General features: G+C 36.5%; 1 protein-coding gene and 1 long non-coding RNA gene across 5 annotated transcripts; one reads left to right on the forward strand and one right to left on the reverse strand.

The window, feature by feature from the left end:
• The first annotated feature begins 16,811 nt into the window (after positions 1 to 16,811).
• LOC131047939 (uncharacterized) lies at positions 16,812 to 95,445 on the forward strand. Of its 4 annotated transcripts, none has more exons than XM_057981754.2 (10): positions 16,813 to 17,249; positions 17,375 to 17,582; positions 54,466 to 54,583; positions 54,664 to 54,728; positions 60,258 to 60,317; positions 60,610 to 60,768; positions 60,913 to 61,059; positions 94,422 to 94,636; positions 94,766 to 94,874; positions 94,993 to 95,445. In XM_057981754.2, exons 2-10 carry the CDS (start codon positions 17,454 to 17,456, stop codon positions 95,080 to 95,082), a joined length of 1,092 nt encoding a protein of 363 aa, XP_057837737.1. In that variant the 5' UTR covers positions 16,813 to 17,249; positions 17,375 to 17,453; the 3' UTR covers positions 95,083 to 95,445. The 4 variants fall into 4 exon arrangements, with proteins under 4 accessions (XP_057837739.1, XP_057837737.1, XP_057837736.1 ...); XM_057981753.2 differs by having other exon boundaries at positions 16,814 to 17,242; XM_057981755.2 differs by lacking the exon at positions 16,813 to 17,249 and having other exon boundaries at positions 17,297 to 17,582.
• A 934-nt stretch (positions 95,446 to 96,379) lies between these two features.
• Positions 96,380 to 97,101, reverse strand: LOC131047895 (uncharacterized). Its single transcript, XR_009106301.2, has 2 exons — positions 96,981 to 97,101; positions 96,380 to 96,831 (listed from the first exon to the last, which is right to left on the reverse strand). It is a non-coding gene; the product is annotated as an uncharacterized LOC131047895 (long non-coding RNA).
• Between the last annotated feature and the right edge of the window lie 47,078 nt (positions 97,102 to 144,179).

Consider the following 144,179-nt stretch of genomic DNA (forward strand, 5'->3'; position numbering starts at 1 on the left):
ACTCATCGACAACTTTCTATAACTTTGATAATATCAGAATATCTTTTCATTTTCTGTGTATGATGTTGTTTGTCAAAAAGTCGCCTCACACTCCAAAGAAGGTTGAGGATCACTAAGATCTAGCCACTCTGTAGCATTCTCCCTCTTTGATTAAACCCCCTTTTAGGAGTGAGACCATTTGCTTTATTTTAATTTCACTTGCAAGTGTGGTGCAGAGATTGCAGAAGCATTAAGGGAACACCCTCTCGGGTTTTGCAAAGCTCGAAGTGTAGAAGGATAATAAAAAAATCCTTGTTATATTGTTGGTCCAAGTCCCTGAGTATCCTAAATGGTTTAGAGGTTGGCCTCTCCATGCATGATTAGAGGGCCCGACTTGGTTTCTGTCCCTGGGGCAGTGCAAAATCTCCGCCAAGTGCGTTTTGGGAACCAACTTGATCAGCTTGAAATATAGCAACAAGACAAATAACATTCATGATATCAAGCCTAGTCTGAGTCAAATAAAGTAATCCACCAATCATAGATCTATATTTGGTCTGATTTGCTTTAGGGGAATCATCATCCTTAGTCAAATTATATTTGGTCACCATAGGAGTTCCAACTGGCTTTGTATCTTCTAAACCAATTTTTTTCAACAACTCTTTCACATACTTGGACTAAGATATAAAGATCCCTTTATATAAATAATTAATTTTCAATCCCAAAAAGATTTTCATCTTTCTAATCATAGACATTTCAAACTCATTTTGCATCTCATTAGCAAACTCTTTGAACAAACTATCATTCCCTCCAAAAATAGCATCATCAACAAAAATTTCAACAATCAGATTATTATCATGATCAATCTTGAAATACAAATTACTATCAACAGTACCTTTGTTGAATCCTAGCTTCAACAAATACTTATCCACTCTGGCATACCATGCTCTTGGCGCTTGCTTCAATCCATACAATGCTTTCTTCAACCGACAAACCATATCTCCTTGACCAATCAATTGAAATCCATCTGGTTGCTTAATGTGCACTCTTCTTCCAATTCTCCATTTAGGAATGTCGACTTGACATCCATCTTATAGACTTTGAATTTGTTGTAAGCAACATAAGCAAGAAATAATCTAACAACTTCAATCCTTGCCACCGAAGCAAAAGTCCCTTCAAAATCAATTCTTTCCAATTGTGAATATCCTTTACAAACAAGTCCAACTTTGATCCTATCAACTTCACCTTGCTCATTCAATTTATTTTGAAAGATCCATTTAGTTCCAATTACATTTTTCTTCTTACGTCCAGGAACAAGAATCCATGTATTATTTTTTTCAATCTGATTCGATTCTTCTTCCATTGCTTTTACCCAATGTTCATCTTTACATGCTTCATTCACATCTTTAGGTTCAATCTTTGAAATCAAACAATAATCAACTTGATCTTCAACCACTCTTCTTCTTGTCTGAACACCTTTATTTCTATCTCCTATAATCTGACTTCAGAATGATTCAACCTTACATACCTGGGAGTCTTAGTATATTCTTGATTTTTAGACTCTTGAGCTCTTTCTTTTGCACTTGCACTAGTTCCTCCACCTTAATTTTTTGGATTCATTGGAATGATCGAACTTGATTCTGGATCTGAGGTTGCTTCCCTTTGTCTGAACTATCATTCTAATCATTTGAATCATATCCGAAAGATATGGGCTGTCTTTCCTTGCCTTCATTAACCCTGACATTTGCACTCTCAACTATCTTTCTCAGTCTCTTATTATAACACCGGTAGGCCTTTCTTTTAGTAGAATAACTAAGAAATATTTCTTCATCACATCTAGCATCAAAATTTCCTAGATCTTCATCCCTTCTGATATAACATTTACTTCCAAAAATTCTGAAATATTTAACAGTAGCAACATGAACAAACCATAATTCATAAGGAGTCTTACAGGTATCACCTTTGATATGCACATAGTTAAGAGTGTAAACAACAATACTCACAACTTCTCTCCAATAGACATATGGAACATTTCCTTCAATCATCATGGTTCTCACAACTTCTTGAATGGTTATGTTTTTCCTCTCCACAACTCCATTTTGTTGAGGGGTTCTTAGAGCAAACAACTGTCTCTTTACCCCATGCTCTTCACAAAATGCTTTAAACTCATCAAAAGTGAATTCTCCACCTTTTTCAGATCTTAGACACTTCAACTTCAAACCTGTTTCAATCTCAACCATAGCTTTGAAAATATTGAACTTCTCTAGAGCTTCAAAATTCATCCTTAAGAAAGTAACCCACATCATCCTAGAATAGTCATCAATCAACAACTTGAAATATATATCTCCCTGCAAACTTCTGACACTAGAAGGACCACATAAATCAGTATGCACAAGATCCAACAATCCATTTGAAAAATGCTTCTTACTCTTGAAATAAATTATTGTTTGCTTCCTTAACTGGCATTCCTTGCATATAGGATTAGTAGGTTTCATTAACTTAGGAAGATCTCTCCCTGCCTAAGTAGAACTTATCTTGGTAATGTTATCAAAATTCACATGACACGTCCTTCTATGGAACAACCAACTTTCCTCAATTTGAGCAATCAAACAACTTTTACCAACAACGTTTAAGTGAAAGATATTTCCTTTAGTCTTTGTACCTGATGCAATCTCTATTATGGAGCTACCCAAGATTCTACATTTGCCATTCTTTAATTGAAGATCATATCCCTTATCAACCATCTATTCAACACTCAAAATATTATTCTTTAGGCCTTCTACATACAAGACATCATTAGTATTATGCTTACCATCAAGATAAATTAAACTCTACCACAGATTATTCTATCTTTATCATCACCAAACCTTACAACCCCATCTTCATACCTTTCCAAACTTAGTCTTATCACCTGTCATATGATGAGATTGTCAATCACCCATTCATCTTTTTCTTTAACTTGTGTACAACCAAAGCTCTTTTCACATTTGTGCAGCTAGAAGAATCAGTAGGTATTGGATCATCTTCCTTGATAGCAATGAACATCCATTCATTATCACTTGTATTTCCTTTATCTGATTCATCATCTAAGACACCTTCATCAGCAGCATAATAACATCTCTTCTGAAATCTAGGCTTGTTAGGTCATGGCTTAGGAACTCTTTCCAAACACCTTGAAGCAAAATGTCCTATCTTATTGCAAGAAAAAAATTTAAGAGGCAACTTTCCTTCATACTTACTGGTTCCTTTAGGCAATCTCTTGGCAATTAGTGCTTCAAGATACTCAAGCTCTCTCTCTTCTTCTTCAGTTTCCTTTTTCTCCTTCTCATATCTATACATCCACCTTGAAGAACTTTCTCTCAGATCATATCTCTGCTTATCCTTTCCAAAAACAATGGCTTTAAATGCAGATTCTACCTTAGGAAGAGAATCACCAAACTCACTCAATTCAAAGGTTGATAGCTTACCAATCAACATGTCTCTAGTTACATTAGTCATAGTCTGTATCTCCTCAATAGCAACAACTTTGTGTTTGTATAATAAGGATCTGAGCACTTTAGCAACAATCTCTGATTCTTCCAATGTTACACCATCACATCTAATATTACACACAAGTTCATTCACCTTCTACATGAAAGAAGTGATATTCTCATCTTCGCTCATCTTCAACATCTCATATTTACCCTTAAGGCTTTGCAACTTAGCAATCTTCACATAACCGTCACCTTCATACAAAGTTTCCAACTTTTTCCACATCTCATGAGTAGTCTTCAGTTCCATAACATTTTTCATTTCAAAATCAGTTAGAGCACTCAATAATGCTTCCTTAGCCCTAATATTGCATTTAGTTTCCTTTATCTTATCCGAAGTTGAAGGTCCATTTGCAGGAACAATATACTTGTCCTTTGCAATAGTCTAGTAAGCTTCACCAATGCATCTCAGATGAAGCTCCATGCGGCTCTTCCAAAGAAAGTAGCTAGTTACATCAAATCTCAGACTATCCTTCTTGTAAGTCACCATCCCAAATCACCTCAAGCGGTTAAGCTTCTCTAGAGGAACCTACTCTAATACTAATTGATGAAATAGCTTTGATAACTGACAAACAACTGAGAGCGGGGGGGAATCAGTTGTCTCAAAACCTATACAACTTAAACTTATTCTCAGATATGATAAATAACCATGAAAGCATAAATTAACAACACATCATAAACACATATAACACCGAGATTTTTGATGTGGAAAACCCGGTCAAGGGAAAAACCATGGTGGGAACCAACCCACAATATGATGATACTCTGTTAGAATTATTTGAAATATTACAATGGGGAATGCACATACATTCAGGAACACTGCCTAGATCTCACTACTCAAAAATAACAAGGGATACAACCCAGGGAAGACTCACTGTCTTACAAACATATTCAGATCACATCCAGAAGATCATGAACTAAAAAATAGCATCTCCTTAATTCTTGGTTACAGATTTGGTTAATCACATAACATCTTTCTCTTTCTCACACTTCTTCTCTAACTCCAAAAGATGTTTACATTTAGCACACATGCATTCTGATTCTCATCCACACACACTTAATTACAAAGATATTACATTTATTTATACATGACATCAACCTTGTGAAGATCATCAAGGTCGGCTCAACACTCACCACTTAATTACAAAAATATAATCACACATGCTACAATATCACATACAAACCAAGAAATGTTGGCTGACATAGTACACACCTAAATCAACCACCTAGAACATGCTAAACCTCCAAGAATTATTCATCGAACATCCACAACACGCTATAATCATCTGGTTGGCCAAAATATGAAGAACAATAACACACCAGAGAAAATTCATCAATTGCGTGCACAACGATTATGCAGACCAACAACACAAAAGGCACACGATCCAGAAACATCCACAAGCATCATGAATTACCACATAAACATCCACACTAACTCAAATTACTATAATCATCATTATCTCTATACCGAACCTCAGGAACACAAACTGCAATGATTGTCAACCTGGAAAAATAACTTGCGGAGCTCAAAACCACAAACCAACTCAATTAAGGATACACATCAATGTCCCAAACATATTTCCAAATCCGTAGATCAAGATATTACAATACAAAGCAATGTAGATCAAAGTACTAACCACTGTCATCACTGAACAACAGAAAAACCAACCATAACACAAAAACTCATAACTTACTCAAATATTCATGCAAACCTCTGAAAATTGCACTAAATCAACTACACACAACTCTCTACAAACCCTTTAATCTGCAAACTCTGATCATTAACATGTTAAACAAACCAACTCACTGAACTTTATTGCATCATTGCCACAGATAAAGAAACAAACAGAGAAATATGTTGACATCAATGACAACACATCTCTCAGATATCTCTCAAATATCTCTCGAGCACATATTTGCAACATATTATCAACAATCTCCAACACCAACAACACATAAGGCACATTAAACATATCCTACAAATAATAATTTGATATAGTACACATCTAAATGAGGCTTAGTTCCAACATGAAATGGAATACTCATAGGTTTATAATCATGCATACTATACCAAATTACAAAATAGTAGCAGTGTACTTACTTTGACCTAGCCAAATTTTTTTGTGTACTCCATTCTTGTTGATGATATTCATCTTAATAATATATTTTATCGCCCCAAATATTTCATATCAATTATGCTAGATTTTGATTTTTGATCTCTTTAATAATCGCCTTGCTATTATCAATAGAAAACATATCATCCAAATATAAGACCGTAATTAGAATCTGATGATTATTATTAATAATTCTAACATAAATGTAGTGATACTCTTCACTCCTAACAAAACCAAAACTCAATTTAAATATACAAATTTTGATGCACATCCTAGGTAACTATTTCAAATTATACAATGATCATTTTAAATTGTAAACCAAGTGCTCCTTCCCCTTCACAATAAAATTATTAGACTATCATGTATAAATTTACTCTTCAAGATTCCCATGTAAGAAATAAATTTTATCATTCATTTACTCATTCTCAAAATCACAAGCTATAGAAATAAATAATATGAATATTACCTATTCATATTTCACAAAGAGTTTTAACAAGAGTTGAGAAAGGACATCTATTAATTAGACAACAACCAATACTAATTGTCTCTACCCAAAATCATCGATCCAAATGTATACAACTCAAAAAACCTCTAACTTTTTGCATTAAGGTTTATTTCATTCTTTCTACAACCTCATTTAATTGGGGTAAGAAGAAGTCTTTTTCTAAACAATACTCACATATTTATAAATTTCATCACATTCCCTAGAGAAAAAATTCACTACCATTGTCAAATATCAATACTTTTATTTTAGAACTTGTTTGCTTTTTAGCTAAACCCTCAAATTTCTCAAATTTAGTGAAAATTTTATCTTTAGTACACCTAAAAAAATTCTAGGTGTATCTAAAAGAAGAATATATAAATGAGACATAGTAATGCCATTTCCACATAAAACCTACATCCATCCTAATCAATTATTTCTAATAATCTCTTTGCCATACAACTTCCAACAAGAAATGAAGATCTATTTTATTTATCAAAGAATCAATGTTCACATTAGTTATTTTTACCAATAGAATAATTAAAAAAAAATATCAACAATTTCTTATTAACAATGGTTCTAAAACTCTTTTCACTTATGTGACCTAAAATTTGATGTCATAACATACATGCATTTTTAGATTTGTTAGTCGCATTGGTAGAGTTATTAAATTTGGACACATTCAACCTAAAAAAAATCCCAATCCAAGATCTTTTAGTTAGCCCCAAGTTCCTTTTCACCAACCTGCAATTAGACTTGCCAAACGTTGCATGTGCACTAGAATTATTCAACTTAGATGCAAAAAGCAAGTTTCTCACAAGTCCTAGAATATGGAAAAACATTGTTAAGGGTTTTAACCCTTCCATCATTAAAACACACCTACACTTTTCCCTTATAAATAATTTGGTTATTATTATAATCTCTTAGGAAAACCTCTCCTCCATCATAAGTTGTATATATTAAAAACGACTCTTCGCGAGGAATCATATGGTAAGAGCAACTTGAATCAATGAGCCAAGCATTATCACTAAAAGTTTTGATAGTAATTAATAAAGAATCAATTCAATCATTATATTAATATTTCTCTATTGAAGAACCTGGAGATTTATTCTTATTCTTATTTCTATATTATTTCTTAACATGCCCTCTCTTACCATAGTTTCGACACTTTACTTTGTACTTCCCTGATGTTTTTCCTTTCAATTTAGACATGTCCTTTTTCATATGCCCCTTAGACCTCTTTTCCCCCTGTTTCCTTAAACCTTACCTAAGCATGCAATAAATCCTTTGAGACATCATTCATGTATTTCTTCTTGTCCACTTTGAAAGGAAGGTAGCAATGGGAATATCCAATTTGATCTTTGCAACAACAATTGAACTTTCTCAAGAATCTGGTAAAGAGAATTAGTAAGATGCATTGATATTATTATTCTAGCTTATATCTAATAAAACATGATGAATCAAAATCAAATTAAAATCATTCAAATAATCTATAATTGAATCACTATATTTCATTTTCAAAGAATATAATAATTTTTTGAGATATACTTTATTTGTTCTAGGCTAGTAGTTTGTAAATATCACCTATCATCTTCTATAGCTTGTATACAATGATCTCTTAATATACATTAAAGAGGAAAACTCCACAAAGAACAACCAAATAGCTCCCTATGCCTTTTTACAAACTTCAACCAATATTGATCAAATATTTTGGATGCCTCTGTTTTAGTTGCAATCAACAACCATTGATCTCTTTCATCAAGATGATTGTCCATCTTTAGCTTCCACATCTAACCTTTGATGCCATTGGATTTCTTGATATTTGCACAAGATAGAGGTCGTAGTTATCAATCTCATAGAAATATACAAAACCACAAAATGTAAAACCTCCCACTATAGCAAAAAAACCTTCACCACTTAACAAATTAGCATCACCTTCTCTACATAGCAATTAGGTCTAATACAAAATATTAAGAAATAAGGTGAAATTTATAAAATAAAATCTTCTAAAAAGTGTATGCAAATATAAAATATTATTCTTTATTTGAGATTACCATAAAAGAATATTATGTAGATGCATAAAGCAACAATAACAATAGGATTAACAAACCATATAGACACAAGATTTATTATTAACCCTTTCTCAAGAAAATCCACCAGAGAAAAAGGGTAAGTATGTATTAATCTTCAATGTGCATGATGCAACATCAATGTATTAAGTGTTATCATTTGGTCGTGTGTGGTGGTCCATGTATGTAATGTCTTGAGCCTAAACAATAATATGAATTTTGATTCTTAGCCTTCGATAAACACTTATTATTTGGATAAGAGCACTATAAAACCTAGTTTTCAAGGCCTTTTAGGTAATTAGATAATTGTTTTCTAATTTTAAGTGCTTTTGAGTAGTGTTATTGTTTTCTTATTGTAATGGTTGGAAAATTAGGAATTAGGCTTCACCAGGTAAATCCACTAAATAACCCAATTAACTCCACTACATTTAAAGAGGGTTGAACCCAATAGATCTAGCCTCAATTCAAATGAGGAAAATGATGAGATTCTGATTTAATTCACTAGTTATTATTGGTTATCCTCTTTCTTAGTTGAATTTTGAATGTAGTTGTGAAATTAGGGCAAAATGAGGGATAATTGAAGTAAATTGATGAATATGAAATGGTATAGATGTCCCATAAAGACACAAATTGATATATAGGAAAAATAATATATTCAGAACTTGTTCCCAAAAGTTTGGCTTAATTTTTTGAGACTAGGTAGCACAAATTTGCTCTGGTCCTCTGAATTTCCCACTGTCGAAAGATGAACCTATTCGTCATTGTCAACACTGGCAGAATTATATACCTCATATTTGTAATCATTGATGATGATGCAATGCTCTTTGAATGTAATCACAAATATTGAATCTAATTGCATGACAAACACATGAACATGAAAAACCTTAATCACACACACATGCTTGCATGAAGATTGATGTAACTTTTCTCCACAATGCTTGAATGGTGAATATGTAGCCTTGAATCTCTAAAGATGCTTAATGATGAATGCTTCACAGATGTACAAATGGTACAGATGGAGTCCTCGATCTAAAATGAATTGATAGGATGTATTTATATAGGGTGTCCTAGGTAAATTTTCTATTAGGTTGACCTTCAATGATCATGTGTTGTCAAAAGGACCGAAAACCATCGAGGAGATAAAGGACCTACCCAATTTCAAATTGGGGCCTATTTGGGGGGGACCAGGGTTTTTTGGGGTGCCTTGGTCTAGAACAAGGCACTCCACACCCTAGTCCTTGACCAATACAAAGAGAAATGGGAGAGGGTCCTCTAAGATGGGGCCCACCAAATGTCATTCATGACATCAACGTTGGAGAATAGGATCAAATCAGACCTAGAGAGGGGATGGAGATAGGACACACTAAAGTAGGAGCACAACATGAGGTGTAAATTGATTTAGTTACAACTCACGATGATACACTTATAAATCTTTTCCATCTAGAATACAATAGGAGATACATATATAATGATGAAATTATGTCTTTCTATTAATGAATTCCTAGTTTTTTTTTATGCATCCATTGGCTTGAAGTTGTGTTTTTATCTTCTAATTTACCACTAGAATATTGTTGGCCCATAGTTTTAGTTTGGATGGCAATTTTTAACAAATTTTTATCATTTGGTTGTGTGTGGTGGTCCATGGATGTAATATTCCAAGCCCAAAAAATTAACATGAATTTTGATTCTTAACCTTCAACAAACACTTATTATTTGGAAAAAAAACTATCAAACCTAGTTTTCAATTAGATCTAGAAAACTCAAATCAAAAGTATTATTTATACATCAAAATTATCATTATATTTCAAGTAATAAATGAAAAATTAATTCCTAGTCTTCTTTTTTTGTAGAAGATTTGAACTTAGTACTATCTAGGTGACAACATAGAGTTTTCCATTAAACCAGGTGCCCTTTGGAAACTCTTAGTCTTATTATTATAATGAACAATAAATAGTAGTTGTAAATCCCAATCTTTTTCTTATTAAAGTAATGGTTGCATTACATTAAAATTGTTTTGCACTATCAATCACTACAATAAAATTTATACCAAGAACAATGAAAAATTAGATCAATACATTGTGACCAAAGTTCTTGTACAATGAAGCTAAAAAATAAGTTTTGTATGAGATTATCCTTTGAAATCACTTGGGTTTGCATCCTAGGATTCTCATGCTCAAATAAAATTGCTCAAAAATGAATTCTAAAAGGAATTTGGTTAAGTGTAGATGATCCTCCCAAATGAAAAAATTCGTTATTTTATATCCTCTACAAATAAATCATGTTGGCCAACCATGTATACCCACAAATTCAAATTTTAATAGTGATTATGACCAGGAAAGATTCAACTTTGAAAACAATAGTGTGAAAAATAGACTACTTTAAACATCATGACACATGTTGGGAATTTCAAAGGGGAAAAAATAGACAAAAATGCTAGGTATTATAGGTCATCCATATCACAAGACTCGAACCAAAGGACAAGGTTTGGGGGTTGAGCCACAAGCATGCAAGTAAGAAATTTTTTGGAAGTCCAATGTGAATATGAGAATAACATAGTTGGAATAACAAATATACTTAGGAAGGGGATACACACATCAGATGAAAATAGGGAAGACACAAGTACATACTTAATACACATAGACTTTGATTAACTATAAATAGGACATGACATGTTTTCCCCACTCAAAATTACTTGTTATCAGGAAATTGCATGTTCAGATGTTCCAATATATGTGGGTCTTCCCATGTTGGATCGTACATTGGAAGATCTTTCCACCAAATTAGGTATCCCTTGGTGCTTTTGTTTCTCAACATCCTCTCCCTTACATCTATGACTTCAAGAATCAAAATTGGTTTTTTGTCTTCATTAATCTAAGGTAACTCATCCAAGGGTTCTATATGTTTTCTTAGGACATTTTTGAGGTAAGACACGTAAAAAAAATGTGTATCTTTCTTTCCTCTATTAGGCCCAATTCATAGGTCACTTAGCTAATCCGTCTAAAAACCTTTGCAATGATCATAGAAATATGATGTGATATTTTTTTAACTAATTAATATTAATTTTATAGCTATAATCTCATAAAAAGTATGTCTTTAATCTCAAATATTTTCTTGATCCTATGATGTTCTGGATACATCTTTTATTGGATTTGATCTTGTTGAAGATTATTCTTGAGTGACTTTAGAATGTCTTAGATTTGCTTGATCATAACACTTGCTCCTAGTACCTTGCAATCCACTATAACGAGATGATCAATGGAGCTTCAATCTTCATACATGTACAAGGCCATGAATAATGTCATATTGGTTGAAATATGATAGGTGGTGTAATAATAGTGCTCCCTCAAGTAAAGTAACTTAATCCAAGTCTTGAACTAATAGAAACATAATCTCTCAAATAACCTTCCACCCATTTGTTCATATTCTCAATAAAGTCATACGTGTGTAGCTGGTAATTTTTGTTGCAGCGAGCTCAATTCCCACCAAAAGGAAGAGTTACTGTCAAAACAAACTCATGAAATGACTATCTTTATCACTCACGATGTTCTTTGGTATTCCATGGAGTTTTTATCACTTTCTTGAATAACACATCAACCACTTGTGGGGCCTTAAAATCTAAAGAGTTGAGAAAAAAGGTGCATACTTTGTTATTCTATTCATAATACCATATATACAACCCTTACCTTAGACTTTAGGAAGTCTCATGATGAAATCCATCAATACTTTTCCATTTTTTCTCTAGAATGTGTAAGGGTTGAAAAAGTCCTACTAGAATGTCTATTTCATTTTATTTATTTGATGACCAATGCATTATTTGATGTGGGTGGGTAAATCATTCCTAATTCCCTTCCATGTGAACCTTTCCCTAATCTATTTGTAGATATTAAAATACATAGAATGGTTTGCCAAGGGAGTATCATGAATTGGTCACAAAGTATTTCCTTTTAGTCTTGATTCTAGAACCAAGTAGACTCTTGCCTTAGAGAGAATGAGTTCATTGCAAATGGTATACTTATCATTTCATAGCCCTTCCAACACATCAGATGCAAATGCATTCTTGACATTCTTTGTTATGATTTCATTCTTCTAATCCTTAAAGATATTAGACATGGAATACAAATTGAGCCTTCTAAATAATGCATCAACAACATTCTTCTTCCATTTGATGTACTCAATACCAAAATAATACGCTTAAAATTTTCTCACCCACATTTGTTGCCACTCATTTATATCCTTCTAATGGAGAAATAATCTCAAATTATTGTAATCAATTTTGATTTTGGAAAAATTCTCACACAATCGAATCCAGAAGCATACACTCAATCAAATGGATTGTGGAAATTTACTGATGTTAATTTTGATCAAATCAACCACCCGCCAATTATTATCTAAATTTGACCAATGCATGAAATATGGCTTGCATTTCCTTAACATAGATGACGAACCATAACATTTTTAAGTTTTTTACTCTCAAAAGCAATCAAAGTGCTTTTTTGCATGAGTATAACCCCAATTCATTCTCCTCATTTATAACATTCTAGTGTGAAGAAAAAGGGCAATAGGGACTTTCTAACATATGAAATGAGCTCATTGCATTTTTTAGTTTATTAGATGCTCATTATATATCCTCAATCCACATGAAAGATCCCTTCTTTGTTAGGTCAATTAAGGGTGTGGCCAATTGGAAGAAACTCTTAACAAAATTCTTGAAGTAGCTACAAAGGTCGAAGAATCTTCGTATTTACATTAAGGTCCTTATGGGAGACTAATTTCAAAGTTCTTTAATCTTCTCCATGATCACCTACACTCCATTTGTATTAATGATGTGACTTGGAAATAATATATTTGTCATAGTGAAGTCACACTTTGATTCCTTGGAAAATAGCATTTGTGCCTCCAAAATTACTATAACACTTCATCATGTGTTGTAGGTGGTCTTCCCACATTTTGTTGTAGATCAAAACTTCATCAAAGAAAACAAGGATGAATTTTATCAATTGCTTGAAAAAAATCTAATTCATGCATAATTAAAAATTTCCTAGAGCATTTTTCAAATCAAATAACATGACTAGAAAATAGTATTTGTAGTGACACTCAAAAGTTATCTTATGAATATCCTTCTCTCAGACTTTAAATTGATAGTAACTTGAACTGAGATATATTTTTGAAAAATAAAGTACTCTTTGAGGCTCATCTATCATTTTATTGATCCTAAGAATGAGATACCAATTCTTGATAGTATTGTTCTTTGGTTCTTTGTAATCAATGCACATCCACATTCTGCCATTTTTCTCCTTCACCAAAATCACAAAGGAAGCAAATGAACTTGAGCTAGGTCTAATGTACCTCATTTTTTACAATTCCTTAATGGCCCTTTTTAATTTCCTTCTTATGTCTCCTAGAGTGGCAATAGAGAGAGATGATGATGGGCTTAATGCGTTCCTTGAACTTAATGATGTGCTTAAAGCCTCTATCTCGTAGTCTCCTCGGAGGAATACTATTGAATACTTTATCGTACTTGTCCGAGATGCTTTTTACATCCACATAATACGCCTTCTTTCCTTTGATGAGTTTTATTAGAATCATCAAACACTTAACTACCCATGTGGCTTGCTTGTGATGAAAAATTATCATCATTCTCTTATTACATTTAATTTATTAATTCCCAAAGTAGTACTTCATTTCCTCCTAATTTAAGTTTCAGTCCCATGGTATAGAAATTTTATGTGATCTGTCCTAATGAGTGCATCTACTAGATACCTAGGACCATTTGTTGTGTCTCTTATTCTAACAACATAGAAGTAATACTTCATATCATATATGCAAAGATTAATATCCAATAAGGAGATCTTTCTATTAAATTCAATGGTGAATTTATAAGCCACCATAACATTGAATTCTTCAAAGTCCATCTCTAGACCTTGTTTGATCATTAGTCTTTTACCAATAATGCTATGAGTGGCAATAGTTTCAATGAGTACAATCACCTTTTGACATCAAAGGAACCCATGAATGAGAAAGTTATTATCCCTTAGAGTACCAAAGAGTGGGGCATGCGTGCCTCCCTAAAAAGACATTTTCCTCTTTTGGTTGATCTTCTTCTTCAATCTCCTATTTGGATTCTTCCTCACTCAATGGTTCAAGTTCCTTAGATGTTGATTCATCCTGAAACCTTACCTAAATGTAATGTGCTTGTCCCTTCCAAAGACTTATACATCCAAGTGACCATGGATCCTTGCACCTAAAACACAAATTTTTCCTTCTCAATTGATTCCCCGCTTCAATGTCTTGTCTTGATGGAAAACTCTTGGTTCGGTGTACATTTTTGTGAAAAGGCCTTTTTTTGGAATGAAGGTTTTGGTTTGGGAATTATTATTTGGTATGGTAGTCTCCAATTTCAAAGCTTGCATGATGACCTCTTGTAAAGTGGGTGGTTCAAAATCCTTGGCCATCCCCTTGAGATATTCAATTAACCCTTCAATGAAGATTATAGTCAATCTTTTTTTTGGTGATGTTTTGCACCATCACCAATAGCTTCAAAAACTCTATTACATAGTTCTTCATTGAACCACACTATTTGATTTTGAGTCAAATCTTTGAAATATACTTTAAGATCCTTTTGTAGAATTCATCATATGAGGCAATGCATTTTTTTACCTTGAGTGATCAAATTGTGCTATCACCATTGGTGTGTAATACCCTCCAAATATAAGGTGGAAAATTTGATTGCTTGATCTTGAATAATCTATTCGAGGGACTAGTATGTGTCTAGCTTCTTTACCTACGCACGAGGTAAGCATCTATAAGATCCATCATAGGGAAATAGTGTTAATTTACCCAAAGATTTCTACACATCTCTTTGAAATACTTGTGGCTTAAGCTCATGTTTGCAACTATTATAGGAACATTTTACGTTCATGTAATTTGTGAGATAATTTATTTTGAATACTCTTAGGAAGAGTTGTGTATATTGTATGACAAACCCTAATATTACCAAACAACACTCTAGGCTTCAAGCTCTAGAGCTTCCACTTCCTTATTTAGAAAGGTGAGCTGGGTTGAACTTGCAACTGAAATAAGAATGGTCCTTCGTGTATATCTTTGAGTGACATCCAAATTATTACTCTTAGAAGCACTTTCTTCACCTGCAAGCTATCTAGGCATATTCATATTACTGGCCATTTTGTGAAGCAACTATGCCATCATATCAAGCTTTCTTTCAACTTGACCCTCATCCATGTTTATTCTATTCTCTTTTTTTTTTGTCATATTGTTATTCTCTACAAAATGTTCTATAGGAGACAATTGAGTTTTTGCAATCTCTACAAATCATTTTTATTTCTTCATCTCCCTCAAGTGGTATTTGGTTGCTTTGCCACTATATTGCATAAAAAGAAAACAAATTTGATCTTTGAACACACATGCTAAAATATCATTAGCTCTGATACCACTATAATATTCCAAGCCCAAACAATGATGTTAATTACGATTCTTAACCTTCCACAAACACTTATTATTTGGATAACAATATAATTGGCCCTAGTATTCAATAAGATCTTAGATAACTCAAATAAAAATCACATTTTATGCATCAACAATATCATTACATTTTAAATAGCAAATGACAATAACAACTCGATCTTCTTATTGTAATGAATAACAAATAACCCAGTGTAAGTCATGATCTCTTTCTTATTACAAAATGGTTGTATTACATTTAAATGGTTATGAAATATTAGTAACTCTAGTAGCAATTCATACCAATAGCAAAGATAAATCAAACTAGTACAATGCAATTGAAGTTTGAGTCCAACGAAGTTCAAATATGAACTCCATATGAAATTGTTCTTTGGAATCACTAAGGTTTTCATCTTAGGATTCCCATGCTTGAACACAAGTGCTTAAGATAGTCATTGAAAGTAATTTGGTTAGGTGTAGACAATCCTTCCAAATGAAAACATTCATTCTTTTATATCCTCCACTAAAAAACCATGATGGCCAACATGCACACCCACAACTTCAAATTTGAATAGTGATCATGAGGGGGAAGGATTCCACTTTGAAAGTGATGCATCAAAAATAAACTATTGGAAACATTACAACACATATTGGGAAGTAAGGAGGGGAATGAAAACATAGACAAAAATAAAAGAAATTGGAGATCAACAATATCACAAGACTCAAACTATAAGATGAGGCGTTGAAGATCGAGCAACAAACATATCGATAAAAGAAATATCTAACAAAAAGAAAGGAAAAATAAACATAAAAAGGAAAAACACACACCAAGAACTTTCTAAACTAGATTTGTAGTCTACATTGTGAAACCTCTAAGATCTTACAATTACCTATAAAAAGGAATTTTATTGTTCAAGTCAGAGTCTGACCATCTAGATTGTCTTTGCTATTGTTCAAGTCAGAGTCTCACCATCTAGATTGTCTTTGCTATTGTTCAAGTCAGACCATCTAGATTGTCTTTGCTTGTATTCACACAAATTGAGAGTGTCCTTTCTGAAAATGGATTGATTTCTTAGTGAAGTACACGGTTCAAGTCTTCGGAGAAAATTCGAAGAGTCTACCGAGTCAACAATTAACTTTACTATATATATATTTGTATATTTTATATTACACTAGTCACAGTAGAACAGAAGCTTTAATTCTTAAGCAGATTCTTGGCGCGCTTTCTATGCTTCTTTCGAAAATGACACAGCGGATTCATACCAAGTTCCTATATCACATTTTAATAAAATTCTATTGCAAAATGACAAAGCCTACCTTGACCATGACATGACAAGTGTACCTAAATCTCGAAGGATGATTCACACTACGGAGGGCAAACATATAGATTAGTCATGAGATGACCTGCTACTATTTGTTGTGCAAATACATACACACCTTCCAGCAATTTACAAATAACTTTCCATGCAAATTCCCATGGACCCGTTCACATTATCATTGTTTGATTTGAGTCGTCTTGAGTCACTTGTGGAATTCTACGTCAATCTGTCACCCTGTGCTTTTAATTGGGCATCGAATAATGGAGAAATTCTAATTCGTCAGCTGGAATTTGAGGTGGGACGTAAGTTTAGTTTCTCAATTGTTTAGTGTTGCTTTGAGTTCTTCTAATGCCATATAGCTACCCTTCAAGTTTTTTGTATTCAACTGCACTTGTAATGTTCTCCTCACAATTCTAATTTTTTTCAGGGTCCCATCTTTAAGGATTTCAAGAACGACTCAGTTGCGTGAAAGCTGTTTAAAATCTCCTAGTTTATTTGTTCCCACAATGGCAAGGGATGGTGATGCAGGTAGGACATATGGCGCCTCTCTAGCTCATGAAGACAATGGTACTGTAAGGTCCCTACGTGCTAACATTATCCGTGTTCTGGTAGCAGTCACTGCATCTTGCTTCGTGGTAGGATTCCACTCTTTTTCCAACACTCCTTTTTTTCCCTTCTAAACTCAATTCAAATCTGCTATATATATCATTACAATAGGCTCTTATATGTTTGTTTCTTATCCTGTTCAAAACCCTAAAACTTACTTAATGTGGTCTTACTGGTTTCACGCTCTATGAAATATGGAGTAAAGTTGCTACTGTTCTGGTGCTGAGAACGCAAAAACCTATTTTCGGTCTTGCTCTATTTCAACAAGTTATGTTGATTTACTCTTTATTTTCTTATAGGAATTCTTTTATTATATCTGAATAAAGTTCTGCTTGCTTATATCATTCTTATTTCACTACATATACTTTTCATTGTCATCCACTTGCCACTGTTAAGCAGTCCCATCTTTAGGTAACAGCTATCTTTCAAACAGTAGCCTCATTGTAATCCCCCTTTCTTCAAAATCAGCAGTAGAGTTAGATTGCACTTCTCAAATAATATTATTTTGTTCCTTGGCCATCATCATTTTCTAGTTCTGCCTTTTTAAGCAACAATTGCTTTATGTTCCTCAATTGTGAATTGAATTTACTTTTTTACGGTCAACAACTTCCTTCAGTAGCATCATGGTAGGCTACAAGACTTGACATCTTTATTATCACAAAATCAACCAGAAGAAGTTTCTCTACAATTGTAATTTGAAAGATTGGTATACTCTTAAGTCCAACAGGATTTGAATCTGCGTTTTTTGTGTGGAAGATGCAATAGGTCAATCACTAGATCACTCATCACAGCAAACATAGATTTTTGTTGTTATTGTTTTTGTTAAAGTGCCAATTAATTTTATTTTTATATCCCCCCCTTGGTGCAGCAGATTGTGCATGCACCACTTCTTTCCTTAATATGCTTTATCCTTCAGATTAGATAGTGTTTCCTTTATAGGACGTGTCTTCAAGTCACAAATTTTTTAGAATTCATGAACATTCTTCCTCTTAGATGTCTTTCAACCCTAAATTTGAGGCACCAACTTCACGGTTTTCTGGTTTTACTTTCTTTTGACTGGACGCCCTCATTAAGTATCTTTGCCTGTCATCTTTAACTTTGACGCATATTCATCTTCCTCCTCTAATGTCTTTATTGGTTGTAAGCATCTTTGTTGAAGATGACGACGGCGATGATAACTTTTGGTGTCCTTTAGACCAGATTGGACTGCTGGACCTATTAAAAAGTATCATTCAATTATACAATTTTAATACACATTTTGACTTTGGTGTGCATGTATTATTGGAGTTTCTCTTCTTATTATAGTGGTCCCTCCAGTCATCTATATCTCCCAACTCTTCATGGCTGACAATATCATTCCTGTGACTGTTCTTGTCATCGCACACATTATCTTTCTCACAATTCTTTGGTGTCGTCATGTATGTGTCTAAAACTTCCTATAAGAGAAAAAGGTATAATGTCTTATTTAAAACGTCATTGTAAATCAAATTGGCATCATACTTAAGCTCTCGTTGAAATCCTTAACACATCACTGTGGGTTCGGGTGACGCCCTAGATCTCCCAGGGACTTGGAACAGATGTCCCTTATTCCCTCATTTTTCTAAAATCTTGGAAATGTCTGAGAGATATTATCTCTTCTTTTTTCATTTTTTGGGAACTCCACCAATGTCCCCTAGATGTCTTAATGTTCCCAGACTTGGAGGGGATGTTTTCTACTCTCCCCTTATTTTTTAAAATTGTGGAAATGATCTGGAGATACTCTGTTCTTTTTTGTTTTCAAGGTGTTTCCCACATCAAACACAAAAAACAGCAAAACGAAAGAAAAATAAAACATATTCTAAAACAAATTAAAATCCTTGAAGGCCTAAAAAATTTTTAAAACTTATGTCCATCGTTCTTTTCCAGTCCCCAAAAGAGAATAGGAAAAGAGAAGGCGAGAAGAAGAGGATAAGAGAGGACGAGGAAGAGGAACAATTTTTGAGATATCAATTAGATGACTCCAATTTCTGAGATTGTTTGTAATGTCCCCTTTTCGTAGGCAGTTATCAGTTGCAAAGGTTAGTCCATCACTTGGTCCCCGTGGATTAACATGGTGGTTAGGGGACCATTTTGAGGGTGTTCTATGGCTCTTTAGTCAACCATCTTGTGCTTAATCTAGTATTCCTTAGCTCAGTATTCCCAACGGTTTTGCAGTGGGCCTTCCGGAGCATTCTCGGACCACTTTATTCACACTTACTAATTTTACTAAGTCACTTGGTTATGTTGCGCATACTTACTATTTATCATGGGGTATCATTTAGTTGGTGACTTCTATATCGGGAAATGTTGGCAGATTGTTACGATACTCTATTATTTGGCATTTATCATGGTTATGTGATTTAATAATAAATAATGAAATATTTAAAGTTAAACTAATTTTTTAACTTTACATCATTTAATGTTATTAATATTTGTTTAAGTGATTTTATGAAATGGAGTTATAAGGGGTTAAAAGGGCAACTTTCATTAAAATTCATAAAGTGATTTGATTATTCCTCATGTGGCCACCAACTATGAGAAAAGGAATAAATTAAAAGCAAACTTCATTTAAATGATAAAAAAACCAACTTGGGTATGGGGTTTTGGCTGAAGTGTAAAAATCATTTGATTTGCTTTTTCAATCATTCAATTGCTTTTGATAATTTGAAGAGAAAAACAAAGAAGGGTTTGCAGGTTGCTGAAGATTGTCTTTTTGGGAACGAAAACTCTCAAGAACGGTATTTGCAAGTGTGGAAGATCACCCAAGAATACTCTGCTGAGAACTCCATTCAGGGGTTTTGCTGGTGCATCAATTGATACATTTGGTGTTGATTTGACAAAGATTTGTTAAGCATTTCAGGACAGGGTTTCAAAGTAGATTTATCAGCAGATTTGAGAAGTTTATTGTTGGTTCTTACTAGCCATACCATACCTAGGTAGGCTGTACCATTCTCGCCTTCAAGGTAATTGTTTCGAGGAGTGGCGTGGGTTCTTAGGGCAGCTTCAAATAAGATTCCCACAACAAAATCAGGCCATACAGTTCCATCAACAATAACCCTATTCATCAACAATTTATCATCCTCCAATTATTTGGATTTGGGTTGCTTGGCAACCCTAGGCATTGGAAAAATCAGGGTTATTACTGCATTTCTAGAATAATGAAATATTGATTGCTGCTGTTAAACAATGGAGTCAGACCTGCTGTTATCAAATGCTGATGTATATTGCCTGGAATGAGACGTTGGTAATAGGGCATGTTCCAAATTTACATTTGTTGCAATTGAAAATCCTGAGTGTGTTAAGTTATTTATTAGTTAGGATTCTGAAGTTGTTCCTTGTTATTCTCTTGCATTTCATTCTCAATATATGAAAAAACCACAAAAAAATCAGAAAAGACAAAAACTTAAAAAAAAATCTAGAACAGGGTGGGATATATTTCATTGTTGTTCAATGTACTTGTGAAATATGCATGAGACAACCTTTTTTTGGGCATAATATGATTGTACTTGATATCATGTCTATGATTATCATTCTATTTAATGGATTATAGAATCAATTAATTGTTATTGTAGATACTCTTTAAAATTTCCATATTTTTGGTTATGTTATTTTAACTATTATGTAATATCCCAGTAAATTTTTTTTTGAATTTTTAACAACAAGAGATACAATCAATCACCACAACCCGTTAAGGTTAGAGAAATAATCCAAATTGCTGAAAGGGAACCCTTCCACCTTTTGTTCACCGAGAGCCCAGTCTGGGAGGGTGAGAGCATACGGTGTTCCGGGGATCGTTAGCAACAATAATCAAACTGAAATTACAATGCCTGGGCGGCAAGCCAGCCCCTTCTGCTTATCCAGCAGGATAGAAACCAAACTCTTGGCGGTAAACCGGCCAAGGGAAAATGACAAGAAACTGAAATTCAATCACTCTATTGCATATTTCAGCTGGAGGACATTACATTAAACTATCACTCTACCACATATTTCAGCGGGAGGACAATTGCATTAAACTTATCACTCGACCACTTATTCAGTGGGAGGACTGAGTACATAAATTGAATTTCAAAGTAAGAAGGCGGCTAAGTCAGCCTCTTCCACTTATGTAGTGGGAATTACAAAATAAGGTCAGCAAGAATGATTGATCAGTACTACTGAACAACCTTACAAAATTAGAGATGAAAGAAGAAGAGTAATGTAGATTTCTACAACAAGAATATAATTTTCTGTTACAATCAATCTGCAAGCTGAAAGTACAAAACAACAACTCATGGAAACACTCAAATGCTCATAACTCCCTCATTTTTCATCCAATTTGACTCAAACCAGTCCCAAACCCATCGTAATTCACTCACAACAGCAACCAATCAAAACCACAACCCAAACAACCCAACAATTATTTGGCATGCATCCCAATGCAAGCACAAAACACCACGCTAGACCTAGGAAGCTCGATTTTGTCTAGAAAAATCATTGCTGAATTAAACTTGCTAAAAACTTACACAATGTATCTCCATGGCTAGGAAGGAAGGATGAGCCGGTACCCAGAATGATGGAGTCGCCTGGTTAAGAGGTGTAAGCAAAATATGCTTTCAGCTGTCCCGCAATCAGCAACCAGAAAACACTCAAATCCCACATATAACACTCCACAATGTACAACTCATTCACCCACAGCATTGGGAATACAAGGACACAGCTAGGTACTATCTTGCAAGTACGAAACTGAGACTTAGCTAGGAAGCCATACTTTGAAGCTCAGATTTTCAGTAGCCAAACCGGCAGCATAACGATGCAATTTTCAAAGATGTCTCAAATGAGAGCCCAAGGCTCTTATTTATAACTCTTCAACAACCAAAATCAAATGCAAATTCCTCCAAACGCCACTCCTTCATTTGCATTTCATTTCACCCAAGTGTAGCGCCATTTTTCATAAGTCAAACCTCACGCCAAAAGGGAAGGGACCCACGGTAATTACTTGGCAAATAATGGAGATGCAATATAACATAATATTCCTCTAAAATATTTCGCCATCCCATAGTACACATGAGTTTCGCCAAACACTTAGGATAAAATGGGCATTAATCCCAATTTTAATAAATTAGTCGCAAATAATCGGATTAATTAAATATTAAACCTTAGGATAAGGAAATAATATTTAATTATGTCGCATATGACTCCCGTACTGATTATTAACACAACTAGGATGAAACTGAGCCAAGACGATCACAGAACTGCTGCAGAATCAGAACCCTGTCTACTGCCAAAAATAGAATTGTGCCACACTGCTACTTACTAAAAATAGTAAGTCAAGAACTAATGCTCAGAAAAACATGATCATCGCGTCCAGAGGCAAAACATGGAGAGCTCAGTAGGATAGTAACACCAGAATGGTCATTCCCTGACTTACTAAAAATAGTAAGTCCTCGTTTCATCAATGCTGGACCCCTCATTCTTCATTCCACCTAGCCTACGGGTCTCAGGAATAGGCTAATGGACCACTGGAAGGTCATCAGTGAGAAGGGGACATTACATATTATTATTTATTTATATTATTAAAAATTCAAATATTGTTTTTCAACATTTTGATCAGGTTTAATATTCTCCTATAACAATTATTGATTGACTGATCTTTCTTTATACAAAAAAAGCTATGACAGATGTGGGCATTAGTTTCCACTTCTTGAATTTCTTGTTAAATTCTGATTTAATTCCTTTCCGTGTCTTTTCCTTTCCAACATTGGACTAATCATACCATTTGACGGCATATTCTTTAGTGTAACTCAAAATAATTTCTCTTCCATTTTTTCTATTTTGAAGAGATGCATCTTATATTATTCACTCAATATTTTGTCATCCATAGTATCCTTACTCCTCTACTGGTACTTCCAATTCAAGCAAATTTATCATACAGGATCTTCTGTCTTCTCATTGTCAAACCTTGGCAGTTTTGATTTCAAAGAGAAATTTGGTTCCATCTTGAATCTCTTATAAAATCTCTTATTTATAGAATTTTTCCTTATAGTAAGTACTGCACATCTTGAAAGGTCATTTTTCTTCTTTAGCATAGGCAATCACCTCACCCTTTCTGGCAGCTAAGATTGTCTCTGGTTCACGGTCTAAGAGTTATATTTTTCTGTAATGTCCCTCTTCCTAAATTACTGTATTCCGCCCTAGATAACAATTTCTTGGCTATCAAGAGGGTTTAGGGGAGGAATCTCCTTATCTCTTTGGTAGGAATAACCTGCAACACAAGTTAGAGGATAATCTTCTAATTACAACATATGAGTGATTGATAGTTATAAATTAGTCATGGTAATACAAATAAAGAATGGTAAAAAATAGAGTAGAGAAAAACTAACTATGATTCATAAATTAGAAAGACTATAATTTAAAGAATTACTACGATGAAACTTAAATAATTTTACAAACAACACTGTAATGTAAAGATCAGAAATCCTGGGTCATAACCATAGGAATCCTCATTATCTTGATAGGGCGCCTTAGTAACGATTCTCCCTAATCAAGTCACTTTGTGAGGGTGCCTTAATACAGTTCTCCCTCAATCCTAAAGAGGGTGCCTTAATAACGGTTCTCCCTCTATCTGAGAGGGTGCCTTAATAACGGTTCTCCCTCTAGAGATAGTGTTCAACAGTATCATAGATCAGATTCATAAACATGAATATTGTAAGAACCCTGCTGGTTCTAACTCTTCTATTGATGCAAATGCTGTCTTGTTTTTGTATTTTCAAAGGTTTTGAAGAATTTTAAGCAAAAAAATAACAAGTGTGCTAGGCAAGAAATGCATATTAAACTAAATTGACAAGTACAGAGAAACTGCAACTATATTAAGTATTAGATAACTGCTACAATTGAAACTAATACATAAAACATACCTGGAGGTCCTCAGATTATTTAAATAACAAAATTTTGGAACTTGCCAGCCAAAACTGTGAAATTGACAAAACAAGGTGCACAAGTCCGGAATGCAATTTATCCAAGCCAGAAAAGAGATGGAATGGCCTGATAATGCTAGGTGATCAAGGTGAAGTAGTTTGAAGGCAAAAGGGATAGCCGTTTCAGCCTTCCTAGTCAAATGCCCCTTTTTAGGACCACATGTGCCAAGCTGAAAATGTACGGCCAGCAATGAGAAATAGTATGACTTGCTTATTGAATGAAGAATGTTGCTAATGAGGGCGTCTAAACCAAAAAGCCCTTTCCTTATTGAAAAAATCTGCAAATAACTGAATGAATAAATCTCTGATGAAGCACAATAAAATTTCTGAATGAAGTCCTCTTAGTTGCTCTCAGTTGCAATAATTCAGCTGATCTTTCACAACCTCAAAATCATAGATCCGTGAAGAAGTATAGTTCTTCAATAGCAAACCTTCTGAAACCCTTGTCTTAGAAAATCCACAGAGCAAAAACCAAGCAATGTCAAATAATCAATAATAGAGGTCGAATTGCTTCTTTTGCCTCTTATAAACCCAAATGGCATGATTTTTGCCCCTTTAAATACATTTAAATGTATTTAATATACTTTCCATAGTTTTTTATTCAAGTTGGGTATCCTTTTTGACTTAAGTGATTTAATAATCACTTTATAATATTTTAAGTGGCTTTTAATTTTTATAAAGTCAAATTATGACACTATAATATCCTTATAAGTTAATTAAATAACTTAACCACTAAAATATTAATATCTCCCTCATTATTCAGTCTTTTGACGTGCTGTTTGAAGCTGGGGTCAACACTGTATAACCCCCATGTGTCCAGGTACCCTGACTAAAAATAGCTACACTGCCCAGATTGACTTACTATAAATAGTAAGTTCCTCAACTAAGCTCAAACACTAGCTACAAAGGCCTGGAACTGAACCCAAGACTGAACTGAAGAAGTGGAGTGGCAACAAACTCCATTAACTGCCCTTGAGACTCTCTATCCAAACATATTAGCCTACGAGAGTCCAAATAATAGGCTAATCCCTCGAATTCTGATGCTCATGAAAATGGGGACATTACAAATATATTGCCAACCAAATATGCAAAATGTTATCAGCATCAGTGATAAATATGCAAGGTATTAATATTGTGAATATACAGATATTATCATGCAAAAATTACCAAGTAATGCATCTACAGTTTGCTATATATAATTCCTGGAATTCATACTAGTTCGGATATTTTGCTGAGTATATTTGTAGCAGGTATTAGGCATTTACCTTACTACTTACTTCTTCCCTTTTTTCCCTCGATTACCTCCTCTATCATGGTGGTAAGACCACCATCAATGGTCATGTCCTTCAGAGGCAGCGACCCCTTTGAGAGGTCACTGCCTTTCCTTCAACGCTTTTCTCAACCACGGCAACCCTTTCTAAATTGTGAATATTAATAATTGTCTTAATGTGAATACATTAATAATAATAAAAATCAGTTAATAATAGTAATCACTAAATAATCAGAATATAAATAATAGGAATCAATTAATATCATTAATAATCGTTAGACAACATTATTGTGTGTGCCTGTAACTTAATAACAGTTCTGATCTGATCTGATCGATGGTGATATCGCTGGAGGTTTCTGATTCCTTTCCTTTATATCACTTAATGTGAAGGAGAGGTCACACCTCTTCATCATGTATGCCCTTTGGCAAGAGACACACCCTTTCACCATTAGCACCCTCTGAAAGAGTGCAATTCTTCATTATTTCTGTCCTTTGAAAAGGACACAACCTTTCACAATCAGATCTGCACTTCTTATTTAAATCAGATCTGCGCTTTTGCTTCCCAAAAATTATCCCCTCTCAAATGAGGTACTCTTCTCCCTTTTATATCTCATGTTTGAGGGAGTCACAATTTTTCATTCCATGTCTTTTGAACATTCATTAACTTAATTAAATTTTAATTATATTCTTTTATATTTTAATTTTATTATTATTATTATTTGCCATTAAATTCTATTTCAAAGTGGGGACATTACATTTTCATGACATAGAACTGCCTTAATCGGGTTAAGAGCATTTAGACTTTAATATCTGAAACTGATCTGATGTCTATATCATTTGGATGTTACTTTTCCCGAAGTTTAATAGCATGCTGTCTTGTGGCCTTGGGACTTGCTTATAAGTAAAAACTTATTGGAAGGCACTATTGTTTGGAAACCAATATTTGATGAATATAGACCAAAGTTCACCTATCAACCTAGGAAAATAATGTCATATATGCAGTATCCCAAATAGCATATCTAGTCTCAATGGTGCATGGATCTTTGAGATAGGAAGTCAGAGATGGCTAGCAACAAAATAAGTACTGCAAGCAGGTGGTGTCCTCTTATAGCACAACAATCATCTATCTGATTTTTTGATAGAGGAATTAAGTATTATAGCATAATAAGTAATAATAAGTCCAAATAGAACGTAGCCACTGTATACCGAACACCGCATCTGTGTCACCAATACTTACCACATAGAAGTCATCCTTGACTTCGTAGTTCCCCAACTATATGCTCAACTATGGAATCATCCTGTGCATGTAATAGTAAACTGTAAAACCATCTACTACCATCACCCTAAAACCATCTACATCCTGTGTCTGAAGTCCCCTATGTGCTACAAGTCCCTCATTTATGAAATTATGAGTATCACTTGTATCTATCAATGCAACCAATCACTACCCTTCTATTCTCCTCGAATGTGCAGGGGCACATTTTTTGAAAACTATGGAGTTGGGCAAATGCTTCATCACTTCCTTCACCTTTTTCAGACTCTACTTCCTCTTTTTCATCCGAATCAGATTGCTGGTCTGATTTTTCTACTAATGATTCTTCAGCTGAGTAGTACTCTATATGATTCACCTTCCCTTTAGTTGCACACTTATGTCTTGGGGCCCAAGGTTCTTTGCATGTGAAGCATAAATTCTTTTTTCTAAAGTCATTAAGTGCCTCACAGTCTTGTGATAATTTTTTTTGTTGATGGAGTCTTTTGAGAAATTTTTTTTGTCTTTCTTTTTTGAAAAAGACTTGGATTCGAAATCCAGATTTTGGGGCAGTCCACTCCATGTTCCTGGTCTTCTTCGTAGCCTCATGCAAGGATGGGGCATCAAATGCCTTAATCCACCCCCTTAGTGGCTCCATGAGTCCCTCACTAAACAAGACTACCAATCTCCTTTCTGTAATCCCAGAAACCATGATTGAAAGCCTTTGAAAATCTGCTATAACCATCTGTTGTGACCTTTTCGCACATCGCCCTATTGCAAACGGAGACCCCTCTTTCTTGCTTTCTGCGTTGGTTAGTTTAGGGTTTTGACAACATAATGGGCAATTTTGAGTTTCCTGTGCCTGAGTCTCCGATTTTTGATCATGCCTAATTGTCATTTAGGGTTTTTTGAAGTTATAGGATCAAGTATGTAAATTTGAGATTTTAAATGATCCTAATTTTGTCCAAGTGTAGACCTTTTGAGCGTTAATGTGTTTTGAACGTCCTCGTCGGTGCTTTTTAAGTGCTAAGGTATTTCAGGACCTTTAGGAGTTGTTTTCTCGCTCCTAGGAAGTTATTCAAAGGTGATTTTGCACTTTATCCTGATACGTTTCCTTGTGTTTTGCTCAAATTTTGGTGAATTTGCTTAAGTTCAGATGACTTTTGAAGTTCCCTAGTGGTTTTGAGTGGAAAAATCATCATATTCTGGATGAAAATCCAAATTCTAAAGGTTAAAAGGTCAAAATTCTAGATTAGAGGTGCTTTCCCCCTCATATTCCTGATTACCCATAATTTTCCCCACTCAAAATCTAGATTGGACATGGATTTCCCTTGGAATCCAGACATGCCTTATTTTTCCCCCATTCAAAATCCAGACTAGGGGCGATTTTCCACCAGGATGACTAAATTTTGTCTAAGTGTTGGGAATTTTCCTGACTACCTCTGAATTTCCCCTAGGGAGTGTGGATGAAGTTGCGGATGACTTAAGTGAGGATTCCTGATGACTATCAATTTTCCACTAGAGCTTTTCATAATGACTTTTTGTGGATTTTAGTGCGGATAGTGATTCCAGACTTGGTACGGATTTACACCAAGTGCAAATTGAAGATTTTTAAGTCCGGATTGTTATCCAGACTGGGGTCGATTTTCCCCCAGAGTGTTTTTTTGGCCAAAGTGATGATTTTAGTCGGGATTTTGACTCCAACATGGATCAATTTTCCCTTGAAGGCAATTTTGTGCAATTTATGATGGAATTTTGTCCGGATTTTTATCCAGACATGGGTCGAATTTCCCCAATATGCATTTTTGAAAATTTTTAATTATTTTTATTTGGATTTTTAATCCAAATAGGGATCGATTTTCCCCATGGGTCCAATTTTGGATGAAATTTTGAAATCTTTTTAATAATGTGACCCAAATTTAATTGTTTTTAATGACGTTGACGATTATTTAAAAAATAAAAACAATTAATAAATGATTTGCAATGAATATTAAATGAATTTCAACTTCTAGAAGCAAATCGATTTTCCCAAAGCAAGTATAAGGACAAATGTTTTATCCCACATTGCTTGTGTGGTGAAGGTTTAGGGTGAAATCAAGTTTAAAAGGGGAGTGGCCAGCAATATAATATTATTATATTTGCCAAGTGTGTGCGTGCTTAGGCGATTTTTTTCTCCAATTGGCGAATTTTGGTGAAGTGTCAAGTTGACACATTGGGCTGAAGATTGTTTCCATTGATCATTTTTTTTCTCATTTCCAGCCTAGGCGATTTGTTTTGGCTGCCATTGGAGAGCATTTGACATCATTTTCAGACTTAGGCGATTTTTTGCTAGGGTGGCGCCATCTTTGGAGAAGGGCGATTTTTATTTTGGGGAGGTTTTTACCTCCATTTTGGGGTGATTTATTCACCATTGGTGACGCCTTGGCTGGGAGGTTGCTGATTATCGTTCTCAGACCTGATTGACTCCATTTTCAGACTTGTGTAACCTCCATTGCCGGCTGGAACTTCATTTTCAGAATTAATTTTTCATTGCCCAGCCAATTCCAACCTAGGCGATTGGCATTTGGAGGAGTTTTGTGAAGTTTTTTGTGCATTTTTAGACCATTACACGCTGTTGTAGGTTTGAAACTCCATTGATGAGGGACTGCCCTTAAAAATTTACCATTTCCAGCCATTTGTCAACATAGGCGATTTCATTTGGGAAGCATTTTTGCTTCATTCTGGGGCCATTTTCTGAGTTTATCTTCATTCTTAAGGGTGCTGGTAAGTCTGAAAACTCCATTTTCAGACTTGTCTTCAGAGTTAACTTTCATTTCCAGCCCTACATATATGCTCAGATTTACCCATGTTTGCCTTGAGAAATTGTTTTTCATCATAGATTTTGGATAACATGCGATTGCAACATGATTTTAAGGACTAATTTACACAGTTGCAGGTTGTCTTCAGACTTTTGGCAGCCATTGTTGACCTCGGAAGGGTGTCCTTAGACATCTTTTGTGTGAAAACACTCCTTTTCACACCTTTCTGTAGTCATTTGTTGATCCGTTATACTCCTTTTCGCTCTATTTTTGGGTAAATTTCCTAAGTGTAAGGAGGTGTCTTCAGATTCTTAAGTCTGAAAATGATTAATTTTATGAGCTTTCATGAGGGTCTTGTACCCTAATTTTATGTATTTACGTTCTATTTTCATAATTCATTTAGACATGGACAAAATTCTTGTTTTCCATTCTCAAATTTGTCTACATTTTAAGAAATCAGAAGTTTCCTAATTCTGAAAATAGCTTATTAGGATTCATTTTCCGAAGTTTTAAATTCTAGCTTCGTATAGGTACGATGTCGAAGTCCAGAATCAAGGAAAGGAGAGAACAACAGAGGATAGTTGAGACGGGATTCTATCCAGAATCCAAGATGTCATCTAGATGGAAGGAGATTACAGACACGAACATGCATTTCCTGAACATGGGCCAGATGCGGCAGCGGATGTTCGGAATTGGAAGCCAGATTCCTTCCCCAACTTATGTGAACATTATGAAGAGTGGTATTTATTAGGCCACTGGATTTCTGCAGTCCATACAGTGCGGTGAGCTAATCCTGGAGTGTGCACGATGTTATGATCCTCGCTCCCGAATTATCAAGACTCCTAAGGGTGCTATCATTGCTTACCTTGCTGAGGATGCAATTGCTGAGGTGTTTGGAATTCTACGTGGAGTAGACATGAAAGATATAACCAAGGATGAATATGAAGACATAAGAAGAAGATGGATGCGTGCAAGACCGTAGTGAACAAGGAGTGGATGATCAAGCCTAGGACTCATCATTCCAAGGCTCCCAAGACACTCATGTGCACAGACTTCAAAGATGAATATAGTGATTTAGTATTCCTTCTTAACCGAGTGATGGGGATGCCGCAGGGTGCAATATACGATGGATGGATGTTCTATTTCATCTAGGATTGTCTGAAAGGAACGCTGATTAATTGGTCTAAAATCATAAGTGACAATCTGGATTTTCAGCTGAGGAATGTGGAGAGGTCTAGGTCATTCGCCATGAATTCCTATTTGGTGTACTTGCTTGCATGATTTGTTACCTACAAAGGATTGATATGCAGAGGTGAAGTCGGGTATAGACAAGGACAATTTCGGAGTTATGAGTGCTATCCACAGTTGAACATGTATCGAATTGAAGATTATAAGAGGGTGAATGATGCATTCACTATGTACATAACGCGAATGTTGCAAGGCGGGATCCACAAGAGGTTGTCCAAGGAGGCAACGGAACTGATAGAGAAATATGGATCGTGGTACATACAGTTTCCCACTTTCACATACCTAAGGATTCATGGATTTCAATCCGAACCTTACAGGCTTCCTAGGTATCCTTCTGACAAAATGATCTTGTTGGAGGTGGTGAGATAGCTTCTGGAATATGATTCCATCCAAAAAGATAAGCATAGAACGGGCATGTGAGTCCCTATTTCCATAGGGAAGACATTGGAGGTTTGCCAATCCTCCACAACAACTGACATAGTAGTTGAAGAGCTTGCATTCTATCGATTTGCAACATACAAGCAAAAAGAGAAAGGTTTGATCCAAATAAAAAAATTGGAAGGATCAGGGGAGATAAGTTCATCCACAAGGTAGACATAGAAGATTATTGGGCCAACCTAATGGATGGGCAGGTAGTGAAAAGAAGAATATGGTCTAGAATGTCGATGGATTTCATGAGGAAGTGTGGACTTTTCCTCATTCCTGATTAGGTATTAGATGACAAGGATCATACGCATCCGCAATATGAGAATGAAATGAAGAGGATGATTCTATTGCCTAATTGGTTAGAACAAGAAGTGACAGATTTGAATGTGTTGATGAGAGAGGTCTTGAATTTCTCCTGAGGATGGGTGGACCATCAGATGAACAAGTTAGTCGACATAGGTGTTACCTTCACTTATGAAAGGATGAAACCGGAGGAATCCTCTTCCAAAGATGATCAAAGGACTATTAGTGATATCAAGATTCATGCGGATGAGGAGAGTCAAGCTCCCAAACGAAGGAAGAACACACTCGGAGAAGTCAAGGCTAGAGGGAAGAAGATTGTGTTAATGCATAGATAGCTTCGGTAAGATAAATGATTGAATGAGAGATAAATGAAGTCTCTCATTCAATCATTTATCCTATCGATTATTCAAATGAATATCATCATGGCCTCAATTGATAAGCATTCTTTATTTATATAGAATTCCGATGTGATAATCTATTATATTAGTTGCATTCACCGATTAGCAAATCAGGATAACCATCGCAAAACCGATTTGATGATTATCGGTAAACTGAACATCAATTAGTATTTAATGATTATGCTTGAACCGCTTGTTATTTGGGAGATGTAATAAACTCACACCGATTGATATCGGGTGTTAAGGAAAACATTCAAAGCATTAATATAACCATATACCGATCAGTATGAATTCGAATATAATATGCACTGATCAATGGTTAATGAATATAATCATTAGTTAAGTGATCGGTGTTTGTTAACATAGACACCGATTCACTTCGGTTACCTTGCAATACCAAACGCCATAATTAATACCGATTGGCATATCGGTTAAACATGTTACGTAAGTCTCGATTAGTATTGGGTTGGCAAATATGTCATATGTTATGTGATCACCGATTAATATTGGGCTGACAAATATGTTTAACACCGATTGATATTATATACCAAAGGGTGCGATCAAGTAGTGTCTTGATTGGTCATGTCCATAAGACATGACCGGTCAAGGCACTGCTTGATCCTCCCCTCTCATATATATATATCATATGGCATTTAAGAAAAAGGACATAGAAATTATAAAATGCTCCTCTCACCTGCCATACAAAAGTAGGCAATCAGATTTATCATATAAATAGACAATACATAGATCAATAAAATATAACTAGAATATATCTTGCATATTGAATTGAGAATTGCACGTCATTTACATGGTATCAGAGCAAAGTTAAATCGAACCTGAGGCTGTTCAATTTTGTGGAAAATTCAAACAAGCATATATTCAACATCAAATTCTTCTAATGGGTAACGCCATCAGATTTGAAGATCCTATCAGATTTGTTGAAGCAATCAGAAAACTCCTCGTCTAGGTCGGAACTTCTTTGAGCGTGGTGATTTGGATATCCCGATTGCCTATTCTAATGCAATCTGGATATTAAAGAAGATCGACTCTACTCTCAGGGAATCAATTGCAGTTTGCTCATTAAGAGCCAAGTTCTTTGTGGAATCACCAGGGAGTGATTCTTTGTAAATCGAACAAGGCAATAAGGAAGGTTGCAAGTCAAAGTTTGATGGAAGACATGTGTCTCTAACTGTCCATAAAATCACAGGAGTAACCAGTGCACTCTGGATGAACACTTGTTCACAGTGCCTTGTTATCATCAGACAACAACGACTGTATGATCAATTGTCGGGCATTCCTACCATGAGACAATATTATCTTGTTAAGTGCCTTTTTGTACGAGGATGGGTTCAAACATGCCGCATGAAGAGGTCTATCACATTCATAGAGTAATGATACATAAGTTGATGGATATTATCGCAGGCTGTTTTTGCAGAGGCGATGCCATAGTACACACACCCCGTGAACACAGTTACGGATACAGTTGTGCTACAAAGATGATAGAGTATGTAGCATCAAAATGCGGGAGAGATGATCTTCCATGTTCCAAGCAGACATTGCAAAGCAATGCAATGTGGAGAGACTTCTCTTCATCTTGTCTTCTCGACAGGGTCACGCAAATACTTTTCATTTGCTTTTGAGAAAGGAGCTGAAGTAGATGTTCAAGATGACCGGAAACAGACACCGCTGGACAATGCAATTACATGTAGACAAGATGCAGTCACAAATGTCTTTATGAAACTAGAACAAATTGCTGTAGTAATAAAAAAAATAAAAAATTTGATCAACAACGAAAGTTCAAGGGAGGCGGCAAGATCTCGATCTGACATAGATCTGATGGATTGTCTGTGTATCGAATCACTTAGCAAGTTTTTGTGATTAATAGTTCCATCTATTGAATTGGGCATTAAGGGTTATCTTTAATGTTGTTTGGCGCTAGCGCCACAACATTGAAAACAATACTCATATATTTTGCCAGTCAGAGAGCGACATGAGAAGCGACGGTCTTATTGTAGACAAAACCAACTCGATACTCTCTTTCCATATCATGTACAGATTTGCAGAGAAGGGTCTTCATTTGAATGCATGGCTGGGAAGATTATTGAGGAAGATTGATGCCACATTGATACTACTGAGTGTCCTGTACGTGGCATATGAGCTCAACATCTCACAGATCCTGGTTATGTCAGATGAACACAACAACTAAAAGCATGTGTATCAAAGAGAAACCATCAAATGAGATCTAAATCTTCAAGTGCAAAGAATCAGGAATGAAAAATTGTTGGATTGCGAGGAAGACTAATAAACAAAGAGATAAGTAATCCATGTTTGATTAATGGTCATGAATTTCCTATGTTGTTATTAATTCATGAAATTACATTATGCGTGTTATTTGTGAATCAAACATTGTCAGTAGGTGCCCACACACAACAAGCTGCATTTGAATATCTTGTTTCAATTTCTTCAACGTACTATGAGAAACTTGCCCCTTACATGCAGGACTTCTTTGGAATCACAACAAAAGCAGTTAAAAGTGATGAAGAGCTTGTTGCTCTTTAGGCTATAGAGTTTTGATGTACTATTTGTGATGAAGAATTCAGGAAGAATATGGAGGGGACTTTAGTGGAGATTCTGAGATTTCACATTTCCATCTATAAACAAGTATTTGCCTGCAGAAGTGCAACAGTCCATGAGGAAGCAATGTTGACCGTAGGGGCTCTTGTTTATGCTACTAGTGGTGAATTTGCCAAGTACATACCAGTGTTCTATAAGTCATGTTTTGCAGGTGATCTTTCGAGATAAAGAAAGGACAGACCAAGAAGCATAAGAGATTTCATTCAAGGGAGAAAGAACTCGATGCTTACAGTCATAGGACTGAGTTGATGGCAGTAAGTATTTATCGAAGAAGAAGAACCCATACAGCTTGTCCTTGTGATCTGGTTCTTCAAAGAGGAGGTTAGATGGTTGATATCAGATTCAGAGGGAGTCTAACATTTCATCAAAAGCAACCTTAGACAAGGAGGTCAAATGGTTGATATCAGATTCAGAGGGAGTCTAACATTTCATCAGAAGCAACCTTAGACAAGGAGGTCAGACGGTTGATATCAGATTCAGAGGGAGTCTTAACATTTCATCAGAAGCAACCTTAGACAAGGAGGTCAGAAGGTTGATATCAGGCTCAGAGGGAGCCACACCATCAGGAAGATATGCTTAATGCATTCTTCTCTATGAGAGAGAAGTTTGAGGAGCAAGCCCTTGTTAATACACTCTTCTTTGTGAGGGAGAAGTTTGAGGAGAAGGCCCATGATCCACCCTCTGGGAATAGCCATGATGAATGTCACCATGTTGGGTACCGTGATGAATCGTGTTCCAACCTCTAGGAGTAGCCATGGTGGATGTCATTTCATAACTATATTATTAACAAGGATTCCTCCTTAGCTAAGAGGGAGTGTTGATGTTGTAGTGGCCACCCTTGTGAAGAGACAGATGGTGTCATTGAGGACCAACCCCTTGTGAAAGGGTGCCTCCCTCATATATATAGAAGATGAAAACTCATTCTCTGATCCATCCAATTTATGTGAAGAGCAGTTTATATATTAGTTAGAGTAGATCAATCCTGTGAAGAAGGCCAATCAGATTTGTTCTTGTGAAATTTGCTTCAAGGAGTGAAGCAATTTATATTGGGCCCGTATCTTGCATTATTGCTAGACATATTTGATATATAAAGAAGACATATTTATGCTGGGTGTTTCTCCCTCGAGTAGGAGGGTTTTCCCTTGGAGATCAAACTGCAGATATTCTGACCAAAACTCTTTCAGAGTGAAGGTTGATCACTTCAGAAAAGGTTTAGGTATGATAGAAAGTTAATTTGCTTTGTAATCTATATTTGCATGTTTAATGTGTAAACTTCTTTGTCATGACAGGACATTTTTTGAATTTTATCCCCTGGCTTCATATCTAAGAGGTGATGATCTCTCAAGATAATGAACACTTGTATGGAGACATTATAAGGTGACGATCTTATAATGTCCAAACCAGTTATCATGGTGGATCTCTGGTGGATCATGGATAAAGCCATGATTGTGTTGTGGTAAAACATTCATATGAAGTGTTCGTGCACATACCACAACTTGGATAAGATGAGAATTTAAATCTTTCTCATATGATTATCCTTAAGTATTGTGTGTTTAGGCAATACTGATATCACGTGCTTAGGTGATATCCTGTCATCACAAGATTGACATGATGGACATTTGTATCATTGTCTAGGTGATACTTCATATCATGTGATTAGGTGATATGACATTTGTATAAGGTGTTTTTGCACATACCACAACTTGGATAAGATGAGAATTTATGATTACCCTTAAGGATTGCGTGTTTAGACAATACTAATATCACATGCTTAGGTGATATCCTGTCATCATAAGATTTACATGATGGACATTTGTATCACGTGTTTAGGTTATTTCATGTGATTAGGTGATATAATTTTCTAGAGTGTTAGATTGAGTGGAGAATGCTAACTATAATTTGAATTGTGATGCTTGAATATATTGTTACTTTTATCTTACCTAGCTAAGAGGGAGTGTTAATGCATAGATAGCTTCAGTAAGATAAATGATTGAATGAGAGATAAATGAAGTCTCTCATTCAATCATTTATCCTATCGATTATTCAAATGAATATCATCATGGCCTCAATTGATAAGCATTCTTTATTTATATAGAACTCCGATGTGATAATCTTTTATATTAGTTGCATTCACCGATTAACAAATCAGGATAACCATTGCAAAACCGATTTGATGATTATCGGTAAACTGAACATCAATTACTATTTAATGATTATGCTTGAACTGCTTGTTATCTGGGAGATGTAATAAACTCACACCGATTGATATCGGGTGTTAAGGAAAACATTCGAAGCATTAATATAACCATATACCGATCAGTATGAATTCGAATATAATATGCACCGATCAATGGTTAATGAATATAATCATTAGTTAAGTGATCAGTGTCTGTTAACATAGACACCGATTCACTTCGGTTACCTTGCAATACCAAACGCCATAATTAATACCGATTGGCATATCGGGTAAACATGTTACGTAAGTCTCGATTAGTATCGGGTTGGCAAATATGTCATATGTTATGTGATCACCAATTAATATCGGGCTGACAAATATGTTTAACACCGGTTGATATTATATACCAAAGGGTGCGATCAAGTAGTGTCTTGATCGGTCATGTCCATAAGACATGACCGGTCAAGGCACTGCTTGATCCTCCCCTCTCATATATATATATATATCATATGGCATTTAAGAAAAAGGACATAGAAATTATAAAATGCTCCTCTCACCTGCCATACAAAAGTAGACAGTCAGATTTATCATATAAGTAGACAATACATAGATCAATAAAATATAACTAGAATATATCTTGCATATTGAATTGAGAATTGAACATCATTTACAGATTGAGGAGGTTAAGAAGAAGAAACAAAAGGCTATCATTCCTTCACCTTCCCTCAGTGTCTCATCAATCAAGGAAGTTGAAGTGCCAGAACAGAACAAAGAGGCTGAGCAATGTTCCAACACAGTGATATTACCAGAGAATATTCAGGATTTACATGCCATAGCGACATTTGCTCCACCTAATGAGGATGATGATCAGCCGGGATCCCCTACTGTCCTTTTGGAGGTTAGTTTGGGAAAGAATGTGTAATGTCCCCTTTTCCGCTCTAGTTTGTTTTTGGGACCATTAGCCTATTCCGGAGACCCGTGGGCTAGTCGGAAGTAGAAATTAGGGTTTCCTACCTCTGGGAGGACGTTTCTGCATTTTTGAAGGCTTGCATGTTGGAATTTGTCAGTTTGTGTTCTGGATTCCTTTTGGGTTTTCAGAAAGCTTCACAGTGAGGGTACATGCATAACAAGTTCTGGAGTTTGATTTACTTACTATTTTTAGTAAGTGGAGGCAGAAGCAGTTGAGTTATCTGGGATTTTTTTGGTTTTTTGTGAGCTCTGCGATGGTATAACATGCAAACCAATCTGAGGACCTTTTCGAGACTTACTATTTTTAGTAATTTTGGTAGCTGCTCAGAATGTGGTAAAATCACTTTGGAAACACTTACTATTTTTAGCAGTATACTATTTATAGTAAGTACTATTTTTGGTAGGGATTCTGCAACTCAGCTCAGTGGCTATTTCTGGCAGTATTATTTTGGCAGGATCATGTATTCACTCAGATGACTATTTTAGCAGTTCGGTTCAGATCTCTAACTCAGTTGAGTTTTGGTGATTTCCAACACTTCAATCTCCGGTTCAATTTGACAATAATCAGTATTTGAGGAGATGGTATTTTTAATACATTAATACCTTAGGCATGAGGTATTTGTTACTGACATTTTCATGATATTTACAATTCAATGGAAAATTTAAGTACCTAGGCAAAGATTATAGTCACATAAGTGAAATCTTTCAATTGTTATTTTATTCATTATATTTTATACAATTGAAAGGATTACAAGAAGTAATCTACAGAAAGGAGGAAAGGATTACGAGAAGTAATCTAAAATAAATTTTCTCTCACACAAGACCGTGAGAGTAATCCTTACTTTCCTATGCAAAGGAGAAAAACTGAATTAAAAAAAGCAAATGCATAGATAGATAAGAAAGGAACCAGCCATTGCCTGGGGGTATATGGCTGGCATAAATCTGCTCTCAAAGTCATAGGTCTGCATTTTTGAAATCCATTCTCTTCCAGTCTCCTCCTTGTCCTGAAAAAGTCAAAAGGTGAAGTGGGTTAGATCAAAAGATCTAAGCAATGACTAAATGTCTACTTATCTTACCTATACATTTGCATCATTAATCAAGCTCCCCTCGTCACAGAAAAATAAACATCTTGGAAGACAAATAAGAAAAGTTCATCTTCATTCCTTGAAGAATTAGTGTTTTTCCAACTGTTTGTTTAATATGCAGAGATAGGTAAAGAATTGCAAATTTCAGAGGTTTTATTATGAGTGGGGTTAAATGAGGCTCCCACAAGGGTTGAGGCCAGCTCATAAAAACTATGTGATTGTTCAAAGGAAAACTACATTTATACTGGAAGCATAAGGATAATCTGAAGCTATGGTAGCTAATTCTAATGCAACAGTAGAGGGAATTAGAATGCTTTTAGAATCTGTTCAAAAGTATGCAGTGCGATGGAGTGTCAGGTCACAACTTTGCCAACAAACATTTCAAGCCCAGGCAGTTCACCACCGGGATTCATTGACAAAAGAACCAATGTTACAGCCGACAATAAACACTGCTTTTGCGAAGATGGTAACAGATGTTGGTGCAAAAGTGTACAAGGTAAATGTAAGTTTCAGACTTGCTCACTGTGATGGTAAGAATCTTTAGCAGAAAATACCTATTCATCCATAAGGAACTTATTACAGCAAGGATGAACTGCTCCAAAAAGCTGAAAATGATGATTCGTATAAATTTGCATAAGGAAAAAATTACAGAATTTCATTTTCAGAAAAATGCAGAAATAACAGAAAATGAAAACCCGTCAACATTTTGTGCCTATACAAATTTGCAGAGCCACTTGTGCGTGAAAACCCACTAGCAGCGTTTCATTCAAAGGGAAACAAACAGAGATTCCTTCTTTAAAGTGCAAGCAAAGAACCCAAGGGAAATTACAGATTTTCCATTCCTTTACAACTTTCTTTTCAAAAAAGCACAGAAAGTGAAATTTACAGGGAAATAGAAAATTGCAGAGAGGGTTTCTTAACCAAAAAAGAAAAATTCGCAAGATTTTGTTCAAGTGTTACCTCATTTACTTTTCCAGCAGAAAGGGAAAGAGAAATTTGCAAAAATTGGTGCGTAAAGAAACTATCAGCAATTTTTCTATCCAAAGGAAATTAACAGTTTTCCGTTTCAGAAAGGTGCAGAGATAACAAGGGAAATATGAAACAAAAGCCCCAATTTCCTTTTCGAAAATGCAGATAACCCAGAAAATTACGGAAACTATGCATAGTTTTTTCCAGAAAATGCGAATGAAAATTCCACTATCAGAGCTCATGCCGAACACAAATGTCGAAGTTCACAGTCGAAGTACAAGAAAATGTAGAGGAGTTTTCAAAACTATCTTTTCAGCAAAAAGAACTTCGAAAATACCTCATTTTCTGCAACAATGGAGCAATGCCGTTGCTTTATGAAAACCCTATGATTTCAACGCATGGAGCAGACCTGTTCGAGTCATGAATAGCTGCCAGTGGAGGAGAAGTTAACATTTTGTTCCATCTACAGTCTGAAACCCTAGGAGCTCGGTCGAATATCTCTTAAGCGGTGGAAACGTGCAATGCAAAATGAATGTTATTTTTAGGTTTTCCATCGCTTTTACCTTGTTCACCCTTTGCTCGATTTTTATGGGATTATATTTCATTTTATGAAATGCGATGTAATAGATGCATGGTGGTCGAGGTTTCCACAAACTCCCACTTATGGGTTAAATTTAACATAAACTTTGCCTAGCCGTGGGGAGGCTTTAAAACCCCCAAGTCTTTTTTAGACTTATCAAATTTTAAAAGATGTATAATTAATTACATATTTAGTAATTATATCAATGTTGTAAAAAATTGCTATTATTTAACAACATTTATATAATTATTAAATATTTAATTAATTATTTTTGCACATGTTAAATTTCCTAGCAATATTCTTAAAAGGAAATTGAAATTTTTTGCATCTTTTAACTTTAAGATTCAATACCTTTCTTCCATATATACATGATAATGTAAAATGAATATTTAATTGGATGGATTATAAATCCAATTAATATTTATTAAAATTGTGTCTTTAAAATCATTCCCAATATGCACATGGAAGGAAAATATTGAATCTTAGATAGGTGAAGTTATCTCAAGAATTTGGGGTCGAATTTGGGCTTGGGATTCAGTTATTCATGAGTTTGGGCTAGTTCTCCAGCAGTTAGAGCCTGATTTTGAGTATTTCATGGGTCAACCTTCAGTTGACCAAGTGTTTACACTTGATTTCACACAATTATGTAGAGTTTGAAGTCTTTTTGTGGGGGTTCCTTTCCCTACTCGGATTTCAAGATATTTTTGACTTGGAGATCACTCAAGGAAACTTTCAGTTGACCACTAGTCATCTTATCCTTGCCTTTGGAAGGCTTTTTGCATAAAGGAAGGAAAGATTTCTGTTTTTGGGGTTCTGGATTTTTTCTCAAGCCTAGCCGAGTTTTGTATCTTGTAACCCATTTTGCAGTTTTGACAGTAAATTTCAATATAGATATCAGTTTATGCCTTTCTCATTTCTGAGTTATTTTTTTTATGGTGTGATTGAGAGCAATTTTCATTTTTGTGTTATTTGTGAAATAACCTTTCTTGAATTTTCTGTCTCATGCATGAATCACAGGTCATGCATTGTGGTTTATCAAAATAATTGTTTGTGAAAGTCATTTCCTTTCAATTTTTTGAGCAATGATCCTTTGCATGAAACACTTTTGTGATATGAATTCAGAGATGTCATATTTGTAGAACAGATGCATTTAAAGGAGTTTTCCTGTCATTTTTCAGATCATATGGTGCATCACCTTATTTAAGTTGTTAGTTATCCTTTTTCTTATTCCCTCTCCCTTTTCCTCAAAGGTTTTTCCCAAGGTCTTGTTAGAGTTAGTGATCCATCATTTTCAGGAACCGGCCTATCCAGAGGTTCAATCACAATAACAGTTTACCCACAGACTCATGATTGTTCCCATGTTAACCCAAAGTGCTAGGTTTTAATACCTTAGTTATCGGGTGCACTTTTGGGGCTTAACAGTATTAATATTTGATTATTTTATGGATGGATGACTTAGGAGGGGAGGAAATATTAATTTTACCCTAAGTCTATTTGGGCGAAATTTGTATATGACTTCAAGAGGGTCGTCATGGTGTTAATAATTAAATTATAACTCAAGGCAAATGGGGCGATTTTCTAAGTATATTGCCTTAGTAATATTTTTTATTTGGAAGTCATAGTTGGGCGCCCACTTTACACTTTATTTTATGACACTTATATTTATTAAAAAGGGTGATTTTGGGTGAATGTGAGTTGGGCGAACTTGTGCAAGGAAATGAAATGAAATGCAATGCCAAATGTGGGTGAAATGGAATGGCATTTGGTTTGGACGCATTTAGAGAGCATTTGAATTTGAATTTGGCTTGCAAAAAGTTATAAATACAAGCCTTGGGCTCTCATTTGGTATCCATGAAAATTTGTATAACGAAGTGCTGCCGGAATGGTGCCAGATTTGTGCTTTGAAGTTGCGAGCTTTCTAGCCTATGTCAGTTTCGTGCTTGAAATATAGCACCTGTCAGGCCCAATATGGGAAGCTAATGTACTGAGAGGGGAGGGGTGAATCAGTACTTCAAAACTTTTCTTCAACAATATCTTTACTGTTATGCATAAACCAAAAACTGCCGTAACATAACATAAAGCTAAAACAAATAAATAACAATCATACATGATTCACTCCATAACACATATATTTTGGTGACGCAGAAACTCTTGGTTAGAGAGAAAAACTGCGGTGGGGATGGCACCCACAACTTCACTACTGCAATAATAAAGAGTGCTCGGTTAGAGCTACATGTTTAGCTATTTCTGATAGCTTACCCTGTAGGAGTATCAAGATCGTTAGATCTACCTTGCTAAAGGATTTTACAACACTTAAACTAAATGCTGCACCTGGTTAAAGGCTTTACAATTTATAGACTTTGTGAGAGTCTTTTACCCTGTTAAAGGTTTCTTTTACAACTTCAAAATATTACAATAAAATCTTTACAAATATCTACAACTTTACATCTGGAATGTTATAGCAGATTCTATGTGCTCAAAATGAGATTACCTTGTTTATAGCATACCTCGGTAACCCATAAAATAACTCGGTAAACCCTTCTGTTTACTTTGTTCTTTGACTGTTCTCTGAAATCCTTCTCGGTGACCTCTGTGTCTCTGACAGTCACAATACTCAGTGCTTTCCCATGATTTTGCTTTTCACATATGTTTGTCTTCACACTCATACACATATACCTCTATATCCCTATCTGATCCCAATCCATGCTGTATAAATAGATCTCTTATGTCGGTGATCTGGTTCATTGCTTCGATCTTACAAACATGATTTATCGAATGAATAACTATACAAAATATTTCATTGGATAGATGACCTCAAAATCATACACAATCTAGAATTGCAATTTCCAATGTGATAACGGTTCTTTGTTCCTCAATCTTGTAACACGTTTCCACACATGTGTCTAGGTTCAATGAATTTGGTAAAACGTTTCACTCGGTGTACATCAACTCGGTGTAACATTATTGCTGCTCGGTAGATATAGAGTGTTACTTGGTAGACAGCTCGGTGTATACTAGGCTCTGTGACTACTTCCTTTTATAACCAACTGCTCTGTGCTTACCGACCGAATATTTCGGTAGTAGTAACTGACTAGAGTATATAGAATGACTTTGGATATAAAACTAATGGCAACTTAGTAAGTAGTAACACCACCTAGCTGTGGAGAGACTATTTCTCACTCAGAGGAATAGATAGAGCATATTGAGAATGGTTTGCATCAGTTGGTTTTCTGTTTTGTGTGAGTTTTTGTGTGTTTCTTGGTTGCTGGAGGGCATCATGGCTGAAACATATTTTCACTCCTAAGTCTTTGTGCGGGCTCCTGTTGTTTTTGGGTATTGGCTCTAAATGTTTCTATGCTTTTGGCGATGAGATTTGTAAGTTTTCAGCCCCTAGTATCGAGTCTTCAATTTTATAATGCAAATCTACCTTTCAACTTAGACGTACTTCTTTGGGGTGTGCATTGGGAAGCGCGTTGTTGGTTTGAGGTCATGTTGATGCTGTCTTCCAGTTTGTATTTGGTCGCTTAATGTATATTGTCAGTTTGGGTGTGTTGTGGGGTGATTTGAGTGAGTTTTGAGTGAGTTAGGAGCATTTTTGGTGTGGATTGGTATTGCTGGTTATGCATTTCCAGCCTGCTGTCTTATATATCAGATTTTCGAAAGTTGGATTTTGGGTGTGTTTTTGAGAATGTGAGCTGATTGGGTTGTTAGAGGATGTTTGGAGGTCTTGTTGTAGTTGTCAATTCTTAATCAGCAATTGGTTGTCAAATTCTATATTCACTGTAGTGCTGTTTAGTAGTACTAACAGCAACATTTTGGCTTTCTGCTGTCCCATTGCATAAGTGGAAGAGGCTGGCTTAGCCCCCGACCTTAGATTAGCAATATTTCTTAAATTCTGAAATCTTTGTAATGAATTGTAAAGCTGGTTGGTAGTACTAACAACTATCCTCTTAGATTTCTTATTTGTCCCCACTGCGTAAGTGGAAGAGGCTGGCTTAGCCGCCTATCTTGAAATTGTAATAATGTCGTCCCGCTGCATAAGCGGTTGAGTTGATTGTAATGTTGTCCTCCCGCTGAATAAGCGGTGGAGTTGATATTAATTTCCATTTCTAGTCCTCCCACTGCACAAATGGTTGAGTGATTGCATTCTTTAGTTCTTTGGTTTGTCCTTGGCTGGTTTATCGCCAAGTGATTTCATTGTTCTCAATATCCCGCTGTATAAGCAGAAGGGGCTGGCCTGCCGCCTGAGTATTGTAATCATTTTCAGTTATTGGCATCTAATGATCCCCTCAACACTGTATGCTCTCACCCTCCCAGATTGTTCTCTCGGTGATCAGAAAGTGGAAGGGTTACTTTCAACAGCACTTGGTTTTTCATTTCCTAACCTTAACAAGTGTTGGGTTAATTGTAATTTGGGAAAACCAAATTTTTTTTTAAGGGGAATATTATAGAATGTATTCGATTTGACCAGGGATAATCCTGATGATGATGATAATGTTATCTCGACATTGAGAGAGGTTGATCGAGGGATATGTCTTGATGATGGTATGGAGATGGCCGCTATTCTTGATTTGTTGATGAAGAGTATGAAGAAAAGTAAGAAAATGATAAGAGGCACAGCCTTTTGATGGCATTGATGACTACTTAGCTAGGAGCAACAAGGAGAAAGAATCTAAGAAAGATGAGATTTTGTCACACATAGCTAGAGATGAGACAGGAATGCGGATTGTACAGGTGGCTGTTCCTATTGGAGGTGTGACGACGGACATTGCTACTCCCATGGATTTCCAGATTACTTCAGTTGTCCTTGGCCGTACTACAAAAGAGCAAGAATTTCACGAGGTTGGTGATACCCTTAAGGCAATCAGTGTGAGATTGGACCGAGGGATAGAGAAAAGAGAGAAGTATGAATAAGAGAATATCAGACTTAGAGAGTACATTGTAGGGATAAGGCATGAGAATCCCACCCTTATTTCCCCTATTGCAATTGATCATGGACTACATTCACATTATGAGGCAGCGAGAGATACACTCTTGGAGGTGGAGAAATGGATTGAAAATACAAAGAGACAGGCGAATGATTTCCTTACTCAGTTTGTCTAGGCTTTTGACAGGACAACAGGGCTCATATTCAGGATACAATATTTGGAGGGAGTTTGGGAAGAATTCCAGCCTATTTAGGAGAAGACTATTCCATGCCTCGGAGATTTGAAGAAGATCCCTATGTCCACATTGATCAGGGAGAATGTTGCGCACAATGGAGATAGATATGATTTCCATGGCCGGTATTGTTCATTGGCCATGAAGAAATCAACTTATGGGAGCGCACAACAAAATTGTGCAAAGATGGAAGGATCTATTTATGATATTCAGTCGAAGATCCTTGCCTCAATTGAGGAACTATTGGGAGTTGATGTCAGTGAAGCCAGTGGGTTCCACTTAGTTGAATTAAGAGACAAAATGAAATTCATGTATTTCAATCAGTTGGACTCTTTGAAGAAGAGTCAGATCGATGACTTGGTCTCTTTGTTGATTCATGTTCATAATTCACAGAAGCTCATACTAGATTGCTAGAACACTTTGGATGCTTGCTCCGATGCGTTGGATGTGATTGATTTATAACAGGATACCTTACCCAACAAATCCATGGAGGAGTTACATTCTGTATTAGCTAGATTCTTGGATTATGCTGTGAGAGAAAGAGATGAAGGACAAAATCTTCTAGAAGATTCCCTATTTGATGACTAGGTATCTTTCTATTGGGCCATATGTTGGTGGCTCCATTTTTGATGTAAACCCTAATTAGGGCAACTCTACAGTTTTGTTGGCATGATCTTGGCTTTTGATTTTGATTTAATCTTGACCATCCATTTTGTATGAGACTCTATATATACCTCATTGCCTCTCATTTGTAAGGGAGAGATTTTGTAGAATTGTTGGTATATGCTGTAGCTTATGAATATAAATCATTGTTCGACTTGATGGTGATTTTGTTTTTCAAGTGTTGTTTTACATTCAAGGTTCTCAATTCCTCCAAGTTAGATTAGAATTTTAGATTTAGAATTTGCTTTCAATGTTTGTTAGATTGAATGAAAGAATTGTTGAGTATATTTGTGTGGAATCTATTAATCCATACCACTAGCCTCTTGTTGATTGTAAGTGTGTCGTGCGTGGTCAATTGGAAATTTATGCAAACTTAACTTCGATTATTACATATCCATTGTTATGCATCAACTTGGATGGTTTCAATTCTTGATGGTAGTAATTTGAATATCTATGAGATACCCCTTAGATGATTGCACTAAGCTCGTGTCAAAATCTATTCGATTGGATGGTGAGACCTTGCCTAGTTTGATTCCATTAAATTTGTTCATCATTTCCTACATTCCTAGGCTTAGAATAGATTTCCTGAACCCTATCCCCTTTTGTCATTTTTTAGAAAATCTTGTTAGAATTAAGTCCATAACTACATTGCCAAATCCTAAGTTATCAGCACACCCATTCCATATTCATGATAAACAAAGTTGATTTGAACAATTGTGTAAGTCCCCAAGTGAAAACAACAATTCACATTGACCATTGAGTTACCCACTCATCAAGACCTGACTGTAGAAACCTTGGAATCATTTTAGTTGATCTTATCCTTGGCATCTGTTGTGATTTTGTTCAAGAGAGGGTAAAGTACTTTGGTATTTTGTTTTGATGCTTGCATGTGCATAAAACACACATCAACACCATCCACCATGCCATATTGTTTCAATTGTGCCAACTCCCTAAAGTGCAACTCAAGATCCTTTTTGTCAAATCTCTCAATGAGTTTATTAGTAAACTCATCATATGTAGTGATCGATCTATGACCCAAGGTTATAAGTCCACGGTACTGCCACTCATCTGCAACTCCATCCAAGTGTAAAGTGGCAAACTTAATTGTTACATCCTCAGCCATAAGTGTAAGAGCTAGGTAATTCTCCAACTTTTGTACCCATTCTCTACTTGTGCATTTGTTAGTACCATCAAAATGAGCAAGTGTAACCTTGCCCAATGCCTGCTGTAGGTCCCTTTGAACTTTTGGTCCTCTATGATCAGCTCTTCCACCACCCCTCTTCTTGTGATCCACGAACTCATTGAATGTCAAATTGTTTTTAATAGCTTTAGGAAGGGTGTCATACTCTGCATAGGCATTTTGTAACTCATTCACCAATGGTAGAGGAGTATCATGAGAAACCTGCAATGCATATCTCTGTATGAAAGTGGGTTGGAAAGGCCTAGATACTATGGCTGACCCTACTACTATAGATTGCCTCTCATTGTTACTTTGTTGATTTGTGGAACTGTTTTCCCCACTACGTGTTTGGCTGCCTTGTGACTTGTTCTGATTGCCCTGTGTGTTATTTTGATTGCCTTGAGTGTTGTTTTGTGTCAAATGAGGTATAGCCTGTCCAAATTTACCCAAAAACTGTTACATCATGTCAATTGTTGTGTCAAATTTCCTCTTAATCCTCGAGTTGGGGCTAATAGAACTTGCTTTACCCTTATCTCTATCCTCCATGGCTCTTGTAGTGTTCTTACTATCTCTAGGATGGCCCTGATGTATCCCAAGAATACCTGAAATTGTCTCACCTTCAAGAACCTATGGGGGTTGCCAATAAGGTCTCCTTTGTTCCCTATTTAGATACCTCTGTTCTCTTTCACTCATAGAAGAAAATGTATCTTAATATTGCTGATTAAAACAGGCTGGCAAGAAAGATTTGCTCTGATACCACTGAAATGTTCACCCCTGATTTTTCTTTTGAAATGTTTGCAAGTAATGATAGCAATGTAACTGTTTTCCGTTTGTTATTTTCAGATTTGTTTAAACATAAGATGCATTCATTGTAACACATTTGCATTGAGAAAAAGGAACACTAAACATGCTCAAATAACATGATCAATATCAACCTCATTTTTCAATATATGAATCTGGAAATTAAACCATAAACATATCAATTTTGTGAAGATTAGAAGCATGAAACAACAAGTCAACCAGTAGCCTATGGCTGTCCAAAAGCTTCCTAAAATCTGAAATTTTCTCCCAATCACTCCGAACACCTAGAAACTTCAATGGCTTGTCCTCTAGACGAAATTGCCTGAGCAAGAAGGAATACCAAATACCGATAAATGCAGATTTTGTCCCTCACAAACTCCCACATGCTAGCAAAGGAAGAGGCACCTAGGCTAAGGGGCGATTTTGGATTTAAAATTCATTTCTTTATTAAGCATAGTGAATGACATATCACAATGAGTCGCCCAGACTAAGACAAAAGTTTGAAACAATAACCAGAATCCAAAAAGTCTTCCTTCAAGAGTTATGATCAAAATATGGTTTCTCTAAAGTTCTGAAATTGAAGACCAACAAACTGAAATAGCTTCCAAAAACCACCAAACTTGAACAACATTTTCAAAAAGAACACACCACAAAAAACACTAGAACCCCACATCAAAACACTTCAAACACCTTCATTATTTTCAAACCCATATCTCCAACACAAGCCAAAATCACTTACCAAATTGAATCTTATCACACCAACCAGCTAGGGTGGATGTTTCACCACCGAAACCAGCAACATTGTAGAGGTTTTTAATTCTCAACCAGCAAATGAAGAACTCTTAGAGATCATTCCAGCAGCATCTTCTTAGGTTGTCAAATCAATATATGCAAATGAGATCTCAAATCTCATATTTTATATTTATAAAGTGGAGGGAAGAATTAGGGCACCAATCTTCAAATTTGAATTTCATTTCCCTCACATTTTATCTCTTAAAACAGTATAATATTTCGTCTACTTGGTGTCCCTTTTTGAGCTCATAAAATAAACTTTTAAGTTGCTCAAGTCCTCACCTTGCCTTGGCGTCACCTTATGAGGTCCAAACTTGCTTTTTTAAAAACTACTTAAGTTGGCCCCCTTCCCTAGGCATAGCAATAGGGAACATATTATGAACACTTTTTAAGTCACTTAAGTCATAAGATAAAGTCACTTTATAAAAAGCACTTAAGTGAAATAAATAATATATTGTTCACCCAATCTTAGAACTCACCAAGGCACTGATTTTGAAAACACTTCACTCTGAACTAAGAGGAGATAGAGACTGAGACCAAGTTCCCAAACTAGAACTTACTAAAAATAGCCATATGCTAAAAATAGAAACTCTGTTGGAACACACTGAAATCACCTGCTAGAGCTCTCCACAAGACACTTTGTTTCCTTACCAACTCCACTTAGCCTATGAGAACCCAGCAATAGGCTAATGGAAAAACCAAATTGACTAGGTGCAAGAAGGGGACATCACACATTGATATTATACGTTGCTGGATTTTGCTCCTCTTCTTCTAGTGGTGTCTCCACTCTAGTCAAAAAGATATGCTAAAAAGGCTTAGCTACTAACCCAATCGAGACTTAGTTATAACCATTATGATTTGAATAATGCCTCTCTCTTGTGAGATTCTGTTTGGGCTTGGAAGAATTTAAAGTGGCATTCATATTTTGCATTTGTTGCTTCATTTGGACGAGTTGCTGATTCGTTTGCTCTTGTTTTTGGATGAAAATATCATGTTTATCTCCTTGATCTACCGTGCTTCTCTTACCTTTGCCTCCTATTCCAAGAATGCTTTTTTTGGTGTAGCTTCCAACTTTTTCCTTTTCCTTTCTAAAGCTCTTAGATCTCTTTGACTCAACTGTATCCACTCAATAATATCACCCATAGGCTGACAAGATTGTTTACTTTGATACTAATGTGATGTTCTTGGTTATTAATTTTTTGATATTCCTTTCTTTTTCTTTTTCTAAATCCTTCTGCAAACTATTAGTGATTTCAAACTTAAATGAATGAGTACATGCACTCTCACTGATTTCTGTTAGACATCTGAAAATAGATTTATTTATTACTATTGGCAATAGATCTTCAATCCACATGGAAATTGACATAAATCCTCACGATTACATTATCTGTCATTCAATCCAGTAAACAATGGTGCTTGGAAAAATGATTACATTATCTATCATTCAATCTTGTAAATGGATTGGCAAAAGAGAAAAATATATATTTATCTTTATTCTGATTTAAAATTCATGTGAGAATGTAGCTATTGGATTTAGGGCAGGTATAGAAGTTGTTTACCAATCAATATCAGTGCCACTAGCCCTTTTTGGTCAAATCAGTGTGTGTACAATTTTTGGTATAGATAGGCGACTCCAAAAGAATTTATGCAAACCATAACGTTAATGGAAGGTAGATTTGATCCTTCTTCAATGGCTTTTACCCGAAGATGTGCAGTGATCATTGCTGTAATATTGACACTCCTTTCTACCCTAGTTGCCCTTCCAAAGATAAAATATTGTGATTCTCTTCAAGATAAAATGACCTTATTATGGGTTTTGTTGCACTTGATTTCTACTAATAAATCATTTTAGACTAACCTCACTTTCCACAATTCACACCTGGAGATATGCAGTGCTGATTTTTCCTTGAGAATTGCCTAGAACAGTCCTCAAACTAGCACAAATGATTCCCAAAGTGCACAAGATTGACTCATAAAACACTACACGAATGTCCAACAAATTTGCTTCAACCTGCCTTTAATCTGCCACAAAAAAACTCAGAATTCATTTGCACCCTTATCGTCTTATAGTCAACTGCAAATGGGCACTGAAATCAGCTCCAATATCCCAAATCAATTCACTGGCAAACACCAAATTGTTTGACCTGAAAATGATGACAATTTTCCAATTTAGTCCACAAGCAATCCTTGAAATGGGGTTGCCAATGCGATAGGCAAGGGTTTTCGTCTTAACTTCAGATGATTCTATTCAAGGGTTTTTGTCCTTGATGCTGATCACTCAAATTGAAAACTCAACCAAGTAATTTGAAAAAAACTGGATACCAAAAATGAGTGCAACTTGTAGAAATGCCTCATCCAAACAGGACCCACAATACCTATTTTTGGACACCCAAATTTGAAATTGTTTTATTTAATTTTATTATTATTACTTCATAGTTATATTATATAATATTAGTACTAAAAAAACTATTTTCAGTTACTAATAAAAATGTTATTGGCAGGAGAAAAGGGAGCATGGCACCTATCCATGCCATAGCTGAACTATATTTTTCCTTTTAAGCAAAAACTACTTGTTTTGTTAAGAAGAGTCTGATGGTAAATATTAGGAATGTGATCAGATTTATACAGGTGCCTTATTTGACATACTTAATTTTATTATTCTATTAGAAGACATAGGATTCCCTAGAATGATAGTAAAAGATTAGAGATAATTATTATCTTTGATATGAGTGAGTTAAGGAGATAAAACCAATCCCCATAGCACTGTTAAGGAGAAGTACATCTCACAAATGCAGTGACGAAACTCTGCAAGAAATAAATTAACCACTTACAGTTTGATTCATTAGAGAGAAATTTTTTTGTCACATTCATTAGACACACTTGATAGAATCTAGAGAACACACCTACCTTACAAGGGGTGGTAAATGGATTCCCTGACAAGGTTTTTTCTCCACAATAACAATAGTGTCCATGGTCCTCCAATACAACACTTCGTTGAAGATGCGTTAGGCCCCAATATTAAGATATCTTCTTAAATTCTTGTTTAGTTTTGTAGGTTCTTGAAAGTTTCTCAAGAAGAAATAATATCTTTATGCCATTTATGTTCTTCCAAGTTAATAATACCCATATTCAAGCCATTAAGTTTATTTGCATAGTTAGTTAGGTCAAACCTTTGCCTCTAACCAAATTTGTAGTCTTTGCTTCTAGATCATACTCTTGAAATCTGGTTATCCATCTCCCATGCCCCATAGTGCACTCATACTAGGATAACACGTCCATAATTATAGGATGGGGAATGCAAGCCACAATGTTTGATAATTGATTTCAAAAAGTGGTCTCTGAATTGCTTCATAGATTTAACCACTGTGTAACTATGTTTTTCTATAAAAGAGTATCCAAGTTCTATATCTTTCAAAGACTTGCAGATGAAAGCATTAAAATGTTAATAACCTTTGTCAATTTTTTGAAACTAAGTATCTACAATAGTATGCTCCAATGTAAATAATACTACTTGAAATTTCCTTTTGTAATTTGGACCTTCCAAAACAAGAGATTCAAATAGGACATCTTTGATCTATTCAAATGATTCCCTACTTTCATTTTCCCACCTAATCTCACTTCGTTTCATTAAATTTTGGTAATGGGGTGTAAATTAGTAAAATTCATCCTGAAACTCCTCAAGAAATTGATCTTACCAAAAAAAAATTGAATCTCCTTATTTCTAGGTAAGGGAATCGTCTCCAAAATGCTTACTCTTAAAGTTTCGATTCTCTGTCCTTAGAGCCCATATGCGCCAAGAATTTTCCCTAGTCACTAAAGAGTGGGATTTCTTTGGGTTAATGATATTCCAAATCCTTTTGCTTCTGAAATACCTTTTCAAGGTGACTAATATGATCATTTATTCCTTCTGAGAAATTTTTCTAGAGGAATGATTCTAATTCACATGTTTGACCTTGAGATGGTAAGCCAAACGTATTATTCTAAAAATTACATATTATTTATTAATTTAAGCCTTCCAAAATAGATTTTAATTAGATTCTATGTTTGTAATGTCCCCATTTTTGTGCCTTCCTAAGCATCAGTTATTTTCAAAGGTTAGCCCTTTGTGGGTGATTTAGTGTTTTTCGATTGACCCTTGGGTTGTTTATTTCAGTACTCCAATTCAGAGATTCAGATTTTTGGTGGTTTTCCTTCCAAAGGTCTTTCAGGCTCTGTTTGTACATACTAATTTTAGTCTCTTGAGCATTTGGTCCCTTACTTACTATTTATAGTAAGTCATTTAGACGGTTGGAGGGTACCACGATTGTTATTGGGTAGTTGGCAGAATTATTTAAATGTTTCGATATTGGCATTTATTGGAGTTAATGATTAATATTAATTTATTAAAGTTTCAACTTTAATAATATTAATTAAATTAATGACATTATATTAAGGGGATATAAAGAGTATTAATTACATAAGTTATTTTAATGATTATAAAGTCATTTATTAAGCCTTTTGGGGGTGCCAACTACATTAAATAATTAATAGAGATGAAATGAAATTATAAAAGTGCATTTCATTTCCTCCAAGTTGTGGGTTTTTGAGAAAATTATAAAAGGGCTCTTGAGAGCTCATTAATTCATTCATGTTTTGAGAAATCAATGAAGTTCCTAGAGAGCAAGGGTTTGCTGATGAAGTTTGAGGCTTTTTGAGGGATTAGTGTCAGCAGGTGTGGAAGATCACCCAAGGTCACTCGTTGATGATCTCACTCAGAGATTATATTTGTGCATCATTGAAATCAGTTTGCAAAGTTGATAGGGCATCTGGTAGTCGATTATTTGCAGATTGGAAGAGGTTGAAGATCATTTTGGAGGTCTGTACCATTCATTGGCCCAGTTGTACTTTTCGCTAGGTTGGCCGTACTATTTTATGGTCCCAGCATAGGGTTTTGTGAGTTTTTGCAGATCTGATTTTGAAGGGTTTGTTAGCTGTTGAAGGGCAATTATAATCAATGGAATTTTTAGGGCAGATTAATCAATGGAATTTTTAAGCATGTGTTTGTAGGGTTGAGGAATGGTAAATGTAATCTTCCTTTTGTGAAGGTCATCTTAAGATGACTTAAAACACAAAATTAATATTTATTGTTCTCCTTATACATGGCATATATTTTAATCTATAATCTGGTTTATTTTCTACTCATCTCTAATTTGACCCTTCATTAGTGATCTAATTTGGTACTCATGGTTTGGTATTTACAGTTGTCTATTCCTATATTAGCAATCACCACCAACCTAGACATTGTGCATGAAGTACCCGAAGGACACGTTGGCACCTATTGGAGGGGTGGTGCTCTTTTGAAAACAACCACTGATCCAGGTACATATTAGTTATTACAATTGTTCCTTTCTTGAAAGTGATTTTATTTCTCTATCTAATTTTTTTCTATATCAGTTCAGGTTTCCACCTTAAGATCCCTTTGACTCGATATGAACCAATTCAAGTGGCCATTCAAACAGATAAGGTAAAAACTTTCACTCAACTATCATACTTTAGGGCAATAATTCTATTTTAAGGAAAATTAAGAAATAAACACTAGTTTCAAAGTAGCACAATCTTTTTTGATAGTCCCATTATGAGATTGTAAAAAAATTCAACAAGTATACTTAATAATAGTCTCATTTTTTCAGATTCTCACATATTTTCAACAAAGAACCAAGTAACATATAGGAGAGATAAATAGATATACTCAATTTCAAAAGAAAAATTACCTAACAAGTGGGTAGAAGAAAAAAAGAGAGCAAAATGGCAACGAGTTTCAGACCAATACACTCAACAATCGATCATGGTATCACTTTCAGGCATATCATTGAAATTTTTTGGAGGAGAAGCTTATTGTGGTTTTGTCGATTTAAAGAAGGCTTTTGACACAAGTTATGGTGTAGAATGAAGGATCTTGGTGTACCAAAACAATTTAGAGTAGTTGTCCATAGGCTTTATGAGGAGGTTTGGGTAAAAATCAGAACTCAAGCAAGTACTTGAGAGAGTTTCAGGAGTGACATTGGGGTTAAGAAAGGCTTCTCTTTATCTCCCACTCTATTTGGCCTTTATATCAACAAACTTGAGTAGTGATTGAATATGAAGGGTGGGGATGATGCTCCCTTAAGTGAGTATGTTGTCGGGATTCTCTTTTAGACTCACAATCTTATTTTGATTGCTAAATCTACCTACGGGTTACAAACACATTTGGATTCTCCAGAATACTTTTGCATAGACGTGGGTATGCAAGTTAATATTAGCAAGACCAATTTCATGATCTTCTCCAATAAAATGAAAAATATTTAGTTTTGACTTTTATTTTGAATAGAGTATCCTAGAGGAAGTAACAAAGTATAAATACTTGGGGATTGATTACAAATACAAGTTCATGTGGGAAACTTGTAGAAGGAAATTTTTTTTGGGTGGATGGGGAGCACTTTCATGTGGGAAACTTGTAGAAGGAAAAGAACTTTGGGTGGATGGGGAGCACTTTTTTCTCTTCAAAATGGATGTGGAGAGGTAGAGCTATGGGATTGGAAAAGTGCTCAAATTCTTTTTGGGCTATTTGTAATTCCAATGGTACTTTATGGGTGCGAAATTTGGGCTAGTAGTACTTTAGATGACAAATGGTCACAAATAGAGAGAAGTCAAAAGAACCTGATCACAAATAAATTCAAACTAAAATGTTGGTTCCATATGAGATTCTTCTAGCTGAAATAGGTGCACTTCCCATTGAAACCATGGCCATGGTGAGTCTTTTAAGATATTTGAAAAAAGTTGAATAGATGTAAACAAATTGCTTGCCTAATTTTGTATTTAAAGATGTTTGTAGTGAAAGAAAGAAGACTTATATGAGGAGAAATTGTAGGTGGATGAGCAAGTGGCACATTCACTTGAATGTTTGTTCTAGTAACAATAAAGAAATTAAGGCTTTTGTTGTTGGAATATTTCGCAAGGTTATGTGGGCAAAGACGGTTTAGAGAAAGAAGAAATATTACCTTGAAGAATTTAAGCCCAACATGGACCATCAACAAAATACCTATATAGCCTAGTTGAGGACTAACATTGTCTTCAATGTGAAACAGGGAGGTGGAAAAGGCCAAAATAAGTTTGGGAAGAGAAGGTTTTTATCTTGTGCAGATCAAGGGTTGTGGAAATTTTAAACACTTTATTTTAGACTACAAAGTGTACAATGACATCAAGGTCAATTACAGAAGTAATTTACCAGCAACTTCTTTTCAAGATTTATTCAATGAAGATTGGGTGGAGAGAATGGGAGATCTCATTATCAAACTGAAAAGAAGAAGGTTAGCACTTCACAATGCAAAAATAGTAGGGTCTGCTGTCCCATGGGCTATCTTTGGCCTTGCGGATGTTAAAAGTCTTCTATTCTATTTTACTCAAAACATCATCGAACCCAATGCAACTTCAGGACCGGAAAAGTGTCATTGAAAATCTGTTTATGAACATTTTTAGTCATCATAGTTTTCAGTAAAATAAGCGAATTTAGGAAAGAGAATATTTAATGTCTATTTATAAACTTGACTATTTTAGATTACCTTTTAGAAGGTTAATTGTCAGTTTATAATTTTTCCTTATTAGGAGTTTAGTATTAGTGGACAAAAGTTTGTAATAATCTTACTTTGTGTGTAAGCAATCTATTGTTAGGGTAGAAGTGTTGGTTTGTAATTGTTTTTGGTATTTAGTTTATAAGAATTTAGTTTCATTTGAAGGGTGGTTTTACTGCACATCTATTCCATTTTGTATTGTACTAAAAGGTGCTAATTAAAATGCTAACAAATTGCGCAAGTGTAGTTATTGTAGGGTTACAAACCAAAGGTGAGGTTTTCTGGATTGACCTAAAAGAAAAAGGTGGATATGCATTTCAACAAAAGGAAAACAAATAATTAGAACACCCCTTAAATTTTTTATTTTTTTCGTTTTGGTAATTAGAACAATATAAGTGCAAGATGGAAATACACTGCTTAAATAATTCCCAGAGTTCTTACAACTGCTGTTTTCAAAATCATTGATGGTTAAGAAATCACAAGTGTCATTACATGAAACGTATAATATCAACAAGTTGTCAATGATTAGTACCTTGAGTGTTTGAATGAGGAAGGATTAGGACAGATCAACGTACAATGATTTCAGCCCTATCTGGGATCAATACATTAGTAGGAACAACATTGCAGGTCTGCCATACTGGAAACATAGGCATGCTGGCTTTGTAAAGTCTTCAAATCCATTGTTAACCAAGTATTAGGCACCTCCTCTAAGAACCAATCAGTAATCAAACCACCCAAAAACTCTGAGTAGCCTTCCAAATACCAACCTCCACTCTGGATACAACCTGCTGTAACAATTATTTAATGTAGACAGTCATCGACACATTTGAATCTGCTATTCATTACCTTGGACAAGCCCCCTAGCTGAAGCCAAAAAGCTTGAATTAATGGTCCCAACTCCACCAACACTCAGCTATGGCAATACAATAGGGAGTTGCAGGTCTGATAGCTTGGAATAGAAGGTTGCAACAATGATATTACTCCTGTAGCAGGTCACAGCAAGACTCAATTAAACACTCTCCTACTTCATCAAGATCACCCCAAAGGCCCTTGTACTAGTCATGTAACACCCAACATTATTGCTCCACTACTAAATGTTTGAAAAAGTGTACATTCCAGGTCTGAAATACAGATCTGAGCAAGTATCAAGACTGCGACAGCTTCCTTTCATCCAACCCAAAACTGTACAGCCATATAATGGCCTCCAAATCACCCAAAACCAGCACCTAAAGGCCAACCCAAGTCAATTAAACTTCAATCGACCTCAACCAACAGTATATCAGTTCATAAAGAGTAGTGACTGGGAGAAGAAGCTCACGCTTAGTCTGAAATGTCTCAGCTGACTAGCATAAAGGCTCAGATAATAATAAAATCCAATGCCCACAAACTCAGTTCCAACATCCAATTAAAATACCAAATAAATTCATTCTAAACACTTAAAGATTCAGTTCCCAGTACTAAGGATCATTTCCAATCATATCATCTATACTTTACCTATCAAACCTATGCAAACTTGAAAACAAACTTCAATCATCCTTGCAAAAATCTTCTTTTCGCTCAACCTGTAACTCTGAATGAGCAACACTGTATTAACCAGGGAGGATCTCTCACCACTCTGATTAATATTCTTTGCGAGGTTTTTCATCCTCAAGAAGGCTGAGATGAACCAAGTTTAATCTCATAGAACCACAAGGTTTTCACCATAGGAATATTTGAATAAATTGAATAATACAAATGAGCTCACAAAACTCCTTTTATACTTTTCCTGCCTAAATTTCCAGAAGACTCAATTTTAATTTCACTTCTAATTAAATACTCCTTTTTGCTCCAAAAAGGCCCTATTTTAAAAATTTTAACAATAATTGATATGCAAGGTCCCCTTATTAAGTGTCCATGATTTAAAACTTAAAACTGTCTTTATAGCGAGCTATTGCACTAAGGTGCTTTTAAAATTATTTTAATAAAATCAAGCTACCTTAGTAAAATAATCAAATTAAAGTAAAAAATACACTCGAGACGCAGAAACTGACGAAAAGCATCGGAATCGAAAACTAACCATTATTGGGATGATATTGATGATGAATAATGGAAATCAAAGTTGGTTTGGTGACTTAGTATAAATAGATACTCCCTCCAAGAACCTTGGTTAACACACCAAAAGACGAAATTCACTTCAAAAGGTGTCATAGGAGTCCTCAAAACCAATCGAGCTAATTGCCAACATCAAACATCCCTTTAGACAAGGCCAACGGTCACCGAGAAAGCCAAAGCTAACTACAAAGCTGAAGTGACAAATTGGGGACATTACAGTCCTCACTTCCCAAAAACATGAGACTAATCCAAAGCTAACGGTCACCGAGAAAGCCAAAGCTAACTACAAAGCTTAACCTCGAGCAATGCTAACTCAACATCAAAAACATGAGACTAATCCGAATCAAAACTAAATGTGATCCTAGGGTCCCAAGTCAATCTCTGGAAAATCCCACCATGTTGTCGCTCCACCATTGATTAACACTAAAAACCCATCGTGCCACTAATGTAATCATCCTCACAAACCAAATTGGGATACCTAAAAGGTTTGAATTCTATACCATTAAAGGTCTCTTGTCAAAGCATCTCAGAATGGTCTACATCTGCAATCCCACCATCCAACATGATCTTGGACATCAGGAAAAATGATATGCTCAACAAGAAGACATGATCCTCAACATATCTCATGATATGTTGGAGATAGAATGCAATAGACTATAGTCTTCTCTCTCGTTGCAACAAGAGGCTCAAAACTCAAGCTCGAGTTGACACTTTTTTAGATCACATGTTTAAGATATTTATGTATATTGTAGCTTTTGTGTTCTCTCTTTTTTAAGCAGTACCTCTTGTCTAAAGTTATGTGTTGTAAGCATTTATGCTCAAGGTTCAATGCTATGTTGTTGTACGATCATGTGATATTGTCTACTTTATTTCTATCATCTAACTATCTCTGTTTGGCACGGGCAAGGGCCCCAATAAAGGCACTAATTATTTTAAAAAACTGAAATAAATAGTCAAGGAAGGTGCTAGGCACAATAGTGTTACTTTATATGTGTGTGTGTGTGTGTGTAATTGAATTAAGTAATTATAAGTTGGGCATAAAACTACTTAAAATATTGCCTATACAATTTTATACATCAATATAATGTAATTATGTTTAAAAGTTCCATCTAACCAACATCTTCCACTTATCATCCAAAAGAGTAATAAATTGGTAATGGTTTATCTAAGCCGTAGAACAAATGGTAACTGTATTGTACAAATGTTTGGTTGGCATGAAATCAAAAAGAGTTTATGAATTGTCTAAAATTCTTGAAGCATTTTCAAGTGTTATCTTTGGAGCCCAATTTGATATTGAAATTTCATATTTGAGAAATTCGTTTTGTATCTTAATCTCTTATTGTTTTGGCTGACAGGTTACAAACATACCATGTGGTACAAAGGGTGGAGTAATGATCTACTTTGAGAAGATTGAGGTGTGCATAATGATATACGATTTAATGTACTGTACTGGTTGTAGATGCTGTCATGCACCCAAGAACATTTATTCTCAAAATATAGCAGAAATCAAAGGCCAACTTTGTAACATAGAGAAGTACCCAATTTGTGTTCTCTTTAAAATTGTGAGATGCGCACTTAACACATAGGAAAGAGTGTTCAATTAGCATGGATCGTCTAATTTTCTCCCTTTCTAATGATTTCATATCAGTATTAAATATCCACATTTGTTTATTTCTTCACTTAAAGAAATGACATGAATTTATGCAGGTAGTGAACCGTCTTCAAAAGGAGTATGTTTACGAGATACTGATAAATTATGGTTTGAAATATGACAAGACTTGGATATATGACAAGATTCATCATGAAATTAATCAATTTTGTAGTTCACACACTTTGCAGGAAGTCTATACAGACATGTTTGACCAGGCAAGTTCTGGCTTTGATTATAATTCCTTATACATAAAGCTCCTTTCAGATGAACGTATTTTTTATTTGAGTTGGCTATACAATGCATTTTCAGTTAGAATCAGTCTTGAATAGTCAACACTTCTTGGATAACACTCTATACAGATTGATGAGAAAATGAAAGAAGCGATTCAGGCTGACTGTGTACGTTATGCCCCTGGCATTGAGATTATTAGTGTGAGGGTAACAAAACCAACGATTCCGGAAAGCATTGCTCGTAATTATGAACAAATGGAAGAGGAGCGCACAAAGGTATGAATTTTAAATAGACTAAATGAATAAGAGAGTTTCAGCTCATCAATTTTTCTTTTCTATAAAGTTTATGCATTAATGGATTTACTAAAGAATGATCTGAAGTCCTAATTTATTTTTTTCCATTTGTTTGCACTGTGAGTTTATTCCTCACATAGATAAGAATAATTTGTATCCTCAATCACCCACAATGATTCAACTGGCCTCAATGACAATGTTTGGGGCAATCAGGAAAAGTGCATGAAAAGATAGTGTGAAAGTCAAGTGGTAGGTGACCAATACCACAAGAAATAAAGAGGATGATATTAATGTTCACAGTTTTCCAACATGGGTCAGTGGCGTCAGGAGTTCTAGTGACTGGAAACAAGGGACAATTTATATATTGTGTGTTGTCCTTATTTGTGTTCAACTATACAAGAGATAATGCAAAGATACAATAATGAGAACATGAACTGCTCTGTAATTCCTCTAAAAAACATGCTTGGGAAAATTTAAGACAAATTATTTGAGCATGCTGCAACTACTTGAATTTACTCAAATGTTAGTGGTCTTTAGGATGTGTAGGACTGTAGGGTCATAGAATTTTGTATAGAATGTGTATGACTTACGTAATCATGAACAACATTAAGATAAGGCAAACCAAATAGTTCAATGATTTTCTCAGAAACCCAAGGTGGGGAAAACCAGCTAACATGACAATTGCACATCTTCTGTTTCTTCTATTGATCAATGAAGTCAATAAAAAATCTGTTATAGCATAACTTACTCTCTATTGACTCCATTTTTCATAATGCTTGTATGGAAAGACTAACAAGAGGTATAGAGTAGTCCCAAGTTCCAACCATAGTGTTGAGACTCAAAATTAGCAAAAACTCTAACAAGATGTGATGTCCTTGCTAGACAAAAAACTAACATGTTGGCTGTTGGTTGAAAATTTTGTACACTTGGGGAAATATACAAAATTGTGGTTTCAACCACAGCACACGAGTAAAAACTCTCCTAATTAAGGGAAGGCTCCCCCTATCTAACTACAACTTGGAAAATAAAATAGGATGGGACAACAATCTTTCTTTTTTTCTCAAGAAAGACAATATCGTTTTCTCTTCACAGAAAATGATAGCGATTGAATATGAACAACAGTAACCACTTTCAAGTGAAATGAGAGAAAGGAAATGAAATTTCCTAAAAGCGCAAAGACTTCTGTCACTTCCTTCGGGACGGGACAACAATATCAAGCTCAAAGACTTGACTATTAGAAGTGCTATCTACCTTTTGCTATACTAAATTTTACAACGAATAAAATATAACAGCTCAAAGACTGGAATAATCTGTTCTTTCAACACAAAGACAAGAACTAATGCAAACTCAAAGACTTGCTGCTATTTCTTATCAAACAGTAATTTTTCCTCAAGAATAGACGCAAGCTCAAAGACTTGCTGCTCCTTCAAGAGAGTTTTCTATTTTAATTAATCTTTTCTACTTGCAGCTCAAAGACTTCAAATCAGATTGGACTAAGCTCCTTTAGAAACACTTTGCATAGAAGAGATAAAAAGATTCAAACTCAAACATGTAGCTCAAAGACTCAAAATTTGAGTAATCCTTCTTTATTATTCTTCAAAACCTTCAATTCACATACATAAGCTCAAAGACTTCTTGCTGTAAATTTGGCAGAGTTTTTGCTTGCTTTCCAAAAGATAAATATTACAATAGAGCCCTCAAGTATTTATAGAAGAGGAGCCTTGAGAAAAAGGTGGGAGGATCCTAACTAACTTGAGAGATTCTCTCAACCACCAAGACTCATTCAATAACTAACTGAGACTTCATTAACTAACTAAGAGTTACTCCAACTAACTAAGACTTATTCCAACTACAGTCTTAATCGGACACAACTTGTAGTTGCCTTACATGTAATTACAAAAGTGCAAGTAATGTGTAACTTGCATTTTACAAAAAATACTTTTACATGTAACTTGCCAAAACTAAATTACAACTAAAGATTACAAAAGAGGGAAAATTCAGCTAAGTGTTGGAAAACACTTAAGTTGCATTTTGTGAAGACACAAATCCTTGAAATTTCTAGATGCTCGATTGTAGTTCATCGGGATTCGGTTCATGGGTGTTCTTGGCAACAACCATAGTCTTCATAATGGTGTCGTGACAGCGGAAGAGCGTAGAATTGTTTTTATCCAGGATAGACTGGATTTCATGCAGAAAGGCTTGGTGTTTCATCAATGCTTGAATTGAAGCTGCCGAGAATTGTTCGCTCCTCCATTCATTATGAATCCTCATCTGTAAATCAGCAAGAACTTCTTCTTCTGGAATCAACTCTCCATCCTGACTTACTATGTTGCAAGAGGCCCTTTCACAATGTGAGACAATATCTCGGAAAACTTCACCCCGGAATCTCCTTGCATCATTGATCTCCTCAATGAGGGATTTAAGAACAAGGGTCTTGTTTTCCAGGAGTTTTTCAAATTCCAAGTACATGACCCTGGAAGAGATGATGGCGTGCTCTTGTAGAACACTCAGCTGTTGTTGGGGCATGGTACGCCAGATTGTCAGACTTTTCTCAACGCTTTCCAGATTTTTTTTGAAAGTGTTAGAAGTCTGATCCAGTTTCTCCTCAATGGTCTCCAACTTAGACATTATCTGGAAAATGCCTTTCATTACCTGTGCACATAGATCGTGAAGCTAATCAACCCAGGAATCCAGTACTTGTACCTTTTGGGCAGCCCTTTCCACTCCACGAATCGATTCTTGGGTACCAGAAGAATCTATGGAGTTACTCCCTTCAGCAGCGGGTTTTGTGATTTTATGAATGGCTGCCATAAGCTGTCGGTTTTCCTCTTCTAGCTTGTCTTTCTTTGCTAGAAGCTCATCACACCTTTGCACCAATGAAGAAACAAAAAACTGAGCATCATGTTTAATGACCTCATGCGTTTGTTTGCCCAACTCTATCCTTGTAACCTTATAATCAACAGCTGACATTTCATCAAGTGGCTTATCTGCAATAGGTTCCACAATTTCAGCTACTTTCATCTTGTTACTATCAACAGTTACTTTGGAGATAGTCTTGGCCTTCTTAGCAACTTTAGATCTGGATTGTTTTAGTTGCTGATAGTCAAAGGTGTCAGGTGAGATTTCTTGCTTCTTCCTTTTCGGGGTGAAAGAACTAAGCCACGGGGGCAAAGTCATCAACTCCCCTCCAGTCACAGCCGTAGGCAAAGGAGAAGCAGTTTCTGTTTGAATCACCGTGGTCATCCTGGGAGGAATATCTGTTTGGACAGCGACCACGGTTTGCTCAGTTACCAATGGGCATGAAGATTGCCTCATGAACTCTTCAAAACCAGAAGTGGAAGTATCAATTTCTGACAACTGAATGCAAGTAGGATTATTCTCAAGAACTTTCAACATAGTCTCTTGTTGATGACCAGGAGATGGCTCGTATGCTGAAATAGGAATTGCATTCTGAGGAGACTCATCCATAAGCAAATCAGGAGGAGAAAGAGGTGTCTCAATGGAAACTGGAGGAATGACCTCATGAGGCGAGTTTGGAACTAGAGACTTAGGAGCATCATCAGATTGCTGCCCCTCTTTTGGATTATCTAGATCGATCACCTGAACATGGAATCGTGATTTTTCCTTCCCACGAACAGTCGTCGCCTCAGGAGGAAGCACTACTGCACGACTGACTCGTAACTTGATCCTTGTGCCTGAAGATGAAGCACCCTCCTTGTTATCAATCTGAATCTCAGACTTCCGTCCAAGAGGCCCCGTAGAATCATCTTCTTTACCAACCTTGATTTTGATAAGTCTAACAGCATTACTTTTTAGCCATGAGTTGGTGTTGGCCAAGATAGGCTGAAATCTGTCAAGGATGGAGATGCACTCCTTGTGTGACCATTGGATCAAAGGAAGTGGAGCTTCCTCAACCCTCCGTGAAGTGTATTTAGGTTCAAGTATATGCCCGCCATCAATCATCCCTTGTGGGATATCCACCAAGTTCAAATCAACAATTTGCTCAACAGTGAGCCTGCAGTAATCCATCTTGAGGACTTCGGCTTCTGTGCGGAGATCTACCCAGATGTCTTCAATGCGATGAACATGCACAAAGGATTTCTTGATCTTCTCCTTCATACCCCTATAATCAAAATCAGCTCTAGTTTTAAACCTTTTAAGCTTGATTTCCTGCAATTCAGTCTCCATGGCCTTAGCCTTCACAGATGTGACAAGGGAGTGCCGGCCAATTTTCAATGGGTTTGTGATAGAGATCCCCATTCCAACTTTGTGCTTAGCAGACTGAACAGTGTGAACAGCCATGATCTGTCTTCCCAACTCCATAAGAATGATCTTATCAGTTGGGTATCTGGGAAGCATGTATGGCTGACCATCATAGCATCCGATCCTTATATAGGTAAAGGTGGGAAACTGCAGAAACAAACATCCATACTCGCACACCTTGTCCCATGCCTCGTCTGATACTCTCTAGTTCCTGAGATTTCTGTCAAACTGACACATGAAATATCCAAAGAATGCATCTTGGACCCTTCTAAAATGCAGTCTGCTGGGTTTCAACGACAACTGGTCATAATATTCCCAAACTGGTATAAGTGAGCGATCACCCTTGGTAGAAAGACCTGGAAAGTGTCTAAGTGATGCTGCTAAATATACCAAATAAGAATTCATGAAGAAGGTCATGGTGGTAGGAACTGCTGCAAGTTGTTTGCACAAGGCATCGCTGATGACTTCCGCCCATGAATTGTGATGTGACTGCCGTATGAACATAATGAACTGATACATCCATGGCTCAAAGACATTGGAATGCTCAAGGCCCATCATATTGCTGAGAAGAGTGATGGTGTCTCTTATCTCCCATTTGAAATCGCATCGGTACAACTTCGCCCACCTTGAGAAGGAGGCTCGTGGCTCTTGGATCCACCTATTGATGTGTCGCTTGCAATCTTTTTCTCTCTTCACGTAATATTCCGCTGCACTTTCTTTGGTGATTTCCATATAAACAGGTGCAGGAGGTATTCTGAAGACCTTCTCGATCATATCTGCATCAAGACGGATTATAGCTTTGCCATCATCATTTTTGATGACTCTTGACTCTTTGTCAAAATGATGGGCGCATGCAAGAATGAACTCAGGTTCTAGGGCTGCCATTGGGAAGGAAGATGCATGATGGATATGGCTGTCCAATAGCCGCTGCAAGTTATTATCTTGTGGATCTTCTACCTTGTTGACGAATTCTGCCATATCAACGTGCCCTATCTCCGTGTCTCTGATGCAATCCAAAGGAGAAGAAACCTAGGAAGGTGCAACCTCATTCTGATATTTGTCATATTTGTATTTCATCTTCTTTGGAGTTGGAGATGCTGGCAAATCTGACATTGATTGTGAACCTGGGATACTGTGATGAAGACTTAAAAGAGTTAAGGCAACATCATAGTCAACTGCAAATATCATTCTTCCTTCTCCAAATGGGTAAAACTTTGATCATTGAATTTCACGATTTTGTGAGAGGAAGAGGGGAAATATGTGGAAATGGGAAAATCTTGACTTTGACCAATTTCAGATCTTGGGAGAATTTTCGCAAGTGTACAAGTTGGAAAGGACATACATGCAATCGGGGTTTTAAAACCTGAATACAAGTACACTTGTAAATTCGAAAATGGAGAAATGGACGAAAAATGAGATTTTGACTTGCGGAAAATGACAGAAATGGAAAGTACGGATATGGCGAACATGGATGGATAGAAATGGGAAAATCCGGGAAAGTCATTTTCATGAAAATGGGAAGAATTCTTCAACATGTAATCCGGTTTTCAAAACCCGAATTTGCAAGGGAGGGGTCTTCCACACTTTTCGACTTGGGATTTCAACAGAAAATGGTTAAATTCCTTAACCGTAGGGGAAGAACAAGAATTTCCAGCGAACTTGTAATCGGGATTAAAAATCCCGAATACAAGTAAAGAGGAAAAATTTAGGGAAGAACAATGCAATTCAAAAATTGCATACCAAGGGAAGAATTCTCTCACAAAAACCGATTTTTGGGGGAAGAACAATACATGCTAAAAATACAACTAAGAAAGAAAATCAAGAGAGCAAGAAAATAACAAAATGAAGGAAAGAAAGGAAAGAAACCATACCTTTCTTGAAAATGCAAATGCTTCTCCAAAAATGCAACAATCCTTGGAAAGAAGAAGGAAAACTGATAAATAAACCCAAACCGCAATGCACAAACCCTTGCCACGTTTTTGAAAAACGTCTTTAGCAGAAAATTGTGGCACAAAATGTAAACTTGGAGGCACAAGAAGAGGTCAAATCTTCCTCAAATCCCAATGCCTTAGCATGGAAAGAAAAAACGATTCATCTTGTCAAAGATTCGTGGCATTAAACCCTTCCAATTTGCAGCCAAAGGAATCACGTGGAGGAAAAACGTGGTATTCAATGCATCATTGATGGATCATTAAATAGCTTAAATCTTATCCCAAACTCCACGCCTGGGTAGGATAGTTTAAAATGATTTAGAAGAATGCAACTTCAATAAGTTCTAATCCCCCAAAATGTGGCATTTTGGAAACATGTTTTTGCTGATTTGGGGCAAAAAACCAGTCAATGTAACCTCCATTTGGCATGAAAGATGTCCATGAATGCATGAAAATAGGGTAGAAACAAAAACGCCTTTCCTTCCTAGAAAATCTCCACAAAAAATTGTTTTGAATTCTTCAAAAACCGTTTTTTTTTTTGCAATTCGGGTTTTTGGAAGACAAGTGCAAGTTTGATTTTGCATAACAAGTGAAAATCAGGTTTTTTGGAGCAAATGACAAGTTCTAATTTTCACTTTTTCACTTGCCAAGTGAAAATCGTGTTTTTTGGAGCAAATTGCAAGTTTTATTTTTACTTTTTCACTTGCCAAGCCAAAATCGGGTTTTTTTAGACAAATGACAAGTTTAAAATTGTCAAAAATGCACTTGCAAGGCAAAATTGGGTTTTTTTGGAGAGGAATACAAGTTTTAATTACTTGTAAAAGGGAAATAAAATCTCTACAACAAGTTAGAAATACTTGCACATATTTAATGGAGATTTAAAATCCCTATTACATGCAAAAACCATTAAAGTAGGGGTTTTTTGACCAAACTGCAAGTTTACTTGTAATTGGGCGAAAAAATCCCTATTTTAACTAAACAAGACCAAAAAACAATAAAAAAGACAAAAACAAGAAAGGGAAATTTAAAACAAATTGCAAGTAACATTTTTTTAATAAAAGTGCACATGTAATAAGCTAAAAATTTCCCTACAACAACCAAAACAATGAATATCATTAAAACTTGCAGTTTGAAGAAAATTCTCTACCTGCAGTCGGGATTTTAAAACCCGAAATTGAAGGAAAGACATAGCAAACGAACCCAGAATTTGACGAAATTCGAAACGCAGTTCGAGGATGGACTGAGGATTAGGCCAGTCCAAGGATTAGTCAAAATTCTGCCTCGGGAAGCATGCCATAGAGTAAATTTTTTCATTTTTTCACAAAAATTTCATGTAGTGGTCCTTCATTTTTGGAAACAAAAATGAGGACAGCATTGGCTAAACCCCATGGGCATTCCTTCATCATGTTGGTAGGTGTGTACTTGAACCAGATGGTGAGGCCGACAATCATGTGTCCATGAGGGGGTTGGTCTTTGTTGGAAATTTGGTGGGACAAAAAACCCACTCTTAACACCGATGGGCACCATTCACCATCAATTTAGGGTTTTGGCATAGTGGTTGCCTTGCCTAGTATCATAGACGAGGTCTCGAGGTGAAGCCTTGCGAAGCATGATGGGCATGTAATGAGCTTTGTTGGATGAAAACCCAGTATGTTGGCTAAACCCTGACAAACGTTCCTCTATTGTGCTAGCAAGCATGTACACAAACCAATGGTGGGGCCAACAACTACATGTCCATGAGAGGGTTGGCTTGCGCCAGCACTTTCGTGGGATGACAACCCCACTCTTAACATTGGTGGACACCATTCACCATTAGTCTAGGGTTTTGGTGTAGTGGTTGTCTTGCTTCTTATTACAGCCAAGGTCTCGAGGTCGGGCCTTGTGGAGTGTTGTTGGCATGTAATGTCCCTACTGGATTGAAACCTAGTATGTTGGCTAATCCTCGACAAATGTTCTTTCATCATGCTGCCTGGTTTGTGCTTGAACCAAATGGTGGGGTCAATAGCCTCATGTCCACGAGGGGGCTAACCTATGTTGGCACTCTAGTGAGACAAAAACCCCACTCTTAACATTGGTGGGTTCCATTCACCATTAGTCCATGCTTTTGGTGTAGTGGTTGCCTTGCTATCATGTAATCTCCTTGCTAGATGAAAACCTAGTATGATGGCTAAACCCCGATGAGCGCTCCTTTGTCATTTTGGGGGGCGTTTACCTGAACCAAATGGTGGGGCCAACAACCACATGTCCATGAGGGGGTTGGCTTGCACTAGCACTTTGGTGGGATGGAAACACCTTTAAATGCTGGTAGGTGCCATTCATCATCAGTTTGGGCTTTTGTTGTAGTGATTGCTTTGCTTGGTATTAGAGCCAAGGTCTCAAGGTCAAGCCCTACGGAGCATGGTTGGCATGTAATGTCCTTGTTGGATGAAAACCCAATATGTTGGCTAAACCTTGGGATACATTCGACCGTTGTGTTGGCAAGCGAGTACTTGAACCAAATGGTGGGGCCAACAATCATGTGCCCACGAGGGTTTGTTTGCATTAGCATTTTGGTGGGACGAAAACCTCGCTCTTAATGCTAGTGGGTGCCATTCACCATTAGTGCAAGCTTTTGGTATATAGTCGAGGTCTCAAGGTCAAGTCCTGTGGAGTGTGGTGGGCATGTAATGTCCCTGCTAGATGAAAACCTAGTATGATGGCTAAAACTTTACAGATGTTCCTTTATCGTATTGGCGGGCATGTACCCAAACCAGATGGTGGGGCCAAGAGCCATGTGTCCACGAGGGGCTTGGCCTATGCTGGCACTTTGGTGGGATGAGAACTTTACTCTTAACATTAGTGGGCTCTATTCACCATTAGTCCATGATTTTGGCATAGTGGTTGCCTTGCTTGATATTAGAGTCGACGTCTCGAGGTCAAGCAATGTAGAGCGTGGTGGGCATGTAACATACCTACTGGACGAAAACCTATTATGTTGGCTAAACCCTAGTGGGTGTTCCTCCATTGTGCTAGCAGGCATGTACTTGAACTAGATGGTAGCAAGAAAATTACTATGACAAAAGCTGAGACTGAAGGTGAATGGCACCCACTAACATTAAGAGGGGTTTTCATCCCACCAGAGTGCCAACGTAGGCTAGCCCCCTCGTGGACACGTGGTTGTTGGCCCCACCATCTGGCTTGGGTACATGTCTGCTAGCACAACAGGGAATGTTGACCAGGGTTTAGCCAACATATTGGGTTTTTGTCCAATAGGGACATTACCACCCACCATGCTTTGTAGAGCTTGACCTCTAGATCTTAACTTTGTTACCAAGCAAGGAAACCACTATGCCAAAAGCTTGAATTGATGGTGAATGGTGCTCGCCAATGTTAAGAGTGGGGTTTTTTCCCACCAAAGTACCAATGTAGGCTATCTCCCTTATGGGCATGTGGCTATTGGCCCCACCATTTGGTTCGGGTACATGCCCACTAGCATGATGGAGGAACGTTTGTCGGGGTTTAGCCAACATATTGGGTTTTTGTCCAACAGGTACATTACACAAGATGTTTTATGACTTAAACTTGGTTAAGTAGAAAAAATTGGCAATTAAAAAGTGTATGTAATCTATTAAAAAAATCAAAATTTTAAGTTGATTTTCTATTTTTTATCAAACCAACCCATGAATGTGAGTTGAGGGTGTAAACTGATTGGGCCTAACTCAAACTTGGATCTATGATTCCTCACAAACTTGTGGAGTCTTAACACATTGACCTTCCAACCAGGAACAAGTGGTCACTCAGCTTTACATCACCAATTCACTCTTTGCCTATGTTGGGTCTAAGATAGGTGTGTATAATATGGTGATCCTATAAATAGGAAAAAGGGAGAATACCATTCTAAATCCAACATAATCCTAGATGTCATTAAACAAAGTAGCAATCTAGGGCAATAATGAAGAGATATTTATAAATGGGTGCCATTAAGCAATAAGCAAGAGCTATTGAGACTAATGTGCCATTAGGTGCTGAGAAAAGGCCAGAATTGACAATATTGTAGAAGTTGAAGTAAAATAATGAGCTATGATGTTGTCTAATACATGAAGCACACATTATTCACAATATTAATTCAAGTACAAAAATATTAGATTAGGATTAGGAAAACTTAACTTTGGTTGACATGTTGACACATTAATGTCCCCCTTTACTTGCACCGCTTGGTCAAAGATGATTGAAGTTAACGTCAAGATGGATTGAAGAACTAAGTCAACCAAAGTTGGGGACTCCAAAGACCTGGTAAACCTTGCTAATATAGCTCCTATTCTTGAATTGCCTTTATGTTGATTCATATTCCTTAGGGAAGATTCTCTTAACGCTAGAATATTTTCTCTTTAAGGTAGATGTATATGTAGAAGTAAAGTGAATGATGTGCCATCTTCTTCTTTGATAAATGAAAAAAGGGGAGCCTATAAATACATAATCCTAAACCAAATCTTAGTTTTAGCCAATGTTAGTGGCTCGTCTAATGGCATCGACTAAAAACTGGGATGCTACAAAATGTCACTAAATGGGTTAGTGAGGGAAACTACATATTAGCTAAGTAGAAAAGAAAGGTAAAAGGGACAATCAGGGAGTCAAGAGGACAAATATACTAGTAGATGGCAATTGAAAGTGATACTAGGATGGTTGATGACACATCTCCCACAAAGTATTGCAAGATAGCTCACACTAATCCCAACATGTGTAAACATAGGTTCAAGGACATTAAGGCATTGACAAGTCTTGCATGTGAAAAATGTTAAAGAAAAAACAAGGTGTAGATGTATGCCCCTTGAAGCTTGTAGTGTAGTGAGTGATGGCACTTCATGATAAACATGGTATGACATATAACAATTGATTGTAATGAAATAATTGAGACATTGAAATCAAAGTATACATACATTTGACTTACCTTGTCATTGAAATGGGTACATGAATGTACTAGTCTTGATCTCGGGAGTAATTATTGTTTGTTTCACCATCAAAAGTTGCTTATGTTAACATTAGTGATGCAAGACTACATGGACTAATGCAACCCTAGCATATGATTCTAATGCCAATATATGTGATATGATAGTTTTCAATAGAAGGTGGTACTAGGACAAGTTTGGATAACCATAAAGAAAAAGGATAGATTAGGGCTCAAAGGCTTGAGGATGACAATGAAGGTAGATTAAAAAACTTGAGGATCCCAAACATGACAAGAGGATTCCTTGAATGATTGAGTAAGTTCTAGAAAACCAAGGAGGAATCTGCTATTCAAGTAGGTATGGTTCATGGAGAGTCCAATTACTTCCCAACTATCTTATAATAGAATCTCATGAACCTTAATGTAATCATGATCATAGCATATCTAAAAGAGATAAGCAAAGGAAATTAAGAAGAGGGAGAGTCTTGGAATCAAGGTTGTCCATCAAGTAGAAACAAGGGAGGAAGGTAAAAGTGGAAACCACAAGGCAAAGATATACTCTTTACTATAAGAAAGAACTCTAATCTACTCATGCCAATATTAATGAGGAGCTCCCCAACCACTTCCCCTTGCAGATAACTATTAGACAAGGTCACCCCTTTGCTTCAACTCTATTTGTTATTATTATCAAGGCTATTCGTTGCTTGCTTAGAGATTGTTCTTTGGGCCCTCCTATTAGAGGTCAAATTCTCTCAACAAGACATTTTACTGAAGTTTAGCTTACTAATGACACTTGTTTCCAATGTTGGATAGAAACAATTTTGAGAACTTAGGTAGAAGAGTGTCTATTTATTGTCTTGCCTCTTGTTCTAAAATTACAGTGCACAAGTCTACTATCCTTGGTTGTTTGGATTCTCCTCTTGGTTGGATTGTCGAAAAAGGATTAGAGTGGGATGGTTCCTCTAAGATGGATAGATATATAAGGATCCCCTTACCTTGTTCCCATATTGTAGGGAGATGTGAGGGTAGGTGACGAGTAAAGTTGCCAGTAAAGTTTTCAGTTAGGAAACCCATGTCCTCTTACTTTGTTCATTGTCTTGTTCCTCTCAAATTAATGATAAAGATTATTATAGGTTTCTTGTTGTCCAAGTGTAAAAGGTCTAGAAAAAGGCATGCCCAAAGAAAATGGTAGTATGGGGCTTGAGGATTTGATTGATGAGGAGTCTTGTAAGGTGCTTGTTAGAAACACTATTATCTTTAGTGTTCCTAAATGGAAATGTGGTTGGAATGGTCTTAACTCTTTGGATATTATTTTTGGATCTTAAAAAGTTAGACCTGGGTAAGAACCCATTTTTGGTTGAATTTGGAAGGCTTGGGAGTTGGCTAGAGAGTATTGGAGGGCAAGGTGCTTGTATTGTGGATGGAGGGCCTTTTAGCCTTATAGATATATTTGTTGGAATTTCAAACACAATGATAAACCTCTTGCTCTTATTTGAGGATGTTCTATCAAGCTCTAGTTTTCTAAAGGATTTTAAAGTTTTGATCAGATTTTGGGATTGAGGGGTTACTTTTGTGGGTACACCTCAAGGAAGGGTATTTCCTATCAGCACCCAAAAGAGAAAATATTCTTTGATACAAAGGGTTGTGGGGTTGTTCCTCTACTATTGATAACAAGAAATTTGGTGAGGACACTTGATAGGATGTGGAATCAGTAGGAGGCTACAAGTTGTTTGTCTCCTCTAAATATGTTTATTGTTTGTTTAGCTTCTCTAACGATATCTTCTCCAAGTTCACTTCTTTGTGGGAACTAACTAGTTCTTTTGATTGTTGATCTAAGAAATTTAGGTTGATTCGGTCTTTTGCTCTTAAGCCTAAGAAGCCCTTTTTAAGTTTTCTTTGTGATCACAAGATTCACTTGTAAATTACTTCAAGCTGATCATTGTCTACAAAGTAGTGCTAAAAGTTCTATAATTCACTTATTTTTTTAGAGACCCTTTGCTTAGCTGATTTACCATGATTTACATATCAGAAGAATATCATTGAATATAATATCTTCCATATCATTCTTGCTGAAGGTCTACAAATATATAGGAATAATATTGGTGAACTGTGTGTTTTAAAATAGCATTTATAAGTCCAACCATATAACAAAATATGCAACCATACGCTATACTATACTAACAAATAAACAAACTATAACCAATCAAACAAATTATAGGAGTACGAATGAGCATTCCCCCCTTATTACATCATTGCTTTAAAGTACTAATAAGAGAATCCTAAAAACTTTCAAACTTCACACGTGCAAGAGGCTTGGTGAAGATATCTGTACGTTGTTTCTGTTACGAGCAAAATTGATGCCGAATGTTGTTTTGTTGGACATGTTCTCGGATGAAGCGATAGTCAACTTCAATATGCTTGGTCTGTTCATGAAAGATTGGATTATGAACAAGCTTGAGAACACTCTGATTGTCATAGTAGAGGATTGTAAGTTGGTTTTGTGGTACACCCAATCCTTCGAGTATGCAACGTAGCCAAACTGCTTCACTAGCTGCTGCACTTGCTGCACGATATTTTGCTTCTATTGAAGAACATGCTATTGTGGCTTGCTTTTTATTTCCCCAAGAGATAGGTCCTAAACCTAGGAAGAAAACAAATCTAGAAATGGATTTCCTATCTGTTGTGACGTTTTCTCACATCACCCCATTGCAAATGGGGACCCCCACTTTTTTTTTGCTTTCTAGGTTAGTTATAGCATCTTTAGCCATTAATCTTTCACTTGTAGGAAGTGCAGCGTCTTAGGTTGTCAAGGGGTGATCAAGTCATTTCTATCTTGTTGGGTGGAATTGAGGTTAGGTAGCTCTCAAGGCTTGGCAATGAACGATATGATGATCATTTCATTTGATCATCATCATCATCATCATCATCATCATCAGAGATGGAAACAATGTGTAATGTCCCCTACCTGATCTATTTAAATATACTAAAATTGATAGATTTTCTTCAATAAGTTATTAACAAGTGCTTGTCTATTTTCCTCATTAGCTGATTAATTTCATTATTCATAGTTCTTAATATAGATATCAAACCTTGCTATTACTTCAGTTTTAAGGGAGAAGGGTTTACATATGTTACCAAAGCGCTTAGAGACCAACTACAATAGGTTCCCTCAAAGTTTACAGATCCAAGCCTTTACCTATCTTGGGTCTATACCCTCAAGGCTTATGGGTCGCTGATCCCCACCCTTTCTTGGGACTTAACCTATTGCTTGGATTTAGACTGCCCCTCTTTGGAACATCTCAATCCCATCTTCTTAAATACGGAAAGTAATAACATGATTTAAATTTTAGACTATAAGTATATATATTTCTTATGTATTATGAATATATATATGAAATTAAGTATGACTGTCATACATATTGCAGTCCATATTAGCATTACTATTAATTCTGCATAAGAACATTATTGGGCTTCATATATTAAGCATACTTATTAAGCACATCCCCAAGCATACCACCAAGAACACAAATGTTACTGCCTGTAACTTGATAACAATTCTGATCTGATCTGATCAATGGTCATCTTACCAGATGCTTTTGATTCCTTTCCTTTATATCTCTCAATGTGAGGGAGAGGTCACACCTCTTCATCATGTATACCCTTTGGCAAGAGATACACCCTTTCACCATTAGCACCCTTTGAAAGAGTGCAATTCTTCATTATTTCTGCCCTTTGAAAGGGACACAGCCTTTCATAATCAGATCTGCACTTATTATTTAAATCAGATCTGCACTTCTCATTCCCAAATTATCCCTGCCTCTCAAATGAGGTTTTCTTCTCCCTTTTATATCTCATTGTTGAGGGAGTCACGGCTTTTCCTTTCATGTCTTTTGACTTTTCATTAACTTAATTAATTTTTAATTAATCATATTTAATTATATTATTTTATTTATATTTTAATTTAATATTTTAATTTTATTATTAAATTCTATTTCAAAGTGGGGACATTACACAATGAGTGCAAGTGTTGAGTCATAGGAATTGAGAGGTTAGACGCAAGTCAATCAGGATGAAGGCCTAACAATCGTGGAGGCTTGGTTGATCATGATGGACCCCTAGAGTCGGAGAGGTGAGTGCTTGATGTTTGAAGAGATTGAGGTGATTGAGCAAGTATTAGTGAGGGGTGAAAATCCCGACCACTGTTACTGCCCTATGAAAAGCCCGACCACTTCTAGTCAGTGCTCATCCAAATCCCCAACCTGCCTTATACCCAGCCAGTGGGGTCTCAAAAGTCCGACCACCTTGAAAGCATTTCTTGTGACCCTTCAAAAGCTCGAACTGTCAATGCATGGTCAAAAACTCGACCATCTTGCTGTCACTGCTAGTGCTCACCTAAAGGCTTGAACTTCCAGTGCTGTCCAGAAGACCGACCATGTCGAGTGAATTCCGATCAAATATGTGAAAGAGAGAGCAAATTTCAAAGTTGATTGAATGAATGATCAAGGATGATAATCAAATGATATAGAAGACAAGCTTGGAAGCCTTCACTTCCACCTAAGGGCTAAATCTACGATCATCTTGCAAGGCATTGTTAATGCCTATTGAAAAGTCCGACCACTTTCAGTCAGTGCCTCTTCAAAACTCCGGTCAGTTGGCATCACTATCAATGACATATCAAAGTTCCAACTTTCTACATATTAGTGTCAATGACATTCAAAATCCCACCCAAGGACTTGAAAATGTGTTTGTGCTGCTAGAGATTGGAATGATTTCAATGTTTCAACCTGCAAGTGATCAAGTTGATGAGAGATGCTAATGATTTGAGAAGGGGGGATGTCACTGTCAGTGACCCCTCAAATCTCTGACCTGCTTAGTGTCACTTCCTGTGACCCCCTAAAAGTCTGACCATTTCTTTTTAGTGAGGTCCCAAAAGTCCGATCTTATTTTGACATTGTCAATGCTCATTCAAAAGTCCGACCACTTCTTGTCAGTGCTCCTCCAAAAGTCTGAACTTCTTAACAAGCTCTGCCAATGCTACCTTAAATCTCTGACCAGCAAATGGTGACTACCAGTGGGGTCTTAAATCTCCGATCAGTCTTTAGGTGACTTCCAACTACTCCTAAAATCCATGCCTAGAGACAAATAGATAAGAATCAGGTGTCAAACACAAGAAATCAGACATGTCTCAAACCTGAAGCATAATGAATCAGACATGAAATCAGCAAAATCAGATATGGATCTGAACTAAGAACATCATTTACCCAATAAAATTGGCCATTTCTTGATCTAAGTAATGACTTGAAGGCAAGATTAAGGACAGTAAGGAGTACTTTATCTATATTGTTTTTGATTTGTATCCGTGCTCATTTCAGGTTGAGGCTAGCAGAGCATATGAAAAGGAAAGATGGAGGCTCATCAGCTCACCTACAACATCAAGATCACACCATTTGAGGCTTCAGCATATGGAGGAGGGTCCAAGACATTGCAACTCTCCAAGTCTCAAAGCTCATGCAAGGCAGTAGATAGGATAACTTCCATCACAAAGAAAGACACTATAAAGCAAGTGTAAGGCGTAGCATCCAAGGAAGTCAACACACATACTTCATTCTTTTAACATTACACTTCAAGCTAGGGAGGTATATGCAACATGAGGATGTCATCTTGCTTCATGAAGAGAGAGATTTCACTACATAGATGAGATCAAGGAAGCACAAGATTCACAAGAGCAAGCATGAGAGTACATGTGCTAAAGGAAGAAAATTTTCACAATCTTGAATTTCCTCCGGAATCCAAGAATTATAGCCAGTACATCAAGGAGATAGTTCCAGAAGAGTTAATCAAAGTTAGAAAATGATGCAATTTGGGAATATCTCCTACCTTCGTCTCATTCATGATTGAGCTTAGAAATGTTGAGTATCAAGAGATATGCATCAATCACCTACATTTGTGATGAGTTACAAGGAAGAAGCTGAGGTGGTGCCCAATCTTCTTCAACTCAATCACTTCATTCCAAGTCAGAGTGTCCAGATTCAATGCATCTAACTCATCCAATGAGGTAGATAACTACCACATGAGGGCACAAAATTCAATGTACCTACCCTCACTATCTATTGGTCGAATATTCAAGGATGTGTCCAATTTTATCATTAGTCAAGCATTAAATGCTTTGTATGGGTATAACAAATCCTAATTAGGGTTTTCATCTTTCAATCTTGGCCATTGATGTGGATTCAATCTTGGCCACTCATTGTAATGAGAGCACTATATAAGGCTCCACTTCTTCATTTGTAAAAGTTAATAGTTCAATAGTGAATAGTGGATAGCTGGTAGAAAGTAGCAGATAGCTAGAGTAGAGTAGGAGAAAAAGAGATTGTTGTCAAGACATTGTTGCAAGAAGCATGTAAATTTCATTGAAGATATGGTGAACTTCATATGTTGATTCAACAATTTGCATGGTCTCTACCTCTCGTTTATTTTTATGTTGATTAGATGGATGAAAGATCTTTGTGCATGATTGATGGTGAAGCTCCTATGTTCATACTACTAGTATCTCATTGATTGTGAAGTATCTTGCGTATTCAATTGAACTCATTTATCCAAGCTTAACGTCAATTGCTACTAATTCATTGATATGCATCGTTTGATGGTCTCTATGTTTGTGGTAGTGATTTGAACATCATACGCTTACCTTAGGAGATCGCACTAAACTTTATGGAGTTGTTACTTTGCATGGAAAAGCAAAGTCTAGTTGATTTTCACCAAAGATTGTCCATTGCTCTTGCATTCCTAGGATTAGATTAGTGTAGTCGGCATAAATTGCCTATGGTTATATTTGATAATATTTGTTATCCGACAATGTATTAATTAATTGTATTAAGTAGGGTTGTCACTCTCGGGTAGTTAGGTGTTGGTTGGTTGATGGTTGTGTACCTCTCGACAACCGTCGGCTCCTTTAAATATGTTGTGTACCACCAAGGAAGGTAGTACGGTGTTGTCGGATCTATTATAATCCTTGGCTGACCATCTCTGGTCTTCTTCTCTGTAATAATTGCATGTGCGAATAAAGATATAATTTACTGTCGTGGTTGGTATGCATTGTCATGTACATTGTTATTTCCTGTATTTAAATTATCAGTTGCAGCGGTAAACATTTTGGCGTTGTTGCCTTAAAAGAAATCGGGTCAGCCTTGAGTGATTCATGCTCGTAGACCCCATTAAAGGTGAGAAGAGGCCATAGGGTGGTCAAGATCAAGTGATTAGGTGATCCGTCGACCCTCGGCCGGAGGGAGCACAGAGACGAGTCGGAGCCTGGAAGTACCTGAAGTGTTCAGACGCTAGAGATGGACGTGTAGAGGACGCACACGTGTCTAAGAGTGCAAGGAAAACACTGGAACATAGTGGTCGGAATAGTCCACCGGAGTGTTGGGGACGCTGAAGGTGGATGTGTAGAGGACGCCTGCGTGGTCAAGAGTGTAGGGAAAGCACCGGGACATAGCGGTCGAAACAGTCCACCCAGGTTTGACACACAAGGCGAATACACATGGTACCTTCCGAGTGAAAACAATGGTGAACACCCAGGAGAAGCAAAAACTACCGAAGTTCATGGGGGATGGATCAGAGGACCTCGTACGGCACTGCAAAACATGTATAACCATTTGGGAGGCAAATGGCCAAGATGACAAGGACTACTAGCTGAAGGCATTTCCCGCCACCCTTTGGGGGATCGCCATTGACTGGTACACAGACCTTGACGCCCAGCACAAGACGAGATGGAGTGATCTGAAGAAGGTGTTCCAGGAGGAATTCAAACTCCTGAGGGATGACAACGAGATCGTGGCCGAAATCTACAATACCAAGCAAGGGAAAAACGAGAGTGTATGCACTTACAACCGTAGGCTCAAAGAACTGTTGAACAAGATGGAGAACCAGCTAGTTGACGGGTTGAAGAAGAGGTGGGATTGATACCCTCACTGCGCAAGAAGATGAAAGTAGTGCCTTCGTCCTCGTACGCCGATGCTTACAATTGGGCGATGGACATCAAGAGTGAAAACAAAACCTCCTCTCGAGAGAAGAGGAAGACCGACAATGATGAGAGCACCGAAGGTAGTAGTGACGAAGAATCCAAAACTGTACAAGCCCTTCGACGGGATATGTTGAGAATGATGAAAGAATTGAAGGCTGAGAAAGGAACCAACAAAGAAGGTAATCAACTATGGTGTACTAAGTGCAAAAGTGAGGGGCACATGAAAGGTAATTGTCCTAGAAATATGTTTTGTGAGATTTGCCAAGTGCTAGGGCATTCAATCAAGGAGTGCCCGTACAATTTGAAGATGAGAAGTACACAAGTACTCTTCACACAAGGAGAGTCTAGCCCATCGAAATCACAGAATGTATTGCCAAGCGGTTATGGAAATCAACGAGGGCGAAAAAAAATACAATGACTCTAGAGGACGTCCTATTGTACAGTGCCAACAATGTAGTGAATGGGGACACTTTGCGAGAGATTGCTAGAAAAAGAAAGATAAAGTACAATTATTGTGCAAATTGTGTGGACCAGGTGACCATGAAGACACCAACTGTCCAAAGCAAAAAGGGGTAAATATGCTGGACGTCAAAGAGCTGGACGAGGACGTACTCGCAATCACGAGGTTACAAAGCAAAAAAGCAGTGTACCCTGATCCCCGTACGGAGAAGGAAAGACTCCGAGAGGCAAAGGCGGATGCTGAACGGGCAATGGCGGCGGAGCGAAGGGCCCTCAGTACTCCACGGTCGAAGTCTGAGAAAACTATCATAAAACAAATGTTGCAAGCTACTGTACCAATACAAGTATCTGACCTTCTATAGACTATGCCACAATTGAAAATGACCCTCACAAATGTAGTTGGTGCAATATCATTGGCCAGGAACGTCGCGAGCCGTCGAGAAAATTGCCTGACACATCTACCATGGACCAGCTAGCAGCAAAACCATCTGGCACATCAGCCGCAGACCCTATGTTGCTCACTGTGAGTATTGGTCGGGATCCAGCTATAGTATAAATGGAGATCATGGGACGGAAGCTGACCAATACCATCGTGGACGGCGACTCTGGAGTAAATGTATTGTCGGAAGAAACATGGAGGGGTCCTGGGCAAACCAACTCTCTGGCCACCAACATTCCACCTTGTCGGTGCAGACCAACACGGTATCAAGCCCTTGGGAACAATCATGGCACAAAAGGTGGTTATCGGCACCCAACATTTCTTCCTTGACTTCGTTGTCATTCCATTGGAGAAAAATGCCTATGACGCTCTCCTCGAGAGGGGTTGGCTGATCATAGTGAAGGCAAATCATAATTGGAAGAAGAACACACTCTCCATTGAGAGTGAAGGGCGGAAATATGTGATTGACTTGAGGAACGGGGTGGTGAGTGAAGAACTGGCATCCTTCGACTCAGAGTCCGAAGGTGGAGAGCTAGGTATGGATGAAGGGAGGAAAGGAATGGAACCCAACAATGAAGGGGTGCTAGAGTTGAAAGATTGCTCAGAAGATGATGAGACGAGTTCCTTGAATGGATTATTTCACTGACAGATGAAGGACTACGAAGTCTTTCACCCCAAGTGCAACATGCTATAGATCGACGGAATCAAGGAAGTGCATGTGGGATCTCATGGGGGGAAAAGTTGTATTGGGGAACCCTATGGGGTTGAGGAAAGGACTGCACACGAGCTATGTACAAGAATTGTACGAAAGGAGGAATTAAATTTGAAGGAGCCATATGAGTTGAAGTTATACACCACATATATCCAGAGGGTAAGCTCGTATGCACATGACAAGATGTCTAGAGAGAGAAAGTGTTTGCACGAAGTATGGCCATACGGGGTGGGTGAGAAATTGAGCAGGGATTGTAGGCGAGGAGAGGCAACTCTGGCCAAGAGAATTTCTTTACAAGCAAGGTTACCACCATAGCACATCGTACGAAATTTACAGTCTGAAGGAGAATCTGTACAAGGGTTGCAAGGTGCAGAGCAAACGACACAAAGTAAGAGATAGGGTCCGTACAGACACATACGAAATTGGCAAGGCAAACAACCAACCATATGAAATTTGCACACCACCATGTGGCCGACATACGGACTTGTACAGAGGGAAGGAACATTCTGCGGATCCGTACGGATCGTGTAATGTCCCTACTTTGAAATATAATTTAATAATAAATAATAATAAAATTAAAATACAAAAGAATAAATATAAAAATTAAAATTAAAATATAAAAGAATATAATTAAAATTTGATTAAAGTTAATGAAAGGTCAAAAGGCATGAAATGATAAGTTGTGACTTCCTCTAATGTGAGATATAAAAGGGAGAAGAGAAACTCATTTGAGGGGGGAATAATTTGGAAATGAGAAGTGCAGATCTGATTTAAATAATAAGTCCAGATCTGATTATGAGAGGTTGTGTCCCTTTCAAAGGGCAGAAATAATGAAGAGTTGCACTCTTTCAAAGGGTGCTAATGGTGAAAGGGTGCGTCTCTTGCCAAAGGGTATACATGATGAAGAGGTGTGACCTCTCCCTCACATTGAGAGATATAAAGGAAAGGAATCAAAAGCATCTGGTAAGATGACCATTGATCAGATCAGATCAGAATTGTTATCAAGTTACAGGCAGTAACATTTGTGTTCTTGGTGGTATGCTTGGGGATGTGCTTAATAAGTATGCTTAATATATGAAGCCCAATAATGTTCTTATGCAGAATTAATAGTAATGCTAATATGGACTGCAATATGTATGACAGTCATACTTAATTTCATATATATATTCATAATACATAAGAAATATATATACTTATAGTCTAAAATTTAAATCATGTTATTACTTTCCGTATTTAAGAAGATGGGATTGAGATGTTCCAAAGAGGGGCAGTCTAAATCCAAGCAATAGGTTAAGTCCCAAGAAAGGGTGGGGATCAGCGACCCATAAGCCTTGAGGGTATAGACCCAAGATAGGTAAGGGCTTGGATCTGTAAACTTTGAGGGAACCTATTGTAGTTGGTCTCTAAGCGCTTTGGTAACATATGTAAACCCTTCTCCCTTAAAACTGAAGTAGTAGCAAGGTTTGATATCTATATTAAGAACTATGAATAATGAAATTAATCAGCTAATGAGGAAAATAGACAAGCACTTGTTAATAACTTATTGAAGAATATCAATCAACTTTAGTATATTTAAAATAGATCAGGTAGGGGACATTATAGATTGACTAGAACATAAAAGGGTCATTGTACAGAATTGTGTTGACCAATTATTGCCGAAGAAGATCATTCGTACGGAGGTGACAATCGTACGGACTCGTATGATGATGCAGAGAACAAGACCATCGTATGATTCCGTACGGAATTCCCAAAATATAGGAGGGTTGTTGAACAGAGTTGAATAGAATTGGCAGAGCCGAAAAGGATCACCGTATGGGAATTCAGATAGCCTTGAAAGAGTATCGTACGGACCCGTATGGAATTGGGGGAGCAGAAAATTGTCGTACGGATCCGTACAGAAGGCACTCAGGTGTAAAAAGCAGGAAGAAGAGTCGTATGGACTTGTGGTAGTAGAGGTCAGTTCGGGGGTGACAATAGAAAGGAAGAAAGTACACAAGGATCTATACGAGGATGGATATGAACCGTACATGAGCAAACCGTACGTGAGGAACCTATCCAAGTCGCAAGTGAGTAAAAGTTGCAAGTTGTTCATGGAAATGCCACTTGCATCGTGGTTAAACACTGCAAAATCTCCAATTTTTGGCTTCATCAACAAGGTTTTTGGCATCTTAAAAAACCACGAAAATCATGTGCACCATGGAGTTTCGTGTGGCTTTGGTCAGTACACAATTCAAAAGATAAACGGTTGTATGAACAGCTTCAGCCCAATATGCATGCTCTAGTTGAGAATCTTTCAACATACTTCAAACCATCTCCATGATGATGCGATTTCTTCGTTCAGCAACTCCATTTTGCTGAGGTGTGTATGATGCAGTCAATTGACATTGAATTCCATTTTTCTTCAGATATGTGGAGAATTTTGTGTTAGTGTATTCCCCCCCTCGATCTGAGTGGAGGGAGGGCACGAATACGATGATTCGTATCTTTCTCCACAAGAGTGCAAAACTCTTTGAAGTAGGAAAAAGCTTATGCTGCAAGCAATATACCCACATTTTCCTTGTGTGATCATCAACAAAAGGCTGAAAATACCTGAAACCATTGTGACTAGGTGTCATTGGATCGCATAGATCGGTATGCACTTGCTGTAAAGGTTGGCTTGAATGATGCTCACTTAGATAGAAGGGTACTCTATGTTGTTTTCTAGCAATACAACTAGAACAAACAACACTCGACTTCTCAAATGATGGAAGTCCTTTGACCATGCTTTTCTTACTAAGTTTTAGCAAGTAACTAGTGCTCAAATACCAAATCTATGATGCAAAAGCATAGAAAGATCATTATCCTTAGTCACTAAGGCTTGATTATTAGCAATTGTATCAAGCCTAAACATTTTACCAATCTCAGTAAAGCTAGTAACAATCTTTTCATTTTTAGACTTATCTTTTGATCCTGAGTTGTATCAAATTCAATCCTAAGGTTATGATCAAGAAATTGATTAACAAATAGAAGATTTTTGGTAAGTCTTGGCACATACAAAACATTAGTAACCACAACGATGTATGCCAAATTGTAAAGAGATGTCACCAATACCTTTGATGTCATGGGTGGTATCATCTCCAAGAGTGATTGTACCATGATGGGATCTCAATGTGAGAAACCACTTCTCTCCAATCATGTGCTTTGTACTTGAGTCCACATGCCATATCGAGGTTGATTGTGAACCATCTTTTGAAGTGTGGGCTGAAAGCACGCATTCCTCATCTAGAGAATCTTCTACTTCAGCAACATTGCTTTGTTATTTTTCTTTGTTCTTCTACTCCCATTGTGGTTTGCCACTTTGAAATGGCTTCTTTTGACGTGAGTTGTTGGATGATCCTTTGTTGAAGAAATTGTACCAACAAATTTTCACATAATGTCCAACTCTTTCACACATTGGACACTTCTTCTGAGGTTTGGATGAATTATCAGATTTGGGAGGTTGACTAGGCTGCTTCATAGGCTTCTTGCCGTTATGTTGTGTGGTCATTGCCTGATCATCTTGATCATGCTCCCGGCTTATACTCTTCTTTCTTGCTCTGATACCATATCAGAAGAATATCATTGAGTCTAATATCTTCCATATCATACTCGTTGAAGGTCTACAAATATATAGGAATAATATCAGTGAATTGTATGCTTTAAAATAGCATTTACAAGTCCAACCATATAACAAAATATGCAACCATATGCTATACTATACTAACAAATAAACAAACTATAACCAATCAAACAAACTATAAGAGTATGAATGATGGAATATCCAACATCACATCCCACTTGCACAATTTTTGCAAAAAGAAAAAGTTCAATATTTTGTTTGGATGTATTAATTATAATGCTAAGTTATCTAAGTTTCTAAATTGCGGATGATTTTTTCTCCTTTGAGATTTTGTGATACAATGGCTAGAAATAAATAATCTTTTCAAGGCAACTGAAGGAATCTCATTGGCTTCTCTAGAGAAGTCACATTTTCTTTGATTTCATTGTAAGTGAGTTTCCAAACCAATAGAAGCCCCAACAAAGTTAAGAGATTTTCCTTAGATGATACTACTTTTCCTCTAGGTGATCAAAGAATGGGAAACCTTTCTCCCCTACATATGTTGTTCCCAATTGAACTACTAGAACATTTGATAAGGACATCATTATGACAATAATGGGTAGTTGATCCCTATGCATGATTCCAAGGAAGATTCTTTGGGTAATAATGATGCATCAATGAATGGTCCTTTTAATCTTTCTTTTGGAGAGGATGTTGATGTTTGTACAAGTCATGCACCAAGGCTTGTTAGAGGCTACAAGCGTGCTTATGTATAATGGTGGGTTAAAGAGTGCATTTAATATAAGGTGAAATTTGTTGAGAAGTGGGATTTCAAATTGTTTCCAATGATCTTCAACTAGATATCTTAGACAATGTTCATACCTATTGATGTTTGTGTCCATATGTGCTCTGTGTTGGCTAGATCATTCTCTAGACAGTTGAATTTCTTGTCAATATGTTTACCACATTTTGCAATAGCTCTCTTTGAGGTGATGTATAGGGCTGCACCATGTATAGATTGAATCAGGTTTTGCTATGCAATGGAGGGAGGGAAAGGCCAAAATATTGAAATGGGACTGTAAGAAACATGGTAAATGTACAACTCATATTTTGATAGGAGGAAGAGCCTCATGGAATGTTTTTATCATCTTGTTGTATTTTGAGAGCCTTATATGTAGGTGATGAACTCCTTCAAGTGCCTTGATATGGTTAAGTGGCAATTCAAGCTTAAGGATATATGTTAGGATTACCATGAGGTAAAGGGATGACAAATAGAGTGATTCTCCAACCCACAAATTGTACAAGGGTGAAAATCCCAACATTTCTTTGCTTTATGTCCTTGCCTATGACAATGAAAACATTGCATATATTGTGTTCTTTGAGTAGGTCTATTTAAGCTTGTGATACCTACAACATCACTTTTATTTCTTTTGTCCTAACATATCCAAGGCCTTCATTCTTTGGCCTCATAACTGGCTGAATGGGCTCTCTTATTCCTTGCCCATGTTTTTCCAAGCCTTTTCCCTTGCATATGCTTCAAGTAATTCATTGAAAAAAATAGTTTCTTTTCTCAAATTTGACATTTCCTCGTTTAATTCCTTATTTTTCTTTCTTATTTTCTCCAGTTCATTTTCCAAAATATCTTTCACATGTATTAAATTCTCATTTTCTTTCTTTGTTCTTTTACCACTCTTTCCCATTGAAATGAATTATTGAAACTTACTTTCCTTATTTGATTAAGTGTACTACAATCTCTTCCCACTGTCTTTTACCACATGCAATTTTCTTCTCAAATTGATAGCTTTCTTTGAAACTTCAACCTCTAATCTATAATGGCTGCCTTCTAAGTTATCTTTAATGATATATAATGTCTTTTAAACTGTTTCTAATAGAAGTTTAAATCTCTTACTTAATATCTTCTTCGACCCACATTTGTTAGCAAAATAAAGTAAGATGGGTAGAATAATTTTCGACGAATAATATTGTAGCTCTACTCCTTACTAATTATTTTGCACCCCTTTCAAGATTTGATAGTTGGATGCATTGAATTTGACCTTCTTTTCTTTGTCTTTAGGCTATTCTTGTACTTTTTATTTTTGGCAATGAATTCTTTTTGACTTTTGTGGGCAACTTTTTCTCTACAAAATATTTGTGTTTGGGCATACTTGAAGGATCCAGTTTCTTATCCTTTTACTGGCTTATGTGGAAATATCTTGTACTCAGTCTTCAAAATTTAGAAACCACGATCTTCTAGAGCTCTCAAACAGACATCGCTCAAATGATCATTAGATTTGAATGACTTCTTTTGAGTCAGTGGCTAGAAAAAACTTTTCAAAAACTACAATCTATCTCTTTCACAATAATTTTTTTTAATGATCTTCAAACTCCTATGATCTCATTTGTCTTAATAAAAATGTGACCCCAAATGTCCTTGTGAATTTCGGTCAAACAATCTATTTCTTGGCAGCTCCCTTTTTCATCAGTTGTAGCTTAAAAGGTGATCCTTCTCTCTTTCTTTGGCTGGTGACTACACTTTCTTTTCAGCGATATCTCCTTGGCGACAAATTTCAGAGAACACTTTGACAGAGCATAAACTTCCTTTGCTAAGTAGGAATCGATCTCCGCCTTTCTCAAATTTCTTTGTTTCTGTCTGGTGGTTTGCAAAAACAAGTAAGTTTCAATTCTTTTCTTCTATGATTTCCCACGGTCTTCTCAAACTTCTCAAACTTGTATGACAACCAACTTCAAAACTTCTCTATGCTTGGCTAACGAGAAACAACAGCTTCCTATGAGCTCCTCTTTAGGAATGGCTCATGTTCTTTTTTGGTAGAATTACACATCAACGACTCTCTTTATGCTTGATTGGAGGTAGTCTTTCTTACTTCAATGACGTTCTTTGGTGATATACAGGTGGGTTGGTGGCTTCTACAACTTTAAAAAACAACAACAGTGGTTTCTCTACACAAACTCCTTCACTTCATTACCCAGCGGTTCCTCCTACATATTGTGACCTTTTCACACATCGCCCCATTGCAAATGGGGACCCCCACTTTTTCGCTTTTTAGGGTAGATGTGTTGCTTAGGTTGTCTTAGTTTAGCAGTAGTTTCCTAGTTTTAGCCTTTTCTTATGAGAGGGTGTCGATCAAAATGCTGAAAAGGATATTAAAAAAGTTAAAAATGATCATAAGTGCCAACTTGCCTTAGCGTGTTAATTTGTCCTTCTGAGGTCAATTTTCCACTTTGCCTTAGAAATTTTGAGCAAAAATGATAAAATTATTGCAAATCAATGTGATTTTTGTGAAAGTCCAGATGTACTATGATTTTCCACTCTTGGGTACTCAAAGCAATGCAAAACAAAGTTAAAATTCTTAAAGTCCCGATAGAGATCTTTTTTCCACTAAGCAGGTATGTTAAAATCCATTAGTCCCGATGGAATGGGATTTTCCACTTAACAAATGAATGAACAAAGTCAAGTTTGAGAAATGGAAGTCATGACAATCTGCTTTGTCCCGATGGGAGGCGTTTTTCCATTGAGATATTAAGGTAAAATCAATCAGTCTCGATGGAGGTCGTTTTTCCTCTCCATTTTGAGCACCAAATTACCTATTTTGAGTTTGGGACATGTGTTTGGAATGTTTAGCCCTAATGAGGGTTGTTTTCCACTTGGAAAGAAAGTTTACAAGGCAAAAAATATGTTAGTCCCGATGACCCATGTTTTTCCACTCCTCAGACTTAGTTAATAAAGGAATGGTGGAAATTCCCGATGACCTTGGATTTTCCACCTTGAAGGCAAAAGTCCCAATGAACTTCAATTTTCCACTTTAGGCAATATTTTGTCCCACATGCATCATGATGTTGTAGGAAGTGGAGGAAAAGTGAATAAAGCTGCAAGTGGGTGAATGAGCAAAGGTAATACAAGTGTTGATTAGTCCCTATGACCACCAAATCTCCACTCAGATACAAATCAAGCAAATTTCCAAGGACTGAATTAGTCCCTATAGGGATCAATTTTCCACTTAGAGAGTAAATGATTAAGGTGATGTAAAAACATCAAAGGTGAAGAGTCTTGATGACTATCGATTTTCCACTCAGCATAAATCAAGTGAATTTTACAAGGTGTCCTGATGGGAGTCGATTTTCCACTCCATCAAAATGTGATTAAATAAACATGAAATGCCAAGGACTATTAGTCCCAATGAGGGTTGAATCTCCACCCAATGGACTTAGCTTGCAAAGGAAATGAAAAATGATGAAACAATCAGTCCCTATAAGGTTTGAATCTCCTCTTTGGGTGGGAAAGACAAAATTCACTAAGGGGAAAGGGTCCCTATGGGCTGCGATTTTCCACCATTCCATTTGGTGGATCAAAACATAAGAAATCAATTCAAAATAATGATCAAGATCAGTCCCTATAGGCTGCATTTTTCCACCCTGGCAACAAAGTGTAATGACTTTAATCCCACATTCATTGTGGATTGGAAAATGAAGGAGCAAAACTGAATAAGAACAGATGAAACAAAACATAAGTTTCAAACAGGTTGGCAGGTCGGCTAAGGAGGATTGGGATTGCCCAAGGCATCAAGGGAGAAGACATCACCATTGGGGACATTTTGCAGCCCAGCTGAGACGCCATTGCCAGCTGAGGGCATCATTTCGAGCCATCATTTCAAGGGGAAAATGCATCATTACCAGCCAAAATCAGGTTTCCTTATGGCAAAATCTCCAAATTTGAATTGAGACCTTCACATTTTCCAGAATTGGTGTTACATAGTTCCAATTTTCTGATTTTAAAAAGCTAATAAGTCTGAAAATCAATTGAAATCAGAACCTAAGTTAATTCTGGAAAATTACCTATCACAATTTGGGACAAATGTTGGGAACAAAAAGTCCCTATGAGATTCTATTTTCCACTCAGGGATCAATGAGGAATTGCGTCAGGCATAACTCATAAGGACTAAATAGTCCCTATGGAGGTTGTTTCTCCACTTGAGGGCTGAATTTGCAAAGAGATTGAAAGGGAATGTGCAAAGTGCTTTGTCCCTATACCCATTGATTCTCCACCAAGGGACAAATCAATTCAAATAAGGATCAACAACAAAGTAGTCCCTATGACCAGCAAATTCCCACTGATGAAGACTCAGTTTAACATGAAATTGGTCCCCATAGGATTTGATTTTCTATTAAGGGTTCAAAGCTATTAAATATCAAAAGGAATTAAGGATTCCTGAGTCCCTAAGGGAATCGAGTTCCCATTCTCATGTGGTGAAAGAGATCAAGATGCTAACTGTCCTTATGATGATCAATTTCCCACCAAGATTGAAACAAAGTTTATCCCATAGGTGTTTGATTCAATATTTGTTTGTTCTGCAAGTCTGCTACACAGAAGGGAAGCATGATGATCAAGGCTTGAAGTGAAAGAGGATGCAGCTTGTAGGGATACCAACAACTCAATACTTAAAAGCAACAAATGATGAAGGATCAGCTCCAAGATGACAAGCAAGTGAAATGCAAGAATGAAGAAACTCAAACAATGCTATGAGGAGGAACCTAAGTTCAGATTCAAGAAAAGATAAAGGTACGATTTGGAGAAAGGACTCTACAAGCATATTGCAAGGACATCATCATAAATGCAAAGTATCACAAGGAATTCCAAACATCATGAAGAATGTTCAAGAGTTGATCAAGTTTATAGGGTAAGCTGAGGTGGCATTCCAGTCACCATTCGTCCAATCAAAGGGTACCAAGTCAGCATTCATTCGAGGATGGAACAAGTGACACGTGGCGCTACATCAAATATTATTTATCTTACCTACCCTCATCTCTCATTGGCCAATGTAATGGTGGTTGTAACAAACCCTAATTAGGGTTTTATCTTGTAATCTTGGCCATTGATCTTGAATCAATCCGAGCCATTCATTGTAATGGGACCTCTATATAAGGCTCATTTCTCTCATTTGTAAAGGTTAATAGTTGAAGAGCTAGAAATTAGGAGAATAGATAGATTAGAAGTTAGAGTAGAAGTAGATTAGGAGAGAAGGTAAAGATTGTTGCCAAGATCTTGTTGCAAGAGACATATTGTTTTTCATTGAAGTTATGGTGAATTTCGTATGTTGATTCAACATGTTGCATGGTCTCTACTTCTCATTTGTTTTAATGTTGGTTAATTGAATGAAAGATCTTGTGGATGGTTAATGGTGAAATTCGCATATCCATACTACTAGCAGTTTGTTGATTGTAAACTTGCCTTGCATGGTCAACTAGAATCCTTATTCAAGCTCAACTTCAATTGTTATTCACACATTGTTATGCATTGCCTTGATGGTGTCTATGTTGTTGGTGGTAATTTGAAGATCATATATTTACCTTAGAAGATTGCACTAGTTTTGTGGAGTTGTTCATTGATGTCAAAGCAAAGTCTAGTAGAGTCTCACCAAGTCATTCACTACTTACACTCCTAGGATTAGACTAGCTTCCTAAACCCTTCATCCTTTTGTTCTTTTTTAAAATTCAAGTTAGTTTAGGAGAGAAAGCATCATAAGATTGCAATATCAGATGATCAAGTTCTAGCAATGTCCAAGTATCCAAGCATTCGTTTGCAATGTAAGCCCCCTTGTGATTCCAGCAATATCACATCAAACCATTGAGCTTATCCACACGTCAAGACCTGACATTAGGAACCTCAGAGTCTTCCAATTGATCATGTAGTTTAGCATTTGGGAAGATTTTGTTCAAGAGAGGATAAGATACCTTGGTATTTTATTATATGTTTGAGGTGCATAAAAAACACATCAACACTACAGTGCCTTTAAGATCTTAGATTCTCCTTTCTGACTGCTTTGACTATAAAAATATGATCCCTCATTTGTCTTAGTGGCTTAGCAATAAGAACTTTTACTCCATAGAAATTCCTTTTCGTAGGTGCCGAGCTTTTTTTAACAGATGCATCTCCCTCTTTATCTCCTTTGGCGGCTATTTAACTTCAACATATTTACTTCCTCTCTCTACAAATTCCTAGATATAAACGATTTGGATTCTCCCAGTAGGTGTCTCCTCAAGTTTATTTAGACTACCGGCGATCACTTTCTCTCTTAGTAGCAAACTTCTCTCATGATTTTTTGAAACTCTCTTCAGCCTTCTCTCTACCAACACACAATGACTTTTAATGGTATGTAATTATTATTTTACTTTTCCAAGCTCCTACGAACTCAATCGGTCAATTTTTTAATAGTCAAGTCTCCCACAATCTTCTTGCTCTGATACCATGTAGAAAATTGGAGAGAATAGAATAATATTTTCTGTATGTTCAAATAGGTGGATCCAAAGATCCTTAAATAGGTACATCAATGAAGAGACGTGTCTCTTACAAAAGAAATGCCTATACATAATGATTGTGATGAAATATAGTTTATATCTTAACAAAAACTTGTGTGTAAAATGAATATAATGTAAACTCTAGAGCAAGGATCAGTAGTATCTAATGTTTTTCTTTTTGATAAAAGATCAATTATATCATGATAACCAAGGTTATAAGATAACGTTAAGTAATAGATAAGCAACGATTTGCACTGAGGAGTTAATTGGTAGCCTACATACATGACAATTGAGAAGAAGCCTTCAATGCTCTAAATAAAGATGTCATTGAGAAATTTTCAGGCTTTTGTACATATTTTAATTTGGGGAGTGCTTCAAATAAAAAATAGTATTCCATGTAAATTTATTTGATAGTTTTGTCAATACTATGAAGTCTATGTCTTGTTAGCGTAACTAGGGATTCATCAAAGCGTGCTTGGATGTTTGTGCAAATTTGCTTCAGAACATAATCATTATAAAAACCACACTTTTATGTTCATGTGTGTGCCCTACATGACAAGAAATAAAGTTCTAAAAGTTTCATTCAATATGTTTAAGATGATGTTAGCACTTTTCCTCTGCATGATCTAAATTTTGACATCTTCAAGCATTTACTTGATGACTCGTCATGTGTTGTAAATCTGTAGCATGTGGGTGATTGTTCAACTTCTTCCAAGTCTCTGCTACACAACATTGCCAGTTGCAGGTCCAAACTGCCTGTTATGACTCTAAGAGTCCACAATCATCACTTATCGGTCCAAAATCGTTGGCTACTTGTCCAAAACCACTGCTGAGCTGTGAAAATACCTTTGGCAGGGCAAACCCTGCCTTTGGAAGGGCAAACTCTGCCTTTGGAAATTTAGATTCCTTTCGAATTGTCAGCTGGTCCAAAAGTTGACTTAAAATTGGTGACAAGGTAACTCCAGATGTCAATCTCTGCACATCAGAATTCAGCTCATGTGGACTTAATATGAGTTACAGCCAACACACTCTGAACAGTTTTTGGTGCATTGTGGTGAGAAGGCCCCTGTCAGGTGGTCAAACAGATTAATTTTGACCTCAGTTCAGATTGTATGTTGATTAGAGTATCAGGAAGCCTCATATAATTTCAAACCATTATGATAACATGAGTGATAGCTTCTACTCTGAGATTGACACCTTTCTATGATTGTACTCACTGTAAGTGAATCAAAAACCCATAAGACCACCTGTCTTTCATCCAAAATTGTGTTGAATTATTCCATAACGTATATTACCTGTGCGTACGGTTTGAAGGCCTTGTGTTTCTGTTTTGGTGTAGAACCACCAATTAATGTTCTCTGGCAACTAATAGTATACTAATTGTTTAGTAGCCGTTCTTCACCAATTAATGATACCTTATCCTTGTAAATTTTTATTTTGAGCCCTTGTGCTGATCGATTGTTGATCGCTGTATCTGATATAGGACTCATACACAGCTTTTGGACATGTCTGTGCTGGGGCCCATTATAAAATCTGTCTTCAACTATTTTTTTCTTCACATTTAATGTTCTAAGATGGTCATTTTCAGAGATCATATTGATTATTTTATGTAAAGTGATCAAGTATTTTGAATGTCTTTATCGTCATGAGTTAGAAACCGCAAATAGTAATTTGTTAATTCAGGTGTACTCGCCCCAATTTTTAGGCTTTGATAGCAATGGAGAGGCAAAAGGTGCTGGAAAAGGAAGCCGAGACACACAAGAAAATTGCTGTAACAGAAGCTGAGAAAAATTCAGAGGTCAGCAGCGTTATCATGGAGCAAAGGATGATGGAGAAAGAGAGCATAAAGAAGCAACAAAAGATAGAAAATGAAATGTATTTGGCTCGTGAAAAAAGCCGTGCAGATTCCAACTATTACAAGTACGTTGCTTAAACCTTACCTTCCAATGTAAAAGGCTTACCCTGTTTACATATAGATTGAAACTGGAGATCATTATCAGGTGACATATTTATCTTTGAACCTTGAAGCTGAAATGGCAATTCTTTCAGGGTTATGAAGGAAGCTGAAGCAAACAAGCTAAAACTTACCCCCGAATATTTGGAACTGAGGTTTATTGAGGCCATTGCAAATAATTCAAAAATGTTTTTTGGAAACAAGGTAATATTATACATCATATTTACTTTTTTGTTTCTACATATTTTTATTGTTAATTTTAGTAAACAATTGTAGATTAAAAGTTTTTTTCTCACGTAAGACCATGCAATCTTCTACACAGGTGCCAAATATGGTTTTTGATCAGAGACTATTAGGAAACTTTCTGGCGCAAACTGTAAAACAGAGAAATGAAGAGTTGGAAGAAGACTAAATAAGTTACATAACCAATTCAATTTACCCAGAATATCATTGTAAATTAATGCTCTCTGAACAAACTTCTGTCAATTCAAAGACTAGATAAAATTTATAGAAATAAAGATTTTTCTGGAACTGTATTCAAGCAATGAAAGCTATCTATTGGTTTCTGCACGAAATTGTGCTCCCAAAGATGGTCCTTTTAGTGATATTGTGTCTGCTATTGACAAATTCAAGTGCTATAAGTTGAAAATGGAAGGTATTTTCTCAAGTCATGAATAATTTTTTTGGCATTCCATTACCTCATTTATTCAGTGTGAGGTTTATGATGTGTAATAGTCACTGTCATGAGGAATCAGATAATTAGTATTTTAAATCCTCCTTTGAATTACTCCATTGATTAACTTGTATGCAATTATATTGCTCATAAACCTTACGCATCCAAGTGTAGTTTTACTGGCATAATATTACCAATTCAGTAACTTGTATGCCCCCACCTTAGCAAGATGGAACATCTAAGCTAACAATATCTAACCATGTTTTTTGAAATGAAAGACTATATCATCTCCATATAATAAGGTTAAAAACACTCAATTCAAACTAGCAATTTTGGATTCAATTTTATGGAATAGTTGTCAAAGAACAAGGATTTATTCAATTCATAATATAGTACCCAACATAAGAAACCCAAAATTTCAGTGGGAATAAATTTCCACTAAAAAAGATTAGTTACAAGCTTCTAGTTATTGTGAGAATGGTAATCAATTGGTTATTGTACATGCTATAGGATGCATTTATGAGAACTTAACCATAAGACAAATGCTTATGTAGTTGTTGAAATAGGAAGACTTTTAACTCTCAACAATATAAAACAACTGCTACAGATAGAGTTAGTTTGCCAAGGAAATCTTTAAATGCAGACCTACAGAAAATGTAACCATACAGCTGAACATGACTGCTACAATATACCACTAGGAAAAACACTATGGACATCACAAACCTTCTAAGGAGAGCCCCCTCCAAGTTTGGTGCCATGTAAGCTTGTCTTCACACCAATCAACAATGACTCGGGGATTCCTACACCCTTCACACTGCAAAAATCCGAACCAATTTTCTACACCAAAAGTTTGCACTTTTTCCAATGCTAAATGGATGAGCATTTTGTCAAACAGTTTGTGTAGTTTCTGATTTGCAAGTTTTTATTATGCTTGGTTTGATGGATTTATAGTGTAATGATCACACATAAACATTCATAACCAAACTCGGCACTCATAAACAAAATAAGAAACAGTTGCACTAATTGAAATAGCTGATAACAATAATATTTCATGCAATAGACTGCAGTAATAATAGCAGATTATTACAAAATTCTGATCTCAATGACCAGAAAGGTTCGTCCTCTTGAGGAAGCTGGAAACAATATTTAACATCAATATTTTATCACTGGATAAACAGCTATCTTCATAAGGATCCGTGCTTGAGTTATTTGAACTCATACTCCTCACACCAAGGGCCAAAAATGGCTGTCAACGCCTCTTAAATCTTCACACCAGCCTGCCATAAAGCTCACGCCAACCTTGGTCCCCACAATCTATGGTATTCACTCCTTGCAAAATCTAACATTGGTGCACAGGAAAAAGCAATTCTCACGCATAGCAATAATCAAAACACCAATCACCCATCATGGAAATTGCCCAGCCCATAAACTTGTTTGTATCCCTTATTCTTTTACGTGTTCCTACCAAATGTGGTGTTCCATTTTCCTCTGCATATAGAATTCAATATAATATCCATCTTAGCTTGCAAAATGGAGAAATAATAATTTATCCTTCGTGTGCAAAATCTCTTAAATTATTTTTACTCAAATCAGTCAACCACTGGGCAAAAGCGAAACTTGTGTGATTCCACTTGTACCTTTGACCACCGAAGCCAACAATAGTAAGATTCCCATCGTAGGGTTTGCTAAGCAAGAAGCTCAAACTTGCAATAGAGAAAATGAACAAGCAACAAGCACGAGCAAATGAGCTCTCAAATATCCATTTTTCTAAATTCTTTAATTTCTGATTCAAAATATATCATTAAAGTAATTTTATAAAGTGACTTTATAATATTGGTTTTTTTAATTACTTAATTCATTTTATTAAATTAATTAAAATAAATTCATTTGTAATTTTTTTATTGAACAATTTCATTTATTTAATTAATTTATTTTCTAATATAACATGAAATTAACCTATGAGAATTAAATAGACTAAATGAATCATTTATAGCTACTACATGGAAGGGGAAATCACACACAACTTAAACCTACAAGGACATGACTTTGTCCAATGCTTTTGTGCACTCATAAAATTGAATTATTAGATTGTAAAAAAGAATCCCACACTAAAAGGCACATAGCTTGTCCCTACCATGCCATGTGGAATTTACCTTTATGCATGAACCACCTTTAGCTCTCACCACATGCCAAAACCATGCTTACACCTATATACTATTCAAAGACAAATTTAACTGAGATTGAATGTACAAATCCTATATTCAATTTTATTCTAACATCCATGCTAGACCATGATGGTGACTTTAAGTCTTTAACTAATAAGAATATATGATTTGTCTTTTTCTTATCTTCATAGGAGTAAATATTGAGATTGAAACCATATAGACTATAGACAATTCAAATTGTGAAAGACTACTATGCCAACTCAATTCAAACTTAGTTAAGAATGATAATTTTGGAAAACTATAAAACGGAGGAAATTTTTTTGTAAAACATTACCTTTTCACAAGATGATAACCAACTATAAAATTACCTTTCCACAAGAAGATAATATCCAATTATAAAATTACCTTTGCAAAAAATTACCTTTCATTAGTTGAGTTGGGTCTTGTCTTCAGGGCTTCCATGAAGGTTTTGATGTTTTGTTGTAGCTGTAAGGGGATTTCCACTGCCCTTTTCTTTGATTCTTCCTGTGCTTCTCCTATTGAGGTAGAGAGTATATTGGTGGGTTGTGTCGTTTTTCCACATCTTTTTTTCGGGTCTTCTTTTGCTTCCCTTGTTGAGGTGGAGTTGTTTACTACTAAGGTGAAGACAACAATTTTGGGAGTAGATGGGAGGTGTTGTAAGGGGAGATCCAGTCTTGCTATTTCTATTGAGGTGGAGTTTGAGGACGGCAAGAGGTTCTTGTATGGCTACGAGGAGGTTGGTGTTGTTTTTGCTTTTATTATCTTCTCTTGTTTCTCTCCTATTGAGGTGGAGACTAAGTAAGGTATTGGAAGTTGGTCTCTACATCTCTTGAAAGTTGTGGGAGCCTTTTCAAAACCAATTATGAAGGTTATGGGAGCTTTTCAAACCCAAAGATTATGTCTTTCTGAGTTTATTTGTTTTGTGGCTTCAGTTTTTATTGTATCAACATGGACTCTTATGATTTATTTTTTTGATCTATTGTAGTTTGACTGTTTTTTGTCTATGTTTTATCTTTTGTAGTGTCTTGAAAGTGGGTTTTAGATCTTAAAAAAAATTGTTTGTACAGGGTTTCAAGTCCCTTCAAAACCTATTTTACCTCTAATAAAAAAACATCCAATTATAATGAATTTGAGCAATCCATGGACTAAACATCAAAATTTAATTCAAATATATAAATCACCATGAAGAATAAAATAAAAAACAAAGTATTAGTTCAAAATCAATTGACTGTGATATACAAGGAGTGAAAAACATAAACACAAAATTAGAATGTAGGAGAGGAGCCACTAGACCCATCCCTCATTCGACTCAATATGTAGTGTCCCTCCTAGACTTGTATTTTGATTTGCGCACTGATAGACTTATTTAGACTTATGATGGTTACTTGGATGGTTGTTTATGACTCTTCTGCTATTTTAGATGGTATCTGTGATGCTAGGACTTTATGTGGATTAATGGTATCCGTTATGACTCTTTATGATTGAAGACTTTTATGATTGATGATGCGAGACTTATTATATGACATTTGATTCTTATGGATGTTGATATATAGTATCTCCTAGATGGATGGATTTATATGACTCATGGAATTACGTATGATTATTGTTTACATGGATTATGTGACTGATAATGATACTAACCCTATTTCGTGATGATGATTCTATGAGATGTCTTGTTATCATATTGTGTGACTGTCTTCGTGAGTAGAGACGATGCCATATCACTCATTGCGAGGAGGATATGTCGTTGCGATTCTCTATCACTTGTCTGTTTATATATATATATATATATATATATATATATATATATATATATATATATATATATATATATATATATATATATATATATATATATATATGTATGTATGTATTGTATATGTCGTGTTAGTCTTTGATGCAGGTTTGCAGGTACCAGACATCGACTCCACTTGGCTCCACAGGTCTGAGCGTGTCTTTATCCCAATGGCAAGTTGTCGAAGATGACATAGTTTCCCTCACACACTCTAGGTCTAAGATGTATACCTTGTTAGTTTATCTTGATGTCTTTTGCTTGGTTGATTTTCCTTTTTAGGTCAACTAAGAGATGTGGTGTATTGTTTCAGTCTCTTCCACCTTGTTTCATAGGTCACGAGGTCAAATTCTCTGGCTTCTTATTTTTCTAAGTCGTGGCTTGGTTATTGGCTTTATTGCATGATTGGATTATTCATTTTAATTAAGAATCTAATTAAGTAATTAATCTATTTAATTTAATTTATTGAGATTTAATTGAGCTTCATTTATTATTTAATTATTTAATTTGTTTGATTTATTGTTGGGATGACTTTTATTTATTGATTTTAGTTTAATTATTTATTTGAGCTCTTTTTATTTTATTTTATTTATTTATTGGTGTTATTATGAATAATGGTAACTAATTATAAAGTAATGTATGGGAATTATTTAATTAACATATGGGTAATTATTTGTAAATAATATTATTCCTACCTACCATCTAATTATGAGGAAATATTTGTATTTCCTGATTGATTATCATTCCTATACTATAGAAATTGAGTTTTGGGTTTATTTTACCTACCCTTATTTTTGATTGGTCGGCTTGATTGAGTAGGTAAGAAATATGTATTTATAATATGTATTTTTTGAACTTTGCAATGGTAAGTAAGATATATGGTTAATGAAATTGTTCTATTGGTGGGGAAAAACTATAGTTTATAATTAAATTTTTCTATTTATTTTGGCTTGTTGGTCTGTGCACGGGTTAATCATCTGGCAAATCATTGCAAGGGGCTTTCGAATTCGGTTTGAAGATTAGATTGTGATTTGGATTTGTGAAGGCTTGGCAATTTTAGATTTCTTCTTCATTTTTTTGGTTTTGCGAATTGCAGGTTGGTGGCTCTTACTTCCGCATTTCATTTTCAGAAAAGATTGTCTTCTCCATGTCTGCAAATTTGAATTTTGATTTCTCTTGGAGATTGATTTTATTGTGGAGACGATTTACCTTGATGGATTTCAATCGGTTAAGCAAGTTTTGGAATAGGAAAAATGCAGATTTGACTTTATGTCTTCATTGTGTTTTCTGCGATTTCGCTGTGAGTGCAATATGAGTGTGTAGACTCTTCCTTCCACTTGTTTTAGCTTCATTTAGTCTCTATCTTGCTTTCTTGATTCTCCTTCTATTGGTTGTTACTTTTCTTTCTCTCTCCCTTGTGGTTTTGGCTTCTTATACCTCAGTTTATGCTCAGTAGGAGAGAGATTTTCTTTTGCAATTTTTTACCAGTGAGTATACAGTGAGTATGTTGTCTTTCCTTGATGTTATTTGAATGTTTTAGACCCTCTGTCTACATTATGAGGGCCGTTTCTGATCCCTGAGACCCCCTATGCCCCTTTCTTAGCTTTAGGACTCATATATGCTCAATTTCCTACACTTCTCCCAAGAACGCTATGCTATCACCTAAGAACGTTGTAGGATACTCCATGAATGCCACCTTGTATGCCAAGAATGTCATCCTTCACCCCAGGAATGCCACTGTTCATACCAAATGCACTGACAAACATACCAAGAGAGCTAAGGTCATGATTTGCAGATGCAAGCAAAATGCCCAGAAATGCCACCCTAGAGACCAAAAACGCTAGCATACATACTAGAAACACTGGCCTACATACTAGAAACACTGGCATACATACCAAGAATGCCATCCTAGGAACCAGGGGTGCTAAGCTATTCCAGGGGTCTTCAGAAGCCAATTTTTAGCCTGTTTGAGTGCATATTTGGTTTGTGTGAATACTTTAGAGGATTGTGTAGTATGTATTGGCATTTTAAGAGTTGGTTATGATGTATTTTTATCTCTCATGATGTTTCATGTTCTCTGGTAAGAAGGTTCATGCCTTACCGTTGAGGTGTTCCTATGCAATTTGACGCTCCGACGAGATGGAGAATGCCTTGTTGTTGAGGGATTGATTATGTGACTCTAGTGGGATGTGTTATGCCTCACTGTTGAGGATATTATGCTATTAGGATCTCTTTTATGGTTTGCATTCATGATTGGCTTATCTTTGATGTTGCATTTGTGAAGGCCTTCTTCTTCGAGTTTGATTCATGAGTCCATATTGCTCAGTTTGCACTCAGTTTGTTGATTTTGTTATTGTATCTTCTTGGGCCTTCATGATGATGTTATATGTTTATTTGATATGTATTTCCACCTTATGGTAATGGTTCATGGTAGGGAGAGTGGGTTCTTGCATGTGTGGACCAGGGTCTTGAGCATTAGGCCTCTAGGAGGGGGTCTAAACTTATTGGATCCACATGAAGAGTTTCTTGTAATTGCAAGTGACAAGTGGCAACTTAAATAATTGATTAGTGGGTTTTGGGTATTAGGAATTCACTAAACGAGATAATAATTGATTGTGTGCCCCTCCTCATAGCCCTAGAAGCATGCACACTTGGGAAGACTGTTGTAGCGATAAACCAATCTCACTTGAATGGCTCCAAGGTTGAGATGGTTCCACATGTCTATTAGGGTGAGGCTTGGCCCATTCTATTGTGAGGATAACATGTGATGACACTCTTGCCCTACATGAGTCCATTGTCCATATGCTTTGATTTATTGATTATGCCTCTGGAGGGTCTCTTGATGATTTTAGCCTTGTGTAGTAGCTGTGTGTTGTGATCTCTTGATTGGTGTCTTGTTGAGTCTTGATGCATCCTTTGGTTCATAGGCGTCATCTTAGGTCATAAGTGTGAGTTGGAACCTTTGTCATCTCCTAGCACGAGGGGTGGTTCCTTGATTGGTTCTACATGGTTGGGTGATTAATCTCCTTCTTCCATTGGGTCACTCTCCTTGGTGTTGCATGTGTGGATTGGATTCTTCATGAGATTGCACTTTGGAATTCGTTTCTATGTTCGTGAAAAGAAGACATTGTATAATAATGAAACATGTATGTAAAAGAAATGATGTATCCTTGTATATGATATTGTCATGTATTTGAAGAAGAAAAAGTTGTAATAGGACTTGATGTTAGAATTAGGTATAGATCTATGATTATTTCATGATGTAAAAGATGCTTGGTATGAGTTTAAAGTAGCCATGTGAATGGTATAGTTTATATACATTTGAGTTGCATTACATTTATGTGATGGAAAGTTTAATGTTATGCCATAGAACGAATGGGAGTAAAATGGAATGATAGCATTAATCTATACTTGAGTAACTAGGTGATCATTGACACCAAAGGTTGAATGATTTGTATAATGTTCTAATAAAGTATACTATGTGTTTGGAACTTTGCATAGTAGATAATGATGATTTGACTATGTAAGAGATTATGCATCTTTGTGATAGGTATCTAAATGTAAATGAAGATAGAATATGATGTAGAGATTAGGAAGAATACTTTGATGTTTTCTTGATGAAAAGAATGATTAATATGTGATATGTGCTTATGAATTTTATTTGAATGTGAAATTAATTAGTCATATGTATTTGGGTTGTATTTGCATTCATGCTTCGGAAATTGAGTTATGTTATGCCTTAGGATAAATGATGGAAATAATTAAATAGTTGCATTGAAATTTAACTTAAATAATTAGGAGTTTATGAGGAATGAATGGTTAAATGTAACCTATGTTGCTTCCTTGAGAGAATACTAAGTGAAAGAATATGCATATGTGTTGGTAATGCTTGATGCATGAAAAGTAAACGGTTAGAGGATTAGAGAATATGATCTTCTAGATAAATGGTTGTTATGATAGAATGTTGCTAAGTAGTGACGTTAAGATACCCTAGGGAATAATTGTGTTGCAAGAGAATATTTTGAAATATGTTAATGTTAGAAGGTTTAATCCGCTTGCGTAGAATAGATTCATGATGCTTTTACTTGATGATACACGTGTTCTTGCAATTGGATAATGTTGTATTGATGCATGTTAAAGTTGGAATGATGTAATGAATGTTTTTTAAAAAAAAAAATCTCCATTTGATTAGTAGTTTGTAGAATATTTCTCTAGGGTATTTTGACGGGCATTACACAATATGTCTACATAACTCTTCTCTTGTGATTTTGTCTTGTCTGATGCCATTGCACACTAATGAAAATATAAGGAAAAGAAATCAAACTCAAATTAGTCATTGTAAACCCTTTCAAATAATTGAAGTTCACTTTGAGTTCAATGGCATTAATAAATCTAATTTATTTTCCTAAATTGGAAGGTTGCTCAAGTATTGATCCGTTGAAGTGGTATGAACAAAAGCACAAAATTTGTACCAAGTTATAAGCTTTCTTCTTATGTTTTGATTCTATACAAGTCTTTTACATAGACTCAAGCATACATTGTTAGGGGTAACACGGGGCTCATCTATTTGTTTAAAATACTTTATAAGATACCTTTTATCATGAATTATAGGACACTTCCTTCCTTGACAAGCACATGAATTAATCGTCTTATGACTTGATAACACTTCTCATCATTTCCTTGCCAAATTCTAGGTATTTGTTCTATTAATGTTTTTGAATAGAAATAAATCAAAATCTTATGCTCATGCAATCTTATACTACATCAATCATATTAACCATCTATTAATTGGGAAAGGGATGACAAGAATTATACTATTAATTTTTCATATCAGATACTTAAGAGATAAAAAGGTTGCAAAATGTTGTTAACAATTTGATCCCTTTAATAGTAATAGAAAGAAACTATTAAATAAGGCTCTAGTAGCCATATAGAAAATGAATCAAGTCATAGTTTATCTTCTACAAATGTGATGGTGTCACATGGAAGGATCTAGGCATATATGCCTCATTCTATTACTTGTTTTGAGTTTTGATACTAATATTGTATTTGATGATTTATTTTTATTTTTTATTTTTATTTTCATTGATGTGTATGGATCATGTACTTTGGTTATATATGTACATATTTTCATATATTTAAATTTTAAACTATTTAGTGATTTTTTCATTGTTTTCACTTTGATGTGTGATTATGCTTATATTCATTGAATTCAACATTGTGATTATTTATTATGCATCTTTAGATTTGAGTCATGCTAGTATTAAATGATTTTCAGTTAGATGTAGATTTTGATAGCTTGTGAATATTATCTCATTCGTTGCTATATTGTATGCTTCATCTATCTTGTGTTGTGCAAATATGCCTAGTGTTTTAATTGAGTATGGAGACACAAGTTTCTCTAGTTTTCATTTAATTGGAGACAACCAACTTGGGTAAAAATGTTGTGTTCTTATTCTTGTCTCGTTCAATCTTAAGTTATGAGCCAAGTCTTATGTGGCCCAGTGACCCTAGATCCAAGTTTGTCAATTCAAAATTCTCGAGTTTTGAGAATACTTATGAAATGCGTTTGCATGTTTTGCATATATTATTCTATTTAATCATTTTAACAACTAGTTATGTTTTATTTTTTCTTTTAAAGTTCATTTAGTTGTTCTTTTGTGCTTCTAATTGTTTTAGTTGTGCATCTAGTTTAGCTTTTGTGCATCTTTCTTAGCTCCTCATGCTTGCACTTTAGTTCTCCTAATTTTAGCTTAGGGTATCTTTGTTCTTTCTTTATGAGCACCTCATTGTAGAATTGTAATTCATTTTGTATTTTTTCCTTTTGAGGAATATAGCTTTGTTTTGTTGCTCTTGTTTGTGGAAGGTGTTCTTTGTTTGCCATTTGATCTTGTAGGTGCTTGTGTTGCAAAATTTAACATGGTATTAGAGTGTGGATTTGGCAAACCCCTTCTCAAGCTTTGAGGGTTTTTTTTCTCAGAAGTGTTGTAGAGTCAAAAATTATTTTTGTGTGGTTCTAAACTGGGCACATTCTTCGAGGCGATTTCTAGAGGCCACCAAAATTTCTAGTCAGTTTGGGGTGAAAAAGGACCTCGCCATCGCATCTAGAGCACCTAAAAAACTAAGGATCACATGTTGTTTTGTCAAATTTTGGAAACATTGATTTCAGGGGAAAAACAATTAGCTGTACAATCCATGCGACCTCTAACAAGAGCTTGCATCAACATTTGAGTTGATGAATAAAAAATTGTGCAAGAAATTTAAAAAATTATTATATTTTGTAGGCTGATTTTTTGGACGATTTAATTATGTGGAGAGAGTTTTTTAAAAACCTATAGGAGTTTTATTTAGGGTATATCATACCCTATACAGGGGCAACACATCATACCTTGTCCAAGGTTGATGCCCCCTTTTACAATAACCATTGTTTCTTTATTGGTGCTAACAACTCTCTCTAGTCTACCAAGCACTAATTCCTTGCCGCCATCGTTACGTAGCCACCACCATACCTACCAATGCACACTCTCCCATGGACACGTCTATTTTGGTTCCAAAATAGTGAAAACATACATCGTGTTAGTGACCACTTGGAAAGTCAAAGTCGTTTAAAAAATGATCAATGATGTGTAATGTGTGACTAAATTTGGTGTTAGCCGATTTTCTAACAAACATACCATGTTTTCGGAGCCAGTTTAGATGTGAGCCTCTCCCACACGCCCCTATGTTCCTTTCGTGTACTCTACACCACCTAGCTCATGGCCTAATGCCTCTCTTTCATTGGCATTGGATAAGCAACATGGCGGATGCCCCTAGCTTAGCCCTGTACCTCTGTTAGGAACCCTACTGTACGAATCCCCATTTGTGTGCTTCTTGGGACCGCTGCCCACCTCGGAAAACAAGGATGACTTTTCCTTTTCGTGTCGTGGAATCTGGGGGAATGGGAAGTGTTGTCGAGAAAGGAGGAGGGGATGGGCCCCCGCAGCCCACGGGCCTGGCCCCCCTCCCCAAATTCCCTACGTGGTGAACTGAAGGTCTGCGGGGCTGCGTGGTCCCTCCCTTTTTTAATAATTTTTAAAAAATCAAAAGCCCCACCATTATAAATAAAATATAATTATTCATTTATTAAATCATTATAATATTATTTCTTGCTTCCTTGTACATGAGTAGTTTTTTTTGACATTATACAGGTAAAAGGTCAATTATATAAAGTCAATAATAGTAAATATTTGTTTGATTTAAGTATATTATTTTGATCATAACTTAAAAATCATAATTTTGAAGTGATTATTCTTGAAAAAGTTAGAAGAAAAGCAATAAAATGTGATTTTGATTGTTCACATCATTTGGTAAAGTTAAATTTTTTTATATAGGTATAAACCAAATCAAATGTGTATAAACATTTTAATCCTACAAAGAAATTTGAGCTTGACCCATAAAACTAAACTTGCTAAGATTTGCCTTTTTTTTTTAAAAAAAGAGGAGAATGTGTGACTTTATATAATTTACCTATACAACTAAATTACTATAATTGACTATATAATTTGCCTTTATATAGGTAAATTTTTATTATTTATCTATATAATGTCAAAAATTATATAAAGTCAAAATAGATATGATGCTCTACGAAATGGACAAGTGTTAGATTAAAGCTTGTGGTGGAATAACACACAAAAAACAACAATAAACAAGGATCAAAGTTAGTGTTATTCAACCAAAAACTAATCTAAGTAGGCATATCAAAAGAGACACTAAAAACATGCTAAAGTATTTAACTAGGGAAACAAATATCACAAGGCATCTCCAAATGCTCTTTCTCCTTTGTTCCTCTCCTCTCCAAGCTCCAAATTAGTGTAGCTCTCAGTAGCTTTTTTCACTATGGATGCTTATGGAGGTTCAAGATTGAAATGTTTTAACTATGCTAGGCAAGTGTAAAACAAACTTAATTAGACATAGTATGAAAATGAACTAAGATTTCTTTTAGTCCAAAATGACAATATGTGATTTATGCTAAATGCTCTCTAAAATTCACTATAGATTAAGTGCATACAAGTTTTCAGGATCTGGATTATCAAGAAATGGGCTCTGTTTATAGGAAAAATGGAGCAATGGATGGTTGAGATTGAGTAATCTCAACAAGGGCTAGGATTGAATGATATCAAATCTATGTGATGGCTTTCAACCCAATCCTAGGATGACAAGTGTTAATATGAGATAGGTTGAGAGGAGAGGGAATAAACATTAAATGCTTGATATGACCTGAAGATTAACTTTGGAGTTAAGGTCAAGGTTGGGTTGAGTGAATAAATTCTTTATTCAAAGGATAAAGCTTTTATCCAATGGATAAACTCTTGTGCAAAGGTAAAAGGGATAACCATGGTCAAAACAATAAATGCTTGAGGAGACACATGGGTCACATGAGGGTTGAGTTAAGGGTTAAAGTCTTTAACCATGGGTGCAAGTGGAATTAACCATAAATGGTCATGTAAGAGCCATTAGTGGTTTGGAAGACTTTGGATGTTAAATTGTTGAACACACAAAGCATTTAATGCTTTTCAAAGACTTTGAAGTCTTTGAGAAGTGACTCCAAGTTGTTTAGGAATGTGACAATAATTAGGGGATGGATTAGGTTAATTAGGAAGGGTTTAGAAGAATCTAGAAGGGGGTTTAAGAGTGCAAGTGGATTTGGTGGGTGAGGGAAAATAGGATTTTAATTAAAATAAAATTAATTTATTTCAACTTGTGGTTGCAACTTGTATTTGTAGGAAAATGCAAGTGGGGGGATAATGAATTAAATAAATATTTTATTTAATTTATTTAAAAGAGGAAAGGGGATTTAAATGAAATAAATATGATTTATTCATTTAATTGATTGTGAATTTGGTTTAATGAATTAATTAAAATAAATTGAATAATTTATTTAATTAAGAGGAGAATGTTTTGAAGATGAATTAATTAAATATTAATTTAATTAACTGATGGCTAGTGGGTTTTTAATCAAATAAATATCAAATATTCATTTAATTAAAATGGACAGATTTATGTGACTACATTTGCCCCTCTTTGAGACGGTGCCGTTTATCGTGTCGTTTCAAAGAAAGAAAAATAGGTGTGAAGAAATGCCCCAAAAAATGTTAGTTTAATGGGTGGTATGCCCCCTTGAGAGATGGGCTGAAAAATTTCAAAAAATCGGGCGACCTCTCGAAAAAGATTGAAAATTGGCAGGGTGGTAGAAGAGAATATTTTAGCAATGCTGGTGAAAAATAGAAGAAATCGGAGATAAAATGAAGAAATGGGAGGCTCAGGAAGTTCATGGGGACCACGACGGTGAGCGGGGGAAATTAGAGTTACGGTGAAGGGTTTATATTGGGGGAAAGAGGTGAAAACAGGCTCATTTGCATTCGTGTCCATAGTGAAATCTTAGCTCTGATAGTGACTTTTTGGAGGAGCAAGCAATAGTCAGGATTCCGATTCCTATAGCAGAGCACTGATTAGAGCGAGTCAGTCGATTCCAGCGGCCAGACAACTACGGACCAACGGTATGTGAATTTGAATTTTTTATTTTCATGCATTTTTTATATGTTTTTAGCTAGGTCCAAGTTGAGTCAAGACAATAGCGCTAAAAATGTGTTTTGGCGCTGTTGTCAACTTAATTAGCGCTATTGTGCCGCTATGACGCTATTGAGTAGTGGTTTTAGCACTTTTGTCAAGGTTAGCGCTATTGCATAGTTGTTTTAGCGCTTCCGTTTTGTTAGTGCTATGGGGTGGTTGATTGAGCGCTGTTGTGGTGAGGTAGCGCTATTGTGTAGTTAATATAGCGCTATTGATGTTTGAGCACTACTAGCTAGTTGATTAAGTGCTTTTGTGTAGGAAGAAAAAAAAAAAGATGCCCCAGTTTGTTTGAACAAAAATCTCCGGATGCCAATGATGGATGGATGGAGAGATGAGGTGAGAGTTGTTTTGAACCATAGCCACCTTGATGAAACTTAGGTCATTAGGATAAATGCCTATTGAAGTCTAGGTGTGCCATGATTGCTTAGCTGTTGAGACCCGAAGATACTTGATCAAAGTATTTGTTGATAGTCTAGGTTTAAACTTAAGAAAGTTTGAAACAAAACAATTGATGATGATGGTTGATGCACTTGTGTAGGAGGATCTTCGCGTCTTACAATTGCGCGAGAGGCATCCTGCTACATAGGTGTTGCACGATCAATTGACAAAGGTCGAGGTGGGTTGCATTGCAACGACAGGTCTGTACGATGTGATGTATATGCTCATGATTCGGATGAATCATGGTTTGATTATAGCATTGGTAGAGCGGTGGCATAGTGAGACATGCTCGTTTCACTTAGCGCAGGGAGAGATGACAGTGACTGGAGGATGTATGGCACATCCTGTACATTCCTATCTGAGGAGAGCTGGTGAGCTATGACCGAGCGTGGGGGACCCTAGCAGTGCAAAGATTTTTTGAGGAGGATGTTTATATTGATGATGGATAGATAGCCTGGGAGGACATAGTCGCGTTGTATGAGTCATTACCAGCAGTTCTATCAGGGATTGTTGGCGGACTGCTATGCCCGGATAGACGATCACATGAACTGGTCGTTGGTTGGGGGCAGGTGATCGAGCAAATGATTACAAAGGGGACCCGATTTGCATGGGGACCGTGCATGCTATCGCACTTATATTGGGGTCTTCATGAGGTTGCATACCGAGGGAGGGGTTTATTGGGAGTGGGTATCACGTTACTGCATATTTGGGCGTGGGAGCATCTACTGTGACTTGACCAGTCAGTCTGCGATTTCAAGCAGTGGATCAACCATATGTATATATGTATGGTGGTATGATGAGTCAGCCCCACCTGGGGAAGTTAGAGTGGTGGAGACAGGCACTGGATGACTTGGATACAGTGATCTGGAGGCTGTACATTGAGTGTGAGCCATGTGAGGATGATGCGGAGGCGTTGCCATATGTTTTTATGACTTGATTCCTCATTGGTAGGACAACCTACAATGTGGAGAGACAGTTTGGGTAGAGGCAGGGATTGCCTAGTGGTTCAAGAGAGTATGCCAGGGTGGTCCGAGAGAGGTACTTGTGGGGGCTAGTATTACCGTATGATTAGGCATTAGCAGAGTTTCACACACTACATGCGAGACCATGGAATATGAGGCTAGGGATGGTGGATGCTGGGGTTTCAGAGGAGTATATGCAGTACATCATGGCACATCCGATTCCTTGGATATCAAATCCGACAGAGCCGATTCCAGATTTTGAGGAGGAGAGGGGACGAAGATGGAGGAGGAGAGGAGGATGCAGAGTAGTAGGTGGACGGGGGAGAGGGGATGGTGGTGATGGAGATGGTGGTGGTGGGGATGGAGGAGGAGGAGGAGGGGGTGGTGGTTTTGGAGGAGGTAGTAGATTCAGAGGTGGAGGTGGGGGTGGTGGTCGATTACAGCGGAGAGGGAGAGGTGGGCAGCCATTGCGGCTATCTCAGGGACCTTTGATGTAGGGAGACATGAGATTAGGTGGAAGGGATGCAGGTGAGGGACAAACAACTATGGATATAGAGGAGGGAGCCACGGGAGAGGGAACCACTAGGGAGGCATCTATGGATATGGGTGAGGGAGCTATAGGTGGATATTTGCAGACTCGCGTAGATGATTTGGAGGCAAAGGTAGCAACTAGAGATGTTCAGTTGTTTGCCTGAGAGTTAGAGCTGACCGTGGTGCTACGGGAGAGGGATGAGGTTGTGGAGAGATTTGCGGCATTACAAGAGAGAGTACGGGTGGGAGCAGGAGTAGGAGCACAGGGTCCTACTGGGGATGCAATGAGGGAGATGCGACGAGCAGAAGAGGAGATAGATTATTGGCGGGGGTTATATGAGCAGGCGGTGCCAGCTAGTCAGCGAGTACTTAGCTATTCATAGATGCGGCGGATGAGATTTGAGCAGTCTCAAAGGATGCAGAGCAGTGGTGGTGTAATGGGTCCTCCACGGAGAGATAGATTAGGTGGTGTGGGGGCTAGTGGGGGAGTAGGTGGTGATGGTGGTGCAGCATCTGGTCAGAGTGGCATCCGAGAGAGCATTTTGTATGCATGTATTTATATTGTCATTTTGGACCGTGTCTTGGATGGCTCTTGGTAGCTGATTTTTGGGACTTCATTATACTCTGATACATGTATATTTTTGGCGATATGATATGATATATGAGGAGATCCCTTATTTTGTGGTGATATGCATGTTGATATGTATGAATTTATGCAGGATGATGATCTTATGATTTATGTTTTAGATGGATAGTTGTACTTGCTATATGTATGTATTGATGAGATGATTCCTATATGTATGTTTCATGATGATGTATTCCTACATGATGTCTATATGCATGTTTTATGATTGTGATGCTAATATGTGGATGCATGTTTATATATGTGTGCATGATGTGTTGGTGATGTAATGCCTTATGTATGTAATGCCATGATGATTATGTATGTCTAATAAAATAATGATATATGATGGTACTTTGGATTTTTATGTTTGATGAGACAATGAGATAATGATATGCAATGCTATTGATGATATAATGTTGTAAATGAATGATTAATATATGTAAATATATCTAGATGGGTTGTTAGATGAATGTAACAAATGTTGAAATGATGATTTCTAAATGAACGTGTATGGATAATATATGAACCTATGTGGAAACAAATGGTTTTGTTTATGAGTCTAAATGGTGAAAAAAAATAAAAAAAAATAAAATATGATGAAGTGATAATGATAATGCACCTCATGGGTAACTGCACCTTAATGCAATTTAACAAGTAGAATGCATTTTTGTAATGAATCCTAAATGAAATGAATTGAATGAGTATAAAAATATACTAAATGGATAAATGAATTCACTTAACTAATGGATAGATAAATAGATGTATGCAATGATAAATGATGATTGGTAACTGACACTAAATGAACACATAGTAATGGCTAATACAATCAAGGACAATTTTATCATATGAATGAATCTAAATGTCATGATTTATGCACTGATGAAATGATATAATAAAACTAATGTCAATAAATGATAATGAACTATATTTAATTTTATGCAATGAAATGATATGAAATGCACTCGATGCAAATGCAACTAACTGTAATGATGATGATATGATCATGATAGATGAAGGCAAGGTTGTTTAGACTTTGCATGATGCACTGATGATGTATCAGAGTACTCTATTGCGATTGTATCCAAGACCAACTCAATTTTCACATAACTACTCACATTAACTTTGTTCACACTTGCGTACAAAACCATGCATATGAATAATGAATGAGTAAATGGATGGGCGACATGGAATGGAATGCAATATAAACAGATGAGATGGAATGACGATCCATAGTGCTTTATTTTCATCATTGAGCTTTTAAAATGTTGTAAGAAAATACAAGCAACTTGACATAATGATTCAAGATGACCTGAGTATGCCTTACATGGATTTTGATATAGCAAGTTAATACAAACAACTTAATATAATGGATCAAGTTATCCTAAGTATTGCTTGCAGAACAGACAAGGATTATCTCCTTTCATGCATGACTTGGAACATCCTCCTTGATCTTTTGCCGATCATATCCTAAGACAAGTTCATACCATAATCAGAGATAAACTGTTATCAAGTTTGGATGAGGCAGTAGGAACCAAGGATGGAGCATCATATTTGTAGGCAAACAACATATATAAAGAATAAGAGAATATGAACCCTCGATAATGGTTCATGCTCATATGGTCGAGGTATATGCTGTAGTCAACAAGCCGTAGTGATCTATGACTGTATTTTGCATAAGATCATGTAGCTTAGTGAACTTCCCATGTAGACACCATTAGGACATGCCCCAGTACTTCATCAGAATAATTCACAGAAGATACACAAACAATGCTGTAGGAACCTGATATGAATAAATAACCCACAAATCAACCAAGTATTTGATAACTTAAACATAATTTTATTGTCAAAGAAAATGTCATTTTGTCTTTGTTTTTGGTAAGGAAGGATGCATCCTTGTTTAGACAGTTTGCGTGTTTGATGTTGATTGTTTGGTTGATCGAATAAGTGGTCATTGTTGGAGTATCTCACAATGTTTGTTTGGTATCTGCTTTGAAAAATGTATGTATAGGGTGTTGCCATGTTTTTGATTGATTTTTGATGTTTTATCATGTTTTTGGATCTTGTGAGATAGTTTTGAATGTTTTTGTATTTTTTGAGACAATTTTCCAATGTTTTTGGTATTGTGATGATTGTGTTTGAATGTTTTTGGATTTTGGCGAGATAGTTTTAAATGAAGAACTAAATAAATCACAAAATAATGTAGAATCGACTTCCATCAACTAGATTAAGGGCATTGCCCCCAGTTTTAGACATGACTATGAAAAAGCGGGATGTGAGACACATAAAGTACTATGCTGGATTGCAGATCAAATAACAAGCCATGGTTTGAACAGATGGATGAGTGGATGAAATGAATGTGATCACAACAAGTCTAAAAGATATTGGAGCCATAGCGTTTACGAGTGGCACCTGTTTGCCAGGTTTTCACCATCGTACTTACCCAAGGTGCCATCGAAGTGGTTGTTCAACATTTGGATGCATGATTTTTCTTTACTATTTTGATATTTTTTTGTATTTTCTTCAGGACATTTATCTGAATGTTTTTGGTGTTTTTGCCAGTATGCATGGGAGCCTGATGCTCTGTGCAGCTCATGTATAAAACTTTTTAAGGTGCATGTTGTTGATCGGATCCGCTAGTGGTTCTTTCTAAAGTAGCCAATTGATATGCCCCGAACCCAAATACCTCAGTGATAACATATGGTCCCAGCCAGTTCGATTCAAACTTTCCTTGATGTTCTTGGTTTGGTTGGTTACAAGGATTTTCTCGAAGAACAAGATCACCTACCTCAAATGTACGAGGTCTAAATCGATGATTATAGCTTCTGCTCATGTGCTGCTGATAGGCCTTGAGGTGATTATATGCAGCTTGTCGTTTCTCATCAAGTAGCTCTAAGTCTTGAAGACGTGATACTCTGTATGCTTCATCATCGATGAGATTGTGCAAGGAAACTTGTAGAGATGGTATCTCGACCTTAATGGGTAAGATAGCTTCAGCACCATAGACTAGTGAGTAGGGAGTTGCACTTGTAGGGGTTCGAATGCTAGTTCGATACACCCATAGTGCCGGATTCAATTGAACATGCCAATCACGACCGACATCATTGACTGTCTTTTTGAGGATTCTTAATATGTTCTTGTTTGATGCTTCGGCCTGACCATTGCCTTGTGGGTAATAGGGAGTGGAAAAGCGGTGTTGGATGTGAAACTTCTCACAAAGTTCACAGACATCTTGATTTTTGAAAGGAAGCCCGTTATCTGTGATGATAGACATGGGTACACCATACCGGCAGATGATGTAATTAAGGATGAATGAGGTGATCTGCTTGCTGGTAACTTGGATAAGTGGAACAACTTCGATCCACTTTGTGAAGTATTCAATGGCGGTAATAATAAATTTATGGCCGTTGGATGAAGATGGATGGATTTTACCCACAAGGTCAAGGCCCCATTGACAAAAAGGCCATGGTGTTGTGATTGGTTGTAATTCTTGTGCTGGTGCGTGTATTAGGTCTCCATGAACTTGGCAATTTTTGCACTTTCTGACAAAGTAGTAGGAGTCTTTTTCCATGGATGGCCAATAGTATCCAGTGCGCAGGAGTTTCTTGGCTAGTGATGGACCGCTTGCATGAGTTCCACAAATTCCTTCATGTACCTCTTCCAAGGCCTTTGTTATCTCATCCTATTCTAGACATCGAAGGAGAGTACCATCAAGATTGCATCGGTATAGGGTTTCAACAATAATGGTATATCGAGTGGTTTGGCGAATGAAGGTTTTACGTTGGTTATTCGATTGGTTAGGAGAAAGTGTGTGATCGCGGAGGTAGGTATAGAACTCACCATACCATGGGGATTCAGAACCGACAAGGAGACATATCATCTCGGATTCAGGGATATCATAAGCAGGAATCCAAAGTTGTTCGACCAAGAACTTGTAGCGTGTTGAATTCTATGGAAGATCTAGGAGAGATGCAATGGTAGCCATAGCGTCAGTAGCTCGATTCTGATCTCTTGGTATCTGTTCAAAGGTGATAGTAGTGAATGATGTTTTTAATTTGTCCACCATTTGTTTGTACGACATGAGTTTGTCATCCTTGGTCTGATATTCATCTGTTGCTTGCCGAATGACCAATTGGGAGTCGCCATATACTTGTAGTTCTTGTAACTTCCATTGTATGGCTAGTTGGAGTCCTGTGATCAAGGCCTCATACTCAACTATATTGTTTGTACACAGAAATGTGAGTCTGTAAGACTTCGGGATGCTGTCACCTTGAGGTGTGATAAACAGAACGCCTGCCCCTGAGCCATGTCTAGTGTATGAACCATCAAAGTATAATTTCCATGGTTGTGCTGTTGTGATCATGAATATCTCTTCATCTGGAAAATTGGAAATGAGAGGATGATCGCCTATGAGTGGTGCATTGACTAACTGATCTGCAATGACTTGTCCTTTGACAGCTTTACAGTCCACATACTCGATGTCAAATTCACTTAGAATCATCACCCATTTGGCCAAGTGACCTGTCAATGCTGCTTTGCTGAGTAAATACTTGAGTGGATCAATCTTTGCAATGAGCTGTACTTTATGTGTCAACAAATAGTGTCTCAACTTAGTGGCTGCCAAGATTACTGCTAGGCAAGCTCGTTCAATAGGTGTGTAATTGAGTTCATAGCCAAACAGTGTGTGAGAGTTGTAGTAAACAACGCACTGTTTCCCTTCGACGTTATGATGTGCCAGTAGTACACCTAATGTTGTATTTGTTGCTAAGATATAGAGTAATAAAGGTCTACTTGGATCTAGTGGGATCAACAATGGTGTATTCATGAGATAGTCTTTAAGCATCTGGAATGCTTGTTGGCATCTAGTATCCCATTGAAAGCAGATGTTCTTGTGTAACAGGTGTGTAAATGGGTGACACTTATCTACTAGTTGTGCAATGAATCTTTGAATGGATTGTAGCCATCCTTGTAATGTCCTTAGCTGACTGATGTTCTTTGGTGGTGGCATGTCCATGATTGCTTTGACCTTTGCAAGATCAACCTCAATACCTTTACTTGAGACAATGTATCCTAGAAGTTTCCCTGAGGTTACTCCAAAGATACATTTCTTTGGGTTGAGTCAAACATGATATTGTTCCAGTCTATCAAAGATTTTCTCTAATATGTCCAAATGACCTTCTCTTGTGAGTGATTTTGCTAGTAAGTCATCAACATAATCTTCCATTAAATTATGCATCATGTCATGGAAGATGGTGGTCATTGCTCATGGATAGGTTGCTCCTGCATTCTTTAGACCAATAGGCATTACATTCCAACAATATGTTCCCCATGGACATGTGAAGGCCGTCTTATGTTGATCCTTTGGTGCGATCTTTATCTGATTGTATCCTAAAAATCCATCCATGAGTGAAAGCATGGCATGCCCTGCCATTAGGTCTACTATTATGTCAATGTTTGGTAGGGGGAAGTCATCTTTAGGACATGCTTTGTTTAAATCTCTGAAGTCAGTACAGATACAGATGCCCCCATTTAGTTTGCCGACAGGCATAATATTGGATATCCAATCTGCATAATCAATTGGTCTAATAAAACCAACATCTAGGAGTTTCTTGAGTTCTTCTTTGACTAGTACTGCAATTTGAGGATGCATCTTGCGAAGCTTCTGCTTGACAGGTTTGGCTCCTTCTGCTATGGTGAGGTGATGCATGACTAAATCAGGATCAAGCCCAGGCATGTTTGCGTATGACCATGCGAAGTTGATCTGACGCTTTTGGAAGAACTCTACAAACTTAGGTTGTTCCTCTGGAGTTAAAAGAGATGCCAGATATATGTGGTGAGGAGTTTCAGGAGTCCCCACGTTGTATTCTTTTGTTTCCTCAATGAGAATTGTTGATCATTCCTGTTGTGCACTAGAAGGGAGGATGTGAAACCTTTCATCCTCAGGTGCCTCAGAGAGGTTTTCACCGTTGGATACACTCTTTCTTTTTACTTTTGTGGGATTAAACAGTGCCATAGTGTGGTTTTCAATGGAAGATCCATGTTTTATTGTTATATTTTTGCAGTTGAAAGGTTTGGCATCCGCCTCGAAGTATGCTGCGCTATTAAGTTCTATGGTGAATCCAGCTTTGTGATCCCTGCTTGGTATGTTATCCCGTAGTTCCAAGAAGTCAATGATCACCTCATCATTTTGGAAGTGGTCAAGGCATGGGGGATTAGGCTGGTTCCATTCGATGAGTTAGGGATGGATAATGGGCATTACTTCATCGATTAGGTTAAGCTCGTTAGATGTATCAGTGAGGGTTAAGACATTATGGTGAAGGTTGTTGATGGTACTCTCCCTGTCATAAACAGGTGTAGGATGTGACGTAGAGTCTGTGGAAGAAGTTTCCAGCTTAGGAACCCAAGAGGTCTTTATTTGTGCTTCTCCGTAAACAAGGATGTCTTTGCGAGGTGGAGGTGGTGATGTGTCTTCCTCATTTGAAGTATTAAGTTGTATGGAATTGAATTCCCACTCATGTGAGTCAGTTTCTGAGTCACTTTCTAGTAACCGGTTATTGTACCATACTGAGATATTCTTTGAGTTAAACACTGCAGATGTGATCGGTTGATGTACCTTTGTAGATGAAATGATCGGTGCTGTAGGAAGGATTATGGGGATCAACGAATCCGATACAGGGAGTATCGATAGTGTTGATTCTGTTGGAATTGTCGGTGTTGTCGATACTGCTGGGGGTTCTGATAGTGCTAGTGGTGTTGTTGATGCGGTTGATGGGATTGTGGATTTGATTGGTAGGATGATGGGTGTTGTTGATGGTTTTGCTAGGATTTTTAGCCTCAATAGGACAGTTGCTATGGTGTTTGATGTTGCTTTTATAATCAAAGGTGACCTTTTGTAATAGGCTAATATAGAGGTTGGCTAGGTTTTCCTTTGAATATGAGCTTAGGAAGGATCTCCTTTTGAAAGCCTAAGCCTGTATTATCTTTGGGCTTTAATTTCAGCTACAACGGTTCATGTCGTCCTTGCTTGCAAGGTCCCAAAGCACTCTGACCATCATAACCCATTCTTTGCATAATGAGAAGGCCTTTGCCATACTGATCTGTGGGAATCTTACCTTGTGGGATTTCTGCGGTGATTGGGTCTTTATAGATCCATTCTGCTAAGTCCTCATCTCTGGTTTCTTCTTCTTGACTCTTTCCAAGGATGAAAGGCGTCAAAGTACATGCTGGCTTGATCAGTGGTTGTTGAAGTAACTGTTGAGTTTTTCCATGTGTCCTAGGAGAAGTAGGCATTTGTCCAACACAAAATAGTTGACTCAAATTGTACTCCCCAGGACCTTCCTCTGCTATCTTCATCTTGAGCTTCTCTTGCTTTGGTATAGTAGTGTTTGAACTAGAAAGAGAGGCTGGACTTACGTATGATGTGGATGAGATGGCTTCTCTATTGTTGGGAATGATAATCTTTGGTTGATGACTTATATTATGACAATATGCAAAGGGGTTTGCATCGCCTAGGATTGTGATTTCTACACCATTATGAGGGAACTTAATACACTGATGGTAGGTGGATGGAACGGCTTGCATGGCATGTATCCAAGGTCTTCCTAATAATAAATTGTATGGCAGAGGAAGGTCTAGAACTTGACAGATGATGTGTTTCACCATAGGGCCCACTTGGATTGGTAGCACCACAGCTCCTTTGGATGAACGCTTTGCATCATCATAGGCTTTGATTGTTATCTTCTTGCAGGGATCCACTGATTCAATTGCATATCCCAAAGCTATGACTAATTACAACATACAAATATTCAGGGCTACTCCATTATCGATCAAGAGTCGCTTGATCCTATGTTGGTTGATAAACCCTTCAATGTGGAGTGAGGCATTATGAGGTTGCTGGAAGGATGTGTTGTCACTTTCAGAGAAAGTGAGACAAGGTGATGACCTTAGATTTCCAACCATGGCTTGGAAATGATCTGTATTTAGGTTTGAAAGGACTGACCCCTCTTGGAGAGCTTGATCCAAGATTGTTTTATGGGATGGAGATAGGCGCAATAGCTCTAAGATAGATATCAGTGCGGGCATTTTGTCTAATTGTTCCGCAAGGTTATACTGCTTTGGGATAGATGGGGTGCCTTGTGGAGTTGCTTTTATGGTAATCTTGCTGCGATGTGTAACAACATTGCAAGTGGAGCTGGGATTTTTGATGGTAATAGTTGCAATCTGTTCACTGGTATCATATAGGTGATTCACAGTGTAATTATACACGGCTTGCATATAATTGGTAGTATCCGTGTTTCTTCTTGAAGTGGAAGGAACCCTTTGATCATGTGATGGAAGTGGATTTTTAAACATGAGATGATTATTGTTTTTTGTCTTTGGGTCTTGTCCTTCGATTTCAATTTCACCTCGGTCAATAAGATCCTTAATAAGATCTTTCAATCTATGACAATTGCTTGTCTTATGCCCTTTTTCTTGATGGAAATCACAATGTTCAGTATCCCTCCACCATGAAGGTTTGACTTGAGGTTCATAATTTGATGTTTTGGGTAAGTACACTAGATTTTGAGAAACCAGCTGACGTAACACTATTTCGATGGGTTCCCCTAAGTGAGTGTATGTTCGCTTTGGTTTAAAATTTTGCTGACGCTGTCTAGGTTCATCTTGAGATGTGGTGCGACTTTGATTTGGAGGAGCAACTATGTTATTCTTGGGTAGGGGGTTTTGTCTTGTAAATTGAACCACATGTTGTGCACTTTTGATAGTTCTTGCAACCACAACCCCATCGTTGATGACGTTTTTGTTTTTGTTCCAGAAGTTAGGCTTGTCACTATTGAAGCATGGGCGGGGGCCATCCTTTGGTTCATTATATATCTTGATAAGCCCTTTTTTGATGAGAGCCCGCTCACATTTTAAGCCTTTGGTGATCATGTCATTGAAAGAGTCTGTGTCCTTTACGTCTAGGTGAAATTCCATTTCGTCATTTTAGTTGGAAATAAATATTTCCACTAGTTCTTGTTCAGGTAACTGAAGAGAACGTCTGCTAGACATTTGACGCCATCATTGCAGAAAGACTGAAAATAGCTCACCTGGTTTTTGTTTAGTGTTACATAGATCAGCCATGGTGATATCTCTTTCAATGTTGTGTGAGTAATGTGCCAGGAACTTCTAGATGAGTTCTTCAAATGTCCTAATGCCACCTGGTAATCAGGAAAACCATGATGTGGTTGTTCCTCCCAAGCTTTGGGGAAAAAGGTGCATTAGGTATGTATCCTCGTATGCCACTTCGAGGCAAGCTGAATGGAATTATCGAGCATGATCTTGAGGATCTCCTTTTCCTCTATATTTTTCAAACTTGGGTGTTTCGAACCCTCGTGGAAAAGGTGGCATATGAAGGTTCCTATCAAAGGGATAGGGACAAATGTTATTGAGTGAAAACTGATTAGTTTTCACACCACTATGAAGTTGCTAGGCGAGATTGTCAACTTGTTGCCGCAACATTTCTATTTCATTTGGAGGAGGAGGAGGTGGGGGATTACCTTGATGAAGGTTGTAACTGATATGCTCTCAGCCTCTTTCATCCTCATTATGACTTTGGTGTTCTGATGCTTGTCTTAGTTGTGCCACATCAAAGTCAGAGGGTAGTTTATCTACTTCTTGAGCAAGTCTTAAAAAGTGAGCATCAGCATTACTCTTGAGTATTTCATCAAAAAGTCTATTAAAGAGAGGGTTGTGTTGTGCCCTTTCTATTTCCGCAGGAGTAGGAGTGCTTGGATTTTCATCATTTGCGTTTCCTCCAAGAGCTTCTTGGAATTCATTGATATTTTCCTCCTCTTCCTCTTCTATCTCGAGTTGTCTAGATCTAGATTTGGTTTGAGCCATTTTGTTTACAAGTTGTTGTTGAAGTTTTGTGAAAATGATGATGAGTTGGTGATGAAATGAAAGATTGATGTTTTGTGAAGTGTTTTGCATATGAATCTCTTGCACTAAAGGTAGATGCTATCAAAGTTCTTTCTTGAATTTCTTGTTGTGTTTGATTGACAAAGTTTGATGTGATAAGGTTTAGAGAGATCTAAGATGTTTTACATACTCAACTACCTAGTAATGAGAGGATACACTCATAGACTAGTTTTAACCTGCGTAGAAATGCCTCTTAGGATGAGTTTATCCTAGATGTAGATACACTCTAAAAAGTCGTGTGTTTGTGTTTGATTCAAGCAATATCGAAATAGAACTTAGGATAAAAACCTCTTAATGTTTTGAGAGTTGGAATGGATTTGATGAGATATGAATTTGATAATGGATGAGATGTTCAACTTCAATAGAAACTTTGTGTTACAAAAGGAACAAATTCTTCCTCTTCTTGTTCAGGGGTTGGTGGTTCTTCCCTAGCTGAGTTATATGTGATACAAATATCTGGAAAGAAGGCAGGATTGATTTTGCCTCCTTTGTTCTTGTGATAACTCAAAGCTCAATATTGCATAAAAGCCCTGCGGTTTAATGATTCTTGATCAAACTCGTTTGATTCCCCTTGAAGGTAAAGACGCATGTGACGTAAGAAGGTTCTATGAGAGACAAAGATTTGTCTATTAAGATAGAAAAATTTCCTCCTTTTGATAAAAGTCTTTGAGCTTAATGGTCTTTTCTTCAAGTTGATGTGTTGATGAAGATTCTTCTTTCTCAAGATGTGAAGAATGGTCATATATTTTGATACTTTTTGTTGTTGCTCTTTGTTTTTGATCCTTTGTGTTTTGAAAATGTGTGTGTTGGATGAATATTTGTGTTGGATTTTGGATTCTTATGATGTTTCTTTGACAAGAAAACAAAGCAATCACACAAACACAAGAATGTTGCCTCAAAAGGCACAAGTAAGTATGGATCTAGATCAACCCAATCTTTTGAACTTTTTATGACCCTTTCCTTCAAATGTATTTTAGGTGTTTTCCAAACCCTGAAGTCGGCTCAATTTGTACTAGTCCTGACTCAAAAACAAAAACACTTCAAGCACTTTTTATCCTTATGGTCAAATGACCAGTAGCGATAATTTCAGCCCACATCTTGATATTTCTTTGACTTTGGTACTACATACCTTATGAATCCTGCCGTGGCAGGTAAGGATGTGATATACTAAGTCTTGCATGAGCATAACGAATAGATGATCCCTACGATGGGGGAGTCATCACTTCCATCAAGCCACAAGTGACATTTCAAAAAGCTATGTTTCTACTCAAGGAAATATGTATGGTGAGAATCTTGGGAGAAAAACCTTCTATGCTCTTGCACTGAATTTATCACAAATATCCTCAATTAATAGAACGGGTGGGCTACTACTTAAAGGTGTTTAGTATTGTTCGATGTTTTTGGACATAAGTTCATTTTGCAGTGACTCACTTAAGAGCCTTGTAACTTGTGGTGGGGCCCATTTGTCCTTTCGACAAGTTACACTGTAGGAACAACTATACCCAAGGCTACAACTTTCACTCTCACCTGATTTCTATAGCGTCTCGAAGGATTTACCGCGCGAGGTCATTCCCAAGAGTGATGTGTCTCTTGGCAGGCCTCTCTTAAAAGGATAAAACTTTGAGTGTTACTAACACTTTTCTCTTGCACGTAGGACCACGAAAGCCAAGGGAGAGGATAGTGTGTGTTAGAAGTAGGACCACTCGACCAAACTCTTTTGCACAAGTGTGCCAAACACAAAATACACTTGTTCCTTTTTAACTTGTTATTGCAAATGATTTTCTATCTAATTGGAGATGTTGCTCCAACAATCATGATGTTATTTTTTACTTCAAAGGCAATATGTTTGAGTAAACTGGAATTTGAAATTCTGGTCAACTTAATGAAAAACACGTTTGTGTGAAGTAAAATCATTTAGCAACAAAGAGTGACACAAATTGATTGTTCTTTTTACTTGCCCAAAAATTGAAGTGTGGATTGTGATTTTTAAGTTTGATGCAAGAAAGAAAAAATTGTTTTGTTTTGTTTTAAGCACCAAAATAAAGTGTATCCCTAACTTGCAATGAAAGAAAATTTGTGTTGTTGAGTTTTAGAGCACCAAAACAAAATGGATCCTAACTTGCAAGGAATTAAATTTGTGTTGTTGAGTTTTAGAGAACCAAAACAAAATGGATCCTAACTTGCAAGGAATGAAATTTGTGTTGTTGAGTTTTAGAGCCAAAACAAAATGGATCCTAACTTGCAAGGAATGAAATTTGTGGATCCTAACTTGCAAGGAATGAAATTTGTGTTGTTGAGTTTTAGAGCCAAAACAAAATGGATCCTAACTTGCAAGGAATGAAATTTGTGTTGTTGAGTTTTAGAGCACCAAAACAAAATGGATCCTAACTTGCAAGGAATGAAATTTGTGTTGTTGAGTTTTAGAGCACCAAATGAAAGTTTTTGATTTTAAGTAACAAACAGGGTTAGTTTAAAACCTGCACATGAAGCAAAAAGTTAGTAAAATCCAACCATATGGTGGGCTTCCGCAAGCCTAAGAAAATTTATTTTATTGATTACATGACCTTTTTTACAATGTTCTATTACAATAGCGCTACTCTATGTAAAAACAGAAATGCTACTTAACACAAATGCACTAAAATGTGGACAAAAGCGCTAAACTAAAAATTTTAACAGCTAAAACAAGTGCACTAAAACATGGACAAACACACTACTTAAGACTCAAACATGCTCATATACGGACAATAGCGCTATTGTAAATACAATAGTGCTAGAATATCAAATTACAATAGCACTAAAACGAGAGCAAAAGTGCCAAAGTGCGACCTGTGTGTCAAGTTAAAAAGTCAAAAAGTTAGTTTTGTAAACAAAAAATGTTGTTGGGTGCTTGATTCACGTCGAGTTCACCAAATGATGCTCTGTGAAATGGACAAGTGTTAAATTAAAGCCTGTGGTGGAATAACACACAAAAAACAACAAGAAACAAGGATCAAAATTAGTGTTATTCAACCAAAAACTAATCTAAGCAAGCATATCAAAAGAGACACTAAAAACATGCTAAAGTATTTAACTAGGGAAACAAATATCACAAGGCATCTCCAAATGCCTTCTAATATGCTCTTATCTCTTTCTCCTTTGTTCCTCTCCTCTCCAAGTTCCAAATTAGTGTAGCTCTCATTAGCTTTTTGCACTATGGATGCTTATGGAGGTTCAAGATTGAAATGTTTTAACTATGCTAGGCAAGTGTAAAACAAACTTAATTAGACATGGTATGAAAATGAACTAAGATTTATTTTAGTCCAAAATGACAATATGTGATTTATGCTAAATGCTCTCTAAAATTCACTATAGATTAAGTGCATACAAGTTTTCAGGATCTGGATTATGAAGAAATGGGCTCTATTTATAGGAAAAATGGAGCAATAGATGGTTGAGATTGAGTAATCTCAACAAGGGCCAGGATTGAATGATATCAAATCCATGTGATGGCTTTCAATCCAATCCCAGGATGACAAGTGCCAATATGAGATAGGTTGAGAGGAGAGGGAATACACATTAAATGCTTGATATGACTTGAAGGTTAACTTTGGAGTTAAGGTCAAGGTTGGGTTGAGTGAATAAATTCTTTATTCAAAGAATAAAGCTTTTATCCAATGGATAAACTCTTGTGCAAAGGTAAAAGGGATAACCATGGTCAAAGCAATAAATGCTTGAGGAGACACATGGGTCACATGAGGGTTGAGTTAAGGGTTAAAGTCTTTAACCATGGGTGCAAGTGGAATTAACAATAAATGGTCATGTAAGAGCCATTAGTGGTTTGGAAGATTTTGGAGGTTAAATTGTTGAACACACAAAGCATTTAATGCTTTTCAAAGACTTTGAAGTCTTTGAAAAGTGACTCCAAGTTTCTTAGGAATGTGACAATAATTAGGGGATGGACTAGGTTAATTAGGAAGGGTTTAGAAGAATCTTGAAGGGGGTTTAGGAGTGCAAGTGGATTTGGTGGGTGAGGGAAAATAGGATTTTAATTAAAATAAAGTTAATTTATTTCAATTTGTGGTTGCAACTTGCATTTGTAGGAAAATGCAAGTGGGGGGGGATAATGATTTAAATAAATGTTTTATTTAATTTATTTAAAAGAGGAAAGGGGATTTAAATGAACTAAATAGGATTTATTTATTTAATTGATTGTAAATTTGGTTTAATGAATGAATTAAAATAAATTGAATAATTTATTTAATTAATAGGAGAATGTTTTGAAGATGAATTAATTAAATATTAATTTAATTAACTAATGGCTAGTGGGTTTTTAATCAAATAAATAGCAAATATTCATTTAATTAAAATGGACAGATTTATGTGACTACAAGATATATAGGTAAATTACTTATATATCTATTTTTTACTTTATTTTATATAATTTTCAACATTATATAGGTGAATAATATTAATTTTTTATGTTATATAGACTAAGAGATATATAATGTCAAAATATAACTTTTTACCTATATATCTATTTTTAGATTTAAATAATATTATAATAAAATTTACATATAATATATATCTTAAAATTATTTAATTATACTATATATGTTATACAATAATAATAATTAAAATAAATAGAAATAAAAATTTAAAAATTAAACATATAATTTATTATTATATATATTTTTTAACTGTATAATGTCAAAAATAGTTATCTTTATTAACAATTGCTATTATTTATCTATATATCTATTTTTATATGTTAAATAATATTAAAATAAAAAAAATCATATATTATATCTTAAAATTATTTAATTATGTTATATATATTATAAAATAATAATTAGTAATTTTTGTTACCACAATTACTTCTAATTATTAATAAAAAAATTAAAAGAAAAACAAATGTACGGATAAGTCATCTAGAGGAGATGGTGCGAATTGCCGAAAATTCGAATCGATAACAATTTTGGAGGGTGCAATAGGGCAAAGGCGAAGCAGAGCATGGCAACGGGCTTGGAGCGAAACTTGGTGGCATTGGCATTTGGGCACAGGAAGTAGAGGCTGCCATTCCTATGGAGACCATTCATGATCTGACAGCCAAAGAAAAATGGAGAGCTGCAAACTTTGAAAGACCTCAAAACCAATTGGCACCACATGATGGTTTTAATTCAGGCATATATCGGCCCCAATGGGTTTTTGAAAGGGGCAGATGGGTTGACAGATGTCATCCTTTCTTCCAAAATCTACATCAAGTAGGGTCTTCCCTGAGAAGAGATCAAAATGCAAATCAGTAGAGACAACTGAAAAAATTAGGGCCTTCATGGCCAAGATAGAGACCAATCCCTCAACAAAAACTAAGGAATCAGGATACCTCTCCCACCGTTAGTGTGGCAAAGCATCTCCAAAAGAAGGGGTTTAAGAAAGGCAGGAGTGGGTGGTTTAGGCAAACAAATATCCTAAAAGCAGATCAGGTTGACAATTGGAGATCCAAGAATCTAGGAATGGCCGCCCAAACCAATGAAATGTGGAAAAGAAAGAGAGATCCCAAAGACATAGGTGAATGCTCCCAGAAACATATGGAGGTTCAAATTCAGGTGAGTGACCCCTCCATTTTGACAATCCTTTTGAATGATAACAAAATTAATGAAATTAGGGAGGATCTTTAGAATAGATATTTTTTCACCAAATGGGGTGGGGGACACTGGGGCAGAGGAAACTTTGCCACTTGGTGTAGAGATAAATGGGGTGAAGGGATTAAGGTCATGTTGCTCCCAAACGATTACTTTTTGGTTGAATTCTCGGATGGAAATGAGAGGTGGAAAACCCTTAACAGTGGCCCCTATATGTTGGACGACATTGGAGTTCATTTAATAGACTGGCAACCGAACTTCAACCCCATAACCCATATTTTGCCTGAATGTTCGTTTTGGGTGAGGCTATACAATATATCATCAAAATATTGGAATATCGAGGCCTTGAAATAAATCAGAAATTGTTTTGGATCCTTTATATCTGCAGATAAAATTTTGGAAGATAGGATCTGGGGAAGTTTTTCAAGGATCTGTGTAAGTGTTGATCAAATCTCAAGCATGCCGAATAAAATTAGGATCGTGGGCAATGGGGAGGGGTGGACACAGAGAATTGACAGAGAAGACCAAATGTTCATCTGTCCTAAATATTTTTTAAGGGAGCATATTGGCGTGGAGTGTGTTGTGTTAGCAAGAATCTCTAGAGCATATTCATGCATACAAATGCCCAAATCACCACAGGTAGATAACAGAATCAAAGAATAGAGAAAGGTCTCCCCCATTCTGAATTATCAGAGTAGATGAATGATGTGATGGACAATGCTGTGCCCCAAAGGAAATTGTCAGATGAGGAAAATTTGGGAGTTTCTAAGAACACTGTCATCCCTTCATATGGATCCCATCAAGGGATTATACATCAGAGCGACTTAGCCCAGATTAATGCAGACAAATCAGTGGAAGACAATGTGGTAGATTTGCACTCACTACTTCAGGAGGCAAAATCCCTACAATCAAAGATAGAATCATAGATGAAGATCTACCAATTCCACATGGTGGGGAATTTCTCATATTCCCCAATAGGGATAAGGAAGAGAGGACCACCGTAGCTAGATTTTAATTTGAGAATCAAAGTCTGCAAAAGGAAAGATGCATGCACACTAAGCACATCATAGGAGATCACAAGGAAGGCATGGATGCTCATGATGAGGAATTTTAGCAGGATGAGATTGGGGATGAGGATTTTGGATTAGAGTGGGAAGAGGATGATGTTGGGGGAACTAAAGAACTGGGTGATTGTAGCAGGAAATGATTTGAGGTTACTATATCCAAAATCAACAAGCCTAACATCAAGCCCAAGGGTAGGAGAGGACGCAAATCAAACAAAGCAATGTTGAAACTACCAGCAATGGCTTCGGGACAAACCAAAATTTTAATAGGGAAGGGTGCTACCCTTCCCCAGGAGTAATGAGGATCATGACTTGGAATTTAAGGGGCTAAAATGCATCTGACAAATGGTGCTTGATTAAGCGTCAAATTGACAAGGTAAAATGAGACATTTGGGCTCTTCAAGAAACAAAGTGGAATAGATCAAATATTGATAAGCGAATGTGATTGTGGAGGCATTAGATTAGGAAATTTGTGGAAGCTGAGGGTGCCTTGGGAGGTATAGGCATCATTTGGAACATGCTGATGGTCAAAGGAGAAGTAGTGGATGAGGGGAAGCACTGATAGCAATGCAGAATAACTCTGCTAAGTTGTAATGAGTCCTTTTTTATTTTCAATAATTATGGGCCTACTGCCACCTTACAAAAAAGGGAGTTGTGGAACCTCATCTTGAGCAAACTAGATGGATGTAATAGGGAAAAAAGTATCATTGTTGGGGATTTCAATGTAACCCTAAATGATCAAGAGAAGGCAGGTGGTATTCAGAGACCCAATGTTGTCCAAAGAGATTTCTAGTAATTTATTGACCACAATCTACTTATGGACATTGTCCCCAAGCACAGTGTTTTTACCTAGACAAATAGGAGGGATGGTTTCTCCAATATTCTAGAAAGATTGGATAGATTTTTGTTGTGCGGGGATTAGACTTCACAGAACCACCTAATTGAATCCCTTGTTCTTCCTCTCTTAGGCTCAGATCATTACCCTGTTCAGCTGGATATCTCCTCATGCCATCCTGGAGGAGGCATCCCTTTCAAATTCGAGAAGATGTGGTGCAGGGACCCCAATCTGCAAAGTCTAATCTTAGTCTAGTGGAATGAGATTGATCTAGGACATAACTCACACTTGTATAAATTATGTAAGAAGTTGAAATACATTAAAATGAAGATCAAAGAATAAAACCAAGAACACTTCAAGAATATTTTTGCAGAGAAAAGGAGGGTGATGGATGAACTTGAAAGAATCAATGAAGTTGTCATTTGCAATGGCATGAGAAATGAAGACTTTCTCAAGGAAAAAATGCTTAAAGATGAGGAAAAAATGCTTAAAGATGAGCTCAATGAGATATTGAAAAGGGAAGAAGTTCACTGGAGACAAAAATCAAGAGAGATATGGCTCAAAGAAGGAGATAGAAATACCAAGTACTTCTACAGAGCGACAATTGCTAATAGAAATAGGAGTAGAATTTCACAAATAAAGAAAGCAGATGGTAGCATGGCTCAGAACTTGGAGGAAGTTAGTAATGAAGCAAAGAGATTTTTGAATCCATTCTAAATAGGGGAAATAAAGTGGATAGAGCTGCTAGGGACAAGATTATAGACTCCATCCCAATGATAGTAACTGAAGATTAAAACAAAGAGTTATATAGATGCATTGATGAGGAGGAAGTCAAGAAAGAAACCTTGCAACTTAACCTAGACAAGGCTCCTAGTCCTAACGGTTTTCATGCAACCTTTTTCAAATCATATTGGGGCATCTTAGGGAAAGATATTCATTGGGTGGTGGAAGAGTCAAGAAAGAGGATGCCTATGCTGGGAGCTATCAATCACACCTTTCTTGCTCTTATCCCCAAAAAGAGTTGCCCTCAACAAATGGGGGATTTCAGGCCTATTGCACTTTGCAATATAGTATACAAGGTTGTAACAAAGATCATTGCAAATAGGTTGAAGTGGATTTTCAATCTCATTATTTCTAATGAGCAGAGTGGCTTCACCCTGGGTAGATTGATTGTTGAAGGCATCATCATGACCCATAAAACATTACACTTCGCTAGGAAAAACAAGGATGCCTGTATGATCCTGAAGTTGGAAATTCTGAAAGCATATGACTTAGTGGATAGGGAATTCCTCTTCAAGGTTTTGGACAAGTTTGGATTTGGTGATTGCTGGATCATGGATAAAGAGCTGCCTAACTACCCCAAAGTTCTTTGTGTTAGTCAATAGATTTGGTCATGGTTTTTTCTCCTCCACCTGAGGAATTAGATAGGGAGAACCTCTCTCCCCCTTCCTTTTCATTATCATGGTAGAGGCCTTGGGAAGATCTATTCATGAATTGTACCAAGATGGGCATTGGGTGGGGGTGAATGTAGCAAATAGAGTTGAACATACTACTAATCTCCAATTTGTGGATGGCACAATCCTCTTTGGTGCTTCGATCAAGAGTGAGGCTAGAGTCATTCAATCTTGCTTGGATGGATATTGCAAAGCCTCTGGAGAGAGAATTGATTGGAACAAATCAAAAGTCTTCTTTATCAATACACAACCAAGGCTACAAAGAGCCTTGTCTAGGATTCTAAATCTAAGGGTTGCAAACTTCCCTGGAAGTTTTTTGGGTACCCCTTTGTTTATAGGGCTGAACAAGATTAGCTACTAGGAAACGTTGATTGAAAAATGCAAGGAAAAGCTTGAAAATTGGAAGGGTAAGTGGCTATCCTCGGCTGGGAGACTCACAATGATCAAATTAGTATTGGGCATGATCCCTATTTTCTCGATGGAATACTTAAAAATCCCTTTAGTTGTAGAAGATGATCTCATCCGGATCATGAGGAAATTTATGTGGAATGGAGTTGGTGATAAGGACAAGTTGCCTTTGGTAGCCTGGCCAAAAATCAGTTGACCTAAGGAATCGAGGGGTGGAGGCATTCACCAATTGCCTTTAATGAACTTGGCCATGGGTGCAAATCTTGTATGGACCATGTGTAGTGGGGGTGAGCAAAAATGGGTCAGAATCCTCAAGAGAAAATACCTGGATTCGGTTGAGCCAAAAAGAATTTTGATGACTCTAAACCCTCCCAAAGGCTCTGCAATTTGGAACTACATATTGGAATGCAAGGATATCATTGACAATCATGTTACCTAGGAGATTGGAAATGAACATAATGCTTCCTTTTGGAATGACTAATGGGGAGGTGGACAAATTTTGAGCTCGCTTCCAAATTTGAATGAAATAAAGGAGATGTCATCTTGGCTATGGGGAAACAAGGTTTGTGATTTTGGAGAAATAGTGCTACATGATGGAGTAATGAAATATAAATGGAGGGCTCCAGACAATTTGAATGTGGATCAACAACAAAAAGATACCTTGAAAAATATTCTGAATGATCACATGATCACCCCATCAGGGAAGGAAGACATTATCCGTTGGTGTGGCTCTAAGGATGGAAACTACAAGGTCAGTCTGGGCTACAAGATCAAAGAAGTTGCTAGAGCTAATCAAGAATGACCATCAAAACTATTATGGAACAAGCATTGCTTGTCGAAAGCCGGGGTATTCACATGGTTGGCTCTTCAAAAGAATATTCTTACTAGCGACAGGCTCATGAATTTTGGAGTGCAGGGTCCCAGCAGATGTGTTCTATGTGGTAAGAATTTGGAAATAGCTAATCACCAATTGATGTTATGTGAATTTTTGAGCAAGTGTTGGTGGTATTTCATGCATAAATTAAACCTTTATTGTCCATTCCCGACAGGGATCGATGATTGGTTTAAAATGTGGCCACAAAGGACCTCAAAGGTGGTATTTGGGGATTTATGGCTAATTCTCCCATCCCTTTTGATTTGGGAATTATGGAAGGAGCGTAATCAACATATATTTCAAGACAAGTCGATGGATTCGAGAGTCCTCTGTCAAAAGATTGAAACCTTATTGATTGATCTAACCAATGAAGCTGCAAAAAGGAAGACTTTAAAGAAAAAATTATAAACAGGATGAGATAGTAGATTGAAACTCACCTTCCCAAACCTCTTTGTACCCACTCTCTTTGGAAGCAATTCCTGCAACCCTCTACTTCTATCTAGACCCCTAGTTTAGTGGAATGCTCTAGACCCTGGTTGGGTGAAGGTAAATCTTGATGGGGATTTGTTGGGAAACCCATACCCTAGTGGCATTGGGTGTGTGATCAAAGATGGATTTGGAAATTCTTTGAAGGAAGTTTTAGATTATATTGGCCATACTACAAATATTATGACAATGTTTTGAGGTGCATTACGTGGACTACAGGTAGGGATCAATAGTCCATTTGGAAGGCGACTCTTTAAATGTGGTAAATGCAATTAGGAAAAATGAAAGTTCAAGCTTGATCCTCAATCAATGGCTTCAACCAATCAAATCTTTGTTGAACGCTTTGGAAGATTTTCATATAAGCCATGTGTATCGGGAAGGGAATGTGATAGCAGATAATCTAGCTAAAGCGGTGACGCTGTCTGTCAATACATGATTAAATGGTACCATGCTCACATCATATTCTTAATGGTGTCTGATATTTCCTCATGACACATCACCCTCACTTTTGTTGAACAGTGAGATCATTCATTTTCATTACCCACCCAAAAATATTGGATTTGATATTTCTTAATAAGGTACAAATATCCCGTATTAGCATCACTACAATTGGGATAACTTATGAGTTGGTTAACATGAGAGATCATTAATGACAGAAGTGCTAGGACATCCCAATTTCCCTTGGCGATCATGAGAGTGTATGTTTGGGTCTATTTATAGAACTCACTCAAATTTTCGTACATCACTTGGTGAAGTTAAGCTATCTCAGAGCGGTTGGGCTCAGTGTGCTAGGGATGGATATGCCTGTTATGTTGGAGTCCACCAAATGACAAATGGCCTTCTTGGGGGAAATCTCTAACAAACGACTGCTCACAGTTATGGCCATGAAGCATCCTCTTATTTTGCATGTTGTAAAAAGAATTTTGGGTGGGGATTTCATTAGAGCTTATCACAAGTACTGGGTAAAATTAGATATCTCGGACATGTTTGCTGCCATGCTAGTTTATATGGGGGTAAGCAAGCAATGAGTCAAGAAAATGACTCAAATCATATTTAAGTATTTCTTTCTTGGCGACATTGATGTAGTCTTGGATAATATTGATGCCAACTTTCACACCCCATTGCCGAAAAACTACTACATGTTGCTGGGATCGGGTGTGGAGGTCAAGAAGTTTGTGATGGTGTAAGCCCTAGACTAGGGTAGCCTGGTTGCAGAATGGGATGGGAAAGACCGAAACATTTCATTCCTTCTTAAGGCAATTGGCGTTCTATCAGGCCCTAACAAGGTATGGATGACACAGTTTGTTTTGGTGGAGGGCCTGAGTGAAAGATAGGACATTGGAATTTAGGAAAACAGTGAGGTTGACCCTAACAATGTTTGGGGTTTTGGCTGCGGCGAAGAGTGGATACTAGATGATTATCGTCTCCCCAAAGAAAAATGGCAGATTCAGAGGCCTGTGCAGATTGCGGGATGGAATGCCCTATGGTGTTGAGAGTGGTCCGGATTCAGAAAGCTAAAGAATGTGAGCAGAGCCTGCATGAGGAGGAGGACAACAAACCTAAGGCCGTGGATCCTGAGGAGATGGATGCATGCTCTATTTGAGCCTTTGGTTGATGGTTTTCTCTTTTGTTTTTGTATTCTGACACAATAAATAGGAAGTAGCCTGTAATTTTGTAATCTTGGTATGATACTATGTAGGGTGGTAGGAGTGTTTGTAGATAGTAGTAATGTTCTATATGGCAGTTTTTGGGTTTCTCGAATGTAAATCATGGGCATCAGGTCTTTTTTGGGGTTAGTAGGCAGTAGGAAAGCATGACATATTTCCAAAACCTATACATGTAAAAATATTTTATAATTAATATAAAGGGTACTGCCCCTCTGCATCTATTAACCTATCAAAAAAATAAAATAATAATAATTAGTAAAATAAAAATGAAAATATATAATTTAATATCACAATTTCATATAATAATAATAAGTTATATGTTTTATTTATTAATTTTTAATTTTTCTTATTTTAATAATTTTCATATTATTATGATTATTTAACATTTGTACTATTAATATAATAATAATAATAATAATAATAATAATAATAATATGCATATAAAACAACAATGCCTACTTGAAAAGTATTTTAATAAAAAAAACATTGAAAACATGACTTCCCAAATTCCACAACACAATGGTGGTAGGGGAGAAAGTCATCCTTGTTTCCCGAGTTGGCAAACGGTCTTAGGAAGCACAAATATGGGGATCTGTACAACAAGGTCAGTTTGTCCATGGGTGGGCTTTCGTCGTTCTCTCTCCACCATTGCACGACCATCAATCTGTCGCCTAGACTCAACTCCGTTAGCACACCACTCTGCCACCATCATGTCACCTTCGTCACCTAGCTTGACCACCACTGCACTGCCACCATGCCACCCCTATACAATTGGACCTCTTAACCCCCTAGTTTGTCATATGACTAGGGCTGATTTTTTTTAGTCCTAGGTTTCCTTGTAAGGCCTATTGGAGCACTTCTATATAATTGGGTATGAATTGCACGTACGATGTCCATTTTTGACTTCGTATAATTGTAAAGTTGGATCAAAGGGCTATTCGAATTTGCAGGTTTTTTTCCTGATTCTACTTTAGATATCTGCTACAAGCCGTTGAAGTCAACCTTTTTCTTTTCATGCTTCCAGGGCCATAACTAGACAAATGGACTTTGCTTTTTGACTTTCACATATTGTCAAAAAGCTCTTAGAGTCCTCTTTTCAAATCTGCAGGCATCTTTTCCAATTTTTTTCTTAGTTTCTCGGTATTTTTCGATGAAGTGATTTCTTGATTTTAGGGATTTATCTTCATTCTAGTTGCACTAGGGTTTGTGTTTTTTCATTGGGGGTGGGTTCAATTTGTCTTTTTTAGATCCTCGTCACACCTCAATCCTATGACAAACTCTATTGTTCATTCACACCCCATTATTATCACACCCGGAAGGATTAGATGATTAGATTGCTCATGTTTAGAGGTTTTTGGTCTACTTTGGATGAGACCCAACCCACCTTCAAGTGTCCATTTGAGATTTTTCAACATAGAAACAAGATGGATGAGGCTATGTGATTGATCAACATATTTTTTTTTGATAGTCTCTTGTTTCACCTTGAGTTTTGCACTACTCCTTGGGCCCTGTGGACTAAGTTTAAGGATCTTTTTGTGACACTCAATGAGTTCATGAAAATGCAGTTGGAGATGAAGTCGACTACATTGGTACCTTATTCTTTTCCTAATATTAAGGACTCTTTGGAGAAGTTCAAATCACTCGAATCTTTTATTAAAAGATTGCGAAAAGGAGAAATATGACCAAGAGTGTGTCTACTTGATATTGGCTAAGCTTTGAGGGCCTTTCCAGGTCTTCACTTCTACATTTTATGCCTCCATGGATGCTATGGGTACAACCTTCACTTTTCCCTCTTTTGAGGTCTTTTGTAAGTAGTTGGCACAAGATTCAATTTTTGGTTCCTCTTCCCAAACCTTGGTTGCATAGTCCTTTATGGGAAAATAGAAGAAGAAGTCAAATCCTGAGAGACCTTGTTCATTGGGGAGTGAAAGTCCCTCCAAGACCCCTCAACATTCAGATTGGTGCTCCAAATCCACACCACCATTGACTAATTCTTCAAGTCTGGCGAGTCTTCCTCTAAGGATGAAGAGCAAGTTGGGTGAGACCTTCAGTTTTTGTGGTAAGGAGGGACATTCAATCACCAAGTGTTGGAAGAGAATAGAGGCTTTAGAGGAGGCCATGCAACAACATCACATTTCAGCCCCTAATTATTCTTCCTCATACATAAGAAAAGGTCAATCTCTTTCTACACGAGCCTTGTCTACAAATGTTACTTGAATACTTGATTCTAGTGCTTCTCACCATACAACACACTCTCTGGATATAGTTGTTTCACTTTCATATTGTATCACTACATAAATTATGGTGGGGTATTCTACTCATCTTTCAGTTGTTGGTTTAGGCCTTATTCATATTAATGATGGTTTTCTTTAAGATGTGCTTGTTATTCCTAACATCTCCCTGGATCTTGTCTTTGTGTATCGGATTTTTCATTCTGGGATGGGAATAAATTTGAGTTCACACCACATGATGTGGTTATTAGAGACCTCCATGATCCTGATGTTATTGTGGCTACTGGGAGTGTTGATCATGCATCTCGGTTATACCACTTTAATGGTTTTGAGAGTCCAACTCTTGTTGGTTCTTCCTTCATAGCTCATGCAAACTCAATGAGTAATCTTTAGCATGAATGATTTGGTCATGTCAAATATAGATATCTACAATAGATGAGCACTCATTCATTAGTGCTTCATCTACCTAGGATTTCTTGCATAGATGGTGTATGTCGAGGTTGTGTTTTTGGAAAGCATCACCAAGATTATTTTCCTTTAGGTAGAGCCCACTATGATAAGGCACCCTTGGAGTTAATTCATAGTGACCTCATGTTGTTTTTGACTCCATTTTTTGGGGGGCCAAGTATGTGCTCACATTCATTGATGACTTATCTAGGCGTATATGGGTGTACTTTTTTACATACAAGAGTGACGCCTTTGATTTTTTGAGGACGTATAAGACATTTGTGGAGCAAATAATTGGGGGGGGGGGAGTACGCCAATCAAGCATTTTGGGAAATTTTCACTGAGCATGGCATCTTACATCATCTTATAGTTCCTTATAACCCTTAGCAGAATGGTGTTGCTGAGAGGAAGAACAAAAAACTATGGGAGATGTCAAATTGTATGATTCAGTATAGATGCAACTTTTTGGGTTGAGGCAATGAATTGTGCTAATTATATTCAAAATCAGATGCCTCACAAGGCATTGTGACATTTGACTCCTAAGGAGGCTTGGTCCCATGTCAAGCTTGATCTGTCTTCATTCAAAGTTTTTGGGAGTGCATCTTGGGCATTTAGTCCTGATGCACAAAGGAAAGTCATGAAGAGGAAGAGCCAACCATAGATCTTTGTTGGCTACTGTGAGGATTCTAAGGCCTACAAGTTATTTCATCTTATTTTTAGAGAGGTTTTGTTTCAACAAGATATCTAGTTTGATGAGCGATATCTTCTGATGGAGTCTCCATCACAAACTTCTTTGTCACTTCCTACTCCTCCTTCATCTCTTAAGGATTATTTGCCTTCTAAGGATGAGGAAGTTGTTCTATTTGATCCCCCACCACTTCCTAAGTGGGCTCACAGTTATGTTGATGCAGTTGGAGATTGGACAGGTGATCCTTCAAATTCTCATCACACTCGTTCATAGTTTTTTGGGGCTTCTCTTGTGAGTCAAGCTATTTTGCCTAATCCTCGAAAGTTTTCCAATGTGATAGGTATTCTTGAGTGGGATATGGCTATGACAGAGGAGTATTCTTTACTGATGAAAAATCATACTTGGGATCTTATTCCTCTTCCTAAGGGAAGAAAGTTGGTGTGGTGCAAGTGGGTGTATTGTACCAAGTGGTGCAGGATCACCTGGAGTCGAGTCAATATGTCAATTAGGTGTTTTGAGTCTTAGGAGTTAGGGTTAGGTCCATTTTGATTCAATAAGGTCTATTGAGACCATTTTTAATGTTATTTCATGTTTTTAGGTTTGTATGTCTAATTTGGAGTCATGATTTGCAAATTTGTTCAAAAAGTTGTCATTACTGTCATTGAGATAACTAAACCGATGAAGTGTCATTGTTCAAAAGTTGTCATTTTGTTGTCATCAGGATAGTTTAACCGATAAGGTATCATTGTTGTCATCGGGATAGTTTACTCGATAATGTTGTCATTATTGTCATCGGGATAATTTATTCTATCGAGATTGCAAAATACTATTCATCCAACTTTGATGGGTTATTCCGATAGGCATCCACATGCCGTGTTCGGTATAGTTATATCGAAACAAGTGACATTGAGATATTTTACTCTATCGGGATTACTTAAAATTGTTTCTCTGCCTTTATGAGTTATTTCAATGGGTGATCAAGAGGTCATGTTCAGAATTGTTATTCCGATATCGGTATCCCACATTGATTTAGCAGCCCGACATTGTTATTCCAATGACGATGTCCAACATTGATTTGTCAGTTTGGTATTGTTATTCTGATACCTATGTCCAACAATGATTTCTCAGATTTGGAAATTGAAGACCGCAGGAAAAGGCAAATTTTGGTATAAATTGTATGAGCAACTGTTGGAAAAGGGGAGAACTGGGGGATTCTGCAATGTACAACTAATTTTCAAAATTTGAAATCATTGGCACTAAATTGGAAGCTTATTTTCTGTAATTCGCTTTGTTTCTGCAATTTGCCCTATTTTCTGCATTTGTATAATGTTTTTTGGATTCCAGTTGTTAGGGTGAACACTAGCGGATTAAGAGTAGTGTGTTATCTTCCATTTGCCGATTATTGAAATTCTGAACTATTAAAATTTTGCAGATTTTTCACGGGGTTGCTTGGTTAGCTAGGATAACAAGGGTTCTAAATGAAATTTGACAGTTTCTCCCTGACTCGATTGTTAGAACACCTTGAAACTTGGTGTGAGGACCCAAGAGGGGCTAGAGGATAGAATTAGCATCAAGGAGAGGCATCAGTCCAAGTTTATAATTATGTGCTGCTAATTTGATGAGAATATAAATTTATGATTTGTTGCAATTTGACTGTTTATTTTGTAACAAAGAGTCCCCGTAAGGGTATTTTGTGTTTCGAATTTTGTAAGTTTGAAGGAAAGAGTCATTGTCTTGCATCAAGTGGTATTATGGTGCATGAGCATCTGGAGTCAAGTCAATATGCCAATTAGGTGTTTTGAGTCTTTGGCGTTAGGGTTAGGTCCATTTTGATTCAGTAAGGTCTATTGAGACCATTTTTAATGTTATTTCATATTTTTAGGTTTCTATGTCTAATTTGGAGTGATGATTTGCAAATTTGTAAAGTTGTTCAAAAAGTTATCATTACTGTCATTGGGATAGCTAAATCGATGAAGTGTCATTGTTCAAAGTTGTCATTTTGTTGTCATCGGGATAGTTTAACTGATAAGGTATCATTGTTGTCATCAAGATAGTTTACCCGATAATGTTGTCATTGTTATCATCGGGATAATTTATTCTATCGAGATTGCAAAATACTTTTCAACCAACTTTGATGGGTTATTCCAATAGGCATCCACATGTCGTGTTCGGTATAGTTGTATCGAAATAAGTGACATTGAGATAGTTTGTTCTATCTAGATTACTTAAAATTGTTGCTTCGTCTTTATGAGTTATTCTAATGGGTGATCAAGAGGTTATGTTTAAAATTGTTATTCTGATATCGGTGCCCCACGTTGATTTAGTAGCTTGGCATTGTTATTCCGATGGGGGTGTCCAACATTAATTTGTCAATTCGGTATTGTTATTTTGATACCTGTGTCCAACAGTGATTTCTCAAATTTGGAAATTGAACAGTCAGGCAGCCCAAAGGTCTGTTGTGACTGCGGGAAAAGGAAAAATTTGGTATAAATTATATGAGAAACGGTTGGAAAAGGGGGGAACTAGGGGATTCTGCAATGTACAACTATTTCTCAAAATTTGAAATCATTTGCACTAAATTGGAAGCTTATTTTCTGTAATTCACTCTATTTCTACAATTTGCCCTATTTTATGCATTTGTATATTGTTGTTTGGATTCCAGTTGTTAGGGTGAGCACCTGTGGATTAAGAGTAGTGTGTTATCTTCCATTTGCTGATGATTGAAATTCTAAACTATTAAAATTCTGTAGATTTTTCATGAGGTTGCCTAGTTAGCTAGGATAACTAGGGTTCTAAACAAAATTTGACAGTTTCTCCCTGACTTGATTGTTAGATTACCTTGAAAATTGGTGTGAGGAACCAAAGGGGCTAGAGGATAGAATTAGCATCAAGGAGAGGCATCAGTCCAAGTTTATAATTATGTGCTACTAATTTGATGAGCATATAAATTTATGATTTGTTGCAATTTGACTGTTTATTTTGTAACAAAGAGTCCTCGTAAGGGTATTTTGTGTTTCAAATTTTGTAAGTTTGAAGGAAAGAGTCCTTGTCTTGCATCAAGTGGTATTATGGTGCACGAGCATTTGGAGTCAAGTCAATATGTCAATTAGGTGTTTTGAGTCTTAGGAGTTAGGGTTAGGTCCATTTTGATTCAATAAGGTCTGTTGAGACCATTTGTAATGTTATTTCATATTTTTAGGTTTGTATGTCTAATTTGGAGTGATGATTTGCAAATTTGTAAAGTTGTTCCAAAATTTGTCATTACTTTCATCGGGATAGCTAAATCGATGAAGTGTCATTGTTCAAAAGTTTTCATTTTGTTGTCATTGGGATAGTTTAACTGATAAGGTATCATTGTTGTCATCAAGATAGTTTACCTGCTAATGTTGTCATCATTATCATTAGGATAATTTATTCTATCGAGATTGCAAAATACTTTTCAACCAACTTTGATGGGTTATTCCGATAGGCATCCACATGTCGTGTTCGGTATAGTTGTACTGAAATAAGTGACATCGAGATAGTTTGTTCTATCTGGATTACTTAAAATTGTTGCTCTGTCTTTATGAGTTATTCTAATGGGTGATCAAGAGGTCATGTTCGAAATTGTTATTCTGATATCGGTGCCCCACGTTGATTTAGTAGCTTGGCATTGGTATTCCGATGGGGGTGTCCAACATTGATTTGTCAGTTTGGTATTGTTATTCTAATACCTGTGTCCAACAATGATTTCTCAGATTTGGAAATTGAACAGTCAGGCAACCCAAAGGTCTGTTGTGACCATGGGAAAAGGAAAAATTTGGTATAAATTGTATGAGAAACGGTTGGAAAAGGGGGGAACTGGGGGATTCTGCAATGTAAAGTTGATTTTTAAAATTTGAAATCATTTGCACTAAATTGGAAGCTTATTTTCTATAATTCACTCTATTTCTGCAATTTTCCCTATTTTCTACATTTGTATATTTTTGTTTGGATTCCAGTTGTTAGGGCGAGCACCTGTGGATTAAGAGTAGTGTGTTTCTCCCTGACTTGATTGTCAGATTACCTTGAAAATTGGTGTGAGGATCCAAGAGGGACTAGAGGATAGAATTAGCATCAAGGAGAGGCATTAGTCCAAGTTTATAATTATGTGCTGCTAATTTGATGAGCATATAAATTTATGATTTGTTGCAATTTGACTGTTTATTTTGTAACAAAGAGTCCCTGTAAGGGTATTTTGTGTTTTGAATTTTGTAAGTTTGAAGGAAAGAGTCTCTATCTTGCATCATCAAGTATGATGTAAATAGTTCCATTGATAAGTATAAGGATCATCTTATTTCTAAGGGGTTTTCATAGGTTGAGGGCATTGATTATTCAAAGACCTTTTCTCTCATTGCCAAGATGGATTCTATTTGTCGTATACTTTCTCTTGTAGCTTCACTGGGATGGTCAGTATATTAGATCGATGTGAAGAGTGCTTTCTTGCATGTTGATCTTCATGAGGAGACCTATATGAAGAAACAATAGGGATTTGCGCAAGATTCTTCACTTGTTTGTAGGCTTCAAAATTCATTGTATGATCTCAAACAAGCCCCTTAGGCTTGGTATGAGAAGATGGACACATTTTAACTATCTACCAAGTTTTCTCATTTCCATTCCAATCCCACAATTCACACTCGACAACAAGAGGGAGATATTTTGATTTTGGTCTTGTATGTGGCTGATTTGATTCTTACAAGTAGTTCTTTCATGATTCAGAGTTTTCAAAGAGCATTGATGGAGAGGTTCGACATGACAAATCTTGCTCTTCTACATTAATTCCTTGGTCTTTAGGTTACTTAGTCTTCAGATGGGATTACCATTTGTCAGTAAGAGTATGATCGTGACAATATTTAGATATTCAACATGCTTGATTAGTTGGGTGTTGTGGTGTCTTCCATTTGTTTTAATCCTTCAGTTGATGCTATATTGTATAGGTAGTTGGTTGGTAGTCTTTTGTACCTCACACACACTCATCCTGATATTTCCTTTGTGGTTGGAATAGTCTCTTATTTGTTTCATGATCTAGATGAAAGTCACTGGAAGGCTACCAAACATATCTTGAGGTATATTCATGTCACATTGCACTTTGACATTCATTATACATCAGGTGAATCTATGATTCTTGGCTTCATTGACTCAAATTCGACTGATGATGTTAATGATCAAAAGTCTACTTCTTGCTTTATTTTTTGTCTTGGTTCCAACCTAATTGCATAGTCTTGCAAGAAGCAATCTGATATTGCATTATCATCTACTGAGGCTATGTATTGAGCAGTTGTACTTGATAGCCAAGATGATTTATGTCTTTGTCAGTTGTTGATAGAGTTTGGTTTCCCTCCTAATGATCCCACTATTCTTTGGTGTTTCAATCAGAGTGCCATTCAGATCTCTCACAACCCAGTGGAGCATCAACATACTAAGCGCATTGAGATCCACAAGTACTTCATTCAAAAATTGATTTAGGATGGTCTTATCACCTTGGATTACATACCTACAAAGGAGCATATTGTAGACATATTAACTAAGCCCTTGAAATCCACATTTTACCTTCAGTTATGCTTGATGCTTGGGGTGAAGGAAGTTGTCCTTGGGGGGTCTTTCTAAGGCCTTCATTTATGTTTCGTTGTTCTTGTTCTTTTCATGAATTGAATCTCTCGCTTTTGGAGAGGGTTTTTTTTCCACGTGGTTTTCCCCTTTTCTCCACTTAGAGAGACCTCCCTTTTGTATTTGGGTACCTAATCAAGCCTTTATTTGTCGGGAACCATCTTGCATTCATGCATTTAGAGTTTTGTTTACTTCACCCTAAGTTTCACTTAAGGGGGGTGTTAGACCATTTTAACAACTAGTTATGTTTTCTTGGTTTAAGTTCACTTAGTTTTACTTTTGTGCTTCTAGTTGCTTTAGTTGCACATCTAGTATAGCTAGAGTTGAGCTTTTTTTAGCTCCTCGTTCTTGTACTTTAGTTCTCCTAAATTTAGCTTAGGCATCTTTATGCTTTCTTTAGAAGCACCTCATTGTACAATTGTAATTCATTCTATAATCTTTGCTTTTGAGGAATATAACTTTATTTTGCTGTTGTGGTTTGTGGAAGGTGTTCTTTGTTTTTCGTTTGATCTTTCAGGTGCTTGTGTTGCAAAATTCAACATATTCAACTATTCTGGTATTTCTATTTAATCATTTTCTATAATGCTTTAGGTGCTTGTGAGATAATTTTATGCTAATATTGGATAAAGTTTATATTTTTTGTTTCTTATCAATGTGTTTAAAATCACTTGAGTGAAAAAAGAATGTCTTATATTGGGAATTAGATATTTACATGAATATCTTATCATTGTTTTTGTAATATTTTTGAAGTATGAAAAAAATAAAACAAGCAAGAATTTTAAAAGGAAAAGTTGTATTCATGAAAAATATTTCTCCATTAATTTAGTCATATTCCTTGAAAAAGAAATGGAAAAGTTCATTTTAATTTTGTTTCCATGAGACAATTTTAAAAAATTGCAACTTTGTGTGTGAGAAAAATGAAAATTTTAATTCTAAACTTGTTTTTTATCTATAGAATTAAGTTTTTGTTTGTGGCCTTAGGACATGAGCACTCTTTAAGTCTAAATGGAGTGGATTCTCACCCCTATCCATTTTTAATGCAAATGATGATGTGGCAAGTAAGAGGTGATGAGAAATAATAATTAAAATGAATGGGTTACATATTTTTTAACATTAGTAAGATCAACCCAAGAATTCACTTATTTATGCATATGTGGATACATTGTATGCCCATGGACATTAGACTACTGCATGAGATAAATGTCAATGCCATTGAGGATTCCCATTAGATGACACATAGTCTTCAACCCTATGATGGTTTTGAGAACTGTTGGATGACACTCCATCATGTACTTATGATACTCTCTTCTTTCTTTGTGCATAAAATTGTGAATGCATTGAT

Source organism: Cryptomeria japonica, chromosome 3 (genome assembly GCF_030272615.1).
Source record: "Cryptomeria japonica chromosome 3, Sugi_1.0, whole genome shotgun sequence".
Taxonomy (NCBI): Eukaryota; Viridiplantae; Streptophyta; class Pinopsida; order Cupressales; family Cupressaceae; genus Cryptomeria; species Cryptomeria japonica.

Coding starts and splice junctions, on each gene's coding strand:
- LOC131047939 (XM_057981754.2), top strand. CDS start 17,454: ATGGCAAGGGATGGTGATGCAGGTAGGACATATGGCGCCTCTCTAGCT. Junction 54,729..60,257: donor TGGCCATTCAAACAGATAAG/GTAAAAACTTTC, acceptor TTTGGCTGACAG/GTTACAAACATACCATGTGG. Junction 60,318..60,609: donor TCTACTTTGAGAAGATTGAG/GTGTGCATAATG, acceptor GAATTTATGCAG/GTAGTGAACCGTCTTCAAAA.